Source organism: Perca flavescens, chromosome 15 (genome assembly GCF_004354835.1).
Source record: "Perca flavescens isolate YP-PL-M2 chromosome 15, PFLA_1.0, whole genome shotgun sequence".
NCBI classification, from domain to species: Eukaryota; Metazoa; Chordata; class Actinopteri; order Perciformes; family Percidae; genus Perca; species Perca flavescens.
In genome coordinates, this window is record NC_041345.1 from 16,598,641 (window position 1) to 16,742,819 (window position 144,179).

Genomic DNA, 144,179 nt, shown 5'->3' on the forward strand with positions numbered 1-144,179 from the left:
GTGCCTTTTGCATGGCATACTTTCAATCCTTATAAGACTTATGATCATACATTCATGTCATCTTTATATTTGAAACTTTGACAACACATAGTCCCAAATTTATGGATTTCTGGAAAAGGTAGCCACCAGCTGCCATATTTGTTTGGGTAAGGAAAAAGAATTGCTACTTGAGAATTGGGTTAAAATTATTTATTTTGCAGCGTGCAGATTTTTTTTGATATAGTCCGATATCTTGTTAAATGGCCTTCTGAGTTTTTGTCTGAATGCAGCATTCACAGTATAGTTGATTCTTCCGTATGACTTTTGGTCGCCTACTACTTGCTACTGCATACTTTCAGCTACGAAAACCACTCACATATCAAAATGTTTAGCTCTTTAAGGACATTTCTGCTTGTATTCTACTTTTTTCTACCATTATACTTTTTTAAATATTAAGCTTTTTTCCTTTTACGTTGAAAGGCAATGGAGCAATCTTCAGATCCTCTTCTGGCTTCTTCTCTAGCACCAGCAATTAGGCACTGCAGACTCTCATCCTGGGTTCGATCCCCAGTAAGGGCTGGGCCATTTCATGTGGAGTTGCATGTTCTTCCAAACTTTATGACATACTATGACTATTTTTGGGACTTTCTTCGACATACTATACTATTACGTTTTATCACTTTTTTCGCCATACTATGCTATGACTACTTTCGACATACTATACTATGACTTTTTTATTACTTTTTTGACATACTATACTATGACTTTTTTCAACATACTATACTATGACTTTATTATCACTTTTTTCTACATAGACTTTTGTAGACATACTATACTGTTACTTTTTATCACTTTTTTCAACACACTATACTGTCTTTTTCATAACTTTTTTGACATACTATACTATGACTATTTTTGACATACCATACTATGACTTTTTTATCACTTTTGACAAACTATACTATAACATTTTTCAACATACTATATTATCACTTTTTTCAACATAATATACTATGACTTTTTATGACTTGATTTTTGACTATTTCTCTACATACTATACTATGACTTTTTTATCTCTTTTTCGACATATACTATGACTTTTTTATCACTTTTTTACATACTATACTATGACTTTTCGACATACTATACTGACTTTTTCATGACTTTTTTTCTAAATACTATACTATGACTATTTTTACATACTATACTATGACTGTTTTATTACTTTTTTCAAAATACTATACTATGACTTTATTTCGACATACTATATAATGACTTTATTATCACTTTTTTCAACACACTATACTATAACTTTATCTCTTTTTTAACATACTTTACAATGATTACTTTGAAATACTATGCTTTGACTTTTTGATGACTTTTTGATATACTATACGATTACTTTTTATCACTTTTTTTTTTACATACTATACTATAACTATTGTTGACATACTATACTATGACTTTTTTATCACTTTTTTGATATACCATACTATGACTTTTTTAACACATTTTTGACATACTGGACTGTTATAGTATGACTTTCTATCACTTTTTCAACATACTATACTATGACTTCATCACTTTTTCGACAAACTATACTTTGACTATTTTTGACCTTTTTTAATAAGACTTTTTTATGACTATTTTTGACATACTACACTATGACCTTTTAATATTTTTCCTCAACACACTATACTATGACTTTTAGACATTCCATACTATGACTTTTTACCACTTTTTTGACATACTATATTATGACTTTTTTCAACATGACTTTCTTATGACTTTTTTAAACATACTATACTATGACTTTTTATCACTTTTTTCGACATGCAATACTATGAGAATTTTCTATACTATTTTTACATACTGCACTTTGACTTTTTTTATCTCATTTTTCAACATACTATACTATGACTATTTTTACATACTATACTATGACTTTTTTATCACTTTTTTCGACATACCATTTTTTTTATTTTTATTGAACAATCAACAGCATGTTTTTAAAACAAAATAACAACACAAAAACACAAACATAGACAAATCAATCACAATTTAACAAAGAACAAAAACAAGGATAAGTTCGAGAAGGAGCAGGCGGAAGCATAATGTTTACAAAATCCTGAACCTACTTTGCAATGTAATATAATTACAAAACCAAAAAGATAGGCATATATGAAATGTTAGGTCATACAATACTTTTCACAATACACAACATACAGCAATACAATTACATTACCATTTATTTCCTATGTTTAGGTCTCTAAACTATCTGCAATACTATCACTTTTTTTAACATTCATTCAAACATTCAACATTGTTTCAACTACACCAACAAGTAGGCAGTACAGACTGTGACCCTAGGTTTGATACCCAGTCCAGGCTGGGCCTTTTTTTGTGGAGTTTTCATGTTCTTCCAGACTTTCTTTGACATACTATACTATGACTATTTATCACTTTTTTCAACATGCTATACCATGACTTTTTCTATCACTTTTTTCAACATATACTATTACTTTTTATCACTTTTTTCGACTTACTATACTAGGACTTTTTAATCACTCTTTGCGACATATACTATGCCCTTTTTCCCATATACTATACTACGACTTTTTTATCACTGTTTCAACATACGACACTATGATTTTTAATGACTTTTTTCTATTACTATACTGACTTTTTTGGCATTTTTTTAATAGGACAGCTCAGATATGAAAGGGGGAATGACATGCAGCAAAGGGTCGCAATTGAACCGGCGGTCGCTGTGGCAATACTATGCTATGACTATTTTCAACATACTATACTATGATTTTTTAATGACTTTTTTTGACTTACTGCACTGACTTTTTTTCGACATAATATACTATGACTTTTTAAGAGGACAGCTCGGATATGAAAGGGGAAATGACATGCAGCAAAGGGCCGCAGGTTGAATTGAACCGACGGCCGCTGCGGCAAGGCCTGAGCCTCTGTATATTGGGCACATGCGCTACCAGGTGAGCTAGTTTTTTTTTTTTATCACTTCTTTTGGAATACTATACTATAACTTTTATCAATATACAATACTATTACTTTTTCATTACTTATTTCAACATACCATACTATGACTTTTTTAACACTTTTTTATGACATACTATGCTATCACTGTTTATTAACATGCTTTATTTTGTTGCACGGTGGCTCAGTGGTTAGTAATGATCCAACTACACCAGCAAGTAAGCAGTTGACTGTAGACTTTAGCCCTTGGTTCGATCCCTAGTCCAGGCTCTTATAAATTCTAATTAGACCCACCCAATACCTCTGTTACCAACTCATTCATTACTCTTTCAGTTACTTCCTCATCCAAATTAAAGCTGGTAATTCAGTTTAGCATCAGCTTTTACATAAACTTTCATACCACCTTGGTATAATTTTCTTTTTTTTTAAGACACTACCCAAGTGCATAGTTCGGCACAGACCGAAAATTTAAATGTAAACTGTTGAACTTGTGAAACTAGAATACCACTTTCTGAAACCAACTGGCGCGAGGTTGCCAGATTGACTTTCACTGTAACAATACACTGAAACAGTATAAAAACATTCACTGTCAGATGTTTGAACTTAGTATTCATGTTTTATCCTGTGTTTGTTATTAACTGATATACTGCAATAATTTGTGGTGATGATGTATTCTTACCATCGTTGTAAAGTATCTAGACAGTAGTCAAAGTGTTAACACTTACAGAATTTTTCCATCTCAGATCAAAGCATACACATCAACACATTAACAGCCAAGACAGGAAGATTATTAACACTTTTTTTTCTATGAGCAAGGCAGCTGTAGCTTACTGTTGATGGATCTCTGATGAGATTATTGCCAGCACTGTCTATGTGAATTAAACACAGGTGTGTCAATTAATCTGAATATACATATCACCTAACAACACATCTAGGAAACTGCTCATCAGCTCAGACGGTGGTGAAAACATTCAGCTGTCAGTGTTGTCACCGCTGAACTGGAGGGCTGAGGCAGCTTTGATCAGCCCGGGACCTCTGCAGCCGGCAGCTGGTCGGAGCCGAGGTGAGTCACAGGATGGTCATTCCTCTGCAAGCAGCGAGGACCGCAACTCCCTCACCTGTGGCCCTTTCATCTGCACCTGTTCAAACACTAAATTAATGCCTTAGTGGAGGCAGTGAAGAGATCAGTATTAGGGTTTGACCAATTTGGATTTCTTTAAAGCTCATGTTGAGACTGAAAGACAATATTTAGTTAAATATATGTTTTTACGTCAAAAGAATTTAAAATATTCCCAATTTCACCCATAATTTGATTCCTGACACAAAACAATTCTGTAACAGCATTAGTAATATCATGGGATACTTAAACTCTCCAGTGAAATTTGACTGGCAAAACATTTTTATAAGGTAGCCGTATCCCGTCTATATAATTAGAAGGTATATTGAATAAAAATAATAATAATTTAGACTCTACATTACTTTAATGTGCAGATCACAATCAATGGCCGATATAACCAGCCGATTAAAAACAACATTTAGCACTTTAGTGCATGTGCGACGGATGGGAACAGACAGACAGAGATTAAAAGAAATCATTTCTTGGGAATGCAAGTTCTGTGGGGAAAAAAAGCAAAATAGATTAAATGTGTCTACTTTGAGCTGTGGCTAAATAAATACTGTGTGTGATGGGACTGACGACTGAATAGCTATCTCCGTTTGTCCCTGGCACACAGGTAGTTAAAGGGATTTCTGATGTGTCTGAAAGTAGACCCCCTTCTCCCAACCCCCCAAACTACTGTTTGTCTATGCCTGGGTCCTTTAATGCCCATTGATCCAGATAATCAGGCACAAAATTGGTGAAAAACCGGTGGGGGAGGTTCTGACAGTAGTTGCTCAAAAGAGCTGCTTGTGGATAATTGAAGGAGGCATTAAGACAACAATAGTAATGGCTTATGCCAGACCTTATTGGTCTCTCAGGTATCTCTAGCTTCCTGGACGACAAGGCAACACTGGAGATTCACAGCTGAAATGGGAATCATCGTATCATTAGCAGACCTTCAACTGCAGGGACAGAATGTGCATTATCCTTGGGTTTAGTAAGCCACCAATGGGATGCCCTTCAGATGGCTTTTGTTTGAAATGGAATTGTTTGAGCTTGCATTCATTTATTGCAAAGTAGAGGGAAAGGGACATCTGAAATCCTCCTCAAATGTGTGTTTTTGGATTTCAGGTAACAATTCTCAATTTGAAAACACTTACATCACCTTAAAATAAAAAAATGTGTTTTGCTTAATGTTGCTTCACTTGGATTTTTGGCAGAATGATGTATGTGCAGACAATAGAAAGCTGTTTTCACATGTATGTGCTGAAGAGGGAACATTTTTCTGTGCTTAAATCTGAGTTTAAGACGTGTGACATCACAACTATAATAATAACTACAATAATCATGGTCCAATATGCAACTTACACAAGTGTTATGTAGAAACTTGAAGACTCCTGTTGAATTATTTATCTTCTGGAATGTTTTACAAAAAAGCACTTTCCCTAAGTTAAAATTTAAATTAAATGATGCAGTCTATTTACCCCCCCCCTCCTTTTTTCTTTTTTTGACAGACATGGCTGAAGTGGATTACCTATCACGCTCTGCCCTCAGTGTGATAAGATACAATCTAACATAATGGAGATCATGAACACTGCACATTATTATTCTTTCTCATCCACAAGAATGGCACTTTAGCTCATAAAGCAAGAGTTCTGCCAAATGTCATGCAAAGATGGATGATTATCGTCAGCTCTACTGTCATGGGAATATATCTATCTGGTGTAATTTGCAGGCTGGAACAGCAATGAGCACAGATAAGATCAATATTTAATGAAAGTGTAAGTGAGGCTTAAGGGTTGTCACTTATGCCTCTGCTGTTAATGACATGTCACATTATCATACTTATCAGATTGGGTCAAACTTAACTGCAATTACTGGCCTCATTTCTTTTTAATTCATTACAAATGTTGAATCATTTCAGTCGTCCAGCTCTGTGCAAACACACCGGGAATGTATTCTTGGACTACTTGCATATGTATTTTAGTGTCAACTGCCTGCACAAACTTCAAACAAAAATCTATTAATCGGAGTGTGGATTGGTATAATTCAATCAGCACACCTAAAATGTGTTTGTTACTTGGAAGAAAAGTGTATTTCATGGCTGAGGAAGCCCCTATGCATGAATCACTCTCCCTGGTAATAGTATCCCACAGTGAGCAGGCTGATTGTTTTAGTCCTGGATCACTGGCCATGGGATAAACCTGAGAGCCCAACCTGCTTTTCATGTCAAAACCTTCAAGGGAAAACGGCCACAATCCAAGAGCAATCACACTTGAGACATCAAAGTGCCAGAGAGAAGAGAGGCGAGAGATGGTCCACATTTTTTCCATGCAAGCCAAGTGCAACTCAAGCGTGGAGGAAAAGGAGATGATCTAAGGTGAGGGTGCCATTGAGAGGAAGACGGAGAGCAGACAGATGTGCATGGGCAGGTAGCAGCACATCGGGGCCCCTCCTGTAGCTGAGAGAGACACCAAGAAGCCTCCGCTGGACGCATTCCTGCTTGCTGCTCATTCACTGTCCACTTTCACATGGGCAGGAAGACCCATTGACAACCATGTGCCTGCACTTTGAAACAATATTTCACAATCTAACATTCTCGTGGCCGGTGCTGAAAAAAGTAATCAGATCCTGTACTCAAGTTAAAGTATGACCGATACAACAATATAAAAATGCTTACTTACAAGTTAAAGTCCTGCATTCTACATTTTATGTATAAAGTGGGAAAAAAATACCAAAGTATTATCAGCAAAATATATTTAAAGCATCAAAAGTGAAAGTCCTTGTTATGCACAAAATGTCCCTTCTGATGCAAAAATGTGTAAGTAGAATTTTACTGTTTTAGGAGGTCAAGGTGGAGCTAACTATATAGTTTTGTAGTACGACTGTACTTGTGTGTAGTTTTAACACTTTTTACTTCTCTTTGCTATTTTTTGTGAAACACTAAATTAGACATTTTTGATTCTTGAACAATAATTAAAATCCATTTGAAAGATTAGAGGGGAAACCTTTGTTGGAACTGCTAGTAACTCGCAGAAATCTGAAACATGACAAAGGACCTAAACTAAATACTGTCTTGAAAATATGTTATATTTTTAAGATTAGCATTTGCTTTTTTATGTAGAATTTTAATCTGAAAAGTAATTAGTATCGAAAGATGTCAAATAAATGTAGTGAAGTAAAAAGTTGAATATTTCCCTCTGAAATTTAGTGGAGTAGAAGTATTAAGTAGCATAAAAATAGAAATACTAGTATAGGAAACTATAAATACCTCAAAACTCTACTTAGGTAAATGTACTAGTTACTTTCCCCCACTGTAGATAACCATATCTAAATAAATATATACTAGATGTTTTATTACCATGAAGCAAAATGTTCAGCATGGACAAATGAGCAGTTAGCTATTAGCAGCTGCATATCAGGGCATCCAGCCTCGTATGATGAATAAAGGCAGAGGTTGTTAACTTGTCAGTGGTCCGTCAGACCATTCAGCAAACGGTTGCCCCCCCCCCTCTCCCTCCCACCACTTCCTCGTTAGCTGTCATTCGTCTCTGTTCCGCCTCACTGCTGCCCAGCCAATAGGATGCTGGCGCCTGACCAAGAGCCCACGCTGCTAAGACTTGTGTTGTAAGTTGATAGATAACCATAAACAGAGCTTTCAGCTAGTTATAGGACACCATACAGGTGCAATTAACACATCAGACAGAGCCAGCAGGTATGAGGCACGATGGGTAGGACATGATTGGGTTTAAAAATGAACAAGTTAATTATAGGAATGGATGTGTGAATACATATTCATTAAAGGGGATTTGGAGACTTCATGAGGGTTCAGAAGACAAAGGAATATATATATATATATATATATATATATATATATATATATATATATATATATATATATATGATGTATTCACGTCTTGGGTTTGAATTCTATACATGACTGTTGTCACAACTCAGCCTATTATATGTGTTGCCCAAATGGATAAAAGAAAGTATGTTCTTGTTTTACACAATAAAACTAACATTTGTACTGCGTAACATTTGAAAAGAAACAGCTGCATTAATGTAGTCAGCCAGCCCGGTTATCTCATTGAATGTCTGTTATTTCTGAATGACAGATTCCACTGACCCACCAGTGTGGGCATGTCTCACCCTCACTGAGGATCCTTAACCATCTTCATGTCCTCCTATGTAACAAAACACCAGCAGCAGTGTGTGCTGTAAAATGGCCTACCCACATCAGGTCTTCAAAGCACCTTTTGGTCTGTGTGATTGAACAATTACCGCCATGGTTAATTTACTATCAATAGGGACAACCACTTTCCTAGGTTACCGGCATGCCCACACGCTATTTAACTTATCCCTATGACTCCATCAAGAGGTTTTCAGATGAAGTCAGTGGCACTGGGCTGAACAACTCACACTTTCATGGCAAAATGGCTTCCATCACAACATGTGCATCACGCTGTTAATTTGTCTGCTACACACCAATGAAGAGCAAGTGTACCTATGACGGCTGATGGTTTTATCAGGATCCAAGAATTATTGGCAATTAAATGAAAGGCTATAAACCTTGCACCATTTATTGTTCTCCGTCCATCTTGTTCAAAGTGCTAAAATCATTCTGAAAGGTAATAATTGGTTATTTGGAAATTTGTGTTACAATTTCAACATTAAACCGCTTTCCAATTAAATAGTGATAAAATGTCTGCATTGAATCCCTGTACTACAGTAGTTAACTGCTGAAATATTTTACGCTATTCACTTTCTATCAGGCAAAGCTGAAGTAAAAATACAAATAAGGCATATTTCAAAAGGTATTTTTATTCAGTTCACATCAAAGTGGCTCATAGATTATGTTCAGGTAACAGTAAGCATTGTGACTTTTAAAAAGTAATGACCAGTTCTTTTGAGTTATTTAAATAATTCACAATTAACATTGTATCCAGGCAAGAACATATTTTGTCATTTTGGCTTCTTATTCTTCTACAAAAAGCTTCTTTTTTTTAATAGTTGTTTATTAAAAACAACTCAATATGATGCATACCGTCAGCTTTTTAATTGTATAATAATGTCAATGTTTCATATTCAAACTATTGAAAATATCAAGCCAAAACTAGTGTGCCATTTTCCAAATACATGTTGAGCTTTGCACTTCATTACAATGTATATTAGTAATTTAATAACTGCAAAAACTCCCACAAAAAAAGTCTGAAAATGTAATAAAAACCTTTAATTTTAATTAAATTAGACTTTTTTTTATAATTATGTTTATTATAATATTTAATAGTTTTCGTATATTCTGTGTTGTCTTTAACCAATTATAATAATATCACCTAATAGTATTCCAATTCTTGTTATCTTTTTAAGTATTTGGTAATGTATCATTATCATCAGTTTAAAAATAACTTAATAACTTAGTAAGTAGTACTAAATGTACCAATTCTGGCTTAATACTTTTTATCATTGAATTGAATTATTACAATAACAGCAATTTTACAGTTTTAATTATTACATTTTCAAATCATTTAGAGGGAATTGTAATGCATTCTTTGAAGTTACTAAATTAACCAGAAGTTATGACATTACTGGTAGCTACCAGCTCACTGGTGGATCCTTTAATCTGTACCATTGAAGAGCCACATAGTTCGTTAATGTGTCATTATCAAATTATAGCAGTGTTTGAACTCAAGGGAAATAAAAAATAAAATAAAATCAGCCCTGGAATGCAGAAAATGAATGACACTATTTTGATTTGGACGTGGAGTTGTACACTTTGTTATGTTGTTGCTTCCATGTGAAGGACTTTCATGGACTCTGAGATCATTGAACTGGTGTCAATTTGTCCGTAGATACCCACTAAAAATGCCTTGTGGAGCAAGATGTCTGCGTGTTCTGTGAAGAAAAGAAAAAAAGCACATGGAGTGTGACTGTGACTAGGACTTTGGGTGCATACTTCTTTAAATCACTTTTTGTTCTACGAAAAAATATAGTGTGGTCATGTGCCGTCATGCTGCTTCTTAAAAGATTACTGTAAACAGAAATTTGACTTAAGAGTATCTTCTTACCTTGACAGAGAAGCACATATTCTGGAAGATTCCTGAGAGCCGTCTGTACCACGTCGAAGTTACCACTGCCCAAACAGTACATGAAAGTTGGCAGGAAGTCTGTTGCCAAGCTGCAGCAGAGAAAACATACACTATTACATAGTGAAAAGTGAATGGTAACAAATGAAAGTATGCAGACAGATAGGCTGAAGATTGATTAATACACAGATAGGTATCACTGCACAATTATTTTTATTTATTTATCTCTACACATTCTCTCTCAGTTCAAGCATGCTTTCTGTAGATGGGCTGTCCCGCAGTGCTGTAAACTTACCAGGGATTATTCTGGATGCAGCGTAGGGCAAGACTAAAGGCCATGTTCCGACACAACTCCTCAGAGGTTGTCATGAGTCTCTGCAGATCATTCTACAAACAGTGACACAAGGTGGTGATTGATGTGTTACACACCGACAGGTAACACCCATGATCTCCTCTTTTTTTTTTTTTTTTTGTTTATGTTGTTTATGACTCACAATGAAGTACTGGATGATCTCTGGACTCCTCCTCGATTTCTCATCCACCTCTGTCAACACTTCCAACACATCTATAGCAGTGTGGGGGGAGGGGCGGGGAGAACAGTGTATTACTCATTATGATACAGGATTTATACATGGGAAATTGCTGCAGCAGTGTTTTTTTTTTTTACCCTCGACTGCCTCTCCTCTAGACATCTTTTTCAGGTACATTGTCATGTCAGCCGCACTCAGTGAAACCGATGCAGATATGTTGACGAGGGGCAGGGAACCAGTGGACAAGTCGTCTGGTAAAGAGCAAAATCAATTAATTAGCAAAATTGTAGTTTACAAGAAATAATGCAACAGTGGCTCTTTAGACTTAATATATAAAATGTCACCATGTATTCTAGACAGAAAGAAAAGGTGATCTATTTTAAGTGTGTTTTATGGGATTTATGTGGGCTAACAACCCCATGAACTCAAAGATCCCCCTGTGCTCACCATCTCTGTCCTCTGGCGTAACCTCTGAAGAAGACCTTTTCACTGGCAACGTGAGTCCAGCCAGCAGAGATTTCAGCTGAACCAGGTCTGGGTTTTCTGCACACAGACACCTGGCAGGAGAAACAGCAAAATAAAATCTCTAACAAAGCCATTGTTGCTGTAAATACGGTAAACTCATTGATGGTTTGCCATTCAATTGTCACAATTGTATCATTCAAAAAGATTCTTTTGCCACAATACACTTACTGCAAGATGTCAGAGTGCTTCTGTAAATAGGGAATGGCGGCCGCTGCATCGTGGGTGATGTACTTCTGTGTGAACTGCAAAAACTTGTTAATGAAGACCAACGGCGAGCGAGTCCTCTGGAAGTTCTACGAGAGGAAAGATGCACAAACACATACGAACATGGTAAAACTGTGATTTGTAGCTCTTTGAAAAAGTGGTTACGTCTGATCTCAGTCCTAAATCCCCCGGTGGAGATTTGACAGTGCCTACCCGAAGGACCTTCATAAAGGACAGAAGGCAGTCTTGAAGCGCCCTCCGGTGGTCGCTGTGGAAAACAAGCGGCTGCAGCAGCTCCAGGATGACGAGCACGTTGCTAAAGAACGTCATGTGGTTTTGCTGCCGAAACTCTTGCATGTTTAGGTGGATGCGACCGTGCAAGAGACCTGCAATCATAGGCAGGTGTCTGGAAAAACAGAAATGAAGAACAGTGTTACAGTCAGTGTTTGTAGACTAACTCCCAAAACACTACTGCATAGAGTACCACCTAGTTGTTGTGTTTTTTTTTTTTTCACCTGAGCAAAAGGACAGGGTGGGACACAGCCAGCTTCCTGCATGCAAGGTTGGCATCAGACACACGGCCCTCAACGGACTTTGAGTCTCCTATATCAGCAAGCAGTGTGACCAGGCGATGCACCAGGACATCAAGCTGGGAAAAATACATAAAATAAGTATATACCATACTGTGAACTATCATGGTGATGTGTTGCAATAATATTCAAACAAAAAAGGATGCCATTTTCTTTCTTTGAGTCATCAAATACAGACAAAATTGTTTTGTTTTTTTATGAACAGAAGAAGATGGGCATCACATCAGATCCCAATTTTCAGCATTATGATTGACCTAAAATGTCACAACAAAACCACTTACATTTAGATTTTAAAAACTATGTGGTCTATGAAACAGACAAGACAATTTTACCTTGCAGCTGCTGCCGTCTGCAGCCCCCCCACTGCTGAAGGTGCCTTCAGGCAGGGTAACGTGCTGGATGACCTCGGGGAAGTGCAGATAGATCTGCAGCAGCAAGTTCTGGCAACGCTTACTCATGCCACTGAAAAGCAATATAAACATTAAAGCTGCGAGCAGCGATGGACGGGCCCTCGCGCCTCTGTGCGCATCGGGGTTACCGGCGGATGCCGCTCCTTGCGACCGTGCATTCGCGCGGCACTCAGATGCCGCAAATTGTCAACGATGAAAGGGGAACTCCCTGCCGAGTTCAACGATAGCTCACACAAGACTCTACATCATACGGTTCATTAGCTGTGAAAAGGGAGTGGCAAAAGCGTAGGGGGCGGGTCAAACCATCACCAATTAAAAAGGAAGTCTGTGCTGAGTTCAATGATACCTCACATAAGACTCTACCTTAAACGGGTCAAAAGTTATGAAAGGGGGCGTGGCCTGAGTAAGTGGGTGTGGTTACATTATAGGGGGCGGCTCAGTATCACATGTAGACCACACATTATAAGCTTCATGTAAATCGGATGATGTTTGTCATATTAGGCGCATTTCCTGTCGCCAGCGGGGGGGTGCTATTACCAAAAGTCAAGTTTGTCCTGTAGGTGTCCTTAGGCCTGGACCCTTGTTAATCGTGAGAAATTTCGGGCAGATACGACAACGTACACTCAAGTTACAACAACTTCTTTGTTCATCGCTAAACACTCAAAATGGCCGCCACGCCACGCCCACACCGTCTGACGAAAAGTTTTTCTTTTAATAACTTTTCATTGTTAAGGTGTTGGGATGGTACAGACCAAGTTTGAAGTCCATCGGATGAAATCTCTAGGAGGAGTTTGTTAAAGTATAGCACCTTGACTTTTAGGCCTACTTCCTGTTGCCACTAGGGGGCGCTATGACTTTAAGTAAATATCGGCCTTGATTTCTCCTCAGGGTTGGACTCTTATGAATCCTGAAAAGTTTCGAGCCAGTTGGACAATGTACACTCGAGTTACACCAATTTCCTGTTTCGGCTGCGAAACGCACAAAATGGCCGCCCCGCCACGGCCACGCCCTATGACGAAACGTTTTTCTTTAAACAACTTTTCATCTTTAACGTCTTAAGATGGACCAGACCGAGTTTGAAGTTGATCGGATGAAATCTCTAGGAGGAGTTCGTTAAAGTATGACATGTGGAAATGGCCAAAATCGCACTAATTTCGAACTTTGAAATCAAAATGGCGGACTTCCTGTTGGGTTTAGGGTATGGCTCTAATGAAGTTTTTTGTACATTTTGGCATGCTACATACGTGTACCAAGTTTCATGAGTCTACGTTAAACGCACTGCAGGGGCTCAATTTTCGTAACTTTCTAGGGGGCGCTAGCGAGCCATTTTTGTGCTCCTATTCCCGAAACCCTTAAAATACGTAAATTTTCACCAGACTTGATGCGACCACCAAATTTGGTGAGTTTTTGAATATGTTAAGCCCCTCAAAAAGCCAATTCATTTGACGGGAAAATAATAATAATAGAAAGAAAGAAACAATAATTCCTTCAGTTTCAATAGGGCCTTCGCCGCTGTCGGCGCTCGGGCCCTAAAACTGGGATGTATACAGTATGCTATGGTTTAGAGACCAGGCCCCAACTACAGGAATGTGCCATTCAACTTTAGGGGAAATACATTTTAGTATTGGTTTAGGACAGTTCAGCTGTCCATTGTAAAGCTAGAAGCTTAGTAACAAAGTAATCAAGACTTTACTCCCTGATGTTATTGAGTTGTGTAGCTTGAAGCTATTTAATTGACAATGACCAATTTTGTGCAGCCATAGAAAGTTTGTCACAGCTTTTAAACTCAAGTGAGCTTCACTCTATAGTTTATAGACTATAAGATAAAAAAAAAAAAATGTTTTACAGAACAATTACCTTGGGTTTTGTCAAATTCACTTTCTCCATCTCCTTCAACGGATTATGAACAGAGCTGATACAAGATCCCAGATTAGAGCAGGATAAAGCATGTTTCTATTGTTTCGGTCTACAAACGACAATAATTAATGTACACTAATACAAACTGGGCACATGAAAGACGTAATTTAATTCTGAGCCATTTGTGTGTTTCATAAAATCCTCTAAGGCTCTTGTCAGGCTCAAATGATGTGCTCTCTACTAACTGAAAAGTTTACTACAGCTATGAATTAAGCAAATTAGAGTAACCTTGACCAAGAGTCCGCCGTTTTTTCAACAGTTGGTGTGTAATCGGAATAAACACCAGCTTAACTGACAGCGAAGTTTCTCAAGAAGAATGCTCAACATACAAGCGTTTATTTAATACAAGGCCAAAACCCTTTACTTTCAACATGTTTTTATCCTGCCATATTTTCACGAGCAACAATTTCTCCAGACAGCTTAGCTGTACTTAAAATACTGTAATTCGGAAGCTTATTTTGCTTGACCTTGGCCAAAGTTTCCTCATTAAAGTGGTTTAATAACCAGAGACATTTTCATGAAAGGAGGGTTTGCCTCCACAAAGAGTTGCACCCTGATCTCTGACAGCTAAGTCAGAGCAGGAATTCACAACACAGGGAAGTTTAGAGCTTCAGCCTTAATCCTCTTGGCTTCATTATAAAACACTGAGCTTTTAAAGAGATCACAGTACAGACGACTTCTGCTGGTTTTAATTTCACACCAATAGACCTAATTATCGAGTTTTCCCTGGTCCACAGCATTGTGGCTGACAGAGGAAGTCTGAAAAGTTAATCTGCACTGAGAGGAAAATCTAGCGATTTACCCCAAGTTTATCAGCACACCATAACAGGAAAAAAGGGACTTTCCATATTTGGGCTAATTAGAAAGAACAATACAATGTGTCGAAATGGATGGGCTGAGCACTTTAGTGAACCTTATACGACAAAAGGTGATAAGCATGTGTCTTCACATATGCAACTTACATACACAACAACCATACACCATACCTGTCCTCCCATTTCTTTGTGCAGTAGATGAGGTACTCTGAGACTTTCTTGATGTTTTCTAGCTCTCCACTGCAGTAGGAGTGAAGGAGGGGCAGCCTGGACTGGATGAGGGAGCAGGAGGCCTGGTCCAAGCTGCTTTTGTCATCGCGGGGTGAGTCGCGACTGTTGAGCTCCGACTCTGACAAGATCAGGTCCACCAGGCTCATGAGCTCCAGAGAACTGAGTCGTAGCACAAACTTCTCCGTTTTCTTCTACACAGACAAAAAAAATAAATAAAATAAAACACACACCTCAGCTTTAGCAGAATGAACCTGGTCTTATCAAAAACGCTGAAAAAAGTGTAACAAGGGATTTTGTATGTGGGCTTTTAGATCTTACTTGAGGAATCTTCTGGTCGCGTCCTTGCCAGATACGTGGGATGTGGCTGCACGCCCACAGGAAATCCAGGGCTGATGATGGGTCAAGTCTGAAAAACGTTACGCAGACACTTAACATAATCTCTCACTATAAGAAACATCATGCTTACTAAAAAAATGTTTTTTTAATGGGTGTACTTGTAGTCTCTGCGCTTGCTGAGAAGAGCACTGATACACTGCAGGATGGTGGACCAGTTTGACTGATGTGTAAGCAAGGCCAAAAGATAAGGTCTGTAGGCAGGGGTTCCTCTTGCCTGAAATAGAGATATAGTAGGAAAGGATGCATCAGGAACGCCAAGCAAATACTTACTCCAGCGTGATAAGACAAGAGAAGTACATTATCTGCAGGCAATGCTTATCTTACCTTGTTGAGGGCAAACAGCAGTTTCTGTTGAAGGTCTGGACACACTGAAGTGACCTCAGGGTCAAGATGCTCCAGCCAATCAACCAGCAGCCCAGAGCTTAGTCCCGACTTTGTCACCTCGGAGCTGCTGGCAAAGGTGAAACTGAAAGGTTACCTCTATGGAGATGTGACTGAACCTCTATTCAATTCCTATAGCCTTAATCAAGACCTCAGAATACAGCTGAGCCAAAGATGCTATGCACAATGTGCTGGTTTATTACAACCTACAAGTCAAACATTTTACTGTTATCAGTGAGTCAAGCTGGAACCTGTCTTGGTGATACAAAATGTTTCACAGTGTAGTAACATGGCTTCTACAGTTAAATCACTCCACTTTTCTAACAATACACAGACAGTATTCTACACAAATACATGTTATCACTGATCTACTTGGACAAGACCTTGCATGTGTCAATGAGCATCTTTCAGTATGTACCTGCCTCACTGGCAGTTATTCTGTGAAGTGTTCAGTGCTTTTCACAGCAAGTGAATCTGTTAAGCCAATGTAAAGCTTCAAAACCAATTAAACATTTTCGAACCAAATCCAATAGCAGTTTCCGAGTACAAGGCCACAGACAGCGGGCGCCGGCGCTTTTTTTGTCACAGGCAGCCGTGTTTGTCATTTAGTCCTGTCAAATATAAATGTTTCTTGCATGACTTGAGAGGGAAATAGAATTGCGATGCTCACTTGTTAGAATCCACTTCCTTTTTCACAGCTCGCTCCTCACTTTCCTGAAGCAGCAAGGAAATCACCGTGGCAACAGGGCCAGCGGTCCCGTTCTGTGTACCAACAGTCATCAACAGAGACAGTAGCTCCTCCAAATACGGCGACCTCACCTCCATCAGCCCTTGTAACACTGGAATATAAGAAAAGACAGCCGCTTAGCTTGGACTGCCATTATGCATCCTTCGGTTCACAATGTCTATCAAACAATTCACTGCAGCTTTTGTCCTCCGTTCAGCTTTTGTTTTGTTATTATTGTAAAAGCCCTTTTTGTTTTCTGTTATATATGCTGCTGTTAAACATCCCAAAATTTTCCCGGAGAGATGCATAGTTTTTAGGGCTGTCAAACGATAATTTTTTTTTAATCACAATTAATTGCTGAATTACTATAGTTAATCGCGATTAATCGCATGTTTTATCACATGATTAAAATTCTATTATTTTGCATTTCAGAACTGTTTTTAAGTACATATTAACAATGGAAAGCAATTCTTACCAGTGTATCTTGATTGGGAATCAAATGAATGCAAAGAAAGTTACATGAACTTGACTTTAAGATTTGTATTAGTTATTAGTTATTTATTTACTGTAAACAAAAGAAGAAAAAAGAAAAAGAAGGGTACACTTTACACTGTTTAACGTTAGCTGTCAGCATTTTAACCGCGTTTAATCCAGCTGTTAGCTAAAGGTGGGCTAACGTTACCTGTTGTCATGTGTAGTGTAAAGTCAGGCACCGAAATGAGGCACCGAAATTTTCGTTCTTATTTGGTCTCGTTAGTACCGTTTAGGTCGGCACGTTTCGGTACCCAACCCTACTTACCAGAGTCGATATAGTATGCAGTAACTTCTAAATAATGTTGATTACTCACTGATGTCCAGTGATCACCGGTTGATGAGACAGCGTTTGCACTTTGGTTTCATCAACAGGTCGGCGAGAAGTATTCTCCAAAATAGTGCTTTGCCTGAACCCACTAGCATCAACCTGAGTCACGTTAACTGTACTATACTTAGCTCGTAGGTGATAGCTCAAGCTTGACGTGCTTCGTGATATTATAATTCGGCTTTACACAATGTGCCTATGGCTTTCGACTCGTCTACTGGAAAATAAAAAGCGCCATTCAGAATTGTGTTGCTGCTGCATTTCTCCATCATGCCTGCAGCCAGCAGCAGGAGGATGTGTTACGAGGAAGTATGACAGCTTGATGATAAGTAAAGGTGTGGCAAAGGGTCAAAATAGTAGCCTGTTAGGCACCACGTGAAGCAGAGTGAAGTGAAAATAAATTAATAAATGTGATTAAAAAAAATGTACGCTCTGCCCTTAATCACAACGCGATTAACGCGTTAATGCTGACAGCCCTAACAGTTTTATTTTTAAGTGTCAAAATGTATTAAAATTATTGTTACAAAATAAATAAATCTCTGTCAATCAGCTAATTATTTGACAAATGTTTAAAACACTAAATGTGATGCTCAGTTCAGACAAATTCAATGCACATTCACATCCACACAATGACTATCATTACCTTTCCCAATGAGCTCTGGTTCTGCATTGCATCTGTCTCCAGCTTTCAGCATTGCAATGATGGCTATCAGAGGCACTTCAATATCTCTGCGATATGCCAAAGCCTCCGCCAGGTGGAGGAAACCTGTACGCACTGCAGGGCAGAAACACTTGTCACCCACTGATGATATACAATGAAATAATCAACATTTGAAAAGATAAAGAGTGGAGGTACTCACCATCATTGTGCCTGTGTTTGTGAGAGTTCTGACCAGCGAAGGTTTTGAGTAGAGTCTTTAGTGGTCCTGCCTCCACAGTTGGGTTGTCTAACCAGATTAACATCTCAACAATGACCTTAAGGAAAAGTGAGGAGAAAGCCATGTCCTGGGACACAAGACGCTGCAAATAACAAGAAAAAAAGTCTTATATTGTAATGTGTTATGACTCAACATGGAATTATGCACCAATTGTCAGCCTGGTAGCCTGGTACCTGGTAGAGGTGAAGTTGGCGCATGAGAGGACAGGACAGGGCATGGCTGTGGTGCATTGATATGACAATAGGCCCTGCGTGAGCAGAGGTGAGCAGGGCCGCAATGGCCTGTAGGAGCCGAAATGCCAGCCCACCCTGCTGAATTTGGCCCTGCTTGGCCCGCATCAGCTCTTTAGCCAGGGCCTGCTGTAAGGCCAGAGAGAGCTGGCTGGGAGGGGGGCCGTGCCAGCGAGGGTCCACTTTAAGGGGGAATATCTGTGAAAGCAAGGGAAACAGAAACATGCCAGTTTGACACAGAAGTGACTTAACAACAGCTTGGAATACATAAAAGGGAATCAACTTTTTTTAGAGGTGAATTTCTTTTGTAATCAACAATTGACATTTAGCCGACAACGAATAGTGTTTTAACCCCATGTTATCCAAAAAGTTCAAATGAAAAGAAAACATCCTACCACAAAGAAATGAGAATAAAACACATAGTAAATCCCACCTGAAGCAACATGCCAGTGAGATCATCATCAGGCCCGACTGCAGGAAGCTGACTGGCTGCTCTCATCTTCACTGAGTTATGGGGCGTTTCCACGGTAACTTTGGCCTTACTTGTTTCAGCAGAATCTGTCAGGAGGGATGTAGTCAGGACATGGACTAATTTAGATTATTTTCATACATTTATAAAAATGCCAGATACTTCACATTTAAAGCACTATGCCATCTAAAAGATTATGTGCAAGTATAAAAAATCTTAATATTGTTAAACACATTTACAATGTTGTGAGTAATAATAATGTTCAATGTGAGTAATCTAAACATTAAATGGAGAAAACTACTTAAATGTCATATAATATAACCTTAAACAGCACATACTCAATCATTTGGAGCCTAAAGTCACCAACCTCTGTGTGGAGGAAGAGAGGAGCTCAGTAATGAATGGAAGGTGTGCCCCCCAGTGGCACCTCGCTCATGCTGCACTTCAACCAGGTGGGCCATGTAATCTATTGCAGGATACATACAAAGTGTGATACATCATAATTATAGACTATAATATCTCAAACCATTTCAAAAGTAGGATATCTGCAGCACTCTTACGCTTGTCCATGATGTTCTGTTCCAGCGTCTGTGTATCATGAGAGACAGCCTGATCCAAGTACTGCAGCAATTTACTCATGCTGGATACAGGAATACCAAAGGACTGTACAAACAGCAGCAGCTGCTGAGGCTCCAGGTCTTGTAAAGCTAAGAAAAACATGTATTGTTCCATTAAAAATTTTAAATGTATTTATTAATTTATTTGACAGGGACCGAGCACATTAATAAACATCAGTATAAAATACAAGCTGTAAACATGCCAGAGTTAGCAAGAATGCTAATCTGTAGTCCCTAGGCATAGAACATAAAAAGTAACAATATATAGATACAAGTATGTGATACACAGGTAGAAGAGGAATGAATACATTGTGCAACATTTCAAGTTACTGTAAAAGTGATCACAATTCTGGTATGCCTTAAGCCATGTGCATAAAACACGTATATTTGAATTTTTTTAATTCGCAAAGTTGAATAAATTATATATTTTTTAAATGTTACAATGATGTAGTGTTTTTTTTTTTTTTTTTTTTTAAATCAAAAACCTTTACGGCTTTCTTGAAAAGTAATTATAATGGTTTAAGTGTTGTTATACCTGTAAGTGACTAGTTAGTGAAATATTTTTGTGTACTATGGCAAGTTGTACCTGCATCAACCAATCGAGACACCTCTGATCGGATCATCCTGAGTTTCAACCAATCAGGCAGCAGAAGGGCCTCTTCTGAGGTGTCAACCAGGAAGGCAGTGGGTAGAGGTTTCTTGTCGGGGAACCAAATGTCCAAAAGAGCGTAGAAATCACTCTCTCCTGTAAAAATGCACAACGGTAAACATGTTCTTACAGGCCCTTTACCATGCAAATATCGAACTGCAAAGTGAACAGGACTACCTTTTGGAGGCCCCAGTGTCAGCAGAATAACCATGGCATGGACTACAAGGATGTGCATCGTAGCAGTCTCTCCTGTGGTCCAACGCAGAAACACCTGGTCCTGGGATTCGGACTGGAGGGGGGGAAGAAAAGTGTTTTATCAGCAGTTTTATCATGCAATTCCCCCCCACACACACTTTTTCTATCCAGGCCTACAGACGTCAAACTTGGATTAATCTTAAATTGCAGATTAAAATTTTTGCAGTTGCAGCCTCAAAGCATATTTCTTCAGATTGGTTCCTGTTGTATTTCTTTTTTTCCCCCTCGCACTCCGTATCAAGATCATTCAATGATCACAGGACAAGTGTCAGGTCACTAGGCCTGAAGATTTTAGGGGATTTTATGGAACTTGCAGAATATTCTTAAATGTGTCACGTACTTTGAGCCAGTGAGAGGATCAATACAAAGTAGGCCATGATGTAAGTGCTCACCCAGCTGTAAAGATCCTCGCCCTCTTTGGTCTTCCGCATTCTCTTGATGTATGTAGAGAAGATGGTGAGGAAAGCACTGAGCACAGCATCAGACTCAGGTCTGCAGGAATGCTTGGAGAACAGGCTGTTCATGATGGTAGAACGCTCAACGATCAGCCGGGCAACGTCCTATAGGGAGTGATTGAGGATCTGATTAATGTCAGCACGGTATTTCCTTTAGGATTTTATTTTCAGCAACAGGGGGTAAAGGTTTAGGGTTAACAGAAAGTTTGCTGGTCCCGGACCACATCGACGCCGGATCAGCTAACTGAAGGTCCGTCTGCGGAGCTCCGTCTGTTCTCTTCCCGCCACAGTAGTCTCCTAGTGGCAGGGAGTGAGGCAGAGGGACCCCAGGGTGTGCTAGCTAACTAATTCTTTTATCATTTGTGGTCTGATAAACAGTACATTCATCAAATTCATTGCCCCATATTGCTATTTTCCAAACTACTGAAGCAGTCATATTTCACAGGACCCACGTGACCACGGTTTCCAATGGGAACACAGCCATCAAGGATTTCATCCCTGTTTGTCACTCTGGCTGAGTAGAAAAAGGCTGTACTTACGCTGTTGTTTATTTGGTTGTCATGACTTATCCCCACAGTGGAGAGAAAGCGGACGGCCGTTCGTTTGAGTTCAGTGGAGCGGACAGCTCCGCAGAGTCGTGTAATTGCAACTTCATGACATTTCATAAACTTCTGAAGCAGCGGCGGCAAAATGTATATACGGGAAACACTGGCACTGCTCAATGAAAACAAAACAGATTCAAGAAAAGAATGTAATGTAATGAATTTAAACAACTCGCCGTAGTTACCAGGGCCAGATCATTATGAGAAGACTGCTCCTCCACTGGTGCATGCTGGGATAGGTAGATGAGATAGGCACTGATCGTCTGTGGATCTGTCTCCATGTGAATAGCCTTCAAGAAAGCAGATAGACAAGACACCCATCAAACTCCTTGTCAGTAATCCTTCTAAAAAGTTTCCATTTATTTCCAGCTATAGTTTACTGTGGAGTCAGACACTGACCTGCTGCAGAGCAGTGGATGTCATGCCCCTGACGCTGTCAAACAAGGGGAGCTTTGGGAGATCTTGTAGCAGCCACTGGTACCCTGGCAGGAGTTCGGCATCTGCAGAGTCTTCTTCCATGGGCTGATCCCGCTCATCTCCGTCTTTCAAGCCTCCTTCAGTCAGCACCAATGACAAACCCTACACGCAAATATATAATGTAAATGGAGTTATGTTTAAACAGTAACGCAGTGCTACTAGAAATGTTTTTTTTTTTCCCGCTTCCAATATGGTACCTTCATGGCTAGGACCCTCGATGCCACCTGAGAAGAGCTGAGACGACGCAGAAAGTAGTCCAGCACTTCACATGTTGTCTGTTCGTCAGCCTTAGGACCTAACAAAAGATCCTGGAGCCGTTCAAGTAGCTGCCTTTGCTTTTGCTGTCTCTAACAGGAAGGAGATAATAATTCAGGATTAGTCAAGAATCATAAGATGCACTTAAGTATAAATAAGCTCAGGTATACATTTAGCATGTTACTTTGAGCCCAAAGACTAATAAAAACCAGACATTATGAAAAATAAAAAAAAAACAATGTAAAAACAGGACAGTAAGGTAGTTGCTGCCTGCCAACAGTAAGGTATGTTGGTATAATCAACATACTTGTCTCTTCTTGGCTTTCTGCTCTTTGCTCTCTCCCTCTTCGTCATCCTCTATTGGCAGACTGTCATCCGCAGCATCATGCAATAGGAATTCACACAAGCACTGCACTGGAAGCACATCCAGGGACCCCTCACTGGACTGGACCAAATCAGCCAACCACGGCATGGACTGAGAGGAAGCCTGTGAAGGATTGAAAATGTACTACAGTTATAGGACGCACACCGAAGACAAAAGCCTTTAGAATAATGTTATTTCTCCTCTTTAAGTCAGGCTTAAATTGTTGAAGTTCAGCTTTGATGGAAAAGCAAGTTTACTAAACTAAAGATCTTGGATTCTAACCCAAAGCTGGTCCAGTACAGCACCAAGCTAATATCTGTTACACATGATGTGCTGGTTGAGACAAAATACCCATTTTGAAGATAACATAGCTGTCAACTACATCTGCTAAGTTTTTAGTGAGTCAGACATACGTTTTGCCATTTTGAGGAAGGTTTATTTTGTTCTATGAGCAGTAGAAAGGTGTTTCCATATGTATTGGGCCATTGTGTAGTAGTGTGTCCATGGCCATTACCTGTCTCTGGATGATGTTGAGGAGGAAGTCTGGGTTGCGGCTGCGGCAGAGGAGATGTCCGAGACGCAGAGACTGGTTGAGGGTTTTCACCTGCTCCTGGATCTGAGGAGGAGGTCGACGAGGAGGACCCCTGAACACAAACAAAAACCATGAGTCCTTCTTCCTGTCACACAGCTGTAAAAACACTTTCATCAAGTCTTTAAGAGTGCTAATAGAGATTAATACAGGACTTCTTACAATATAGACTGACAAGGATTTTCTAGTGGTAATAGCTGGATTGAACTGTCTGCTGTATAAAAAGTAGGCACGTGTTCGCTTACTGTCCTCCCTCCAATCTAAAGAAAGTGGAGGTTGTGTGTCACTTTATAACAGAGGCATTTTCTTTGAGAATGCAGTCTACAAGTTACAAGGTGCATAAGGTAATTCCTCTTGGTCTCTTACTGTGGATCCAGACTGGTGAGCTGAGACAACAGCAAGCTGTTGCTCTCTGTGATGGTCTGTTTGGTGGAGGCTGCTGCCAAGTGGCTCTCAAAGGCCAGGATCTCTTGTTTCTCTCGCTGGGAGATCTGCAGCTCCCTGTTGATCATCTCAGTCTTTGTGTCCTCGTCTGCAATGGTGCATGGAGGGTAGGTGCAGTTGCTATGGAAGCATAGAAAGAGGTGTGTTAGCTGTTCAGCTTTGTTATCCTGGAACAGTTCTAGTCTAAATGATAACTTTTAACCTACTTTGTCATAACCATCTCCATGAGCATTTTCAGAGTAGGATAGCCATCCCAGGCAGCCAAACCTAAAAGGAAAAAAATGATAGACAATATATTGTTAAAGAATATTTAATAGCTTAAAAAGTAGCTACTCGTATGTATGCAACATAGAAAACGGAGTGCTGTACCTATTTTCTGAGGATTAAACGCAGCCACCACAAGCAGCAGCAGCCATGCCTTCCAATACAGTGTGGATATTGCCAAATTTGGCGGTTGGTACCTTAAACATTAAGAGTAATTTGTTATTTTACACTGTAAACTGTATGACCTGAAAGTGTTTGTTTGACAGATGACGGCTGTAGGCACCCTGCAGGCAGCTGAATGTTCTCTGGGTGGTGGTATGTACACAGATTCAGCACTGCATCAATGAGTTGGATCCTCTCCACTTTCAGGACCTCCAGGTCTGTTTAAAAAGAAACCATCGGTCATCTCTATGGATTCAAACTGACATGTCGAGAATCGTGCCAAGAAGTATTCAAACAATTACAATGAATACCATATTTCCTTTGTTCATACTTTCCTAACATGCATCTTTTCTGACTTGTGAGGATAAGATGTGAATAAGGAGTTGACCCCTTGAAAAACTTAAGTTGGCTGCTCGTTAAACTGAGACACGTTTACCAAATGTCCAAATAGTCTGCCAGAGAGAAATATACAAAGCTTTAACTGTGATCATAAACAGTTACAGCCTAAGTGGATCATGACCTACCATCAGACTGAACTCCAGCAGCCCTCTTAACCAGGTGATCTGCGAGCTCCATGGCATCTGCTGGGCCCAGGGGCAAATCACGTGACAACCCAATCACCAGAATGCGCATCAGTGTGTCCTCCAACAGAGGCACCTCGGAGCAGAGGCGAAGGAAGAAACTGAGGAACAATAAATAACACAGCTTTGTAAGGTGACAGTGCTAGATATTGTCAGGAAATCAAACATGCTTAGTTTGAATAATGGAAGAAAACTCACTTTCTGTCACTCTCTGGAGGCCAGTTGTCCCACTTGTAATATGTCTCAGGTTGCTCTGTGAACAGCACTTTGTGAAGGCTGCGTGCGGACAACAAGATAATTAATTTACAAAGTAGCTGAAAACATGATTAGCTTGTGCAGTTTGAACAATAAAACACATCAGATACACGCAGTTACCAACCAGTGAACGTAGTCTTTTGCGCCAACTTTGCTGATGGTAGGAACCACGGTGTGAAGCCACCACACAGCATCTCTCTGGATGGCAGCTATCTGATTCTGAAACGACCTCAGGCCCTCCAGATCTAAAACAAACAAAAAAACAGACATATGTTTAAGGCAAAAGTAATCATGCGTAATATTGTTAATAAATACATCATTAGTACAAATACACAGCACTCACTCTTATTGTCTCCTTTGTCCCACGCAATGCCTGCTTCTTTGACCTGAGCGGTGATGCCCAACATCATGGAGACAGTCAGTAAATCTGTAACCTGGATGACGAAACGCTCCTATGGGAGAGACAAAGATAAACCGTTGTAAATACGTGAAGATAAAAGCTGAAATGACTAAAGGATTTTCACACAGATACATACTTTGAACTCCATGTCCACATAGCTGGTCTCCTTTCTCTCCTGCATCAAACCAAAGCAGAAGGACTGGAAGTTAATCTCGTGCTTGGTCTGTTTGATGATCTCTCTCAGCAGGGCTCTGGAGGCACGGAGGTAATCATCCTTGTTGGTTAGCAGGTCCTGGAACACCATCGCCAAGAACTACAGACACAATGGAAGACAGGGAGAATTTTGTGAGAAAATGATAGAATTTAAACGCAGATACTTAGGACAGATTAAAATAGTGAAATAATCTCCAAACTACTATTTATTTAAACAATTCAAAAGTATGTAGTTTCACCTTTGGAGCCTGTTCTGGGCTGTGCTGCAGCACTGTGTGGAGGACTTGCATGTTGTTAGGATTCCTGGCATTGGACAGCTCATTGAAGATCACCAGCTTCACCGTAGTGCCCAGGTTGTCTCGGTTAGCGTTGAGCAGCTCCCTGGAGAATCACGGCCAAAGCATCAGTTAGTGGAAGTCTCCGCGTATAACAACTAGTAAGAAGTCAAACCAAAAAGAGCCTCCACAGACCTGACACACAGCATGTATTGGTTGAGGAGGACTTTAGGTTTGAGTCGGATCTTGATCAGGTTGGAGATCACCTCCATGTCATCCGATCCCTGGGTGTTGCAGTTCATACACAAAGACATGAGGAGGTCTTGAGCTGGTCGAGTCAGCTGTGCGCACACAAAGACAAAGAGAGTGAGTTTATCAACATCTTCATATTCATTATTTTACATACACAAAAGCTGTGAAAATATTAGATATTAATTAATATTGCAGTATATTGTTGCATCTCTTGCATTTAACAATCAATACACTGGTAGCAATATTTCAAGAGAATGCATCACAATATTGATATCAATGTATTGACTTCATCGTGCTTTTTTTCCATTTATTTTTTGCCATTATAAGCTACCTTTTAACTTTCATTATAAAGATATTCTGACAAATTCACCCTGCAATTCACTCCCCAAATGCAGTATTTTACTCCAGGTTGACAGATAATACTACTAACACAATGAGATACTGGGAAATTGAAATTCACAAGTGGTTTATTCCAGGATAAATGTTAATCACCTTTGGGTTCTGGAGCCACATCTCCAGCCTCTGCACAGCCATGAGCCGTGCCTCTTTGTAGCCACACGTGGCCGTGAGCAGACGCAGCAGGTTTCGGGACACGTTGTCCATCGGCTGCCTGCGGTTCAACTGATCCCTGAGGACGTCGAGCACATAGTCCTCCACGCTCTCTGCCAGGTCTTCATACCTACAGTACACCAGAGGGTGAGACAAAAGACTAAATGGTCCAGAACTCAGTACATTTTTATAAATAACTTAACTGTTATAACTTAATGAAAAACTACTGTATCGAAAACTTAAGCGTGGTGTCTGTTGGACTGTAGACTGTAGCATCCCTCACATCTATATGGGTAGTTGTCATACCTCGGCATAATCTGCCCTTCATCCTCAGGGCTGAGTTTCTCCTCAGCTATCAGCAATTCAGTCTGGCTGTCATCCTCATCGGGGGTTGAGGGATGAGGGCTGCTACCTAAAAACAAAAACATAAAAAACCCAAAAGCAGCATAAATACTCAGCGCATGTTTCCTGCATCAGCAATCCTAACACCCAACAAGCCAGTGTGTTTTTCTCAATGTAACTGTACCTGCACTGAGATCTCCACCAGAGCGGCCAGTGTCAGCCTGCAGCAGCATACTCTTAGGGGGCATCTTTGTCCCAAAAGCAGTCTGGATGTTGTCAACAAAATTCTTACAGTGAGAACTGTCCACCCAGATTCTTTCTCCAAGAGAGTCCTCAATGTACACCTGAAAATACATTTTGGATTGATTATCTGAAAGAGTTCCTTCATGGCTAAAATAAAACATTATTAAAAAAGAAAATAAAACAGTTTTGAGTTTTAGGAGATTCTCACTTTTACAAAGATCTCAGGCCAGTTCTCGTCGTCCTCGTAGGCTGCCATCAGCAGATTGCAAGCAAGAACAGACACAAGACTGTTCCCCTTTGCTTTAAAGTTGATGGAAGCATCCCGACGCAGGAGGCTGCACAAGGCCTTGTGACAAGAGTGAGACAGGTGGAAAAAAATCAACTTCCAACATCTGTGAGGGGAAATACCTTTGCAAGGCTAACACAAAGTCAAAGAGAAATCTTACCTCAATAATTCCTTCAGTAGCAAAAACGTTGGGCCTGATTTTGGCCAGGAACATGAGACTGAGGTACAGTGTTATGTCAGGCTTGGCTCGGTTCAGCTTGAGTTGTTTCACTGCTCCACACAGCAGTCCCTCAATGCGGTCATCATTTCCTTCAGACTCTGCAGCTTCAATCTCATCCAGCAGCACTGCAGGTGACACTACAATAAAAAAAAAAAAAAAAAAAGAGGAGTTTTAACTTTCCTTGTAACTATGGCAGTGTAAAATATACAATATACATTTTGTAGCCATTTCTATGTTAGCTTTTTCAAGTTTGAAAACAAAGCAATTGGTCTACCTTCAATAGGTATCACCGATGGCTCCTTTATTGAGGGTGATATCGCCCTCTTGTCCACAGCTGCGACATCAGCGAGTCGTCCCAGAGCACTGACTGGAGGGGTGGTGGATAGTTTGGGCCGCTTGGTGAGGCTGGACAGACCCGATGAGGAGGGCAGAGTGGAGGAAGTCTCTCTCTTACGGTCAGCAGGTAACACGGTGGATGCTGGCTTCAGCAAGACAGCGGGGGCTTTGGGCTCTCCACCCTGGCTCTTTGATCCCAGAGCAATGAAATCTCCTGGTGGAGGGTGACCTGGGAGAAACAGACGTCAGAGAAGATTGTAATTTCCCTCTGCGCTGTTTACCATCGTAAACATAAGATGAGCAAACTAACACTAACGTTAGATTGCAATGGGTTGGCTTTATAGTACCTGATGGTTTTGCAGCACTGGGGCGCCTAAGAGTTGTAGGCTTTGGACGATTCATCTTGACTAACAGGCGCAAGTCAAATCCACAGCAGGTTAATTGGGTGTCATTACTTAGCTTGGTGTATTCTGCGTGTGAGAAAAAAACACGGCGAAACCCAAGCACACGTAAAACACACAAGTTCAGTAACGTAACGTTAAGTCTGCATGCTGTTAATTACATCTATATTAACAGTAACAAACTGGACAAAACCTGCTAGGCTAACGACAACAAATGGCTGTTAGCAACTTTAGCTAACTTGACGGTGTCAAGCGCAGCACTGACAGTGATCTAGCATTAGCTAATTGACCTGCACATTTAAGTTAAAAGTGGCTCACGTAGTTATTCGGTCTCATGGAACTGATCGTGGTTATCCTAAACGGTGCACTTTAAACAAAAATGAACGTAAGGCGACTCAAAAGCTATCACACAATCTGAGCCATGACGGCTCCTTCTTCTTCTGTGTATCAATGTTGTTCGTTAACAAACATAAAGTGCATAACGCCGCCTAGTGCCTGGAAGTGGCATTGATGACAGTATCCATTACTTCTACTTGAGCGGTTTTTCTGCTTGTCACGGCGTGTATCTGTTTTACTTTGAAATTGTTCAACGGAATTTTCATTATGCCATAATGTCTAACTTGATAAAAGAGTAGTACTGTGTTGTAGTTAGTCACTGTGACCACCAGAGAGTAGGAAACTCATCATTTCGTTAGCCATGCAGAGCCAGCCTCAAGGCAGAAACAAAAGGGTAAGGTGGTCACAGGTCACGTGTAACTGTATTCCTGTGTTATGCTCATCCTCGATGTATTATAAGAACGGCTATGCTAAATCAGAGACGGTTATCTTTGGCTAATGAAACAATAGACGGATGTGTAATCATGTACTATGATCACTGGAGGACATTGTGTGCTGTACTGTGTAGGTGTATGGCGCAAATTAGAAGATGCGTGTGCCCTCTGGAGGTTGCAGTGGGTAAGGTTAGACAAAATGGCATACTACACTTCCGGTAAAAACGTTCAACGTAAAACATTGTTGTAGTTACGCACTGTGACCAATAGAGGGGACTAAAGACTCGTTTTTATTTTATTTGACTATGCACAGCGTGTAGACTATAACAGTCTATGGTATGTGGTATCAACAAAAATCTCATCATACTAGGTTATATAACTACATAATGTAAAAAGTATTTAAAAATACATAATTTTATAGAATATTACTTTTGAATTTTGTATATGCATGTGTACAAAGCAAATACCAAATAATTGTCCAGCAGATGTCATCATTTTGACTTTATTACCTACTTAACAACAATGAATCTTTGTGTCAGCAGATATTTTACCATCTCACAATCATCATCACAGTTGTATCTGCATATTCAGATTGGCCTTTCTGCATGAACACTTACATTACCTGATCAATATAAAGACTTTGATAGGACATCCATCCTATCTCTGCTATCCTTCTCTCTGATAATAATTCTCACATCCGTCATCCTGACAATTAGTGGAAAGAATATAGCTTAACAGTATTTTAATCTTTATAGTATCTTAGTAAATATACGCTATATGCACAGATTCCAATCCATGAGATGTGCTATGTTCATAAATCATCAAATAAGTTTTGGGAGTATTATGAATTAAAACAGAGCCAAAGACTTACATCTAAACCGACAATGATAAAATAATAGCATTCTGTGAGGGCTTTATTAAAGATAACACAATAAGAGCAACTATATCATAACTTTCCACATTTCAATACAGATAACACAACAGAATAAAACGCCATAAAACAACACAACACAGCAGCCACAAGTAGTACACTAGTATATCTGAAAGGAAACAAAATTTTAAGTCATCAAGAAAGTTTTAAATCTAAATACTATGTGATGTTGGTGATGAGTCACACATTAAAGCAATGTAGATGCGAGAAATTACACCATGCAAATTTTCATCCCAACAGCTGTTTTAATTCTTTTAAAATGGCCATGCCTCAAAGAGAACAAAGTCTGAGCATCAGAGCTTTAACGCCCTTAATAATGTCCATATTTAGTCGCACCCATGGTCATTGTCAGTTTATTTTTTCATTCCTTAAACATTACTAAGCACTATTCTCACTTGCTGTCCTCAAAATCCCAAACTTTTGTTTTGATAAACAAATAGTTTTCAGCTTTAAGAGAATCTTATAGAACTAGTCTTCAAACAGTCCACCAGGGCACGCTGCTGCAGCCTCCACTACTACTGACTTCACTATGTTCGTTTTCATGCAGCTCTAACCTGCCAGCCGGTTACATAAAGTGTTTTCATATGAAACACATTTTGGTGAATTCAGTGGAATGTCCAGTCAATGTTCCAAATTAAATCTTGTGTCATTAGGGAAGTCTACAAATCTGCAAAAACAGTCCATTTACTTCTGAAATTACGAATGGTCCAAACTGTGCCAGAGGCAGCTGTCCAATGTCTCACCCAGCTACTCATGAACGTTGTGAAAACACTCAAAGGAAGAAAATGTGATTAATAAGTTAATGTTTTTATCCAGGGTGATTTTTTTTTTGGCTTACTGATAGTGCTATTACGTCAGTTTTAAAAAACTGTCTGGTCAATATCAGCCTTTTACTCACTAATAATTTGGAGCATTTGGAAGAAGAAAAATCATCCCCCTAAAACAGGGGGCCTCTTTGTGCCAGATCACATTTCTGAGTTCAACAGTCTGAGTCACAAAGGAGCAAGATTAGTGACTCAATGTTACTTCCTGTAATTTAAAACTGCCTGTAAGAACTCAGACCCCACAGCATGTCGATCTATCGAAACCCCCCACAGGTCTGCCGCACATGGTCCGCTGTTTTTATTTTGTTGTAATGGGTCAGGTCATCTGTGTACACTGTTGCCCACATGGACACTAGTCTATATCCACGATGTTCCACTTCCGGGATTACTCCGTTGCCGCAAAAACTCCGCCAGATTTCACTCATTTAGGCCAGATATCTGGCCTAAATGACCTTCCCGAGGCTATTTCGCAGAGGCGCCGGTGTTCTGTACGGTGCATAGCGCCGCCCAAGACGATTGTGATTGGTTTAAAGAAATGCCAATGAACCAGAGCACATTTTTCTCCCATCCCAGAATGCTGTGCGGACCAGCCAGACCCTCCTCCGCAGCGCTGTGGAGGAAGGTCTGGCAATGCGAGACTACATGGACACTAATTGGGTGGTATGGTGTATACTGAGCTACTTGATGTTCAACAAGAATATCAGTGGTGGCTCTGCAGTTTGTTGTTCTATACGTTTCTGTCCTTTATCCCGTATTATCTCATTTAATCTCAGCTCATCTCTAATCCAATGTAGTGGAATCTTCTAATCTCACCCAAAGTAATATAATCTATTATAATGTATTGTAATGTAATCTTATCTCATCAGAAGCAGAAGAGAACTGTGTCTCCAAATGATGCTTGTGTTTAACTGGTTACAGGAAGCCAACACAAAGGAAATGGTGTGTTGTTTGTGGTCAACACAAAGGTGACACAAACTAACCAGAACACAAAGCCTGTTCCTCATCTGACAACGTTTATTTGCATTTTAATTCAAACACACTCCAGTGCAGCTGAAAGAATCAGGCCATGACCATCTCTAGTAAGTAATTGATTCCATATGGGATCAAGTGGAGGAGCTCGATCTGTTGAGTCACTAACCGTAAAATAGGACATAACATAACATAACCATACACCAATCTTGATATCTGGACACAAAGTCAAGTTAACAGTGATTATTTGTCAGGAGTAAGTCTGTTTTGCTGAAAGTATGATTTGTATTATGACTCATTAATGTCAATATGCAATGTTTTTTGTCTGACGTCAATGCTTTGGAAAAACTGTAAAAGTTCAGAGAGACATCTGTACAGTATGTGTGCAAAGTGTTTATTCATTTTGGCACACTAGCCACATCGTAACATTTCTCATTGGTTTACTTGCTAGTCACACTTTATCTAAAGATCAAAATTACATCATGCATCCGAGATGTGTGTGCTTTTAATGTTTAAGTGTCTCTGCTTTTGTCTCTCCAGTGGCTAAACACCACCATTCAGACAGAAACCATCATGGAACAAAGCAGATTCAACAATGAAGCTAATTTTGGCCTGAAATGGGCAATTAAAAAAGCTCAAAGTCTTACACCATGAGCCAGACAATGACTGTCTACATGTGGCAAATGGAGCATTGCCGTTTATTATGATGGGGGTTTTCTGTCCATGTATACTTTCTTAAGATCTTATTTGACAGTATAGGCTCCAGTAATTGCTAAATTTGATAGTAGATGGGGCTCTTCATAAAACTAACCAGATTCCACATCTAATTTCATCATTTCTGCCCCACTGGCTCCACTTTTACCTTTACCATGCAGGTTTTGCAATCTAAGCTGTATTTCAAATGTGTTTTAAAAATACCATAAGTTACAGTATACCCTGCAAAAACGTGGGTATTTCACAAGATACTTTTAGTTTTTTTAAATGTGCTCCTAGTCATGTTGGTCCAGTCAGCAGAAAAAGAAGAAAAACATGTGAAAGTGCATTTTCCTCCTCCTCTTTATCCTTGTTTAAACTGTGTGGCCAACAGAGTTTATAGTGTAAACACACAGCATCTGTTTTTTCGCAGACACTATAGTCTGAGCAACCTCAAAGCTGAGGTATTGTCATATTGGATAAATGAACAGGGAAACCCATAAGAGTGCAGCAGCCCTTAAAAGGCTACTGACTTACATATTTACATTCAGTACTTAATTACCCAGAATAACCTGTGACGTTACCGACAGCAGTGCAGTTAAAATAGAGAAATCCTGTGACTGCCGGGCTACTACGCCACATACTTTCCTCAGGAAAGGAATGCTGCTGCTCCCAAGTCAGACAGAGAGAGGAGGTCGCTGTTTTCTCTCAGTTAATGCACATTTTTGAATACCTTGTTGTTAAGATCTGACCATAAATGAGTCTATTGGAGGGGGAGGGGGAGGGGGGTCAGTAGATGAGAGTTTATGACTTACTTTTGATGATACATAGTTTTCTATGAGTATTCTTGGATTAATATCAGAGCTGACTTTGTAAAGTAAGCAAAAGCAGTGGCCAGCAGTATCTACCTTCTATTTATGGCCTCCCCCAGCACCCCCTTCCCAGACTGACGTCAGCAGAAAGTTATTTTCATGAATGGAGGGGGCGGTCACGAGGAATCGGTGACGTGAGTGCTTGCGGAAGCAGAGCGTGGAATGTTGGTACATTGTTGTTGTTTTGTAGTTGATTTAGTACGAGGATACACCGCTGCTGTCTGCTGGACGCTTTATACCAATTGTGTCAAGTTACTTCGCCGCCTGTAACGGAAACCTACTCCGACAGTTTTTTACGCATCACGGTCCACAGATATCTGCGTCCACAGAGGTGAGCTTGTGTACTTTTTTTTTTTGGGGAAAGATGTTTTGACATCCCTTTCTAAATTGCCGAAGTTGTCACTGTGATATATTGACTCATGCAGACAGGATTATGTTGGCCACGCGCGCCCATCACGTAGGATAACGTTTTGATCCCGCTTATGAAAGTTGATGTGGATTTAGTAGATTGTTTCGCGTCGCGTCGACACGTGTTGTGTTAAAGTAACAAAACACAATGCCCCAAAAGTGGCTCAGAGGTTGTCGCGTGAAATAAGTGGGGGGAAATAAAAACTTAAACAAACAAATATATATATATATATATATATATATATATATATATATATATATATATATATATATATAATAATAATAATAATTTCGAATAACTGCTTATCCTATTTTGTTTTTAATTTTCTTTATTTGCCGATTTTCAATCATTTGAATTAGGCTGGTCATTTTTTTAATTAAGTTAATTGGATGCATTGTCTCAGTGAGTGAAATCTGCCTACATTACTTACTTTTACAAAAAAATATAATAACACTATAACGAGCACAGAAAATGTCTATTCAGCGCATTTAAATAAAAAGATTATAGAAATCACAATGTTTTGTCTAAGTACAGTCATGTTAATGTCACGGTTCAATGCTGTTAAAGTTACTGTTAAATCGCCCATATATGTTTATTACTGAGCGCAAAAGAACCATTATAATGAGTTATTATAAGATAAAAGACATTTTTGCTTGTTTATTTATAGCCTACTTTCTGTCACTCGAATGATTTTTTGGGGGGGGAAATGGAAGTTAGTAAACTCACTGACTGTCCCGTTTAAACGAATTCATATCCCCTTTAATTCTGGCACGGTTCATTTCAACGCGGGATTTAATTCGGCTTCTATAATGCAAAAATACCAGCCTACTTTTGACATTGGAAACAACACGTGGTCTGCATTTTAGCCATGTGGGACAAAGGGCACGAAGTGAAGTTAGACCACCAGGGCTGACTGGCCAACACACAATAAATCACTCTGGAAGAAGAAAATACTTTATGTTATCCTTCTGTTGAGCTATCATTTCTGGTCTACATAAATCTTTATGACTTGGGTAAAGATAAGGAAACCGTGTCTTAAAGGTACATTTGATTTTTTTGATAATTACCTAACAACACCATTTTACCTCAGAAATAATAATGCTTTACTACAGTTTAGTGTGTGTTTGTTTTATTGTATAACTAAGATGTGTGACATTTTAAGGCCATTGTGATAAATATATGGAAAATATTTGTCTTTGAGTAACTTGTTTCACTTAGATGGTCACAAATGTGTATCTGAGAGGCGTTTGTGATTCACTGTTGTTTCTGGTGGGTGCACAGACAAACAGTGGGAGCGGTGCACTCCTCTGTCATGAGGTGAACATGTGGTTCAATCACCAAAGTCATGATGTCTTCTTTGGATGGAGAAGTAAGTGGCTGACTCATTTTACCACCCGAATAGTCCGTGATAGTGACAAGGCACAGCTGGTGAAATTCCCCTGAAAACACAGGATACAGTGTGATTGTCATCAGATATATAGGAGATCTCTTTTTGCCAGTCAGTAGTGATGGATGAAAGCGTAGCAGAATTCAAAACGTTTTTGTGGTGTGGACTGTTGTGAAAGTGAAATAGCTGTGGTTTGTGATGCTGTGACTCACAGGGAACACGTTGGTCATGATGTGTTTTGCTTGTATTACTGGGAAAAAAAAGATGTTGAGTTTTGATTATTGACGTTGGAAGCCAGTGGTTTTATTCACAGCTGAACATGCCAAACAGAGTGTAGGCAGGCAATAACAGATGCATGTCTTTACAGGCCTGCGGTGTATCGGTCCGAAGTGAGTCCCTGACAGTTGTATAGTGTCTCAGGCTGCTAACTCTGCCACCCACAGGGATTAGCATTCTGCCTTCTGCTGCTTTTCTGTCAGTGAGCAAATCTCAACCGGCTGCTTTCACCTCATTATGGTGGGAGGTGTGGCAAGTGTCAAGATTACTCATTTATTTATTTTGTTGGATTGTGGTGTTATTAGGGATTTCTTCTTGGTTCTTCTCCATGGGACTGACATGCTGATTCAATTGTTGATCTTTTTCCTTGGCAACTTCCTGATCCCACCGTGACTCAAATTGCATGTTGGCAGATGCACAAACCAACGCTTTACAGTTCCACCGCATTCAGAATGTATGCTATGCCGTCACCTCTTCTCTGTCCTGGTGTCTCAGCTGGCTGTTCTGAAGGAGAAGCACTGACATATGGATAATTTGTAAACATTAATATTTTCTTCTTCTTCTTATTATTATTATTATTATTAGTAGTAGTAGTAGTAGTAGTAGTAGTATTCACACATTGGTTTCAGGTAGTAAAAAGTGGGATGGGTATGTATTGTTTTTTTTTTGCATTCTTGACATTTCTTTGAATCCCAGCATCCCTGGTTGGGAGAGTATCTTTGCTCAGCTATTCTGAGAGTTCTTCTCCCTTTCCGCACAAAAGTTGCCAGCCATTTCCAAGGTTCTCTGTACTGTTCCTTCCTCCCTGCGAAACAACGGGATTTTCCAGGAAACGTCAGATCGGGAGGGTGTGATTCCCTGCCGCTGGTCGAGGCTTTTACCAGTAAACAGCATGACTCACTGCTCAGCTATGCTCTTCATTTCCTTCACATATCCCACCAAATGTGCTGCGCTGGAGAAAGAGCGCACCAGTCTGTAGGGAAACCTCTCCGCCTCCCTGAGAAAAATGCAAGAAAAGCAAGAGCTTTTTCAGAGGAGTGTATCAGGCTGTCAAGGGCAGCAACAAGTCTGCTTTGTGCTTAACCTACTCCCAAATTAAAACAAAAAGAGAAGATAAACAAACAAAGAGTCCAGACAAGCCGACTCTGCATTTATCACTGGTAGTATGAGCGCATACTTTGATATGCTGTTTATTTTAGGAAAAGGCTGGGCCCCACAGTTACCTAAAGACTTGAACTTGACCAGTTGCCTGACTTTGAAAATATAAACATTTGGCATCAGTGAACAAATGGTACATGTGTTTATTAAACTGACCTGGTCTGAAAAGGTCCATATTTGACATGAATTTGCTCTTTAAAAGCTGTTTAACTCGGGCTGATTTGCATGCATGTAAAAATGAGTATTTGCCTAGTTTTTTTAGGCATTCTAAAAAAAAAAATAGTTTTGAAAGGGTCAGTTTATCTTCAAAGCAATGTGTACACCCAAAGAACAAAGTAGCAGGTTTACCAGCAAACATTCTGCTTTCCACATCAAATAAGACATGCTTAACACACAACCATAGCCATGAAATGTGTGTATAGTGTTCGTAACCAACAGTTAGGTCAGGAGTTACTCTCACGTCATCCCCTGGCTCTAATCTGCATTTTTGTGCACTCTCATAATTTAGTGATAACATTATCGCTGAGTAAATAGTACATTTTTGGTTATTATTCATCAGACAATTATCTTGAGGAATGAAATATTTTCTTTTGAATGAGAACGTTTAGGAAAGTAAAATGAAAGATAGAATGTATAGAGGACTCCTGACTTCCACACGTGCACACAGGGTGCCTTTGATATGATTGGGCAAGTGAATGATGGGAGACGCTTCTAGATTCCAGACATTTTGTGAATTTTGCAGACGTTGTTTTACAAGTAGGATTTGAACCCCACCCCATATCTGAGTGCATCACAAGACATATTCAGACTGAATGTTCTGCCTGTGTTGGGCATGTAAAGGTTTGCACATGTGTGTTGATTCCACAGGAATGTGGTTTTGTTCTTTACCCGCCATCTGTGGCTTTTCCTTGAGGTATTTTCCCAGACTCCTTTTCTTACTGTTATGAAAAAAAACTAATACGTGTTGTTTTGACTATAGCGAGAAGATTTGTTGTGAAATATGCCTGTCTCGTATGAGTGGCAAAATCATAAAGAGTGGATTTGGATGTGTAATGTAATTGCTGTTTTTCCTCTGAGGAAACTTTGGCATCTTGATCAGGAAAACATTGTCTCTCTGCGAGTTGCAAAAACATAAGCACATGCCTAAAGAATTTCAGGGAAACAACCTGGCCTCTGGGTTCAAGCTGGAGGTCTTTTGTTTGAAGAGAGAGAGGCCCCACACGACTTTTTCATGATCTTTGCAAGGAATATACCCAGGGACCCCCTCTGATGCAATACCACTTAAATTAGGCAGTTCGGGCCAACTTGCTGTCAAGGAACGTTGTATTTTAGCTCTTCATCTCTATTTGATGCTTCTGAAATCTCAATTATGCAATGTTTTGCAATGTGTTTTGCTAAATGAATAAAGGACACCAGAGAGAGCAGCAGATGTTCCCTAAATGTCTAAACATGAGTTTATGTGGCTCTGGGTTTAGCCGTTTGGTTGGTACATATTTGAGGTTCATCTGCTTGTGACAAAAACATGAAACACATTCTGTTGAATTTAAGTGATTATAAGGACAATGACTAATGTTCAGGTTACGTCAAAGACAAGAGTGACAAAGTTGTTTTTCATGCCCACTGCACTATTACTTGCAATCAGCAACTGCATACCAACTGTTTCAAAGTCCTGTATTAGCAATATAGCCATATTATGTGAAAATGTGTAAACATCCCAAAAAGAGCAGCCACACCCAGAGTATTTTCTCCCATTGAAGCTGCAGGCTAACTGCAGACTGCAAGAGAATATTTGCCCTCTTGCTGAGGTATCACTTATCGCATGCAGACTTAAATTGTTTAGTTAGCAGAAATTTGTGCCAGCACTGTGGGCTAAATATATCCGCCAGAGTTAAATAAGGGCATAGAGCAGCTCAGGAAAGCCCAGTGTAAGAGGAACCAACCAACGAGAGACAGGCCTAAACCGATCGACTACATTGTCTCACAGCAAAAATACATCAGTGACTATAAAGGAAAGTATTTCTCTGTGACACTCTATCTCCAGGAATTTTCCACATGCGTATCTACCGCCCTGTAAAGTTCAGCATAACTGTTAATGTCATGCTGATGTGATGGTCTGTTTTAATGTGCAATGAGGAGGCAGAGTGGTGGCCGTGCCCCTGTAGACAACAAAACATCAGATTAGGGGAATAAAATATCATTCATCACATTGGTCTGGATTTAAGGGATGTAAGACAAATCGAGGATGTTTGTACACAGGACGCCTTTTGAGTTATCAGCACTTCTAATGTACTATGAATAGGCTGTGGTGTGGTTATGAATGAGTTGTTTACCCTTTTGGTGACCATGTGACTCACACTCCCACGCCCATTTGCAGGGCGTTTCCATGGCAGCAGTCGAGCATGGAACAGTGCACTCGTAGTCAGGCTGGTCTGCAGGTCCTGAAATGGAGCCTTGGGGTATGTGTGCCTCTCACAGGATTACAGCTCAGCGCTCTCGCTTTTTTTGGCCATGGAAGCAGTCTGGATACGATGTGCCTCACTGTAATGAGTACAGAGAGGCTTTTTTAAAAAACTGTCCCAGCCTAGATCCAGAGCTTCAATTCAAAGTTGTATGGAGAGAGGGAAAGAGGTTGCCTGTTTCTAATCTTGCTTGGTCTAGTGAACTACATTGTTAGTGCCCTCCTCCTCTAACAAGTAAATATAGGCACTTTCCAGGGGTTGTATTTAATGAGGTCATGCTGCCCTCTGCTGGCATCTGTGGCGCTAACATTAATATTGACACATGACGCAATCCTGGAATGTTGTGTCTTTAAAGTGAATTTGTGGGGTGAGGAGTGCCAATATTATGTTGTACTCCATATCTGCAATGTATACAAATATGCATTAGTAGCTAAAGTATTCAGATATTCCAAATCCAAGTAAGAGTAAGCCTACATAGGTATTGTCAGCAAAAATGTTGTTTAATACAATTACTTATGCAGAAAAATAACCCATCAGTGCTATATTACATATATTACCTGATAATTACTGATGCATCATTTTAATGTTGTAACTGGACAAAATGGAGATCCTCTAAACTACATTATTAACTTTTGGCAGGTTCATCTTTAACAATGCATCATAGTTTAACACTAATCATATGTTGTCTGTAAAATGTTCATCTGTGAAGTCCAAAAAATGTAGAAGATTGAATAGTGCAATCATATTCTCTTAAATGTCCTGAAGAGGTATACAGTAATATAAAATGGAAATAGCCTACTTAATCTAACCAGTATTTCTAAATTGTTAATAAAGTAGTCCTTGAATAATACTTTTTTACTTTCTACCACTGATAATGTTGTGTTTCATTTAAGTTACGCTATTTTTTTTCTTTTCACTCCTCAGTGTGTCTTCTGTGAGATTCTGGCCAGTTGTCTGCATGCAGGGAATGACGACTCATTTTAAGACGAGCAAAGCTTTAAAGGTAAGTGTGAGAAGTTGAAGAACAGCACCATGTCTTAATATTAAAAAGATCCACATTTCTCAATCCACTGCTTATGTCCTGCAGGTCAAGAAGGAGGTGGGTGAGAATGCCCCGGCGGTCAGCGACGATGAGTTGGTGGCCATGTCCGTGCGGGAGCTCAACCAGCACCTGCGTGGGCTGACCAAGGATGATGTTGCGAAGTTGAAGCAGCGGCGACGGACCCTGAAAAACCGGGGCTACGCTGCCAGCTGCCGCATCAAACGTGTCACCCAGAAGGAGGAGCTGGAGAGACAAAAGACAGAGCTGCAGCATGAGGTAGACAAGCTGGCCCGCGAGAATGCTAGCATGAGGTTGGAGCTGGATGCCCTGCGAGCCAAGTATGAGGCCCTGCAATGTTTTGCCCGGTCTGTGACCCGCGGGCCCCTCTCTCCAGGCAAGGTGGCCACCACCAGCGTCATCACCATTGTCAAGTCCGCCAACCGCAACAACTCCAGCCCGTCCCCGTTCTCAACTCTCTCCTAGTGTTGACAGGACTGGGCTCTCCTTCTGCCTGGTCCTTCCCGGTTCCAACCCAGCCTGAACCCACGAATCCTGTTCTGAAAGGACCCTCAGTAGTAAGACTGAGGGATGGAATACGATGGCAAGCTCTATGTGATGTTATGCTGCATTCACAACTCTGTCTCCCTATTTCTGTCTCTCTTACACAATCTACATTGTCTGTGCACTGTGCAACCCACCATCCCCCCAGCACTGGCAGGGTACTGGGCCTCGGTGACCCTTCTTCCATGACTGTTAGCAGAGATTTGCTTTTTACTCCAGTGTAAAAAAGTATTTGACATGCCTTAATGTGGCAGCATTGGCCTGGGACTGCTCTTATGCTATGGAGCATAAAACTTGAGATTTAAATAGTACATATGTGACAGTAAAGCTATTTGCAAAGCCTATGCCAAATCCCACTTTCTGTATGTAGAAGTGTCTCAATGTAAATTGAGCCTTTGAAGCTTTTCCCTTCAAATGATCAATACAAGTTCTTATAGAATACTAACATGTAGTTTGACACAAAGACGAGGATGTGTTGTTCCAGCCTTGAGATTAGGTGGACGCCCCATTAAAGCCAATTACCAGAGGGCTCCAACCAGTTGCCTTTAGGAGCAGCCAAACAGATGTTTTCACTGATTAGTTCGTCTTCTCTTTTGGAATATTCTAAGCCGTGAAATCACCTGTTGTAGTGTTTGTTTGGAGTTTAAACCTGCCTACACATGGCTCTCTATGGCCCATTTGGAGAGCACTGCATTATATAGTTTGATAACTGACCAGTGTTCAGCTAAAGGCCTCTACTCGTGATGCGCTATTGTTCATATTTCTGTCTTGGTTATGCAGTTTTACTCGGTGGTCATACCAAATAGCTGTTTTAGTATTTAGGGAAAGTAATGCCAGAGAACAGCAGTCAGTACACGCCAGTAAAGGCTTTCATACTCCTGATGGTCTAATTTTGTTTTGAAGTAACATTTATTTACTTGTTTTAAAAGTTTAAAACTCAATCATTAGGCCAGATTTTGTTTGCAAGTCTTTGCTAGACTATATCGACTCCACTTTTAAAATATTATTACAATATGGCTATTTGTGCCTTTTTTCGCCTACTGGCAACCGCACAAAGATAAAAAAAAAATTAATAATAAAAAAAAAAACATTTCTCACATATACGTCAGGTAAATCAGCTTTTAAAGAATTTAATTTGCTGTCATTAGGGCTCATCCATGGAAGGCTTGAACTGTGCTAGTAGTTTGTTGAGAAATTGCTGGTTTTGTCAGTGGGGCTGAAAAGTGTATAGTTAGCTCTGTTGTATAAGGTGTTCAACAGGTGCTGCAATGTGATTGTTGGTATCTTAATGGCCCTTTGACTAGAAAAAGTATTCATCTAATATTTTAAAATGCAAAGGAGGTGAATACTTGTTTTCCACAGATTGAAAATTATATTTGGTTGAACGGGTAGATTTGGGAAGAGTAAAATGTAGAGTTGGAAAGTGATCTTTAGGCCAGATTTATTTGGATTCAAAAGATCGGATATTGTCCAGAGTCTATCATTATATAGCACTTAAAATACTACTTTTAAGATGCAGTATAAAAAAAAAACTTACATAGGCAACTGATTCAAGAATTGGAGAAGATTACAGAAGGTATTCTTGCATTACTGATGTTATTTGGGCTTAATTACATGATGATTAAATGTGGTGTGACCACCTACTGTAAGGTTAAGCCTAATGCAACTAATGATGGTATGCTCTCTGATATGTATGCCACAGCACTTACTGGGTGATGTTTTGCCTCTTTACTTTATACGCCACTCTTTCGTAAGTAATCCATATTGGATATAGTGATAATGAGAGCGGTCCTTACAAGTGAAATGCAATTCAACTTACTTCCTGTATATTACAGACTAACGAAATGATAAAGCTCCCACTGCCTCAGTTGTCACTTTACATTCAGAACTCCGTCCAAATAGAAATCATTCCTACTGCTGGGTCATGAGAAGTGCTGCTGCTGGTGTTGGTAACTCTAAAACAGTAGCTATTAACTTTGCTTTTGACACACTCTTTTACAAGAGAACTCCTGACGCCCATCTCTAAAAACAGTGGTGTCATGACAACTAAATGCATTAAACACCTTGCTCCTATTGTACTTTTTCAGATATTTAAATATGAAATTCACTTGAAATCAAGTTGTTCTTACCGATGATCCATTCCTAATTTGGAGTGAAGTCAATAGAGATTGTTCATGTCAGGATTTTCTCTTGGCTAAGAGGACATGACCGTTTTCCCCCTGTTCCATAGCTGCAAAGAACAGTATGGGGAACTTTGCTGCTGTACAACCTGCTGTGATTTTTAAGCAGGGGCAATGCTGTGTTCTTATGTATTTTCACTTTGTTTCTATGTTGATACATCATATGTTCTCTTTCTGATACTTAGTTTTATATATACACCGTATATAAATATATATTACATATTTTTCTATATTTATGTCTTTTACTATCCTGGAAGTGGTGTGATTATGTAATCATTCTTAATCAGTCAAATTATGTTAATGCCGACCTTTTTCTGATAGTTGTATTCACATTTACAATGAGAAAACTATTCATTCATAACTTAAGTCTTCTTTGTTAGTATTTATACCCAATGAATAACTATTCTCAGCACATTTACTATTATTGGACCGACCATGACTAGGGTTACATACAGGCTGCAGCTAATTATCTGTAACAGTCAAGAGTTAACAGTTTAATACGGGAAATTACATTCTAACTGCAGGTTCTCACCATTAGTAAAGAGCACATGCATCTTTCATTTTACTTGATTGACTTCAGAACTTATAAATCTGTTATATTGTTAAACAACACGTTTAAATGTAATTAAGTGAAATGTATGCCAAATATTTACGTTTGCAAACTGATGATCTCAAATATTTAAAACGTACATAATTCAACACAAGAGCACAGTGGTCTGATGTGATTAGTTAAAAAATAAAAGCCTAATATTGACCAAATGTTTAATACTTGGTTGGGCCTTTCGGGCTCCATTAGTTTAAGAAGAAATGAGAATATTTTATTCAGAAAAAAAAGAATAAAGTATTTGCCGGAAAATAATTTCAAAGCTGCTAAAGACTGTCCACCCAGACCTCTTTATGTTTAAGATCTGTTTTAAGCCTGAGTCAAGATTGAGTCAGAGGATTAATGATAGATATGTTTACATGTCATTTTTCAGCAAGTTATTTGCTGAAAGACAGTACAGCTTGAGGCATTTTCTGACTAGCATTACAGTGACCTCTTGTGGTAAAGTTTCAAAACGAAATGCTGTAAAATGAGGTATTGTTTAATTTGAGCACATTATTGTAATTGGTTTGGAGGTTCATGCTTTAAGGCAGTACACATTTTAAAATACTCTGAAAATGTTCAGATAATCTAAAAAGTATACACTTCCGTACCGGGCCATAATAGACAACCCTCTTTCCAGGTGAATCAAATACTTTTGTTAAATCCAGTGTGAACCAGCACAGATCCTACAAGCTCTAAAATACATGTTGCTCTTAGGCTAATGACAAGCAAATGTTTTCCAGACAATCATTTACATTTTCTACAAGCCACTTTGTTTTGCTAAAATAAAAGCACACCTGCAAATAATTTTAGGGAGTTTTATACAGAAAAGTTTAAGGCTGAAAAAAGGTATAAACATTACCTACCATGTTTCTTTCTTCCTACAGTTGAAGCGACTGCAGCTTGTTACAGTACCAAGGAGCTGTAATGGAACAGTTTAAGATATTAGTGGTAATTTTACATTTTTATATGAACCATAACAATGCAAATGTATGTATGGAAATAAGGTTTCTTGTATATCTTGACTAGCTATTCAAATTTTAATTTAAAAATACTTCCTGAAAACATGGATTTGATTAAATAAGCTGCCACACACAAGCTCTGCCAGTCCTACAAGCTACAGTATTTAACTTTAGACATGTAGAAAGTCAAGTTTTAGTATTGTTTGTAGGTTGAAGAGGTTTTGACTAATACATTTAAAAAAAAAGCTCCATAATAGAAGGAATGGAGCATGTATACAGTATGGATGATAGGGTTGTGGGTGAAATACATTAAGTTCATTCAACAGCAGCTGTTTCTAGGTTAAGTTTGTAGAGATTAAAAGGAGTTCCTTGTTCTGGTCTCGTAACAAAATGTTGAGGACAGTAATAAGGCAGCATAAACTGAGTATGTACCCATCACAACTTGTCATAAGTCTGCGCATATATATTTTGTATTTATTTCATTAAATGGTTTAATTTTATTAAAAAGCATCTAAATTATTTTTTTATTTTACATTCATTTATGTAAATTTCTCAATGAACTACCCTCATGTACAAATAAAGTATTTGTTTCTGCTCTCTTTTAAAGTATGGTAAATTATTCCTATAAATAAGTCTGCTGTGTCTGTTTTTGTACCTTCAAATAAAGCTTTTTCCTCAATGAGAAGTGCAGATTCACTCAGTTCAAGTTACACAAGTAAAAACAATTGTTTAATTTTGACCAAGTGCCACACAGGACAAAGACACACAATTCAACCATTTCTTATATTTTCAAATATTACTTTGTACCCAACTGTACATTAATGTCTGCTTTCCCAGAAAGACCGCTATAATTGGCACAAGAGGGTATGGAAATTAAAATGTATGACTTAATATATGCTACAGAATTGGTCTCCAATAACTAACGTACTTAGAAAGCTACTAAGTCTCTCCTATGTCACATAAACACATAACATTTCTAGAGAAAAACAAAGTGGGAGAAGAAACTACAAAGTCTCTTAAAGCACAGATTTGTTTGAGTTTCTCTTTTCCCCCCACACAGAATTTGGTTTGGTCCAACTATGCCTGAACTACACACATCAAATAGATACAAATTTCATAATCCAAAAGAGTTTCTTTACACAAATACATATTAAACACCACAATTTATACCCATCAAATTATGTGCATATTTCATAATCTGTGGTACATGAAATTATAATTTACATAATGATGTGAAAACGTCAAACACTGGCTCTTCCAAAAGCATATATAATAGTGTAGAAACTGCAAAAAGACTAATTGTTAGCATTGGTTGAACAGCTGTCTAGTTGCACTGAATTAAACTCTAGCATGCTGGGAAAAATAACGACAATAATACAACTCCCACTTTGTAGGAGACAGGTTTATCCAATTTGTCCATGCTACGGTATATACAAAGCATTGCGAAGTGCAATAGTCTGCAATGTAAAAGTGCCTGCTCCAAAACGAATGTGTTTCTGAATTTCTTTTTCCATTTGTCAGGAAACCATACAGAGGAATGCTCAGCAAATACTTCAAACAAGCAGATGCGAGAGACGGTCCATTAAGTGTCATTCCCAGCCATCGCTGGCTTCCCCGTTTCCCTCCTGGAGTTCCATAATAATCGTCTCCTCTTTGAAACTGACATGAATCAGAGGGAATGCACTTCAGACGGCCAGAGAGTGAGCACTGATATAACTAACAAAACAGAATCAGGGACACTGCAGCTTGAGTTAAAGAAAATGCATAGCTCCAGATGTCTCCAATACAGTGAAGGTGACTTCCATGTCATTTCCTGTGATTATTACTGCTGAGATGAAGACAGATCAGTTCTCTGGTCATTGAACTATCACTTTTATAAAACTATTAATTCATCCTCCTCTTGGTGCTTAAATTATTCATTAAAAAAAATAGGACAAAAGCAAGCAGTCCATCGTAAATACTGGGATAATGAAAATTAAACAGCTGGATACAATCCAGCTTTGTGCAATATGTGATACAGCTGTTTCCCCAGGGGGTTAGAGATAGGGGTGGCAAGGACACAAACACCTGGATCTTGCTGTAAACATGCCTAGAACTCATCATCAGAGGTAATCAGCATGATTTTGTCAGACTTGCGGGAGCTCTTGTTGCCAGTGGCCACTTTTCCGTTGGTGCTGGGCTGGACCACCTCCTGTGTGGACTGCTGAGTGTACTGCTGGTAGGCTGGGGAGAAGTTGTGGATGGCATCCTGTACCATGTCTCCTGGGTTTATGGTCTCCTTCAGACCGCTGGAGATGCTGTGCATAGGAGGGATGTTTTCTGTAGGAACAACATAGGAACAAGGACATTAAGAAATGAACGATGAAACAATCACTCATGAGACTTCAATGTTACAGATTCAAAAAAATAGTTTGACAGCAACTTCCTGGAATCTCCTCTGGTTGCCTGGCAACTGCTTGCTTACGAAATTTGTACGGGAGGCTACTCAAAGTTTTATGGGGTTGCACGGTAAACATTTGTGCAAAAAAATTATCAATCTCTTTCTTGCTTACTCCCAATGGGAACTAGATAGAGGGCGGTTCTTGTGCATACTATGAAATAGAATCCTGCTCCACTGCACACTTTCATTATGTTTGTACAGTGGACATGCAAAGTTAACTGAGAAGATGAAACCTCATGTTTATGCTTCATTTGGCTGAACGTCAATGCCGTTTGTATTATGCACTCAGCGCTTCATTAGACACTGTTTTCTCACTCTCTAAACAACCTAATTAAGCCTTAAAGTTGATCTCCTACATAGGAGATATTAGCTCATATGTAGGACACACCATCTTGTACGTAGGAGATAACATCTTCTACTTAAGTACATAAAAAAATAAATCACTAAATTCTTTCGTCATGGCTTTTTCCACAGGCTGCAGTCTATAAATGGACCGCATATAATTCAGTCACAAACACCTTCTCCACTGATGGTCTCTTGGCACCCAGCTGTGAGCCAGGTTGAATTTACCTTAGAACTGAAAAGGGAGTTTAAGGCAAAAAAGAGCAGGAGACATTTCAGGTTCACTGACAGTGCTGCCCGGATTGGCTTATGGAGGTGGCAAAGAGAAGGGCAAGGTGGGGTGGGTTGGGGGTTACAGGGCAGTTAGGCACAGTCTGCTGAGTTTCTACTTACTGCTGGCCTGTTCCACAGGGCTGAAGCAGAGGAACGTTAAATCTCTGCAATCACACTTCAACACCTTGGGTGTGCAGCAGCAGTGTTAATGTTTGGGCCAAAAAGTTCAGTTGTAGGAGTGGACCTCTCTTGGACCCTCAACAAATCTACTGATCAAGAAGGCTCACCAGTGTCTCTTCTTTCTGAGGAGACTCAAGAAGGTCCACCCGTCTCCTCAGATCCTGGTGAACTTCTACCGCTGCACCATCGAGAGAATATTCCTCACCAACTGTGTCAGTTTGGTATGGCAACTGCTCTGCCCATGACCGGAAAGTACTGCAGAGGGTGGTGAAAACTGCCCAACACACAACCGGTTCCTCACTCCCCTCCATCGAGGCTATACATAGTCATATTCTACTGCTCTTCATACTATTTATCCTGCACATACTTATTTTTACTACTCTTATGTTACCACACTGCACATAGTTGTACATACTGTACACATCTGTCTATATGGTTCATTCAGAATATCCATATTTATTTTGTTTTTCTTAGTATGGCACTGGTGGACATCTTCCGATTTTGAAGGGAAATAAGCTTGAGGGGTTTTTCATCTGCTGCACTAAGTTTCCTTGGTCGACCACTGCGTCTACGATCCTCAACGTTCCCTGACTTTTTGCAAGTGTACCTATAAGAATTGATGCTTTTTTGAAGGCAAAGGGTAGTAACACCAAATATTGATGTGGTTTAGATGTTTTTTTGGTCGCTCACTTTGCATTTTGTAAATTGATAAAAATTAACCATCTTTTATATTTTTTAAAGCATTCTTAGTTTACACATTTTTTTTTTTTTTTTTTTTTCACACCTGCCTAAGACTTTTGCACAGTACTGTACGTCATATGCGCATATGCAACAAAAGGGGAGGCCGACAACTATCTGCTTATATTTAGCATTAGCATCGCCAGCCAACTCCTTCACCACTAACGGAGCGAGCTGGAAAAAGCAATCTTTTCCCAAACTCCGTGAGGAGGAGGGCCACAACATCATAGCCACCAACACAACTCAGAAAATATTGTTCTTGCTCTGGCTTTAACTTCTGGATATTCAGCAGCGTTGCCACAACGGACCGAATGGCTTCGCTCGCATCTTTCTAGCACATGTCCTCAACGTCATTGTTCTCAGCCACTCCCTCTCTTCACTGATTGGACCGCCAAATATTTGGCCGGAGAAAACCCAAGAATATACCGCAAACCCAAAATTGAGCGGAAGTACGTAGGAGGGCGGAGCCAGGCTAATGCACCACCTGTCTTTACTTGAATATCACATTGCACTTTTCTGCTTTTTTGCACTTCTGGTTGGACGCAAACTGCCTTTCGTTGTCTTTGTACTTGTACTCTGCACAATGACAATAAAGTTGAATCTAATCTAATGACTGAAGCAATACAACAAAACAAATGTAATTATCAGCTGTCAAACACGGAGCAACACCATTATTATTATACTTCAACTGGACAGCAAGATGAATAATGTATTTCCTTTCATATGGGCAGAATAATGGTTAATTTCATTCCATTTCCATCTTATAATAAAAAAAATATATATAATCAAGTCATATCAAGTTGATACAAAAGTGTTTGTTTTCATCATCACTTCTGCATGTTAAGCAGCTCATTGGAAAAGAGGTTTTCCTATAGCAGGAAAGAAAATGGCATTATGATTGATATCGGCATGAAAGGGTTTTCCCATGGCTTCCATTTGTCTTTTACTTGCAAGCAGCACTGACGTCAAAGAGGTGCGCCTCCCTCCCTGCTAGCTACTCTCTTCCTCTACATTGTTTTTCCTTTGAGCCACGAGTAATAATGTGTGCCCTTTGGCCGATGAAAGCATAGACAGTAAAATGTATGGACAAAGCGATGCCGTAGATTTCCACAGAGACCAGTAAAGGCTATTAGAAGCACTTTTCCGGTGATGGCTGAGCGTCACTGCACAGTCTCAAACTGAGCTTGACGACGTAGATGTGACGTGAGTAACCTGCCTGAAAGTTGTAAGTCTTCTGGTAGCTGTGCGTAGGTATACGCAAGGAGATAGCAATAATTAGCCTGTGCCGAGGTTAACTAAAATGCTAGTTAACATTAGTAATTAAACTTAAACAGCTAATGCAAGTCAAAACTGCCTGCGAGTTTCTCCTGTACTATACGTAATTTGTCTACAATGCCACAGAAAGTCGCGTGGTTATGACACAATCATTAGCCTATTTTTACAAAAACGTCTGCTACGGAGAGATAACGTGAGATACAAGGTAATGGAACCTTTTATACATTGTCGTGTTTCTTTAGAAATAAACAATGGACAAAGACTCTTTAAACGCTTCAGATTTATAGTTATTCGCTGTCAAAGTGACGCCAAAATGAATGGCAGTCAATGGAATGCTAACGGCGGGTGATTGCTTGTTAGCATCAAAATGTCTCCGCAGGAGGTACGCTTTGCGGATGCTCCCTTAAGCCCTTGGATTAAAGCCCCTCCTGAAATCTAACCTGACTTAGTGTGTCATTGATCATGACAGCATTACATTTAATTCAAGTACAAATTTGTAAATATGTAGACATTCCAGCTTGTGTATCAGTTAAAATAGAGGGATTAAATGTGAAATCTAACTTTAAGTCAGTCTGACCGGAATGAAAACTGACTTGCTGCAAACGGCATGGAGCAATGCAATTACAGTTACTGCAAAAACTTTCAAGCCTGTGACAGTCCTTATTCTATGGTGGAGAATGGCAATAATCCTCAGAACATGTCAACATATTTTCAAGGGGAAGGCAAGCATTAATGATGTACAGACTACAGCACTCACCTGGCACTTCATTTTTTTTCTCCTGGTAAACTGTGCAGGTGAAGGCATATCGGAGGGCTATAGCAGCAAAGAACATTTCGATGCAGATGATAAAGTTCTGCCAGCCTGCTGCCACGGTTCCGGCGCCAACCTCTTGTCCATCTATGAAGAGCGCATTGGGTAAGACACCGCAGCGCTCTAGGATGGCGAGGACCATTCCTACAAAGCAGCAACATCTTCATCAGCAATTTCTACTTTTATGTACTGGTTTCGATACAGAAAAAGTATAGGGGTTAACGTACCTTGCCAGAAGGATAAGAAGATGACAGATTTGATTGTGAGGAATTTTAGCACGGGTTCATACGGTCTGAGCAGGTCACTTGTTGCAAAGAAGAAGAGGAAGAGAGCATAGAGAGCCAGGCTGACTGAGAAGTTGTAGATGATTGTGATATATAGGTATCCTCCATTTATGCTGCACAGAAACAGTAAGAAAAGCCCCATCATTACAAATTTGGTAAATTTACAACCATGACATTTTTCCATCTGTGCTCATATGACAAGCCTGCATACAGAAACTTTCCTAAATGTTTTGACAGTGACAAATTTATCTAGGTTTTGAATCCATTTATTACTTTGGGCTGAATGAAAAAGACTTGCAGCTTACGTACAGGTTTTAATATCAAGATGCATTTGATAAACAGGCAACCTTATAGACTATAAGACTTTTATTTCATTGTCAGACTGCCTTTCCACCCTCTTTGCATTCTAGAGAGCCTCTCTGAGGCCTCAGCTGTGACTACACTAATTACTTCCATCCAGTATACATTGCATGGTTGGCTGAAATTTCATAAGTAAACAATCTGTATATCTTCATCTTGCTACAGAGCTTAAAGAAAGACATGAAAAAAAAAAATGTATGCCAGCTAATTTAGCAGTTAAAAAATATGGGGAAATAAGCAGGAAGAATTTAAATCATATCTATCTTTTAGCTCAACATTAAGAGGGTAATGATTGAGGCTGATCGAAAACGTCTGTCTCAAGCCCTTGTTGAGCTTTGTCACAGCTGAATCTAAAGAAAGACACTGAGCTGAGAGGCAGAGAAGAGCATCTGAAAATAAGTCTGGCAGAGTTTATGTGCTGTCGATTTTATAGCTTTGGATTACACGCTAAAGACAGTTTTATTGAATGTATTAACCTCTCCATATTCTGTTGAGACCCTTATATTCTCATCTGGTACGATTAAAATACTCGAAAATTAAGTTAGTCTGTCTGCAATTTACCCCCATCTTTGTATCACATCCAAAGAGAAAGTATGAAATGAAACAATTCATCTCCCATTATAACAAAGTGCTTCACTGAGTGAATCATACAATAAGAATTAAGGGTCTTCATTCTAGAACACTTGCGTGTGGAAAACCTAAAAGAAATATATTTTATTTATTCCATATATCAAAAAACCCTTGAATTATTCTTTGCAATACCAACAATACCCAAAAGAATGTGATTATGGCACACTCACCGGAAAGTTTGAACCCAGCACTTCCAGCCAGAAATGAAACCCATTACTTCTAAACATCTTCATCGTGCCAACTGTGGTGATAATTGTCCCCATTGCAAAATATTTCCATGTGCACATAAACAGCAAACAAGCCTCCTGGCAATGACATGGAATGTATAAGATACACAAAGAATGAAATGGAAAGAGAGGTGCTGCTCACTTAAAATCTCCATCATGATATTTGCCAAAGGCCTGCAGGATGATGGTGATGACTGCCATGATGGGTTTGACAACACAGAACTGGAGAGTCGCCTGGAGAACACATTACAATTGACAATAAGACACCCAAACAAGCAAGGACACTACGAAGGAGGAGGATGAAGGACGTCAGAATCAGTTGTACATCTAATTACCTGGGGAAAAAAAAAATCTGAAAATGACATACAAAAAAAACAAAGTGTTCATTAGCGCTTATGGGTTGACTAGTCCTAGAAAAGGTCTGGCACAAAACCCTCATAAAACAGCAAATAGCCCTTTTTAAACTTCAGTTTTTAGTAGATGTGAAACAAACAAAATATAACCTGTTAATTAGGTGCTGGTAGGTGGAGCTAAGCTAGTTGCCCCCCCCCTTTACAGTCTTTGTGCTAAGCTAAGCTAACTGGTGGTAGCCTGACATTTAGCGAACAGACATGAGTGGTATCAATCTTCTCATCCAACTCCCAGCAAGGAAGCAAATAATATATGTTTCCTAAAATGTCAAACTATTGACTTAAAATACCTTAATTAAAAAAAGGTCATAAAATGCACCCCTTGTTAAAATTGTCTTTCCTTCAGTTCTAGAAAGTAAACCATCTGATACTAATGTCTCTATGCTGATGTGGATAGGGACTGGCTGGATGGGGGATGTACACCTGCATGCAATGTAAGACTGGAGGACAGGTGTCCTCGGTGTTGTGTACTGAAGCCTGAACCAACCAATTCGACAGAGGCTGCTCTAAACTCCCATCACCGTGTCGGGACTTGAAAGGCAACAGACCACGAGTGCTCAACTTTAATAGCCAGACGGAGGAATTTTACAACGGCAAGAGTCGGGCTTGACAAAATGACATCAATAATCATTTGGATTACGGATTTGCTTTGAGAGTGACAATCTGGCACTAGAAGAGGGATAGGGAAAGCAAAGCCTGTCAGTACTAAAAGCTTCAAAGTTTAGTTTTTATTGAACTTTCACCATTATCACAGGTTAATAAAGACAAATGTCATTAACAACACTGAATCCACGATCAACCACGGTTCCTGCTTCAAATTAAGTTATTAACTCCATCCATGCATACCGACTCTTTACACACCTAGTATTATAAATTGGTGCATCAAAGAGTTATGTGAATTTAAGAGAACGTGCACCTGTTTTATTCAGCACATTGGACTTTTCCCATTTTTGTTAGCAACCTGCCATCCTTTTCCATTACAATACTAAATAACGTCTCATAGAGAACTCACAGCTTGAACTGACCTGAGGCATTTTCTTTGTTATAATTTGTACCGCTTCAGAGTTCACCACAATAGTTCACTTGTGGCAACTATCGACAGAACTGCTTTTAAAATTTCTCCTGAGTCCTACTAAACTCTCTACTCTCTCTACTTTGTGTATTACAATACAGACAGGCAAAGGTAACCTTCTTAATTGAACAGCTTAATTAAGATATCTTTGTATCGGACAACAAGACCGTTGTTTGTATGGTCATGTTGCCTTACACTCTTCTCCCAGCCTCTGTGCTGCCGTCTATGCTTGAATCTTTAATTTCTGCAAGGAAACTCTCAAAGGCTTTAATAAAACCTCTGCATTATTTTCGATTTTTATATCAACTGCTTATGTATTCTTGCCGCTGTTCTTACCTTTAGGGAAAAACAAATTAAAGAAAACAACACCTGTACTAAATAATGAATGTAGAAAAGCCAGGATGTATTAAGGGTCTTGTGCTGGTGTAAAGCCAGGTGTAGCACGAACGCAGCCGCAATGCACAGTCATCAGATGGCATTCTATTTTCCCACATGGCCCTAAACAGCTCCTGGGGTCCACAGGATTCCACCTTTACCTAGTTTCAGGGAAATAAGACCCTAAAATTTTCCTACAATATAATAAAGGACTTAAACTCAAATGTCAGAACTGTTTGGGATGCAAGAGCAGCTTATCCTCTAACCTTATCTCTAAGAACCACAATTACTCTAGGCTGCTTTTCCATATCAGTGATTCAATTATTAACTCCTCTTCTTATCACACACTGAAGCTTCCCCAAAATGTGCAAAGAATTTTTAGCCCTGCCCCCAAAAACATGGATTAAGGCCTTTCACATCCACATCGCTCTGCCAGGGTACTATCCGTTAGATTTTGTATTTGACTTTGATGAGCTGTTGCAGATAATTCACCTTAAAGTTTTCTCTCAAAGACGAACATGCTGGTGTTTTCTCCAAGTGACAACCCTATGTGATCAATATAATTGAGGGCTTTAGTAATCTAGTTAGAATAAATTAATATGTCCGACAGCAAGTTATCATTAATTTGGATCCAGTTAGTCACTCGCTTCTTGGGAGTTGACCTGCAAAACAGCATTTGATCATTTCTGAAGCGTTCAATATATTGATTTCTAAAATTGTCTGTTCAATAAATGTTAATGATGCTGACCCATTTTAAAAGCAGAATACGTTAGTGATAAGTCCTTGCTCTAGGCCGACACTTTCTCTGCACTGACACTCAGCAAAACTTGTGTTTCAACACATAACAATAATAATAATAATAATAATAATAATAATAATAATAATAATAATAGCTGAGTTTACAAAGTGATTTGACAGACAAAGCAAGGCAAAAGAAGGATATCTAGAGGTCAATAAAACAGAGTTAAACAGTAAGGCCAAACAATAACAAGACACAATTTGGGTAAATAAAAAACTAGACAAAGAACACAAAACATTGTTTAACACTCTTTTGAAAATTGACTTCGCTGATCTTAATTGTCCTCTCACAAAAAAAATATCCTTTATATGAAAGATTCTTTTGAGATATGCCAACAGAGAAAACGTACACAGTCTTCTTTTTAAAAACACCTCACATAGGATTCCAGTAAAGGCACATTGAGTGTTTATCACTTGCCGCTTGTTTAAAAAAGTTAATTTCCTCATGTATTTTGTTTTGAAGACACTCAGCCTTAGGCTGGGAGCTTGTGCAGCATCCCAAGACACTCAGAGGGAGCGCTGGTCTGACAGCTCATATCATCACTCTGTGGTTATTATCAAGCAGTTTTCACCTGGCCTCAATTGCTTTCGTTTCCCCTGTTTTTTTTTTTTTTTTTTCAGTGGATGCTATTCTCTGAAAAGCACACAGCCAATTATAACAACTGTCATTTTTAAGCAGTCTGGAGATCTCGGTAGAATGGTAATTTACAGAGCAGTATCTTTTGTTGATGCATTCTTATTTTCAATGTTTGCAAATGTATTTCAGTGGTCAAAAGGAGCATCTCAAGAGCGGAGCTAAGGGAACGATTGAAGCTCACCTGTTTGCAGAACCTTAAAAAGCCAATAGAGTAGCTCATTCCACCAAGGCAGCAGGTACCATACAGACAACTTGACCTGTGTAGACAACCATCATATATTTAGCATCACATAACAGAAGCAAGTTAAAGTATGTATTGAGTGACATGTATGATAGAAACACATGCACAATGTAATACAGCCATATAATACACTAGCTTGCTTAGTGTTTATTGACATTAGAGCTAATAATGACATTTTTGGTTAATTGATTAGTCAATTGACAGAACAATTTTCATTATCCATTAAAATAGAGTAATTCTTTAAAACAAAAATGCCAGACATTTGCTTCTTCCAGCTTCTCCAGCTGGAAAGAATATTTGCAGTTTTGTTCTCGGTTTTACTGTATGTAACCGTAAAATGAATATCTTTGGGTTTTGGACTGTTTGTTGGACAAAACAATTACATCATGTGATATTGGGTTTTGGGACACTGTGATGGCCATTTTATAAACAAAACAACTAATCGATCAATCAAGAAAATAGAAAGATCAGTTGATAATAAAAATAAATGTGTTTGCAGCCCTAGTTGACATTGCTGCTTTAGTTGGTTGTATGTTAACTCATTTCTATGGTACATTTTCTGTGGTGCTGTATTTGCATGCAATATAATGAAAGATGTTGCTAATATTGTTACCGTATTATTTACTTATATGTCGGAGTAAAAATATGGAGAAAAAAAAAAAAAAAAATTGTATAGGGTTAGAAAGTCAAAATTGGCACTGACAATTAAGAAAATGTTTTACTAATTGAGACTATATTGTTCATGCAAATCTGCCTACATGACAAAATCCCAATCGGGAGTTATTTCGAGCAATACAAAAACTAATCATGTGAACTAAAAACAAGCTGCTTACACATATTGCGTGCAGTTATTAGGGGTGTGACAAGACACTCTGCTCACAAGACAAGACGATACACGTGATTGGGTTTACAAGAACGAGATTTTAACACTATTTTAAGGAAAACTTCAATTGAAAAGTCACAAAATGAAAAATGAGCACTGTGAAAAGGCTTTTCCACAAACTCAAATGACTGAATTCGCTCCTTTACAACTAACCTATTCAGACCTAATAACTGCGGCATTTTGATCGGGAATCCAAAATGCTGCCACACAAACAAGAAGTTAAAAGTGGAGGGTAGGGTTGGGTACCGTTCACATTTTTATCGGTACAAATACCTGAAAAATCAGTGCCGGTCCCAAACGGTACCTTTTTCCAGTACTTTCCGTCAGTAGCAAGAGAAAATGTATTTCAGTTGTAAAAATAATTCCAAACCTATAGTGCTCAGCATAAGTGAATACACCCATGCTAAAGTTGACTAAAAAGAGGAATATTTTGGAATTAATGCCTTAATTAAAAAAAAAAAAAAAAAAAAAAAAAAAAAAAAAAAAATCCAAACTTTAAGGACACCAATTTTCTTTGTGAATGATTGTAAATAAATAAATGTTGTTCCTTAAAAATACGGGGCGCATAAGTGAGTACACCCTCCATGTTAAATTCCCATAGAGGCAGGCAGATTTTCTATTTGTAAAGGCCAGTTATTTCATGGATCCAGGATACTATGCATCCTGATGCAGTTCCCTTGGCCTTTGGGATTAAAATAGCCCCACATCATCACATACCCTTCACTATACCTAGAGATTGGCATGGGATACTTTCCATAAGGTCATCTCTCAATGCAAATCAAACCAGCTATTAGGCTAACTGAAATGAAACCATGCCAATCTCTTTGTAGCAGCTGTATTATAAGACAGTGCCATAGAGAAATTGAACACGTAAAACATTTAGTCTGTGCTGAGATATTTGGGCGCCAGCAATATCTTTGTTTACCTTAAAGGTTCAGCTAAATTTAACGCCTCCAGCAGGAGTTTAAATACACCTTCAGGAAGACCGGAAGTTGGGAGAGTTTGGACGGCACGACCCAATAACACATCGTGGTTAAACTGTACTGCCTGCTTAATTCTCTCCTCAATTGGGAATTCATTAAATGCTCCTGTGTAAGTCATTAAAAGTCTCCCGAACGCTCTTCACGTATGTGAAATGAGAACACTCTCCCCTCCCAAACCCGTATTTGAATCTTATTCTATTTTAGCCGGTTTTATTTTCATGACCGTTTTTAATTGCTCTTTAATGTTTTAAGTGAAGAAAACTACTTTAAATTGCCTGGTTGCTGAAATGTGCAATAGAAATAAAGCCTGTCAGCCTGTCCGTCTGTCACCAGGGCATGGAGAACACTATTGTGCCTGTCTGTCTCGGCATGTTAACTGCAGTGTGATTTTGCCATTATATTATATTATATTGCAGCAAACGCTGTCTGGGTTAAGTTTTGAAAACTGTAACCACACTTGCAACCGCTTTACCAGCATTGCCGTGACTCAGTCCCTTAAACAAGCTGCCGAGGCGCCCTAGTCTCGCTCCATCTGCACTGCAGCTCTGTGCGCGTGTCAGAGCTGAGCTTTAGGGGGTGGGGAGGCAAATGGAATAAATAAACTGGTGAGAACAACGGACTCTATACAACAACAGCTCACAATCAAGATGCTCTGTAGCTGCATCAGACTAAGGTGCTGCTGTTCAGGGCGCTTTGGTGCTTTTTATGCTCCCAACCATCAGACTTTACAAAGATTAGCAATATTTAATTACTGGCCCATGTCTACACATCTAGTTATTTTAATTTGCCTGTCTTTTTCTTATTTGTGGACAGGGTACTGATGCCCAAAACACTCAAACGCATCGTCATTACTTGCAAATGAGCATGGATATTCAGTCAAATTGAATTTGAGAAACAAATCGGGATTTTCCTGCAGAGTGAAAGTAGTCCAAGTATTTGTTGCTCTCTGTGTTGATTCCCACAGAACCTGTGTGCATCTGAGTTGTTTTATTTAAGCAGTTTGCACTTTATTAATGGGAACATGACATATTACACTGAATATGTATGTACAATATTAATTAGAATAGGCTTGATGTGCCACGAAAATGCTGTGATCACTTTCTAACATGCTAACACAACTAGATTGTTAGTATGGTAATGGCCTATATACAAACTATGCGATCTAGTAATTATTCTGCCATGCTGCTGATTAAAATCATACTCAACTTGAACTTTAACCCATAACAATATTAACATTCACAATATTGGATGTCTATGGAAATCCTAAAAAAAAACATGTAACAGCAAGCAGTGCAGTTATATTTTCTAAAACAAGATGTAGAATGTATGCCTCAACTCCAGTGGCTGGTGTTGAGCTACGCCATCATTTATCAGGGATCCACTGTCTTAAGAACCTGCCAAAGAGCTGCTGCCCTGTGGCTGAGTCAGCCATAAAACAGAGCCCGTCTTAGGCTGGTCAAAAGTGTCATAGATTAACAGCAATTTATTACGTGCTCTTTCACGGTGTTATCAAACTAAATGCTAATTCAAGGGCAGCAAGATGTACCTTGCACCATTTGGGATTGTAAACATGAAGACAAAACAATATCATAGTTGACCCCAGTCGAGTTTAAGAGAAGTGAATTCTATCAACTTAAATCATTTTAAAAATATTTTACAAATCTTCAAACCAGTACCAAACCAAAATGTATGCCACAACTGAATGGAGAATTGGAATGAGAGCACTCACTGGATGGGCTTCCCTCGGATCTCTGACATGATTGCACTCTCTCCTCCCAGATACTCAAAGGCCAGGCTCAGGAAATTGTAAATGACAAATGCTGTAACAGAAGAGAGAGAGTTACATCTTTAAACCCTGAACCATGCATGGCATGATTTTAACTGTGGAGTAATTTCTCATCAGCTTCAAGTATAACTTCATTTAAAAAGGTCAAATCATTTAAGGGGAGAAAACGTCCACATGATAAAAAAAAATAATTAGTCCTACATTTTGGAACAATAACTGTTTCAGTCTTTCCATTAAGAAGCTTCCAATGGTTCAGTGTCTTGGAAATCCCTTCTTAATCCTTTCTTGCTATTTAAGGAGGGATTAAATGAAGCTAATGCAGATGGTGTCGTCAAGAGAAGGTTCATTATGTTTTAGCCGTAGCCACTGGTGGTATTCCTCCCTGCTTTCTGATGCCCTGCACTATCAATTACTACTTAATAAAGTTGTTGTTTTTTTTCCTTTTGCTAACACTGAAACCAGTGCACAAAGAAAGATGCTCCTGAAATTACTCCACCTAGAAAACACCTCAAATAATGAGGTCTATCTACATGAGAACAATGACTGGTGTGTAAAACTAGTTTGGGGAGTTCCCTCGTCTTTCGTTTTTTGGCAGCCATGTAAAATATCAGGGTAGGGAACAACGCTGACTGTCCATAAAGGACGTTATCATGCAGATAAATTAAACTTTCACAAACCTTCGTAGCAGTCTCGAACAGAATCAAAGTAGACATAGTACTGGTCGTTGCTAATAAAGAGCAGGCTGAGCCAAGAATCAAAGGCATAAACTGGCACGATAAACAGGATGCGGATGATGTAGCGCTGCTCATTGGGGACAGTGTAGGATCGAAGGTGTGTATAGATCTACAATGAAAATACATAAAACAAAGCATATGAAAAACATTAGTAAACATTGGTGAGCATTTTTACAGACTCAATAGAATAGAGTGGTCAAATAACTAGGAAACTGAAGTTCTGAGTGGCATTTCAGAAAGCAGGTTTAGTGAAAACTCTGAGTTTGTTAACCCTGAGATGAGGGAAACTCTGGGTCAGAGTCAGTTACTATGGTAACTGAGCCTGTGAACCTAACCTGGTCGGGAGCAGGTTTTCTTCGAGAAACCTCGAGTTTCTCTCAGTCTCCTCCCTCTGACACAGCGCTCTTTCATTTCCTCATTCATTCAGTCTGTATCAGGCGCATTTTAGCGCAGTTTGTTATCGGCATGAATAACAAAAAAGAAAAAAAAAGTTTTTTTTAACCATGTTAGGCAGACTATAAAACGTTTTATTCCTCAAAATATGGCATTTCCTTTTGTCAATAATCCCGTTTATGAAGAAGCTGCTTTACTTCGCAGGGTGTTATATGTCGGGAGATGATATTGAAACCCCAACATTTAAATGTTTAGATAACTTCCTATTTGAGCAGTATCGTTTTTCTTCCCAGTCGAGGCTACATAACCTTATCATCCTCATCACTAATATCATCCATCTAGGCTCTTACATCCCAGCAGATTATTGTGTCGCATTACGTTTTTTTGCAAACAGCATTTGCCTTTAGCCTACAACATTGGTGATGCGGAGTATAAAGCCACTGTAGCAAAGCGCCGTCAGAAGAGTGTGACTCGATCGCAAACGTGTTTTAAAAAAGGAGTTCCACAGTATTGCAGGTGAATGATGTAAACCCCATGAAATAAGATTATAAATTACAATTCTGTTAATGATGGGGCTGCAGCCTCAGAATGGCAGAAGGAGTAGTACTTTTTTATCCGCAGCGTTGCACCTAAATGAAATAGATTATAGGTTCAATACCATTTCACCAATAATATTAGGCTATACTTATGATTAAATATGATATACAATATATTGGAATATACACATTTACTCTAGCAGCAATTTTCTCCCACGCAAATTCTCTTTTGCAGCAGCTGCGGTTTTTTTTTTTTAAACTCGCTGTTTGTGCGCTTGAGTATTTCTGCCGACCCGTTTGTTTGTGGTTGTTACCATGGTGAATCGTAGAATCATGGCTCCATTCATGCTGCCTTTGTTGTGGTGGTGCACGTGCATGAACCTACTCTGAGTTGATTGAACCAACTCATATAAACTGTTCTGAAACCGAAAACTCAGAGTTTCCCATCTCAGGGTAAATCATATAAAATACACTCAGAGTTTGTTAAACCTTCTATCTGACATACCACCCTGCTCATGGACGTATGAAGTAGCCTACAATGTTTTCCTGTAGCACTAACTGAAGCACGTGAGGAGGTTTGTGGTGCGAGTAGCTCAATATGCGCTTTACCTAGATATTAATTATAGCCTTTTGATCTTGCGCTGACTGCTCTGTCCATGTAAAGATGTGTCACTATGAAACACTACAGCAGGATTGACTAGAATAAAGACAGATCACCCAACTCCCATTTTTAAAATCACCTACCAAAACATTACAGGTTTAAACTTATTGGCCACACCTTATATTGTGCAGCTTTAACGTTAGATACAGAAGCGGACAATATGATCACTAAACAAACTTTTTTTTTTTTACTGAGCTGATAAAAAAGGTCTTAGGCTTTACTTTTTAAAAACACACAACTGCAAAATGCCCCCATAAAAAAGGTAATATGGTGCAGCTGCCAACATTTATTGGAATACACACAACATATGGCCGATGATCTGATTATCATTCTTTACGGTGACATTTAGTTTTATATACAAGGCTTAGTTTTTAGACATGGCAGAACTAACACCTGATAGAACCATTTATTTATTTATTTTTTTAAACACGTGAGCCTCATCCAAATGATGAATTACATTTTAAAAACCTGAAAGGTGAGGTAAGTGTTAGCTTATCCGTTCTGATCTCAAGTAAATACAGCACTTTATGATCTGTACGTCAGTAAAGGAAGACATGTTTCAACAGTGTAATTAAGGCACAGTTAAACTGCCCTTCTCAGGTAATACTGGCAGATGACCGCAGATTGGCTAATCTCAACAATGTTAACAAATCAAAAACAAACCTGTTTAGGATCTCCACATAGGATCTCCTAAAAAAATAGCATATTTATTAGGAAAATCTGTCAAATTGTTTTTCCAGTATTATTGGGCCTCAGCCGATGACTGCAGTCATGCAGAAAGAGCTCCAAAAAACAAAACAAAAAAAACAATAGCGTTTATTACAGTCTTAAGCAGGGCTCTCCCTTAACTAAAAAAAAGAGAGATGGAGCAGGGACCCCCTATTACATATATTGTATAAAATGAAGTTTCATAATAAACTGGGCCTACAATAATGTGTAGGGCAGCCTAAAGCCTGTATACCTTTTTGCATAGGATACTAAGCTATTAAAATGGCCTACTAATTGTTGGCATGATTTTATAAATCATGTTTAAATGTTAAAACCATACATGTGGCAAAGTGAACCCTTAGGATGAACTGTATGTGGATGGCCTGAGTGACTACCTTATGGGACAGTTAACAGTGGAGAGTTTGTATATGTTGGATTCATCTTTTAAAAAAATTTATAATTTTGAGGCCCCCCTGCACTGACTGAGGACCCCCTAGGGGTCCAGACCTCCTTTTGAAGATCCCTGGTCTAAAGCATATAAGGTAATATTATTGTGATGCCACAAACGTGGCAATCATTTTCAAGTGATGGCTTAAAAAAACGTATTACATACTGATTATCAAAATAGTGGCCGATTACTTGTCTGTCCATCCACTAATCAATTCATCGTGGCAGCTCTAGAGTAGTTTCACTCATTCTTGGGCTCACTTGCTGAATAATATTTTGACATTATTTTGTACGATTTTAAAAATGTACCATCAGTGGGTCTGAATCTTTTTAATTCTAAAAACCTCCATATGTAGGAGCAAGCTAAACAACAACATCCAGTGTCTCACTCTGCTTGACAATTCAGCTTGATTAAATGCCCATTAGAGGCTGCACATTAAAGCCTGATTACTGTGAGGGTGGGGGTGTGATGCATTTGGCCATCTCAAAGCCGACTGTGGACGGATGTCCTCCATTTGCTTGAAAAGCCAGAATAGACTACGTCCTACTTGACTCCATAACGCTAATGCATAGGTGTATGCTGAATAATGGCTTCAAGCCCAAGTAGCCCAAGCAGAGGAATCACATTTTTTAAAACATATATAACCTAGAAGTGACTGTACATATTGTCATCAGATAAGAGGGACATGTGCAAAGTATGACGCAGCTACAGCACATCATAAGCGTAGTCTGCTGCTCCTAATCCCAAATGCTTCACGTTGCAAAGGGACCAAAAAGCCAACCAAGAAAAGTGAGCCACGCTCTGCTGATTACCAGCCCGAAAAGCATTGCAGACTTTACAGCATGGAGGATCTAAGGTCATTGGTGTTCTGTGTTTAGTATTCAGAATGTGAGTTTAGGAGTCTATAGCAATCCTTGAGAGCCAAGTCAGATGAAACACCACCAGCATTGCAACAATAGTCCTGCAGACCATTTCATTCTCCCTGTGTGACACAAGGGATGCCTGTTGCAAACCTGCTCCAATCTCCCTGCGGTACACTTGCTAGTATTCATTTGTTCAATTAAAATGTCTTCTCGCAAGTGTTTGGTAAAGCAAGTACTATTAAAATTAAAAAGATAGAAACCAATTTGCTGGATATTGACTCACAAATCCCTAAACAATACTCACAGGATGCTTTTTTTGTTATTTGAGGTGGTAACAAAGCTTAGAAAAAAAAGGTATCCAAAACAATAACAACTCTTTAATTAATTAAACTAAAAAACAGATACTATGACTATATGCGTGTTAACGTTTATATGATCCAGGAGTATGCTTCTGGCCTGAGGATGTCGGATGGATGCATATTCAATACAAGGGTTATACAACTGACTAAAACTAGGAACTATTACAGCTGCGCAACATTAAACCCACAGCGAACAAGAAAACAACACCCTCATCCTTAATAACGCTGTAAATGTTATCTCAATATCAATTGATTTCCCTGCTGATAATACACTGCACCCCACCGCATTCTCTCCAAATGATGAAATCATAATGATAAGCTATCATGTGTGCACAGTGGTTAACTCACATACACACAAGAGGAAACACTCATTTACAGCGGTATTGAAAAGGTTTCTGGATAAAAGGTGGCCTGTATTACACACACACACACACACACACACACACACACACACACACACACACACACACACACACACACACACACACACCATTTTAATCTGATAGTCTAGTAAGTAAAACATCTCCACAATTCAGATAGACAGTGTGATCACAAAGTAGAAAGAACAATATCTACCTGAAACAAGGTTTGTGTAAAGTACAATTATGAAAATAAATTAATAAGCACCTGGTGTAAGGTTAGACACGGACTATACAACACTATGCTGTAAGCTAATAATCCTTAGATATAAGACTTTGTTTCTGTCCTCTGGCAAGGGAGGTGCAATGAGTCACTCTGCAACCATCCCTGATTACACATTTACACCACTGAGGCTGTATTCACTAGTGTTATGGTGTGCAGTGATTTTCTTCAAGCATGGGTATTTAGAAATATTCCTGTCTAGGACTTTTTCTAAATGACACAGACTCACCTGGTGGCATGTTAGGAGCAAGGCGGACCAGACGAATATCCCTGAGAGACCCTGAGCAGCCAATGTGTTTAAGAACATCTGGTCTTCTATGATTGACCCGTTGCTTGTTCGAATAATAGTCATATTGGAGAGGTCTGACTTGTCTGGGAGAATTGGTGTAGCCAGGTGAACAATAGAATTATTTTCGGTTGATGAATCCATGCCTTCAAAAGAAGTGTTCATCTGAAACAGATGGAAAAAAAAAAAAAAAAAAAACAAGGCTTTCAGGTACAACATAAGAACATCCCCCCTGTGGGTTTGACAGAATATTTGCCCAATTATTTCATGCCGCCTGCTGTGAACGCAACATCTCTTGTATTGTTATTATACTAAGTTAAAACAATAAATTCATTAGAAAATATACTACTGTTGAGGAAAGAGAAAGACTGACCTATTTAAATGATCACTATCTTAAAATACACCGTCTTCACAGTCAACAAACAGCTCACCTTGTCCCGAGGACGGTGGGAGCAGCTTTATCCCGTTTAGATTGTACTGTCCACAATGCCAACGACCTAATTTACTGCCATTTGCTAAAGGCCCGTCGACTCAATCACCGACGGGTTCAACAGACTGGACTTCCTTGTTTGAAACAGGTGTCTTACCGAGGTCGAAGTCCACACAGTCAGCGAGTAGCCTAAAAACTCAAACAAAACTTATAACAAAAAAACGTAGTGTGGTAGCCTGAAGCGTTTACTCTGTGAAACACGTGGAAAAAGTCAGATTTTCAGTGTAAACGACGGGAATCTGAATTTATCCTTGAGCGGAGAGTCGGAGGAGCAGCAGAGATAAACAGGTTGGACACGCACGGGCACAGGTGAACGGGTCACGTGTCCACAACTCGTCATCACGTTGCCTACAGTATGTCTGGAATTATTACGTTTTTATTTTTTGGACTCGAATAAAACTACATATGGTGTATAACCATGTGTAAAACTAATCATAAGTGTAAAAATGAATATAACATTGAATTCGTTGTACTACTTCACTACAACTAACTTATTTGTCATATGTGGTAAATTCTATATACAATAACTAAAGTTTAAATTTAAACATAATGAAGACTCTCAAACGTAACACTAAAAAAAGTAATAAAACTGTCAAACTGTACAGTACACTCTTATATTATTTAAGTTTATTTATCCCAATTATATTTATTTGTATTTACTTTTTTTCTGTATGATTATGTTGAGCAAGACTGCATTGTTTGTAAATGTAAACGCTTTTTCAATAGATTGAAAAAAAAAGGTTTTAGCCTAAGACTTATATTAAAATATTGCATATCTACTATTTGTATTGCCATTTATTTGCATAAATGGGCTACTGCAATCCAATACAATCAACCACAAACTCAGAAATAATAGAAAATCAAGCATAACGTTGAATAAAATCCTCAACACAGAATAAATAGTATATGTAGGTTATACTATATCCATGCTTTAAAAGCTGGATGTTACAAGAACAAGTAATACATAAAATCAACTTTACAAAGTTAGGGCCCATATCATAACCAATAACACAAATAATTCCAAATGACCACATATTATAAATCCATTTATTACACTTTAAACAATTAAAGCCATATTCATCACAGCCAATGGATGTGAAATAATAGTGCAACTCACTGCTTAGTGTTTTTTTTCATGATCTGCAGAAAAACACTGCTAGCACAGAATGCTTTGCTTTTAAATGTGTTAAAAAATTACTTTAAATGACTCTTTAACTGCATTTTCACCAAAGTAACACAGCTGTAATTGACAGAGCTGATTAGAAAAAGCATAGGAGCTGATGACAGGAGTTACACTTGTTTTAGAAGGGAGCTGTTTTATTTCTTAATTATCTTCATACAAAAATAAATTCAAACAAATTCAACCAAACAAAAAAGGTAAGGTTAATACATTAAACTGAAGCTATTGCACATTCTTCAGTTTTTGAGGAGCAGTGGCTTGCAGAAAGCACCAGATACAATCTAAATTGTTTTTCAGAAGACATTATTTACTGTTTCAACTAATCAAAAAGATCAGAGTGAATGCAAATTTTATTTAAACATTTTTGTCTCACAGCACAAGCCTTTTTTTTTTTTTAAATCACAGATTGGCATTTAGAAAATACTCAAAATATTTCAGTTTAAAAATACACAGGAGAAAAATGTGACATTGGGAGCATCTTTACGCCTGTATTATCCCAAGCCTTTAAGCTTCATGTCCATTATGTTGACCCTCTACCAGACTTGACAACTTTTTATGATCTCTTTCATTTGTTTTATTGAATCTATGGAGGAATCCTTAAGCGCCAGTCCCAGTAAGACAGGCCTGTTGCCGGCTTCTTTCGACACAAAAGTTGCCAGGTTTTTGGCACAAACGTGCGTCAGTGGCTGAAAATAGAAATACAAATCAAGTGTGAGATAATTACACACAAAAATGCTGCGATGTAACACATTAATGTCAGAAGAAAATGAAATGAAAATTAATGACTTCTACAATCCTTGCATGTGCAAAGGTCTGTAAACCTCATTACTCAAATGAAGAAACTATGCATGTAGCACTTTTCTCACACACCTACGTATCAATAATCTTTTCTACACACAAACCAGTTTTCACCTTTTATAAACTTTTTTTTTTTAACTGTCCAGCAAATTGTCTTCCCATATCTTACAACACGGTTTTATAGATATCTATTCACTTTTCAAATAATTTTAGTGTAAACAAGTTGGGCAGAAAAAAAAAGACCTTTCTAATTACATTCTGTGCTGCTGCCATTGAATATGTCGTAAAAAGTCTTGCCTCTACTGCCATGCAGCATTACTGATTGGGCTATAGTCCAAACACACCATGAGAAAAGAGATTTATTTTTGTGAAGTTTTCCCAAAGTAAGCAGTGTTTTCATGTCTTATTATATCACTTTATTCTATTTTAATGAATCCCCTAATGTGGTTGGTAGCAGGTTATCTGGCTGCTGTGTAATCCGTAAACTTGACAATAACAGAGATGAAGACTCGGCTGTTGGCATAATTCTTAATTACATAATAGTATTCAATCATGATCCTTCCTTCGTTCTGTGTGACGATGCTTCAACACTGCATCCCTCCCTGACTCTAAAACCCCACATTTTACAAGAAAGTATTGTCTTATTTAAAATGACCAGAAGAGTGGAAAAAAAACAATCATAATTCAGTTCTCTATTGATGATACGTGTCTGGCATTGCATGTCAATTAGAAAATGACATGCTAATGCAGAGCCAAAATAAGTTTTCTTGTGCAAACATTAGACCACTGAACTCTGCTTGCACACATCTAATTTCTTTCCAATAACTACAGCATTTCAGAACCAAACTTATCTTGCAACAAGTCAGTCTTGTGTCCTGTGAACATGTCCATAACACACAGCGTACCTCGTCTTTGCCCAGCAGTACTTTGGTGGAGAATGTTGGGGTGCTGATATCATTAGATCTGGAGTCAGGTGTGACAGATATCAATGTCCCCATTTTACCATACTGAGTGAGAACTATGAATATGTAATTGCTGAACTCTGTACAGACGACCTGTGTTGAAATTCCATTGACTTCTTTCTCTGTCTGTCTCGATCTGATGACGGGCTCAGTAGAAGACATTTTGGTAATCCTGTGGAAGAAAATAGCAGTTACAATTTCCTAGAGCTGAAGGTGACAAACAAAATCCCCAAATGTATCATCATATCAGTTTACTATCATATATGACAAAGACAATTATTAAAACCACACATGAGAGAAGGTGGTACAGTAAATGTTTGGTATTTTTGCTTTTAAAATAACGGTCGCAAAATCATTAACATTACTGTCATCACACTAAAGATTAGTCATAACATTTAATTGGTATAAGTTTGTCATATCGCCTAACGAGCATAAGTGCAAAGGAAATGCCTCTCCAGTTAGATAACTAACTAAGATTAATAGTGAGTCCTCTATGTAACGTTAGCGTCCTTCAGATAAGTCTAGTGTGCATTTTCAGATTTTAAATAACGCTACATTAAGTTCCCTTTACTCATAAAACCTCTCACTTATTTGCAAAAACGTGGAAATAATCTTCAAAGATGAATAACGTACTATTCAAACAAGTTATATTGGGATATTCAGACTCTGATACAGCACATTGTTAGGTGCTAACATTAAGTAATGTTAACGTTCAGAGAGCAAACGACAGAAGTATTGGATAATTGAGTGTCCTCGCTAAAATCCACATCCCACCACATGCAGAGACATTTTAAGATCGATTATAGTGTTACTTTTCAGCGGGGTCGAGAAAGAAAAGCTCCGCATAGGGTATGTGTTGTTCGGCTACAGGGAAGTAGCTAGCTAGCTTACTGTTTATTGACATGCAGAGGCTAACATGCAGTTAGCTAAACAGCTAACGTTACTGTTAGCTTCAGTTGTACTCTTCACAGTTGACATTACAATGAACAGATTTTTCAGCGTCTGTGTAAAATAAAAAATCCTTACCCTGTTTCTTTGTTTGTGCACAGAGTAAAAGCTTCTGCACGGAGACACTTGACTTTCAGCAACTTCAGTAGGACTCATTCGCCAAAAACAAACGTGCTTCGTTTGGTTGAGCGTATGCTATCACTGCGTGATGACGTAGGCAGAAGTCACGCCTGACTTCCGACATAAAACCAAATGGGTCAATAATTTTTTTTATCATGAAAAGGTGAAACCAGACATTTGGGGTTTTATGTGTCACCATAATTGGCAAATAATTTGATTCTGGTTCAGATTATTACAAGATAAAATAGACTTTCATAACGTTACACTATGTTAGGATCCAGCAACTGCAGCCCCCATGAGGCTTCTCTGAAGGCAAGGCTGTTGAATAAAATCGTTTTTGATAGATAGGCTATTACTGTTTTGATTAATTTAACAGATCTGCTAGGCTACATGATTTGGCAATTATTATTTATAGTTCTATGCAAAGGCTTTAATAATGTGGAACATCATATAGCATGTCTAATTGAATGAAAAACCATACATAACCAACATAGGCTACTAAATGATACTGAAGTATTTTCTATTCCTTTTTTTATATATTTTAAATAAAAGCTAATACATGATGATATGTATTGTGTCCACTTGTTACTTGTTGGCCTTCCAAAATCATACAACTGTTACCATTAATATTTTCATTAGGATCTATTTTGAAATTTCTGCACAAAAAATAAATCTTCAAATCCACAAGGAACTGCAACAGAGTGGGTAAAAAGTGTCTCAGAACAAAAGATAGCATTATAGTCTGTGGTAAGTTAAATAAACAGCGAAATTGTCCCTTAAGGGATAAGCTATTTGTTGATAATCTTTTTATAGTTGTTTTTTGTCCTGGCCATTGGCCTCACATTAAACCTTCCTTGCAGGATCACTACCACTTCACCCACAGTAATAAAATAGATTAGGGTTGGAATTTTCTGTTTTTGCCTGAGGTTTGCCAGAGACTTGAAGATTAACAGACTTAAGTGCACTTTGTGTTTCTCTTTGTTTTTCTAAAAAATAATATTCAAGGTTCCAGCATTGTTCACAGTGCATAATTATACTCAATCTGCATAGTGATTTTCCCAGAAATGACTGATGTAGTGAGGATGATTGAACTGAACTTATCAGGAGTGACTTTCTTTAGGTTTAAAAATTAAGCCGATCCTCCGCCCTGGTACATTTCAATCAATATTAAGTAACAAAACCATCTCTTCCAAAGCAAGAAACCACAGAGGCAAGATATTTTAATTAACTGTCAATGGAGCTTTAATTTAAGGAGCAGTTAAAGTCCTGCTTTTCATTTTTATTCTTATTTATTTATTTTTGCAGGGAGAGATGTAAATATTGGCACTATGACATAAGTGGTGCAAAGACCTTTATGATTGAAAAATTAAATGGAAGTATTTATTTTTTTAGCATGTGTGAAGAAAATCAACTGAAAACCAGTTTTCAGTCCAGCAATGGTGGTATTGACCTGCTATTTGAACTGCATTCAAATGCTACAGACTTTGCAAGGACAGTTTAGTATAGGACATTTCCATTTTGGCTACAAATTGGCAACTACATCTGTCACATCTGCAACAGTCCAGGAGAGGTTAGCAGTGGAGGAACTGTTAGTAAAAGTGCTTGCATTACATTTTTTTTCAGGTGGATGTGAGGCTCCACTGAAGTATGCGAGTGCTGCATCAGGCTGATCCAAAAGGAGCCATCCCCATGAACATGACACACTCACAATGTCAAATAGAGCCGGCTCAGCGGAATTGTTATGCACTCTGAGTAAGCAGCAGTAGGTATGAAATTGGTTGGACCGCTCCCTATACTCTCTGGCTGACCGTCTGTGTCCTTGACTGATGATTTTGATCTAAACACAATTGTAATGCAAATATCAATATACAATATTTCAGTTCATGTTCATGTGAACGAGCAATGCACAAAAATGTTTTTGAAAGGCAATTATGACAATGATTACATGCCTTACCATGAATATGCATTTCCCATCACATGAGACATGTTATTTAGTCTATGTAGATATTTCCACATACAAATAGACAAAGATTAACCCAGACCCTTGACATTTTTTTTGACATCATAATTTAAAACACACCAAAACAGCTACATGACATATTTGTGTTCTATATTGTGTTCATATCAGTTTAAGTCTAATGTCCTCATGGCCCTTGTTATTCATTAACATCAGCTATATGGCATGCAAACACAGACGTGTTGTGAAGCTGTTTCTAACATGTTGTATACTGTTTTCTTTCCTTCATTTTCCATCTAATTGCTTTTGGTTGAACATTGCCAAATTCTCAAATGTCATCTGATGTTCAGGAACAGGAAGGAGAAAAATAGCTAATGCCAGGTTTATCCAGTGGGTCACAAGTAGGTTTTTAATTATATAAAATGTGTAATGAGTTTCATATTACACATTCCATGTAATATTTCTTTGTGAATTACTAAGCACTTGTTTTGCATGAATTACAGTAGACTCACACTAATGGTTACAGTGGCTGTTTCAGGGGTTCAAGAGTCCTTGACCTTTTTCCAGGAATACTGAGGAGTAGTTCAATCCATTATGATTCATATGAAGATATTAGTAGGGAAACTAAGGCCTCTAAAAGTTGAGATACACCTAAAACAAAGCACAACCATGTTCCTTCATAACTTTAATATGTCTATTTTTTTAAATGGATGGTTGTAAAAATATTTTACTGCAAAAAAATGTATTTGGTTGATGTTTGGATCCTCCCCAAAACCGAAAATAGTGAAAGGGTCAGCCTTATCACGTGTCTCAGAAAATAATTATCAGAATGTCACCAAATGTGTACTGGATGTTCACAGACAGTCATTACATACAATAAAACAAATATCAATATATCTGTCCATCTTTAACATTTATACACTTAAATTGTATAGGGAATTACCGCCCTCAACCGAAAGGCCCTACAGAGGATGGTTAAACTACTCAGCATATCCCCAGGACGGAGCTGCTATCCATAGAGGACCTCTACACCCAGCAGTGCAGGAAGAAGGCCAACAGGGTATATCACCCCCGTACCACCAGGCTCAGGGACAGCTTCATCCCAAAGGCTACAAGACTTTTTACCCTAACCTTTTCCAAATCATCTGACATGTTTACAATAGTAGCCTTGAAGCTACAGTAAATGCACATGCAGGAGGGCCTTGATATCAAAATCTTTGCATATCAAAGGGCAGGGCAGGTTTTGAATTTTAGTTGTCGGCTATGTAAATAGATTTGTACTCATCATGTACTTTGGATGTCAGACATGTCAAATTTAGGAACACAATGCACTTTTAAACAGTTTTTTTTAGGACATCCTTAAGATATTATGTTTCATGAGCTTTCTTTGGGCTATAAACATTCTACAAATGCCAGCTGTATCCCAAAAGTTAGGCGTTGGCATCACACAGAGACAAAGAAATGTTGACTGTCACACTTTTCCAAAAGAGTTGACGGTGCTTCAGGGTTCTCAATTTTACAAAGACATCAAATCTAAGTGTTTGTATGACTAGTCAAGCATTTTATTTGTCGGTCTGTCTGTCTCACATACAGACCCTCTGTGTCAAAATGTCATCCCCTATGAGAATATCTTATATGCTGTATGAGGCAGCTCCCATCACCACCCTGCATTTCATCTTCACATTCAAATTTGCTCCATTTGTTTGTTAATCAAGTCTCTTTGCTATGCACTGAATACATATCATGCAGGCTCATTTTTGTCTCTTTACACCTTTTGAATAATAACTATCTCAATATTAGGCCATCAGTGATAACATTAGCCAAGTGGATTTGAAACATTTTCCTCACACCTGCTTTGTTAAATTAGAGAAGCTCATAGAGGTGGATGAGGGGAAAAGGGCACCTTCATGCCTCAGTATATTCCATAGTCACACATTCTCACGTTCACACAGACATACACACATACTACATACACACAGACAATTATTACCCTTGTGGCCACTAGAGTGCTGTGCTGTATTACAGATAGAGCTCAAAAGCGTCTTTACCATGACATTTGAAAGTTGCAATCACGCCACAGGGGATTAACCCCTGGGATTAGTTTCCATTAATTGTTTATAAAATACAGACAAAGACAAGGGTAAAAAAAAACTACATTTTCAGGGCATTTGTTTGAAAGTCGCAATAGACTGGGATTTACCTTTTCTGCCCACAGACCACCCAATAACAGTAGTTTTGGGTTGGCTTAATGATTTCTTTTGAGTTTGGTAGTCAGTTTTTTTGTTTAAGATCCCACCACTGCTACCTTCATCAAACAAACTGAAATCAGAATAAGCCCAAAAAGCACACAACAAAGCCGTATCATTCCAGCATATTGCACCATGAAAGAGGTTACTAATTTCTTATGTTTCACAAACCATATTAAGGCACCATGTTTCTATATCTCTTTCTTTGTCTGCTGGCTTGAATGAGTTGTGACTGACAGAAGGCAGATCCAAATATGTTGGAGAGGAAAACAGAAATCAGAGAAGCAACAAAGACGCATCTCACCCTGTCTCATCTCTGCTCTTCACAGTGTTCCAGAAATGCACACATTAAATCATGACTGGAACATCTTTTAGACAGTAAAGGTTTTTGGCTTCATGTTTGAATGCTTTGTGAATTGACTCCAGGCTTCTCAAACCATATCACACAAAAGTAGAGACATAAGAACAAGACAATAATTCCATGTAACTAATTATATAATAAAATGTATCATGGCTGATTGAAGTGCCTTTGCAATGTTAATGTCCATCTGTAGCATGCAAAAGTCAAAGAAATGTCTATTTGAAAATCATTTGCTCTACTTGCTTTATGGCAGTGGACAAACCATTAGCCAGCTTGTAAAAACGTCTCCCAAAGCTGATGCAGAGGCAGCCATTAATACCTCAAGGTGTAATAAAGTTAATACTTTGGAAGAAACCAACATAGCATGCTGAGGTAACCTTTAATCCAATTAGGCTACCTGTCAAATAACATAACTTCCAGCTAAAAGCTATCGCACCAGCAATATCTGTTACTAAATACGTGTTGTGTCTCGTCAAGGTATGTTAATTTTATTCTTGTTCATGTTTAGTCCTTTGTTGTCATGAGCACTTTATGTTAAGTTAAAGTCACTCATGTCTAGTCTCATTGTGCACTTCCTGTTTTATTTTGTATTCACCTTTTCCCTCTTGTTTCAGACCCTGACTTCCTCCCTTTGTGTGAATTTCCCGCCATTGTGATTGTCTACCCCTCCCCTGATTGGTTTCACCCGTTTTCCCCTACCTCATGTATAAATAGTCCTTGTCTTCCTTTGTCTTGTTGCCAGTTCATCTTGTTCAGTCTGTACGATGGTCTCGTCAAACGTCCCAGCCAAGATTTTAACCCTTGTGTTGTCCTTTGGGTCCCGGTGACCCGAAGGACAAAACAAGGGTTAATGTTATCAGGTTTTGATTGAAGTTCTGTGATAATTGTTTGATCCTCCATGTGACTGTTTTTCTTTGTTTGGACTTTGATCCTCATTGTGAGTGTTGTTCACTACTGCTTTTGAGTCGTGCATTTGATGCCACCAGTTTTGTGTCCGAGGTCGTTACAACATGTTGGACTGATATACTTTGACAGGGACAGTGCATATCCAAAGGGCTGTTTTCACATGCAGTCCCTGGCCAGATACAGTTACAATAGACTCCCTGAAAGTAAAATAACAAAACAAGGAAAGGTTAAGATAAAACACAATTATTGAAATAGCAGCAACTCGTGGTAAAACATTAATAAAATTGGCATGTTAAATAATGACTGAATAATGACGTTAATGATCATACAGCTACAGAAGCAGTTTAAAAGAACTGCTTAAACCTTAACTAGAAAGGACGGGAAGGGATCTATATGTATGTGTAAGCATCACATTCATAGTAATTTAATTGTCCAATGTGTCTATGGTCTTTATTACATAGCTTTGTGGTGTAATTAGTAATGCAGATGTGGAAATGGCTAGTAAAAAACAAAACGGACCCTGTTGGGGGAAAAAAAATGTTGATTTGATGTTTCAAAAAAGAATGTATAGGCCAACACAATAATTACTAATCATATATCTTTGTAGATTACAGCTCAGCTTTCAATACAATCATTCTGAACATTCTCATTACCAAACTGGTCACTCTCGGCCTCCCCCCTCTCACATGTGCCTGCATAAGAGGACTTTCTCAGCCCCCACCTCTCCTCCACTCGCACACTGAGCACCGGCTCCCCACAGGGCGGTGTGCTGAGCCCCCTCCTGTACTGTCTCTACACCCACGACTGCAGTCCGGCCCACAACAACCACCTCCTCTTCAAGTTTGCTGATGACACCACAGTGTCCGGACTCATCCCAAAGGGAGACGAGGCAGCCTACAGAGAGGAGGTCCTGAACTTGGCAGGCTGGTGTTCAGAGAACAACCTGGCTCTGAACACCAAGAAAACCAAGGAGATCATTGTCAACTTCAGGAAGAACAGCACCGACCTAGCACCCCTGTACATCAGCAGCGAGTGTGTGGAGAGGGTCTACACCTTCCGGTTTCTCGGCGTCCTTATCTCCGCTGACATCTCAGCGGTCCCCAAGAAGGCTCAACAGCAGCTACACTTCCTGAGGGTCCTCAAGAAGCACAACCTGGACTCCAACCTGCTGCCGACCTTCTACCCCTCGTCCATCGAGAGCCTGCTGACGTACTGTATCACAGTAGGCCTATGGTACAGCAGCTGCAGCGTGGCAGACAGGGAGAGGCTTCAGAGAGTAGTAAAGGCAGCACAGAAGATCATTGGCTGCCCTCTCCCCTCCCTGATGGACATTTCCACCTCCCGCTGCCTAGAGCAGAAAACATCACCAAGGACAGATCTGTTTGACCTGTTGCTCTCAGGGAGGCGCTACAGGTGCATCAGAACAAGGACTAACCGATTAAAGAACAGTTTTTCCGAAAGCCAAAACCACTTTGAACTCACATGCACTGACTTCACAGTCTAACCCCCCAACCCCCGGACTTTCTTCTATCCACCTGTGGATCTACTGTGCAAGATTTAATATTAAATACTTTCGATAATATTGAATATGAAGGACACAGGGACAACTCAGACTTCCGACTTAATTACTTTTATTTTGCTTTGTCAGTTGATTGGTCTGTTCAGTAAGTTAGGTTGTAAACCTTTAAAGACAGAGAACAAAAGTTACCATTTTAATTAAACATTTTAATTAAACATTTTTAATGAACTTAAATGAGTCTAAACATTTAATTAAACATTCTAAATAACTTAAATGAATTAACCACTTAAGCCTTTTAACTTGGAATAAAGAAAAGATAATTTCATGGATTTCCAAATTTGTTAGCAAAGTTTTAACATTTAACTGAATTTTAAATTTTTTTAACTTTGGACTATCCTTTTGTATCCTATACTTTTACTTTCTCAAACTGAAATATTTTAGCACAAACCCATTTACCACAAAATCAATGAAGTCAATGCTGCAATGTGTTCCTTAACCAATCTACACAGCAGTTAAACATAACTCAAACATAGTAAGCAGTATTTCAAACACCGTGAAAGTAAATAAAACATTTCACTGGCCATTGGCGTCTTTGGACCGAACCTATGAGTGAACTTGGAGCGTCTTCTCTCTGAAGTTTGTTTGTCTGAATGACCGAGAACCTCCATGTCTTCGCAGGTGCTCCAAATCAGTGACGATAACTGATCAGGTGACAAGCAGCCAGCTTGCTGCTGGTGCACTCTGGGAAGTGTAGTTCTTTGAGATTCATTCCTGAGAACAACAAATACTGTGCAATTTCATTAATGTGCAATATCTGTATACTGTGCAATATCATTACTCCACACTGTATATCACACTGTATATAAAACCATACTTATCTTTTTATTTTTTATATATGTATATAGCGTCTTAAAACTGTGCACTACTTATTTTATTCCATGTTGTTACATTTCTTTTACGTACGTTGGCACTGGAAAAAGGAGTTGCTTTTAATCTTGTTATACATGTGTATAGTGACTATAGTATATATAGTATACTATATAGTATACATAGTATATACTATAGTATAGTTCTATTCTAGTCTATTCAGTGTAAACATTTTTCAAGCTCTCCATTTCCATGCAGTTAACATTAGTATAACTATTTGTCTGAATAAATTTGTGAAATATCCATACCAAAAGGAAGGGTAAAATATATCCATACACCTGAGTGGAGGTGGGAACAACATTATTACTTGCCTCATGTTGAAAGTGAAACGTAGTCCTTTGGTTGCAAAATGCAATATGTTCTATGAGCAGTACCTTTAGATCTCAGTATTCCCGATCAGCAATGGCTGTATGCTTTGCTTGTCTGTGTTTGTTTATTACACTTAAAAACATCCTTGTTAGTCTCCTCTGCAACCTTTATATAGAGTGGAAAAACCCTATCTTCACCTTTTCAGCAAGAATATGTAAATACTTAGCAGGAAAGAAGACTTGCTTTAAACAAATTGTTCTCATCCCAGAGGTACTTAAGATATTAAGTGCTTCACATTTTTATTGTTCTCACACATTAAGCGGCAGTATTTGGTCCTCCATCTTGTATTTGTGATCATTAATCATTACTAACAACCTCCATTAGGTCCTAACTTAGTTTATCTATGTCCATGCATGTTTCTGTGCAGACTGAGAGCCAGACTTGGCCAATTAGGAAAATATAATAGTTAATACAAGATGGAATTAATGTCATCAGAGTCAGGAGATATTGATGGGTTTCACCAACACCGTCTAAATAGTTGAGCATATTTGGTTGATGAGTTCATTAACGGTAATCAGTTTCAACTGCTTCTTGACACGTGCATGTAAATGAAACATAAGTAGCGTGCCCTTTAGTGTTGTTTAAATTTTCACACAAATGTATCACCTGATTAATTCAAATAACGTTGTTAATTTGTGCCACTGATTATCTGCCTGGTCTGTGATGCAGCACCTCATTAGACCAGCACGGCCAGAAGGCATTCATAGCAGTCTTGCACTCTTATACTGTATATTTCAAACTAATATTGATATTCAGCAGCATGATGTGCAGAATATAATTCCTAATTGAATTATTAAATGTACGCTGAAACATATTTGAAACTTCAGTACACTTTATGGATGAAAATGGTTTAGCTGTGAAGAAAAATACAGGTTATTAAAAAGTACATCCAACGTATTTTCACAGATGATAGGCCTAATGGGGAAGGGTTATTTTTTCCTTGAAGCCTCAGGAACTGGACTCAAATGGCATCCATTTGTTTTCTACACTCTCCCTGAGTATTTACTCCACACCTTCAAACTCCAGTGATAACAGGACACTCAAGGCCTCCTGGACAAACAGTATGCAAACAATAGAGTACATCTGTCTGTGGTTGAAAAAAAAAAAAAAACTGCTTGTGAGAATGTGTACACTGCTGCAAACTCTCCACAACTTGCATCGGGAGGAGGGTGGGGGTGGGGCTAAGTCAGAAGTAGAAAATATCGACTAGAAATTTTGATTTAACAACATAATGGTTAAGTATTTTATTTAAAGGATTGTTGGGTGACAGTGGCTATAAAACGTGTGGAGCGTCTATCTAATAAAGCGAGACGTATCTGTATGTATGTAAGTGTGTCCGTGTTTGGGGGCGTGTTTGGGGGGAAGGTAACCTGCGTCACACACAGACACCACATGCACAACACTGAATGTACCAAACTAACTTTTCTTCACTTTCCTGGAACATCGCGACTGTTGTATGGAATAAGGTTGACAAAGAAATGTATTACTATCAGTGTTGTGAATAACGTGGTACAAAGTAACGCGTTACTGTAATTCCATTACTTTTAGCGATAACGAGCATGTAAATAAATATTTTTTTCATCAAGTAACGCAATTACAATTACTGAAATTTAAATAAATTTGTTACTCGCGTTACTCTCTTTGGTGAAAAATTAACCCTTGCAGACAAGAAGACAGATAGGCCTACTTTAGCTGCTTCTGATCTAACGTCGCAGGACCTTATGGTGGCGCAGTGATACACCAATCGAACAATGAGCATTAAACCACAGCATGGCCGATAGTGCAGATAGAATGAGCTTTCTCTCCTGGAAGTATGGACATTGTAAAATGATAACGAAGGAGGCAGTTTATCATTTAGTCTTCTTTACTCTGAACGCCCTATACAAGTAACAAGTGAGCACACATTTTGGGTGCTACCGTATATATATCACAGTATATGTGCAGGCACATTTTAACTACCGTATATATCACAGGATATGCACAGGCGCATTCTAACTACCGTATATGACAGAAATTACTTTTTGCTCGTAGAAATTAAAGACAAAAATGTAATGGTGAGTTGTCAATTATGTGCAGGTGTAAAGAACCTTTCCACATCTAAGATTAGTAATTCAAATCTTATGAAGCACCTGTTGAAGCAACATGCTTCGACAAAGCTATTAGCGAAAGACCCCAGCCCTACGGATGCTGAAGGCGCCACTCAATGCAAAGGCCAAAGCTAGACTTTACACAGACTGCAGTGCAGCCAATAAGCCAGGCAGAGCTGAATAAATTGATTGCTGTGTATACTTTAGGCCAATCACTTTTATTTCATTCAGCCTTATGTGGTAAAAAACAGCACTGTTCAATGACAGTTATTTCGTTTCAAGTATTAAAAGGGACTTTTGTTTTACTGCTTGATTTGAAGGCCTGTTGCCCTGTTGATTACAATAAATACAGTAGGTCTAAAATTTATGTTTATTTTGTTTGACTGTTTAGTACTGTTCATATTTGCATTTAAAAAGCAGACATAAAAGTAACTTAAAAGTTACTTTCCCTAGTAACTAATTACTTTTGATATACAGTAATTGGTAAAGTAATTCAATTACCTTTAAAAGAACTAACTAGTAACTGTAACTAATTACTAATCTTCAGTAACTTGCCCATCACTGATTGCAATTACTCCTCTGACACTCAAATGTATAATTCACTGTGGTTAATTCACTTAACACCCAGTAAACAGAACAAAAAAAGCAGAATCATGCAGGTCAATTAAGTAGATAATACAAGCATGAGTTGAACCTCAAAACAATCAATGAATAAAACAATACTCGTGGCTTCTGTGAGAATGGGGCCTTTTAATTTTCCTGCTCAGATCAGCCTCTACAGCACTCAGTTTTCCAGCCTCAGTTAGGCTTGTCTGTGGAGCTCTGGTGTCTTTGTGCATGATGGAAGAGCAACTGAGGAAGGTTTTGTCAGCAGATAAAGAAACCTTTTAATCACAGATGTGGTCTCAATAGAGAGCCATTGCAGCAGGTTCATAACATTTGGGTCGCTGCAGGACCTCATTTAATATTCTTAAATGAAAAACGTTTGTGAATATATTTTTGGCTGAGCAAGGGAAATTAAATCTGTAATCTACAAGCAGTCTCAACAAGCATTCTTCATTTTTGCACGGACCTCCTTTTTAGTGCTTGGTTCCCATTTTTGTAGTTGTGGTGGGTGTTTCAGTGCTGCTGTTGTGTGTCATTTTGCATGATTTATCACCAATGAGATGACTGCTAACACACACTGAGAATGGTGTCAGGACTTGACTTAAAAAGAAATGCTGAAGAAAAATGAACCGAAATAGGCTTACTTCTTCAATATGTGACATTTATGCTAATTTGAAATGAAGATCCTCATTTTGAAATACCAGCCTTTATTACGCCTTTCACATTTTGCCCACCATGGTAGATTTCAGTAGCAGTATTCATCTCAAATTTGGCTGGTGTTTGTTGTTTGATGAAAACATGTCCATTTGGGTATTGTTTTTCATGAGACATAATGGGCACAATATTTTACAGTGACATGGCAATGTCTTTGTAGGCAGACCACCCTAAATTCATTCATCAATCTGGGTCTCTGTGTTTGATGACTGGGTGGCTTTTTGTGAAGACTGAGTGCAGGTATAGTGGCAGGTCTGTGATTCTGCCTTGGCATTATTTAGAACAGCAGGAGGCACACAGATACATTAAACACACCTGAGAAAAGGTCACAGAGAAAAATGGAGAACAGCGGCTAATTGCCTGTCCATCACATTACTAGTCTTTGTTACCGCAATATGTTACCCAGTCTGCCACATGCCGAGAACTTTGACTGTGTTACATTAATCTGGCCTGGGTGTTTTCCACTTGTCAACAAATTCTTTGTTTTACCTCCTCAGGGAAATTAGGAATACTAGAAGGAACATTTTTATTGTTTTTTTATTTATTGTTTTTATTCTGGTGTGTCAGAGCCTTTAAAGAGACAGGCACTCCAACAGAGGATAAATACAGCAGCCATGGGCAGTATGTGTGTAAATGCGGGGTTTTTTTTCATTAAAGCATATAAACAAAATACAAGTATTTTCCTGAAAATGAGTAAATAGCTCTCCTTTACATTAAAGCAGTCCTCAGTTATTTGTCTAAAAAATAACTTAATAGCTTAACCAGGTTATGTGATGTGCTTCATGTACTCATTACACAACAAACAAATACTTGGACCACTACAAATTAACTTTTAATATTCAGCAATTCACATTATAGACACCACTGACACATACACGGTCAAGCCATTTACTAGGTTTCAATCTAGTCTTGTTTTTAATTCCCCCCCAGGGCTCCACTCAATCAACAACATGGCAGGATCAATTCAGAGCCATCATTCACAAAGGCATCAGAGCATTGCATGTGTGCGTATGTGTGTTTTGAAGGTGTAAAGAGTGAGAGGGTAGTGCCTGATGAAGTCAGAGAGGTGCGTACCTCTGGGGTGTTTGCTTTGGTTTACAATCTTTTTTGAAAAGACTCCCAGCAAAGCCTCAAATGTTAAAGGCTGTGTTTCTGCAAGTGTAGCCAGTGTCCAGGGCTCGTCAGGCACAAAGAGCAAAATTATGCCAGTTTAATGTGCTCACTGAAGAGAAACATTGTGTTTGACTTTGGCTGTCCTTATCTGCCCCTTGGTAGTATCCTTCTCACATTCTAATTTGCTTTCCAGTTTCCACTGAAAGGCATATTTGTTATTAAATTATTCAAATGAATACTGCCACAGTATAAGAAATAAACTTAAAGAGAATGGTTAAGATTCCACTTCAGGCAATAATGGTTGCTCGCTATTTTCTAAAAAGGAAAATAATTTAAATCAATAGCCCTCAATCCATGAAGGAGACAAAAAAGCAATCCAATCCATTCTGTTGTCATGTGGATATTTTTGCACTCAACAGGCACTGATGAGTTAAAACTTTAAACCCCACATGGAGAACATTTACCTCAGTAAATCAGTGTTTAATTAGAGTTGACAGAATTACATACACAGTGTGGGGAAACTAAGATAATGCTATTCGTATTGTATTTTACACGTTTCTACTTCGTAATTTATTATTGTATTGGTTCCTGGGTACAATTTTGGGTGAAATGGGCAGTTTTTGCTACCAACACAAATTGGCCAACAAACCAAAAAGACACTGGGCAGTCAAGAAGAACAGCGAGTAGGCGTTCAGGCCGAAAGCAACCCTGCTTTAAAACAACGCAACGGTCTGCATTGGTGGGAAGTGTTGTTTGAGGTACTGGTCAGACAAGAAATATGATCCAGGAAGTCCAGTCTTAAAAGCTTCTCAGACTCCAAAACACTGCTCAACGATCATGAGTCAACGTTAGAAATATGGCATTGACATCACAAAGTACTGGTAATCCACCGGATCGTTGTGTCGCGACAAAAATTGAGCCAGATTCAACAATGTAAGGTCAAATGGATGGACAATGGTAAAGTGGATTCAAAGTTTCAGTTCACAGTGGTGGCTGGCACATAGAGGGCGCCAAGGCGCTGCCCCTCCTGCTATACATCATAATTTACACATTTTTATTAATTCATTTTATTTATAGATAATTTTCCTTCCATAATCAAAATTGAGCGTTCAATGAGTAGCTTGCCATGCATTTTCTGCTAAAAAATTATCTGAAAGCTACGACTGCAATGCAAATAGATACTTTCCTTTGTGGAGGTTGCTGGCAACTGAACTACCGAGCCAAGGAAAGCCTGGTCTCGCAAATTTAGGGCAATCAAGCTGAACGTCCAACACCACATACACACTCATTAATAGGTTGCACACGCAGCTTGCTTCTATGTGATGAAGAGATAGGACTCGGGGCGTAGATCCTCTCCACCTAAATCTTGCCTGTAGTGTTTTGATGGGAGAGTGACAGCCTTCGCATGAACGTGAACTGAATCGAGAGTTGAGGCAAACACAACATCGAGCCGACACCAGAGGCCTGTACTACGAAGCACGATTTGGCGTTAACGAGGTAACTTTAGATTCAACCCAGGGTTTTGTGTATGACGACGGTGGATCACTTGTTACCGGGTTAAATCGCCATGGTAATTTATGCTGAACACCTAACCTGGTCAGGATATGTTGGAGATTAGAGATCAACTGGTGTTAAAGCACCGCCTCCTGACCAGTCAATACTTGATTGATAATGGCATCACCGTTCTTAGAAGATCAGGTGGAGCTTGGTGCGCGGACAGAGAGAGGTGCGCTCAGAAAAGTCAAAACGTTTAGAGGCCGATAACCCCGTTAACATTCACTGATGGGTATTTTTACGAAAAATATATATTTTCAGCGGAGGGAATTACATATAGGCTATTTGTCGGCTTCTTGTGTTGCCAATGCTTTGGCAACACATGCTTTGGTTTACTACTGCCAGGGTTGCATCTGATAAAACGGCAGTTTATGGAAAGCAAAAGTGTAATTACGGTCAGATCTTGTGCCTGGGGAAGTGATATTGATAAGCATTGTGATTTACGCATAACAGCGTTTTGCCTGTAAAACCGTGTCTGTGTTCTTCATATTTTTCTAGAATTATAGTTTGCTCTTCTTATGTAAAATATGCGGCTCTGTAGATGTTTGCGATTGGTCATGCTGTGCAAACACTGCCTCTTTTATGTGAACGCGCGCGTTGCTGGATTGGGAAAGCCTGGGTTGATTGAACTAGTTGTTAACCACCGTCGTGACACAGGTTATGAACCCACATGGAAAATGCCATGAAATTGGTCATGTTTGCTTAATTAAATATTGCAAGTAGACATCTGAAAGAAAAAAAAAAAGAGTTTAGTTATGTTCTGTTCAGTTCAGTAACAAAATTTGTCAGTCATTATCTTATCTTTGTGGTTATAGGGAAAATATGAGCTGTTCTTTCTGTGTACATTTATTAGGCCTATATTGACACACAATTGTCTCAGTGTTACAGGTTATATGTTTGTATCAGCAGAAAGTCTGCTATATCTTTGGCATAACCACCACTGAAATACATTCCTCCAGCCACCATTGAGTTTTAATACATCTTTCTTCTTTGAAACTACACTGATGCAGATTGTAACTGACACAATTCCAAGCTAAACTTTAAAAAGGAATCTTTCAATGAGGTCAGTGTTTCATACCAAAAGAATACAGTTTGAGTGGAGTGTCATAGGATTTTATCCCTTTGACCATTTGGAATACCAGACATTCCTTCATAAGAGGTACTGACTCATTACATTTGGTTCACAAACGTTTGGCCTGACACTAGCAGCTGGGTTGGGCCAACTGAGTGAATTTCAGTCCTTTTGTAAGAAATTACATGACAGACGTTATCATGATATACTTCACTTCAGGCTTTTGAACAGTTACCTGTTGCTGGCACTCAGATTTGTGAAGTTAGCTAGTGCAGTGAGCCAAAAACATGAAAGAGCAACAACAAAGCAGACATTTTGACAAGTTACTGCAACATCTGTGCTGTGCAAAAAGAGCTTATTTTAGCCAGACTGATGAAACAATCCTGAAGAAGCTTTGGATCTGCATTGTGAAAAAGTTAAAGACTTCACCCCAGTCCACAGAGTGTGGAAGTTATAGGATGGTGGTGTTACACCTTCAAATGTATTTTGTTTTACAAATCTGTATTTTAATTACCTATTACATTACCCTAATTGCAATAATGTAAGTAAAAGTAAAACATTTAAATAATGTAAGGCTTCTTACATAACAATTTTGTTTACATTTTAATTATCCTAATGTATTTATCACTTGTTTTTCCTAATCAGAAAGTTTTTAATGGCTTTTTATAATAATAATAATAATAATAATAATAATAATAATAATAATAATAATAATAATAATAATAATAACAATACATTTTATTTGGAGGTGCCTTTCAAAACACCTGAAGTCACCTTACATTACAATGGCATTGCCTCTTCTCTGTACTTCTTTGTGGTTTTGTTTTTGTTGGTCTTTGTATTTGACTTGATGTCATTGAGTCACCCCTCAATGATCTCTCAAGTATAAATAAAGGTTGAATGAATGAATGAATGACTGAATGAAAGAACTTTAATGGCGCTTACCCACTGATAGTACCAGATTTAGTACCGCCTCATGCCTGAGGCGAGCGTGGCTGGTCGTCATAGCGATGCTGCAGGAAACTGCTGTGACCTAACGTGACACACACACAGAACGTCGAAGGTGTGTTGTTTTTGACTCTCAGCAAGAAACATTTTGTTTCAAAAGACACCACTGGCTAAACTATTTAAAAATGGTGGGTTTGTTCAGGACACCCCCGTCCGTCGCTAGCATTGATGATGCAGTGATTAGTGAGGATTCTCTCTGACCAATCAGTAGTCTGCAGATTTCCACGTCCCCTTTTGGTATCGCCTCAGCTCGCTTGGAACCTTGATGGAGGTGGTACTAAAAAAAGTACCTGTTAGCAGGTATAGGGACTTTTTTTCATAATGGAAAACCAAAAAAGCCGAGTAGAGTCGAGGCGAGTCGAGCAGGTACCATGTAATGGGAAAACGCCATAAGACTGCAGACCAACGATTGTGTCCTTTTACAGACTAGCAATTCATGTTGGCCTTTTTTACTTGTGACGATAATCTTTGAGCTTGAACTGAAGGGTTAGTTACCCTCCTTAAACACATCTTAACTAAAATGTAGTTGCCACATGCAGATGCTGTAGGAATAATTAATATTAATATTATTAAAGTTGCAGTTGAATATGAATCAAGATTTTGCATAGTTGTCACAATCAATGTTGTTTGTTTGATGAGAGGGTGGAAAACTCCCATCACAATAAAGCCAGTGTTTAGCATTACTGTTACAGTGCATTTTCTGGGAATATTGCATATTAGAAGTCTCTTCTGAATACCTCCAACAAAATGGCTTTACAATCACCAAAGGCAAATGGCAACAATTTATGTAACTCATTTTCGCAACACTTCATCACCAGGAAAGAGTAGAAAAATGTTAACTTTGCTCCAGCTAAAAGTGAGTTCAGGCCCTGGAGCTCTTCAACAATTAATTAGAGATTTCTAATGATGGAACCGTAGTTATGAATAATCCATGTGTCGTTTGACAAGAGTTAGCATAGCCTTGAGGGAGATCAACAAGCAGGCTTATTGCCATTATTATCAATCTTATTTCATTTATTTATTTTTCATCCAGTGCTTTGCTACACTTGCTGGCAAAATCTGTTTCATTGGGTAACTTCAAGTCTCACATAAATAAACAGTTTAACAGCTTATCCAACAGTTTCTTGTCATTAGCAAATAGTGAGGTATGAGAAAACTTATTTTTTCTCAATTTTCATCAATTGTCTCTTAATAATCTCCTTGATTGGTGAACAGTTATCCCATGTTTACAATTTAAAAAAAAACTGTTTTTGCATCTGTAGGTTCATTTGTTATCACAAGAGAACAGGAGTCAGGTTCTAGCATGTCAAATCAATGGTTGCTGATATAATTTAAGTTAAACCTACATTGTGTAATTTTTTGAGTTGATTCTTAGCAAAACCCCTTTGTTCTTTCACAAATATGTACTCATTCATATTAATCAAAGTATTCTCGTAAGCATAGAATCTGACATTCAGAATCATTCAGAATACAGACTCGCTCAACATGTAGTGCCTCCATCTTTAAACTACATTAGCCAAAGAGGGACATACCTCCGCCTTTCGCCCTTTTACACCTAATGGCACCGTGACGAATGCCAGGGGGAGATTACTTGCCAGGGAAGCGAAAAAGAGAATTAAAACGACAACGCAACAGGCAAAGCAACAAGACCAAAGTTAATATTGGAGTGGCTAGAACAGCTCCGTGTAAACGATGGAGAGAACTAATTTTGGGTTTGGCCACCATACGAGGAAGGGCTAGAAAGTAATATTCAGTTGGTTGTCATATATAATTTCACCGCTGGATGGGAGAAATTCTTACACAATGTAGCTTTAAACATTAAATAGAACAATCACTACCAGGAACTGGAACTTTTTCACATTAGCTCTTTGACAATTTTATAGCATCATGGAGTGTTTTCATATTACTCTAACATCACAGGAAGGATTACTTTTGTGGATTATAGAGGGGCTGAGTCATGTGTGGGTAGAGCAGGTAAGCAGAAGCAGAAGTGTTGCTATGGTGTTAAACTTAAAAGGATTCTTTATGTTTCAAGAGATCAGACTTGCGTGGGCAACGTCTGCAGTTGTCATCCATCTGACCTCCAAGCTCAAGTCACATTTCTCCGTGCTGTATTTGATGTAAGGTCTCAAGAGAAATCAGATCAGTTTTGGCAGTAACAAAACGGTGAAATTAGTCTAAACAGTGGGAAAAGATATGAATTATCATTTTAACCATGTCTTCATGTTACTAATAATAGAAACTGTTGTGTAAAGAATGGAGCTCCTAAGTGCTTCACTGTAAGAAGAAGCAAGAAAAACCCAAAAGAAATGGTTAGGCAAAAAGAACCAGTAAATGCATCAGTAAAATGACCTTCCAACAGTTGAAACCTAGTTAGAAACTAGTTTGTCTTTTATTAAATGTTCAAATAATAACCATGTAATAACCTTTAAGATTGCCAACTCACCAATTTGAAGTTGATGAACACATGAACTCATCTAAAATTGCAGTAAAAATACAATGAAATGCAATTACTCAATGCAGCAAATTTGTGTTTGAGCTTTAATTTAGTCTCTTTTACAATACTACTGTTGGAAACATTTTGCCAGTAGTCCAACCAGTCTCATTAAACTTTGTCAGTTTTACTGTAAATTGGAAAGGGAATATTATCAATTTCAGTATTTCTATTAAAATATACTGATGTAGCTTTCAAGAGCAGCCAAATCAGAGTAGGGGAATAGAGAAATGGCAACAAAAATTCCAATTATCAGAAATAGGATGATGATTTTGTGTAGTTTATAAATTCAGGAATCATGTCTTTGCTGAAGTAAATATGTTATCAAATTACTTTTTGACGCCTGCAGACACCTGAAGTGAGCAACACAACCCCCATAGTTTAGCTCTGGTAAGCAAAAGCAAAGGCTTCAACACACACACACACACACACACACACACACACACACACACACACACACAGTTCAGCTTTTTTCTTCAGAAAGGCAACCCAGTGGGTTGAACATACTGGCTGATGTACAGCATGTGTATAAAAAAAGTCCCATCCTAACAACTTTCAAAGCAAAATGTGAACCAACTCAGTTCACAAATTGTTTGCCCTCTCTGCCTCGAAACTCTGTGTGCTTGCAAATAACACTTTTAGTAAGAGCCAATACCTGAGAATGTACCCACCAGATATCTGGACTCAGTCGACTCTTCTGACTGGATTTAAGAGTTTGGTTGATGCAGAGTAGAAGTCCCTAAAATGATGTGATAAAGAAGGAAGGGGAATGCTTGAAATTGCAGTGGGCTACTGTGTGTGTGATGAAGTAAATGCATATTTAGTCTAAGTAGTTTTCATTCTGCTGGATTATCTTATTTATATTATGCTCTAATGATTAAATATCATTAATTGTACTATGCCTATTAGATTCCTGTGTATGTGAGGTGAGTGTCAAACATAGTATATTATAAACTATGTTACAGGGCACATGCTGCATGGTGTCATGCTAGTCTGGAGCACAATACCATCTCACTTTAATTGATTTCCTGCTGCCTATACAGAAGTGATATGACTTCATGCTGTCTCTCTCTGCACGCTGCTGCTGTCCCTCAAAGTCTGATAGGATCTTGACAGGGTCTAAATTAAAACCGAAATTCACCTTTCTTTGAACTGATTCATTACTTTACTCCTACACCTTTTCAGTATGAAATGTCAATTGACCAGGGTGCTGTCACTTTGAAATATTTACTTGCTACATGGTCTGACTTATTTGAATTTAGCTTTCAATGACGGTGAAATATTACCGTCTGTATATTAGCCCAGTAACAAGGATTTCATTCATAAAAGTACTATTTAGTTGTTGAATGTAGATCTTCTGACATGATTATTGTTTTTTAACCAGATAGGATGTTAAAAGTTCACATGCACAGAGGCACCAAAGATTAACAACCATATAAAAGGCAGGAATTGCTGGTAAACCAGCCATGCACGTCAGCGTGGTCCCATCATTTTTTTTTTTTTAAATGTATAGAAGCATCCTAATAAACTCTTAAGCACTCAGAATGATTAGCTATTGTATAACCTGAAACAGAGCCAAAGGGTTAAAGCCCAGTTTTAATGTAGTTCAGGCATTACTGGGCTTCAGTATTGGGCTGTATTCCAAAAGGACAATTTAAGAGAATTACTGAAGGCACATTAAGTTGTCAAGATACCCATTCCATCAATGAAAGCCTAAAGAAACATTGAGTTGCTGAAGAGAAATGCATCCCACACATGTGGGCTTTGTTCCTTTGCGGCATGCATATTCTAAATTACCTCTCTTCAGCTAAAATAGGACAGCTAAATGTCACTAAGGTAGACAACTGTATGTGGCTACATACTGTGTATTACTGTTGCGTTTATGAACAGTAAACTGTAGTGTGTGGGCAGAAGTACAGGAATTCACCATGACATAATAACAGCGGCCACTTGTTTTGATTGAGTACATTTATAAAGAGCTACATTATTTTTGTTCAGAAGAGGTGAAAATAATGTTATTTTTATTTGGTGAAATAAACAGTTCTTACAATTATGTGTATATTAGTGTGCATCAGCTTCACTGCCATCATCATTTTCTGTAATATCATATGGAAAAGCTAAAAACCATGGCAATGATAGTTCTCAAAGACATTTTGGCATATGGGTACAATTTTGGAATACATTGTTTAGTAACCATTTACTTTTGTCAATTAAATGCCTCTCAGTCATTTTCACTTTTTTGAGACTTAACAGATTAGTCTTCAAGGTTGTGCTGGTTACTGTGTCCTTTGGGACACAATAATTTACATTCCAAAATATTTTTGGCATGTACATTTTCAAGGAAATAGTGCTCAAAATATATATTATACATTATGTCTATAATTGCAAGGAAGTGATTTAAATGGCTTATGGTTTGGCTGGCTGATATAATGCTCTATTATTGATCTTTACCTAGATTTTTAAAGAATTGCATGACTACATTAAGACAATGTGCTGAAATATGGAGTCCAATAATATTCCTAAAAATTATGGCAAAGGAACTGTAGAATTGTATTTTGGCTTATTACCAGCATTGTTTCACACTAACAGAAAGCACTATATTGACTTTAATGCACACATATAGTCTCTGTCTGTGTTTGCAGTCCTCAGTTTCTCTCACTGTGTAACACAAACCAATAAAAACAACTTGTACTTACAGTGTAAAAGGAAAGGTGATCCATCATTGCAAAAAGAAATAAATATTACTATTTCACTTACTGTATGTTACTTTAGATGCAAAGTCTAGTCACTGTGACTAGACCTAAAATATTAGAGTCTGTTAGACACTGTCTGACATCTTAATGGTATTTCTTATCTGACCATTGAGGAATATTTCAAAATTTGGAACAGGCTTGGTTATTAGAGTTCCAAAAATACACAAAACATGAGATTGTTGGCACTGTCAATACTTCATTTGTGCCAAACTTTTAATGATAGTTATTGGTTTAACACCATCAAAGCATCTAATTCCATTTTTAAGTTACATTACAGATGTTGGCAGGGTACCTGGGCAGGGGTCAGGGGAAGAGACACAACGGATATCCATTTTATGGAGTTCTTTTGGCAGGTGATGTACACATTCATTTAAAGTTACAGTTGGACCAGACACTGAGAGGACCTATGGCCCTCTGGTCCCTGTGGATCGTCCTCAGAGCTCAGAGAGGGATTAACTATAGTTTAAGAATATGTAGCATTTGTGACTAAAATCCAAAGAATATGCAAACAATGTATTGCAATTTATGAGTTGTATTTGAATGGTGTTGTTTAGCATAATCATATACAACATAGATCATAGATCTTAGGGTGTACTAGTGCATAATGAAAAAAGAAGCATAAAACCTACAGAGCCCACGTTGGATAGACGTGCAGATCATGTCTATATTGGGTCCGTCGGTCCATGACCAATTCTGGACATGACCTTATTCGACGTCCAAACTAGGTCCACTATTTGGACGTCCAACCGTGACCCAACTTGAACGTCATATTGACGTTCAACATTTGATCTTTGAACTGGGTAATTTTTTGGACGTCATTTGGACGTCCATGACAGGTGCAGAAAATTTGCATGATTAACATTGACATATGGATTAACCCATATATATATGTATATATATATGGATGAACCCATAGACAGTATAGTAAGCAGCCCACTGCAAATTATTGCTTCATCTGCAACGGATCGCGAGTCATTTTGAAGCATCGTCTGGATATCATATTTTGATGGAAATCTATATATACATCGCAGCATGTCGGTGTTAGGCTACAAGCATAGATATATACATGTATATCTATGGGCTACAAGTTCCTCAGTTGTAAAAAAAAAAAAAATAATTAAAATAAAAAAAAACGTCCTCAGTTGTTCGCGGGTCATTTGGAAGCATCGTTTATTGAGCGTGGATCTGAATTCCTCCCAGCAACCCATTCGCGCCACAGTCCATAAAGAAAGGACAAACGTTGCCACAGTCTACTAGCTAATGGTTAGGATGGAGACTGCTTCGTTGCTGCTGTCAAACCCCATGGTAAGCATGTTAACGTAATGTTAATACAAATATTTCGACGTTTTCGCATGTGGAAGTTGGTGTTGCTCTGAGAAATAACAAGATGTGTTAGTAAGTTACACCATGTCATGGTTTAAAGTAACTTTAGAGCCATTAGATCAGGTTAACATCGCGCTAGCCGTCCTTTTTCACATTCATTTAAAATTAAAATATCCGTGCTCTAGCTAAATGTACTTATCTGATTGAATCTGAATGTAAAGTTTACATTAGCTAGCTAGCTAGCTAGCTATGTCTATTGCGGTAAGTTAATTTGGCTGTTCCATAATTTAATGTGGCTAACTATAACGTTAACGTTACACAGGCCATTAACGTTAGCTACCTAAATCATATTTAAAAAAGGTGAAGAGGTTCAGGGGCCGTCTAATGGCAGGCTAACGTTTGTACTTTAACTCCCATTGTGATAAGGTTCTATTTTTACCCTGCTTATTACCACAATGTAAAATTAATTTTAGGACATTTTAGTAAGACTGTGGTTCGTTTCTGTGCACTCAGCATTAAATCTGGTTAACAATTGGTTTTGACAACGGCGTTCGGAGTGCTGACGGTCATAAAACATCAGTAATTAGATGGTGCCCGTTTTCGTTGGCTAACGTTAGCCTTCAAAACCCCGATGAGCATAGCCACCCGTTACCACAATTTTCTTACTGCTAGCTATATCACTAACTTTGATTACTTAAATAAAAATAATTTACCTGACCAGCTAGCGTTAGCTTAATGTAGTTAGTGTCAGGACAGTCAAATTGACCATAAGCCTAGCTAGCTAACTTAACATAAAACTGATATTAGCGTTTATAATCGGCTTTAACAGGGACTAAACACGTTCGATGGACGTATTGAATCACATTTGACTTTAAGATCAATATAATTATCAATATCACAATTCATTTTATTGGTACTTAACTTTTCGTATCATGTTTATAGCAAGGGTTTTGGTAGACTGTTGTTTGCATGTTTCACTAGTTATCCCTTATTAAAAAGGTGGTTCTTGCTAAGAATATCATCACCATCTTCTACTAAATGTCAGGAATACACTGTGTTTATTGCAAAACAATAGTTTACAATACTAAAAATACTGCATCCTTACAAAGAGCAGCATTTTTTTGATAGTAGTTTTGACATAGTGTGTCTGTTTTTATGTTGGTATGATGTATAGTGGAAGATCAGAAAACGTGGCCAGGAGTTGTGAGAGAAGGCAATGCAGAGATGAAGGACATCATACCACAAGACTATTTGTGTGTGTATAAGCCTGATCAACAAGTAAAAAGAGTCAGGTATGTTATTGCCTAATTAGTTTGGTGCATGATGCAAATTACACACCTGTAATCAAAATCTATTTAGTATTTGGGGCAGTTGCAGTGCCACTCATGATTCTTAGGCCTATTTGTTGCTCTATTTTTCCATCCCCTGTGTGATCAAGGGTTCCTAGACTTCCTCTATCATTATCTTTATTGCGTGTTCCATTTGGTGCAGTATCACTGAAAATATCCCAATTGTGGGACTAATTTAAGGATCTTATCTTATTTTAATGTTTCTATTTTTCAGATCTCTCAATTGCCATGATGACCAAGATATTCAACGGGGAAATGTGGAAAGCTGCCATATTCCCAGTCATTACTTTTCCGAATCATCTGTGGTAAGTTTACAAAAATCTTAATTGAAAATGGGAGTAGGAAGTAAGTAAAGTAAGTAAGTAAGTAAGTAAGTAAGTAAGTAAGTAAGTAAGTAAGTAAAGAGAGGGCAGCATAAAATGACACCTTTTGGTATGAAAAGTAAATGCTTTTTTTTTAAATAATTGTGATTACCATTAAACCTTAAAACCGGTCTTCTATTCACATCTGCAAAAAAACGATTATTATTCCCCCAGCCTTACGTTACAATTATTACTCAACCACTTCTTAAAAACAATGGGAGACGGGGAAAAAAAACTGAAAAAAACGTCCATGCATTAAAACATACTTCTTCAAATGAACGCACATAACCCAAATCTTTTGTTCTTGCAGCAGCAGTAGCAGCAGCACCGAGGAATCCTACTTTCCTGAGTCCGACACCGAGAGGGCCATCAAGGACTTCCCTGACTGGCAACAGACTGGAGTAGAGGCTGTAGCAGAGACAGCCGTTTTTTTTTTTTTTTTTTTTTTTACTGAAATAATTGACATTATGATGGACAGTGGACAATATGATAAGCAGTACTTGAATTTGTTCAGTAGTATTAGTGTGACAATCAGTTTTTGTTCTCCAACATGTACAGACTGCTGTTGTGAAGCAGGGATACACAGCTTAGTCAAAAGAGAGAAATGCTGTATATTTCAGCGACTCCTACAGATTGAGAAAAATAATGACTTTTCTTAATAAATAAATGTTATTCTTTGCTCAAAAGTGTCTTTAGGTTTAAATAACATTATCCTGATCCCATAGGTAACCAAAAATTGAGAAAGGCTAAGCAAGTGATTTTTTTTTAAACTGAAACTGGGTGCACAGGTTTACAGACACATCTCTACTGATTGGGTATCACCTAGAACCCAACCAATAATTGAGACACACCCACCAAATGAGAGAAAACATAACTCAAGCCGTTGCACACCGTTCCAAGGAAACCTGCTGTTTTGACATTGAATGTGCCCCAGCTCTTTGATTGAGAGGAAGCACACAGTTTCAGACTTTAAAAAAACACTGGTTTAAGCTTTTAATAGTATTTTTGTACATTCGCGCTTAGTATAGACCAATGTAGGCTAATTATCTCAAAATCTACCTACATGATCAAAAGTTTTTTTATTTTCAGAATAGCTTTTAATGTGTTATAGTGTGCTATTTTCTATGATCATTTGAACTTGTATAAATTGTCTTTGAGTACCCTCAAAAGCGCTTTATAAATTGTACATTGTGCTTGATATGTCTGGTGCCCTTCTGATGCCATTTAGGACAATTTATTTTTGAATAAATAATAAAAAATAAAGTAATAAATTGGGATTTATTTGTATGTGTATGTGTATAACTGTAGTCCCATGTTTCCAGAGAGTGGAGGACGTGTTCTGTGCCAGTTAATTTTCCTGTAGCTACACAGGAAAATGATCACATGGTACAGAAAACATGTCCTCCATCCTCTTGAAACATGGGACTACAGTTATAAAAGTAGTATAAAAACGTCTAAAATTAGTCTAAATTTGACGTTGAAAAGACGTCCACAAACAACCACATTTGGACTATAAATAGCCCTTACACGGAGGTCCCCCGGACGTCAACATTAGACGTGCGGTAGACGTCGAAAAAAGACGTCGCCTGGCGTTACAAAACAACCCCTTCAGTGGACCGAAATTGGACGTCCAAAACTTACATGGAAAAGACGTCCCTTCGACGTCACATTGCGCAGTGGGAGGGCTCCAGAGGGAGACATCTGCTAAATGATCTCTTCTTGAGGCTAGCAGATTCAGGCTGTATTAGCCGCTACTATTATAAAAAAAAGAAAAAAGAAGAAAAAACAATCGAACTATTGGCTGTCAAGTTGTGTGTTTTGATGGAACATGTGTACGTTCAAAAGTTGTTTTAGTCGTGCATCAGAAAACTCAGATTGGACAGATAGTCTAGCTAGCTGTCTGGATTTACCCTGCAGAGATCTGAGGAGCAGTTAACCATGGTCCTCATAAATCCACCGGAGTTTAAAATTCCAACACACACAAAACGGAAGGTAATGGACATCCAGCTGAGAAGAGTGAAATCACAGCAATCCCGGAAGTGGAAGGTGGTGGATATAGACTACCGTACCTGAAAACTCAGAAGTGCTGAAAAAGGTCACCCGGGAGAAGAAAATAAAGGGAAAACACATTTTCTCGGTGCTAAAACAATACTTTTAAAACGGTGCCTGAACCAAAAGATTTAAATATATATATACACTCACCTAAAGGATTATTAGGAACACCTGTTCAATTTCACGTTAATGATATTATCTAATCAACCAATCACATGGCAGCTGCTTCAATGCATTTAGGAGTGTGGTCCAGGTCTGGACAATCTCCTGAACTCCAAACTGAATGTTAGAATGGGAAAGAAAGGTGATCTAAGCAACTTTGAGCGTGGCATGGTTGTTGGTGCCAGATGGGCTGGTCTGAGTATTTCACAATCTGCTCAGTTACTGGGATTTTCACAAACAACCATTTCTAGGGTTTACAAAGAATGGTCTGAAAAAGGAAAAACATCCAGGATTCCCAAAATGGAGTCAGTTTTGGGCAGGACTAGAACATATGGAATAGGTCATCAGTTTCCCGTTTACATCTGTCACATTCTGGATTAAGCTCTGGATAAATTCTCGACAATCTCTTTTTGGAATAATGCAGGCGATGGACCACTTTGAACACAATGTCTTATGCATAATGAAGAGGAGTGTCCCATCGATTTTTATTGGTTTGAGTGGTATCTTGCCCCCCTTATTATTTGCGTCGTAGAGTTTACTAATATACCCCTTCTTGACAGGGTCGAAATCTAAAATAAGGTCTAATTGGGTTTTGGGGGGGAGAGCTGGAAAGTCACCCAATTTAGAGCGTGTAAAGTCCTGTATCTGTAAATATCTAAAGAAGTGAGTTTGGGGTAGATTGAACTTTCTGGAGAGCTGGTCGAAAGACACAAAAGTGTTGTCAATAAATAAGTCCTTTAAAGTAATCCTTTGTGTCTCCAAATTTCGAAAGTTCCATCGGTGAGGGATGGAGGGAAAGCCTGATTTTTTGCAATGGGGGTTCCAAGTGGGATGTTTCTACACTTGAGCGCCTTTTTAAATTGATTCCAAATTTTGACAGATCCACAAATGATTGGGTTGATGGTGAATTTTGGCAAAGGATGAGCCCAAGGAAGTGCTGAGCAAAGGATGGAATGAAGAGAAGTAAGGGAGACAGGTGATGCTTCCAGGACTAGCCAACATGGAGTTTTGGTGTCTGCGGGCTTGGACTGCCAGGCGGACAGAGACCGTACGTTGCAGGACCAGTAATATTGCTGGAAGTTTGGTTGGGCTAGTCCGCCCTTTGAGCGGGGTCTCTGAAGAATGGCTTTACGAATCCGAGACGGCTTACTGTTCCAAATGAATGAAGAGATAAGTTGGTCTAGTGAAGAGAAGAAACATTTTTTAATGTAGAGTGGTACGGACTGGAATAAATACAAAAACTTAGGCAAGATGGTCATCTTAACCGTGTTTATGCGGCCTGCGAGAGATAAGGGGAGCCCAGACCAGCACTCCAGATCTAATTTGGTTCAACCCAGAAGAGGTTGCAAATTGCATTTAAAAAGATCAGCATATTGCCGTGTTACAACTACGCCAAGATAAGTAAACTTTTTAGGTGAGACCTTAGATGGAAGAGAGTCCAGTGAGCATTGGTCTGATGCAGCGTTAATCAGGAATAGTTCACTTATTGTTCACTATTAAGTTTATATCCAGAGAACAAGCCAAAATCTCTTAACAATTTTAAGATCTTGGCGATGCAGCTCATCGGTTCAGATACCAGGATAAGCAGGTCGTCCGCAAAGAGCAAAACTTTGTGTTCCTTGTCTCTATGTACCACGAATGCTATCGTCCCTGCGCAAGGCTATGGCAAGGTGCTCTATTGCTATTACAAAGAGTAGAGGGCTTAAAGGGCACCCCTGCCCAGTACCTCTGCGCAGCTGGAAGGGAGGTGAAATGGTGTTGTTTGTTCGAATTGAGGCCGTTGGAGAGGAATACAATAATTTGACCCAGGAAATGAAATTATCACCGAAACCAAATTCGTCCTGGGTAAAGAAGAGGTAATCCCAATCAACGCAATCGAAGGTCTTTTCAGCGTCAAATGAAACCACCACCTCCGCGACATGAGAGGGCTCTGAACACAAACTATTGAAAAGACGACAGAGGTTGAAAAACGAATGCCTGTTTTTAACAAATCTAGCCTGGTCTGGAGAAATTATATCAGGGAGGACGGTTTCCAAGCGATGGGCAAGGGCCTTCGCCAATATCTTTACGTCAGCGTTGAGGAGTAAGATTGGCCAATAAGACGCACAGTCGAGGGGATCTCTACCCTTCTTAAATATAATTGAAATTGAAGCTTCACATAAAGACCGAGGAAGAGAGTGAGCTCTAAATGCCTCGCCGAACGAAAGCGGTGAGAGAAGATTTGAGAATGCCCTATAAAATTCCACTGGAAAGCCATCGTGACTTCCCCGTCTGCATGGCTCTAACAGCTCTTGTTATCTCAATTTCGGAAACCGGCTCCTCAAATCTGTCTCTAACATTTTCGTCGAAGGACGGAATCTCCAAGTTCTCAAAGAATCTTTCCATGGGTGTCTGATCTTCAAGGGAGTCGGATGAATAGAGTTTAAAATAGAAGTTACGGAATGTGTCATTTATATTGTCGTAATCAGTAGTAGTGGTACCTGAGGGAGTGCGAATTTCTGTAATATTTTGGCGGACTGCTGCTTGGCGTAGCTGATGTGCCAGAATCTTGCCTGATTTCTCTCCTTGTTCGTAGAACTTAGAACGTGACTGCAGAAGGAGGCGTTCTGCATGTCCAGTTGACAATGTTTCGAATTGTGTTTGTAATGAAAGACGTTGTTTGTGCAGCTCAGGTGACGGGGATGAAGCAAGTCCTATCAATTTCCAATATTTCATCCTTTAAGGCACTGAGTTTTAGCAATTTACGTTTCCGGGTGAAGGCAGAGTACGATATAATTTGGCCTCTCATAAAGGCTTTTAATGTCTCCCATAAGGTTGCAATAGATACATCCAGAGTCTGGTTTATTTCTAGGAAGGAAACAATATGGTTAGACATGAAGTTGAGAAAGGATTCGTCGGGAAGGAACAGGGAGTTGAAGCGCCACTGTCGACTGGATAGAGGCTGATTTGGTAAAGCTAGTTCAAGAGTTAATGGGGCATGATCTGAAATTACAATAGCCTGGTAGCTACAGCTTCGAACTGAGGAGTGTAATTTGTACCCAGATCTCCCACACCAAAGGCAGAATACACAATACAAGATGGCGGCGGCGTGAGCTCTTGAGGAAGTCAGACCTGCAAGAATGACTAGATTTGCCGTCAAATAACTTGTAAATCATCTAATTTTGCTACGAATGCAATTTTTACTTGCACATCGACGCTTTGTATAAACAACATCCTCAAAGCACCTGATTTACAGCGCCTGATGTCCATCATGGAGCAATCCGTTACCAACAAGTTTATAGTGGACACTATACAACAACTGAAAGCTGAAATGTTATCACACTTCGACGTAAAAATGAACAATATTCAGTGAAGTTTAACGCTGATTCATGGCTCTCTAACAACTTTAGGGGAGTATCGGAGCTTGAACATAAACTGGATGATGCTGAAAACTGAAGCAGGGCCTACAAGGCTCAGTTCTTCTTAATCTACAAGGCTCAGTTCTGGGGCCTCTTCTGTTCAACATCTACATGCTTCCACTGGCTCAGATTATGGAAAACAACAAAATAAGTTACCATAGTTATGCGGATGACACACAAATTTACATAACCTTATCGCCAGGGAACTATAGCCCAATACAACAATTAAATAAGTGCATTCAACAGATTAATGATTGGATGTGCCAGAACTTTCTTAAATTAAATGAAGAAAAAACGGAGGTGGTTGTTTTTGGAGCAAAAGAGGAACGATTGAAAGTCAGCGCTCAGCTTCACACGACAATGTTAAAAACAACAGACAAAGCCAGAAATCTTGGTGTAGTCATGGACTCAGACCTGAATTATAAAAGCCACATTAACATAATAAAAAAATCAGCCTATTATCACCTTCAAAATATTTCAAGGGTTAAAGGACTTATGTCTCAGCAGGATCTGGAAAAACTTGTCCATGCTTTTATCTTCAGTAGACTTGACTACTGCAACGGTGTCTTTACAGGTCTCCCTAAAAAATCAATCAGACAGCTGCAGCTGATTCAAAACGCTGCTGCTCGAGTCCTCACTAAAACCAAGAAAGTGGATCACATCACTCCAGTACTGAAGTCTCTACACTGGCTTCCAGTGCCTCAAAGAATTGATTTCAAAATACTTTTACTGATTTATAAATCACTAAACGGTTTAGGGCCAAAGTACATTACTGATCTGCTACTACATGACCCAACCAGACCTCTCAGGTCGTCTGGGACAGGTCTACTTGTTGTCCCCAGAGTCAGAACTAAACAGGGGGAAGCAGCGTTCAGTTTTTATGCTCCACATATCTGGAACAAACTCCCAGAAAACTGTAGGTCCGCTGCAACTCTCAGTTCTTTTAAATCAAGGCTGAAGACATATCTTTTTAATGTTGCCTTTCTTTAAATAACCTATTTTTAACTGCTCTTTCTTTAAAATTCTTATACTGCACTGTACATTTTATTCTTGTCTTTTAATGATCTTAAATTGTTGTTAATTGTTTTAATGCTTTGAAATTGTTTTTAATTGTTTTCTAACTGTTTTTAATGTTTCATGTTTCATGTAAAGCACTTTGAATTGCCTTGTTGCTGAAATGTGCTATACAAATAAAGCTGCCTTGCCTTGCCTTGCCTTACAATCTTCGCTTCATTCATGTGCCTGAAAAAGCTGAGGGTAAAAACATCTATTGATTCATCGGCGGCCTAATCCAGCAGCTTCTGGGTGAGGAGAATTTTCCAGTACCTCCAGCTCTAGAGCGGGTTCACCACTCCCCTATGCATCAGTCACAGAACCAGAAGAATTTTGCTCCGAGGCCTATCCTGGTGAAACTCCGATTTGATTTTAGGCATTATTATGAACGTGAGGCGTCTTTGTAGGACGAGCAGCTGCTAGCTATATGTCCCATTCAATACAATGGGGAAATATTCCAGCTAGCTAGCTACACTTTCGACATAACTATAGTATATTTACAGTTTGAATTTCGTCACGCCACTTAGATAACATCATTCCCCAATGTCTTATAAAGCTAACCATTGTGTCCGATTTGATTTTAAGGCATTTTTATGAACGCGAGACGTCTTTGTAGGACAAGCAGCTGTTAGCTATACAGTATGTCCCATTCAATACAATGGGGAAATATCCCAGAGAGCTAGCTAGCTACACTTTCGGCATAACTATAGTATATTTACAGTTTGAATTTCGTCACGGCATGAATATTACAGGTTCCCCAAGGTCTTACAAAGCTTAGCTAACACTTGTCCAATTTCGAATTTCAATTGAATGTATTTTTGTGAATGTCAGAGGTCTCGTTAGGAGGAGGCTAGCTAGCTCTCATTGATGGACTCCAGCTCACCGCGGGGTATGTTTGCGCAGGTATTGAGCACCGGGCCGCCAGCCGAGCTCAATCGAGCACACAGCAGGCCGGGGTCTGTGACGGAGGACAGGCAGGGCAGCGATGTAGCAACCCAGGCAGCACCGGCTGTTGAACTCCGACAGACAGACAAAATTTGCAATTAGCCATCCATTTTCGTAAAACGGCCCATATTTGAGCTTTACATGATTGATTTCTAGCATAACAAAGTTTCAAAAGAGAATTTTGTAATGGAATAGCAGATTAGATAGATAGATTCAGAAGACTAGCTGACCTCAGGTCAGTTGTGTAGCCTATGTAAATGTTGGGGCATGACTGTTCTCTTAATACAGCCATGGGCGTGAAAAAGGTACAGGTTTTGAGATGCATACGTAAGCGTCTATGCTTTGTTGAGATTCGCCCGTTTTCAGCGGCAGTTTAAAAATATGAGATTTTCATAGTAAAGGGGTGTCAATGGGATTTTGAGCTTCTATGTATGTCCTATTTACCCACCGAATCGTCGTTATTCAACTATGTCAGGGTAAAATCGGTTTTGCATTCTATCAACCCTTTAAAAATGTAATAACAATAACTTATAACAATAACTTATTTCACCAGTATATTCCTGTTAAACGACAAAAACAACCACTGGATGGGAAAAGGGTATTTTACAATAACTTTGAATGCAGCACGAGACTGGTGAGGCAAGTTTTAAGTGAACGCAACATCTGTACAGCAACTGCACTGTCATACGTTCCTCTACAGTGAAATACCATAGAGACAAACTTTTACACCGTTTAGCTGTCAGCATTTTAACCGTGTTTAGTCCAGCTGGTACTGTAGGCTAACGTTACCTGCTGTCAAGTGTAGTGTTAACTAGTGTGACATGCAGCAATGTTTCAGTTCCCTCTACGTCCGTTTCGAAAGCATCAGAGAGAAGCGCAGGCATTTCAGTGGCACCTAAATAAGGCACCGATATCCGCATTGCAATTCGGTCCGGACCCCCCCAAATAAAAACTATTCAGATCTACACGATTCACGTGGATGACATTTTCCTATTCAAAACGGCGATTTCCGATGAAAAGCGACTAGTTTGCAGGTATGAAATAGATTGGGGGGTAATATGGCACCAGGTTTTGACAAGAAAGAGGAATGCGTGGAATAAAATAGATGATATCTCGGGTAGTACTACATCAATTTTTTTTAACTGTCCATTGTGAGTGGTTATAATAAATACCAAAAAAATATGTAACATTCTCTTGAAGGCTTTCTTGTCTTCTTCTGCCTGCTCGCATGCAACCTTCCTCTAAAATATTTCTCATTTCCTGTCAAAGAACAACAAAGTATTATAAAAAGGTGGCCTTTATTCTTTATAATAGACAAGTTACAAGTACCCAACCTCTATGCTGTGTTCAAGCTTATGTAACAAAAAGTGATTCTGTCAGATTGACTAGAACAGCTTTCCTTCACATCTATATACTGTATATGTAGACTGAATATTTGGATTCAGTTAAGAGCTATGTGTGGGAGTTCTGCATTTGCTTGCATTACTATTGTCTTTGTTCTTCATTGGGAAAGCCCAGCCTGACCTCATCCGCTTTCTGAAACTCTGGCCGGGTTGATGAACACTGACTGAGCATAAAATATTCAAGCTCTGTGACACCATCTGTGCTGCCTCATTAGAAACAATATTATCATTTCACAAAACAAAAGCTTCTATGCCACATGTAGTTAGTAGAATCATAATATCATTTGTTCAGCTTCAACAACACAATGACATTTGTAAAAGTGCACCGTTATTCAAACACTAGATATTTTAAAAAGGACGATTTACATTATGGATGAGGTAAAGCAGAGATCTACAAAGGGTCAGTCTTGCATTAACTATAAGTAGATATTATTATTTACCAAATGATCACAGACACGGAGACTCAACAAATGAACACCATGAAAATATGAAATATAAACATTAACATTTCAACAAAAGAAACTATCCCATGTTATGTAGTGTCAGCTAAGATAAAAGGATTTTATATCCTTTCTGTTTTCATTTAAACAATGTTTCATCTTTGCCCTTCTTTGTTGTGAATATGCAAGGAATATTTGTACATGTACTGTATTTATCATTGAATATTTCTATAGGGGTCTAGTTTGGTTACTAAAGCAGCTTAGTTCTTTTGACTGCCACTGACTATAATCATCAGTAGAAAAACTGCACATACGTGTTTTTTAATTAAAGTGTTTTGAGAAATGCCTCAGGCAGCCTCTAATCCCAAAGCAGCATGTTGTTGAGTATAGGGATGTATAAATTTGAGGTCAAAATAAAATTCTCTGGTTCCTGTCAAAGACCTGCAAAATGGGTGTCGCTTCTTCAATGCATTTGTGTAAACTCCCACTATTCTTTCTGTTCTTTCATTTTAACTGTAATTTCTTAGATGCAAAACTAACATAACTCAAATGACTCTGTAGACTTAAAACCAGTATAATGCAGAAAGAATTAAGATGATATATGTGTCTTGACATGGACATGCCAGACAAAAAACATAAAAAAAAACATCATTAGTCGCTGTCTCTGCAACAAAAGCCTCAAATGTGTAGTAAGGCCAAGTGAACGGACTAATACACATCCCTTCTCTTCATAAAGCTTCAAAAGATGATGGAATGCAAGCTTTAAAAAAGGGGTTTAAATTAAGTAAGTAAGGTTGTGGCCCTGCAGGTCTTGGAGTGAGATTCAAAGGCTTGGAGTCTACAACCTTAAAAGCCCTGTGACCAAACCAGAGCAGAGTTTATCAGGGAGGACAGGGAGGAGGAGAGTGTGGGAGGAGTGATGTGTGTAGGGTTGGATGAGGTCAGTGAATCAAGGAAGCCCAAGACCATGGAGGGATTTTGAAGACGACCTGGAAAATCTTGTTATAAATGCCATATAGGACCGGGAGCCAGTGTTAGTGCTGCAGAGTGTGAGCAAGGTGTTCACTGGGTCAGAGTGTACAGATCGAAGTTTGGGCATACATGAGTAAATACTTCAAAGAAAACAGTGGTGGTTTTTATGTTCAAAACCATGCATTTTGGCTACAGGGGAACAAGTGCCTTATGTGCCCTTAATTAACAAAAAAATAAATCTACTGTGTCTTAATAGAGACAAGGAGGGTTATATTATTTTAAGTGTAAGCTGGCAACATTTACATATGTGATGCAAAAGGATGAATCTAGGCAGTTCTATCAAATGCTAAAAGTGCCAGACCAATTCAGATATGGATTTGGCTGTTACTATATTATTATTATTATTATTATTATTATTATTATTATTATTATTATTATTATTATTACATTATTATTACAGTAGCGACAGCCCAGAGGTGAGTTATAAACGGGTGTATAGGTTGATTGTGCAAGCAGCTCATAACAACCATAACAACCCATAATTACCTTTTTTTACGAAAGCGAACAAGGAAGTGAGGTGACAAAGTATAATAGCGCCAAATTCCGCATAAGGAGGCAAGCTGGGGTGGTGGACTTTCATTCAGAAGACTTTGGTTCATGTCCTGTATAAAACCATAAGTCAACTGCTACATTTTGAAATTAGGCAAGTTTTTACGGACCTAAGTCCGTAACACAATGACATTCATGATGTCATCTTACGTCCTCATTTTAGTAGTTTTATGTGACTCATTTTAAAACAATTCCCGATGTTTTACTAAGCCAAACTAAGTGTTTTTTGCCTAAACTTAACTAGTTCTGTTTCGCAATGTTAACTACTTGATTAAAACTGTACCAGTTAGGTTAAATAGAATGCTAACATGATTAAAATGTCCACCGCGATCACGTGTTACAGTTACATTTTACAACAGCTACTGTGTAGCAGTAAATGGAACGGTCATTTGTGTCGTTTTGGGAGTCATTGAAAATCAGTGTTGCCACACTTACAATGAAAAAGTAACTTAGTTATTTTAGAGATTACTTGATTTTAAAAGTAATTTAGTTACTTTTAAAATCAAGTAATCTGTATAGTAATGAAGTTACATTACAAGTTACTATATTAGTTACATTCAGCAACTGCCGACAACACCCCTATAGCCTCAACATAAAAATGACAACCGGTTTACTGTGAGGCAGCTCGGCATTGCCAGTAGTAGGGATCTGGTTTATTATTTGTGTTAAGGGCAGTATTTCTGCTACAACATAGGCCTACTGCCTGACCAACTTCTTCAACTCTCCCCCACTTACTGGTTTTGCACCAAAGTCCAGCTTTTGTTGTTTAGGTGGTGGGGGACCTCCTGCTCTCTGCTTTGCACCACGTGGTGGGACTTGCTCTGTAAGTTTGACTGCAATGCTGCGACTCCAAATGTTTCTTCAAATTTGACGTAGCGTTTTTGTAGCTAGATAGCACTTTGTCGCCACCAGCACAGAGTGTACAACGAACCTTAATATTGCCGTCTTTAGGTGACACAAACTCAAAATAGTGACTGTATTTCATGTAATCATGTAATGATATGACAATGGGCCCTAAGAGGTAGAAGAGAGCTGATCAACAGATCAAATGATACCCAATCAATAGAGCAACTATCAGACAATTCTGACAAACTGCATAGAGACCTTCAATATTTTGAAGGCTATGGTTCACAACACAATTTTGAAACCACAATTTCCATTACAAATCACAAAAGAATACTAATGCAAATAGAAATCCACAAAACTATCAATGACAGAGCAGAGGTACAGTATTTCCCTGAATATCCCTTTATTCAGTATGTTGGCTTTTCTGCTGTTTACCATTTGCTAAGCTTGTGGTATTTGTCTCCCACAATTGTACAAAGTGACATCATTAATGTCACTAATTAGACGTTAGAAAGACAAATATTTGGGCAATTGTGTGCTTTGCAGACACTGGGAGCCACAAGACTATCTAATTTAAATAAAGTTTCAACAACTGCAGTGGCCAGGCACATGTAACGTGATAAACAACCAATAGAGATGAGGAGAGGAAAACACATTTCTGGCTAGATCAGAAGCACACATTTTAAAATGTGCTCAGTGTTTCCTATTGCAGAGAGAACAACCTATCAACAATATGATGGGTAACATGCAGGTAACAATTTTACAATATGATATTATGGCCCAGTAAAATGTACTGTTAGCAGGAACAATTTTGGTACCAATGTACCAATAATAATGTACCAATATTTCATCAACATCAAAAGCTAAAATGGTTCTTGTTATTACCCATGATGCCAAACTCCTCATCATTTTCAGCCAACAAACAAAAAACAGACTGGTATTGAATGGTTAGTGCCAAAATCCTCAGAATTAAAGAAATGGTTTGACATTTTTGAAAATGTGCTTTATTAGTTGGTTGCCAGGCAAACTTATGGCAATGACAGGACTCCAGAAAGTGACTGTGTCCGGCCAGGAAGTAGTCATGTGTTGTTTTTACATTTCAGTTTTTAAATGTTAGATAGATAGGGTAGTCGTCTCCCCTTGTTTCCAGTCTTTATGCTAAGCCAAGCTAACTGGCTGCTGGTTGTACAGTAGCTTCATATTTACTGTAATGAAAGTGGCATTAATCTTCTCATCTAATGCTCAGTAAGAAAGTGAACAAACATATTTCCCAAAATGTCAAACTATTCCTTTAATACCTAACATGCCAGCCTCACACAGACTTTGTAGTTGTCTCTTAATTTCTCCCATGTAAAAACTTAAAATAAATGTGTTAATAATAAATAAGTGTTTCTAAAAACCTTAGACAAACAAAATTTACACTAGTCCCCAGCACAACAACAGGAGACAGCAGTTAACAAGTGGCTAGTAAAGAAAAATATCGTAACAAACTAAAGTCCAAGATTTCCTTTTGCGAAAGTTATTTTTCTGCCCCATAGTGGTGAATTATCACAAAATACATATTTAGGATATGAAGATGAAGCAGTTACTGTACCACTGTGACTATAACCAAAGCATATTAAAAACCAGATGCGGAATAGCACATGAATCAAAAAATTTAAATACATTCACATTCCACATGAGGTTATCTTAACATCATAAATAATTAAAGCAGTTGTTTACAAACATAGAATGTGATACATTTTTATCTTTTTAACTAACATTTTATTTGCCATACCAGCTGAGCTTCAAAAAGGTCACAGACTTCCCAAGGAGGTCGAGGACTAACAAAAGGATTCCACTGCATGTTTGTTTGTGCCATTTTTTCTGAGTGAACATCTGATGAAAAATCTGCACAATGAAAAGCTCATTTTGACACACAGCCTATGCTTAACTCTCTGTAACACAGGGTGAATGTTAATTTAGCAAAGTTTATCACAATGAGGAATTTAAATGACAACAATATGTTTTGGCAGATAAAATTATCATTTCAAATGCCTTCCTATTCAGTACCCCTCTCACCTTTATGACCTCCCCCATAGAGTAAAAGGTCCTCTGAATTTTAAATCAGCAATATGAAGATTCTTGTTGTGAGAAGGTCACAAGGTCTCATTTTTCATTTAGCCTTTGTTACTGACTACCACGTTATTATTAGCAAACTAACTTTCAAGGTTTAGTAAGGAGTTCAGTGTAGAAGCCTCAAAATGCATATGATGACATTAAACTTTCGGGTGTCACTTTAAGTATTCATTGCAATGTATGATCTAATTTGAATGGAATGAAAATGCCATCTGTGCAACAAAACCTTCATGATTTATTGATTTAAAAAACTGGATAAAACACAGACCTGAGCCTTTGATGAGCGCAATCACATCCCATATATTCCACTCCATCTGCCATGATGATTTGCCAGCTTTAATACACCGAATTCCAAACTTTTGCCAAAGTAATATCTTTTTGTGGTACAGAGTGGACAAGCAAGCCTGTCTTTCGAGAGCCAATTTTCTTTATGAAGTCATGCGCGTGCAAAAAAAACCATCACTGCCAGCAGCAAATTTCACTAATAATGTAAATTCAGCGCCTAATTGGCAGCACACCAGCTGTTTCTCATCAAAATAATGAGTCTGTTTTTTCTTTTATGAGAATATTGATGATAATGATATATCCAGTCTCAACCTGCCTAACATTGCCAGCAGCCAGAAAAGAGAGAGGGTGGCTTTTACCACCAACAGGCAACTCACTGCTCAAGACATATTGATCTATTTCCTGCCTTTGTTGGTCAAGACAATATAGACCCCTTCATAAGCCTACCACCTTGTCTTCATCCTCCTTAATGGCTCACTGCACAGTTTGATTGTATGCAGATGAGGGAACCTGATGAAGTCAGTTTTTGTGCACATGCATAACCCCAGGGTATTAGATATGCCACTTGAGTGCAACTTATTAATGATTTCTGGGACTCCAACTCTTACATATGCACGGAGCAATATAAAAAGGTTAATAGGTATCTTATTTTCTCAGTTTAAAGGAAGGCAGACGTGATCAACTTGCAATTCTTGCTGGGTATTAAATAAAAGAGCCTTCTGGCATCATGCTTTTGAGATCCAATGACTAGTCTGCTAGCCACTCAGTAGAATTAATGAATTGCTGTTTTAATGAGATCACTTCAACTTGTGCTGTATTTGAAAGTAAAGATATCCAGGTTCTAATTAAGTCTTTGTTTGATTTTTAATGAGTAAATATTTAAAAAGTGTCACAGATCAATATTTGTGGTTGATATTTTCTTCAGGTTTTACATGAAAAGGTCAAGAACTCCAGAAACAGAGTACAAACATCATCAGAGCAGAAACTATTTTAACAAAGAGAAACAAACATGTGACTAACAAGACTAAAAGTCTACAGCCATGCTGGTGCTTTTAGACAAAGCAGTGATTTGATCTAAATGCTGTCAGTCAGTATACTAAAATGCTCACAATGACAATGCTGACATGCTGATTTTCAGCAGACGTTTAGCATGGTAAAAATGGCTAATTAGCACTGAACACAAAGTACAGCTGAGGCTACAGGAAGAGAGTTTTGCAGGTATTTGCTCATAAAAGTAAGTATTGGAAATATTAAAATATTGATGGTGCTAAATGAAAAGTCAGGCGCTCACTTAAATTATTGTAATTCATCCTGAGGGTCACAATAATTGGTGTACCAAATCTGTCCATCTACTGTACATGGTATATGGTGATCCATCCAAACAATCTTGAGATGTTTCACTCCGAATCACAAATGTTAACCCTAATGGTAGGGAAAGAGAAAAGAGTAGATCACCAAAGTCTTTTAAGATTATTGTATGGGTTTTTTGCCTTGTAATTGATAGGACAGCTGTAGACAGGAAAGGGGGGAGAGAAAGGTGGGACAGCATGCAGTAAAGGGCTGCAGGTTGGAATCGAACCTGGGCCTCTACAGTAAAGAATGACCCTTGGTACTTGGGGCGCACACTCAACCAGGTGAGCTAGCAGGGCGCCCGTCAGTGGTTTGTATCCTCAGTGGAGAATGAATGCCTGTACAAAATGTTATGGCAATCCATTCAATAGTTTTTGAGATATTTCAGTCTGGACCAAAGTGGTGGACCAACCCAGGACTGACTATCCATAAAGCCATGCCTCTAGTGTGGCTAAAATAATCTAGTTTTAGCTAAAGAAAACTTTGGCATAAACTAGGCACTAACTCAAATGTTCTGGATTTATAAATGTAACACATGTAAAACACTGTTGACACTTGCGGTGTAGTGCACTAAACCTTTCTGTCATCCCCAGTGAGTTTTCATGTAAGATTAGATACATTTAAAAAATGTATTTAAAGTGTTCATTGGTAATTTTCTTCCACAGCACGAGAAATATTTTTTGCAAGTGATTGCATGAATTGCATGCAATGATGTAGGTTCAGAGGCACTAAGCAGAAGGTTCACAGCCTGTAATGTGATTAATTGTCACAGCATATGTTGCCTCCATTTGGTTTCTCAATCGAGTAATTTACACGTAAATCACAGACATCTTTTAGTTGTTTGCATGGAGTTTTGATATTTTAACATGTAAGTCACTGTCTCTCCTACAATGACACTGATATTTCCAATCAGTGATGTTACTTATGCAATAGAACATGATTACCCACTGAACAAGATGCTAATGGATAACTATTGTTGTTAATCAATCGCAGTTTGTCCTACTGGCACTTCTAATTATTGTTCCTTGCATACTGTTATTGATTACTGCACAGGAGCATATTCTATATTATGTTGTGGCTGGAAGTTCCTGACAATCAGTTTTACAAAATGAATCTCCAAAAGTGTTGTTATGCGTAGAAGTAAGAGGTTTAGACTTTTAATATAATAAAGTAGGCAATTTATCTGGACTGGACAATGTGACAAGGTACTCTTCTGCTGTTTAGGAGCCACAGAACAGGAGGCTTACAGCATTATTTAATTTTTTCAGTAATATAAAAAAAAAAAAAAATTACTTTGCTTGACTCATGGAAACAGAAATGTTTTTTTTTTTCTGTTATTGCCAGAGGAACAAGAATGGGATCCATTCATTCAAGTTGCCCTTTCATTGTTGGGATAATTTGAAGTAATTCATTTATAATCACAAATACATTTGCAGTGCACCATGCACAATTTCTTCTCTTCCTTGTCTGTGCATGCCAAATGCAATAGAAGTAGCCAACCTTGAGTAGATCTGCATAATGTCTCCTAGCTGGGTTGTTCAAATTTTATCGGGTCACACTGTAGGACTCATAAATCACTATACTGAATATTGAAGTGAAGGTGACCCCAACCTCAGTGCAGTCATATTACATTGATTTCTGCATTTTTAGACAAAAAGAAAAGCGAATGATGGCTTAATTGAATGCTGCCTTACATATTTAATACTTCAAGGTCCCATATTGTTAAAAGTGAGATTTCCAAATCATTTATGATTATACAGCATGTCGAGGTGCTATATAAATAATGTGAAAGTATAAAAACCCTCAAACCACAGAGAAATGCACACAGCCCGGATTCAGAAACGGTGCCTTTAAACAAGCCATCAGGACTTCTGCATAGTTGTGATGTCACAACTATATGTTATTTTACACTATAGGTAAGGGATAATGTAGAGTGAGGCAGTTATTATAGCGAATACAACCCCGACAGGGTGATCAGGACTTGAATCAGCCTTTACTGTAATAAATATATTTATAACATGGCTTGGTTGAATTCTAAGGCATTCTGTGGTCTGTTATTAGACCGTTGCTAAGTATAACCCACCATTGCCATGCATAGCAGAGCGTTGCCATGGACGCAGTTCTGTTCACTCTGGAGGACAGCTATCAATCCCCTGAAAGAAGTCTGCCTAATGTATCAGCTGTGGCAAAAAGTGGGGAAACGTGGATCAACTTCTGTTCATTCAATCACTAACAGCAGATCTGGTGAGCGCCTATCGCTACATCTCTATATACGGTCTATGATCGCTACACAATAACTTCAGCTGTAGTGACAACAACATTGCATGTTTAACGTTACAGGTGTGTCAACTGCAGCGGCTGTAGAAAAAGGAAACAAGATAATTGAGGTCATAAACGTCAACATAAACTTATATTCGCAATGTCTTGGATAAGTACTCCATTACCCACAATCCTGAAAAATCCCACAATCCCACAGTGATGCCTCTGATTGCTGGAACGCATGCTGGTGAGGAGGGGGAGCTGCCTGCACGATCCGTCATGCGCATGTGCAAAATGATAACCGGGAAGTTAACGTTATTTCAGCTAACAGCTAATTTGGCTAACCGCTAGCTGACAGCATAACAGCATAACGTTAACTCAAACTAAACACTGGGAAAAGTAGGCTACAGCTGACGTAACAGCTGTTATATATTTGAATGGTTATTTTCAGGTTTTATTTTGAGGGTCTTCTGTTTATGGGATGAGTAGTTCCTTTGCTCGATAATGAAAATATGTACACAGTCTTGTACCTTTGACTTTTTGGGGGTTTTCTGTTTGTTTTTTCACTCTAAATGATATATTATATGCTTATGAGTCACGTCGTAGCTGGTTAGCCTAAGGCACGGTCTAAAACTCTTTATATACGGATATTTCCAATTCAATTCAATTCAATTTTATTTATAGTATCAAATCATAACAGAGTTATCTCGAGATACTTTACAGATAGAGTAGGTCTAGACCACACTCTATAATTTACAATTTACAAAGCCCCAACAATTACAGTAATTCCCTCAAGAGCAAGCATTATAAATGGCTATTGCAACAGTGGTGAGGAAAAACTCCCTCTTGGGAAGAAACCTCGGCAGACCCAGACTCTTGGTAGGCGGTGTCTGACGGGGCCGGTTGGGGGTGTGAAGGCGATAATAGTCGCATTGAAAATAGTGGAACAGTGACTTTGAAGGTAGTCGTTGTAGTTCATGTCACAGCAGGACGTTGCGGGATGAAATGTGGCGCTGCAGAGCATGGGTGGGTGTAGCAGACGCAGCAGGACGCGGCCGGGCGTTGAAGGGAATCGCAGAGCATAGCTCTGCAAAGAAGAAACATAAGGACTCCGGGGAGTAAACTCCCCAGAGCTAGGTTAGTAACAAGCAGTTCTGGGACAGGATGCATACAAAAGGAAAGAAAGGAAAACATTGATGAGAGGCTGTACTGGCCTGCCCCCCTCAACTCACACTATATTATTGATTATATGATCAATAAATCTGATGACTACGAAGAGAAGCAGGTGGGCCGGATTAGGCGGACGCTGCAACTCTTCACTCCACCATAGTCCCATATCTAACCTAACTATAAGCTTTATCAAAGAGGAGAGTTTTCAGTTTACTCTTAAATGAGGCGATGGTGTCTGCCCCCCGAACCCAGACTGGGAGCTGGTTCCACAGGAAAGGAGCCTGGTAGCTGAAGGCTCTGGCTCCCATTCTACTTTTGGAGACTCTAGGAACCACAAGCAACTCTGCATTCTGGGAGCGGAGTGCTCTAGTGGGACAATAAGGTACTAAGAGCTGTTCTAGATAGGATGGTGCTTGACCATTTAGGGCTTTGTAGGTCAGGAGAAGGACTTTAAAGTCAATCCTGTATTTTACAAGAAGCCAATGCAGAGAAGCTAAAACAGGAGAAATATGATCTCTTTTCTTAGTTCTTGTCAGAACACGCGCTGCAGCATTCTGGATCAGCTGGAGAGTCTTAAGGGACTTATTTGAGCAACCTGACAGTAGAGAGTTACAATAGTCCAGCCTGGAAGTAACAAATGCATGGACCAGTTTTTCCGCATCGTTTTGAGACAGGATATTCCTAATTTTGGCAATGTTACGAAGATGAAAAAGGCTGTTCTCGATGATTGTTTTAGATGGGCGTTAAAGGATATATCCTGATCAAAAATAACTCCTAGATTTCTGACAGTAGTGCTGGAGGCCAGGACAACACCATCCAGAGTAGCTATATCTGTAGATAATGAAGTTCGGAGGTGTTTAGGGCCCAGCACAATAACTTCAGTTTTGTTACAGTTTAACATCATAAAATTATAGGTCATCCAGGATTTTATATATTTAATACATGCTTGAAGTGTAGCTAACTGACTTGTTTCGTCTGGTTTGATTGACAAGTATAATTGGGTGTTGTCCGCATAGCAGTGATAGTTAATTGAGTGTTTCCTAATGATATTACCAAGAGGAAGCATATACAAGGAGAACAAAACTGGTCCAAGCACCAAGCCCTGTGGAACGCCATGCATAACCCTCTTGGAGAGAAAGGGAAGGTTAGATATAGGTATATAGTTTGCTAAGACCTCAGGATCGAGGGTGGGTTTTTTCAGAAGAGGTCTTATCACAGCTACTTTAAATGACTGCGGTACATAACCTGTTAATAGAGACATATTGATCATATCTAGTAGAGAGGTGTTAACCACGGGTAATGCTTCTTTGAGTAATCTCGTTGAGATGGGGTCTAAGAGACAGGTAGATGGCTTTGCTGAAGATACCTTTACCATTATTGGGAGAAATGAATGGGAAATTTACTTCCAGAACCCAAGGTCTCTCGGAGGAGGGTCATGACTGCTGAGCTCTACAGCTAGCGATAGCACGGCAGCATCCCATAACAGCCTGACTCATAAAATATACGGCTACTACCACAGCCTGTAATGGGAATAAAATGCGTGCCTGGAGTGACAGAAATGTATTCGCTGCAGGAGGGGGAGATACTGTGGCGGACTATTTTCTTTAGTGGAAGCAATACAATCGTATTTAAAGCGCCCATATTATGCTCATTTTCAGGTTCATAACTGTATTTTAAGGTTGTACCAGAATAGGTTTACATGGTTTAATTTTCAAAAAACACCATATTTTTGTTGTACTGCACAGCTCTCTCTCACTGCTGCAGATCCTCTTTTCACCTGGTTTCTGTTTTAGCTACAGAGTGAGACCTCTTTTCATCTTCTTCTTCACTACTATCTTTGATTGCACTCGCACATGCTCAGTAGCTCAGATGTAGAGCATGTCAGCTACTCTAGAGACAGTAAAAGAAAGCCTGTTTCTCCAACTTTGGTCAGTTACAAGGCAAGATTAGCTGGGAGACTTCTAAATGAGGGAGTACATGTAAGTAGTTCTTTTGTAGATTATGGTGAACTTGTGTGTGTTGTAGCAGTGCTTTGCTATTGAGAATGACGTAGCATGCTAGCGTTAGCTAACAGGCTTAACGAGCTAACGGTTGTGGTTAGCCAGCTCATTTCGGACTGTGACGTCACAATCCGAGCCGATTTTGAACAGCTCACTAGAAGACTGAAGGCTAGGGTTGGGTACCGAAACTCGGTGCCAATAGGGAACCGGTGCCAAGAATGAAAGTTTCGGTGCCTCATTTCGGTGCCTGACTTTACACTACACCTGACAGCAGATAACATTAGCCTACCTTTAGCTAGCAGCTGGATTAAACACGGTTAAAATGCTGACAGCTAACGTTAAAAAGTGTAAAGTGTGACTGTATTTCACTGTGGAGGACTTCAACAGCGGGATGTAACAGTCTGCTCTGCAGCGCAGCAGCTGCCGTTGTCGGAATTCATAGATATATGTTTATATCTATGGTCGGAATTAAACAACACAGACAGTGCGTTCACTTGCAGCTGCCGTTGTCGGAATTAAACCACACAGACGGTGCGTTCACTTGCAGCTGCCGTTGTCGGAATTAAACAACACAGGCGGTGCGTTCACTTAAAACAGATAGCCTCGTGGTGCATTCACAGTAATTGTAAAATACCCTTTTCCCATCTGTGGTTCAACAACAACTTACTGGTGAAATAAGTTATTGTTATAGTTATTACATTATTATTAAATCTTTAATTTTGACCATGGCCTTAGCAATAAACAAGTCACTGACTGTTGTTTACTACCCTTCTTTTTTTTCCTTCTTTTTTTTTTACTTTATTGAAAAGTACCGGTTCAGGCACCGTTTAGGCACCGGCACCGTTTTTAAAAGTATAAATTTAGCACTGGTATCGAAAAAAACCCAAACAATACCCAACCCTACTGAAGGCAGGACACATTCAGAAACCATATCTCACTCAAAACAGCATGGATGGATTTTTTTCAAAGTTTGTATGTGTGTGGAAGCACCAGAGACACAAAAGAACAACCCAAATCCCAGAAAAAGTGATTTTTTCATAATATGGGCACTTTAAATCAAGAAACTTCTTTAAATCCATATTTTGTGTCAAATTATTGATTTCTTTAGTAAGTAGCCATAATTACATAATCCCTGGTTGCAATGACGGTGCAGAGACGTTGAGAGAGCAGATGCGGAAGACCCAGAAACCTGACCAATCAGAGCAGACTGGGCTTTTTTGAGAAAGGCACTAAAATGAAGCGTTTTAGACAGAGTGAATGCAGGTATATTTACACAGATAGTATGAGAAAAATAATTGATTTTTTAAACAAAAAATCATGTAAATACATTCTAGTGGAAATCCCAAATACATGTTACATGATACAACAATACATCATTGTTGACTTTTTGTCCACACAATGACAAGAAGAATGTCTATTATACAGTGGCTATAAGTGTGCTTAGTTTTAACATATATTTGTTACTTTTGATGCAACATTACAACTCTGTGGGCTGCAGTAAAGTTAACTTAATTTTGTCTATTTTTTGTAGTTAAAGTTAAGCCATCCTACATGCCTCAGTAGTTCAACACAGTAACACAATACATATTAATGCAAGCTGCAAACACATTTGCCAGGAGACGTAGCCAACAATCTGTTTTGAATAATAATCTTGGCACTTTTTGTATAGTCAGCTAACTAAATTGTTGTGTTTACCTCATACCAGGCCTTATTCACAGATCATGTCAATAGTAGTGACTGTCAGGCTTAAATTGCATGACCGCAGCTTACTTCCTCACTGAAGCTATGGGACCAATCAACTGCTGTGAGGGTATTAAACATGTTTGTGCTGCTTGTTAGATGTTTAATGCAAATTGTGTGATGGAAGTGGCTGTTTAATAGATTTGTGATTGTATATTTGTGTTACCAAACAAAGGGAATTACTGCAAATAGTTTTCATTAAGCACATTGAACAGGCTCACATCGTGCCGGTAAGTTGAGGAACATTTTACACAGTAAATAAAATGCAAACTACCAGAGACCCATTTGAAGCAACCAGCAGCATGCTTGTTCGTCCAGTTTTTATGAATCCTTTTAATGAGATTTTTTTTTAACATTTGGTGTGATATAGCATAACCAAATACTCTAAGGCATCCTCTGAAACTTCCATTTGGACTTTAATTTAATGCCCAAGCTGTTACGGATTGGATGTTCAAAAAACAATGAAAGAGGAAAGAAAATTTGTAAGTGACAGGGAAAATTGTATAATTGAAAATGAAATCATGGAGCCCCTAAAGAGGCCGTACTAATTTGCATAATAATGAATACTCATGTGCTATTGTGTAGTCTGGTACATGCTGTTTAACTACACTAAGGCTTTAAAATGGTTTGTTCATGGGCTTTGAACCTCTCGCTGTACAGCTGATGACTTTGCACTGAGCAGAATGACAGGAAAATAATGAAAAACCATCTCTCTGACATCAGAGTTCTCTGTAAATTCATTTGAACACATCTGTTTCCCTGGAGTGTCATCAAGTCATGCAGCTGTAAAATATGTGGGAGACACTCGTTAATGGGGAAGAGCACAAATAGCTAAAATTACCCATCAGCCACCATTTACGTATTTTGAAATTAAATGGGCTTATTTGTATACACAGTCAGCTTTCTCTGCTCAGGGGACAACTGAAATTATATCCTAGCAGCAGAAACAATACATCTAAAATGTACCTAAATGTTGAATAGCTGACTAAAAACCAGTCATCTAATTTATCAATTAAAAAACACACTTTGCCTGCCCATACTGTATGTCTGCCATTAGCAGGTCTGTTATTCACAGTGTTGGCAACAAGTGTTTTTTGCCCTTTAACCTGAATGAAATATTCAGTAGAGAGCCCGCCCCCCCCACTCACTTGCTGAGCTGGGGAAACATACAGGTGTTAGATTTAGGTGGGCAACAAGCGGACATCTTCATGTCTAACAGTCAGTCATCAGGGTCGACATTGTTCTGCTCTGACCTGCTCCAAGCAGCAGAGACACCTGAATCATTGTAATGGTTTCTTTGCACGGAGCCTCAGACACACAAGGAAGGATTACTGTGATTGCATCTGTCCCGCTCCAGATATCTGTCTGTGTGGCAGCATCACAGGGTCATGTAAGTCTGATTGAAGAAGCCACCGTAGATTTGAATGGACCTACAAAACAAAACGGTCCATAGAGAGAAAAGTAATTTCAGATGTGTTGATAATCAATTTCATGTTGAGCATTTGAGATAATAGCTAACTTTAATCATATTTAGATCAAAGATGTCTACATCTAAAACTGGCTTTTAGTTCAAAACAGAATCTAAAAAAAAAAGTCAGGTCTGTACTTTTTTGAAGAAAACTAAAGGAATGGTTCGATATTTTGGGAAATACCATTATTTAGTTTCTTGCCAAGAGTAAGATAAGAAGTGCTATCAACCACTCATGTCTGGTGGTATGGTTCCATACATGCTGAGCAAAACAGGGTTTTGTATTTGCTGAAGGAGCCGGTGGGCTTTTCAGCTGAATGCTTCCATATGCTGCACATCTCAAACGTGAGAGCTGCAGGCCGGAAACAAGGCAGGAGCTGTTCTCAGTGGTCCTTCCTACATGCTGCTTTTGTCTCTGGGGCTCTTGGGTTTGCAAGAGACTCTAAACTCATTCAGCATTAAAACCCTTCCACTGTTTCACATATAAACTTACACATTTACTCACGCTACTTTCCTTGACTAAACAATGCCTTTATCATGAATGAATTTGTCTTAATTATCTTCTGAAACTATAGGTAAAAACCTCTCATTTTTAGAAGTGTGTAGTATGCAACTACATCACTGTGATGTAACAAGCAACTAGCTTTTGCCAGCAGTAGATTATTCACTGGATCATAAAGCAATACCAGCTGCTACCCTTAGTTGCTGATTTGCGTATTTGATACCTTTGTAAATACTTCATTTGGAAGTATTCAGAACTCTTCCTGGCACACTCAATAGCACCACAGAGTTCACTTGGGTACATTTACAATTTTTTTGTACAATGTACAGTAATTATTAAAAATGCTGCTTTGCAGGCTTACAGTAGCTGATTTTTTATTCCTGAACATTAAGCCTCTCATAAAGCCAGGAGATTTATTTTCCTTTTGACTTCTTTACAGTTTACAGTACTGTCAAACATACACACACCATCTTCTGTGTCAATACATAACTAGAAGTAAGTATCTTCAGATGTATAAAAAACTTTACAGACAGCCAACATTTATAGATTCAACAAGGTTGACATAAGTGGCCCCAAACAGGGAGAGTGGTCTGTTTACATTTTGTGACATCAGCTCAAAACAGCTTGCATGCTATTGTTACAGAACTGGAACTATCTAAAAATCCTGCTGAGCTTTCTGTTCAAGCATAATATTTGTATAACATTGTGGTGATAAGGCTAGAGTGGCCAGATGACAATGCTGACAATTTGTGCTGCACAAGTCTCATTCAATAATTTCATAACGGTATTTGATTGTAAGTAGTATCATATTTGCTCACAGGACAGGGAGGAAAACTTGTCCTGTTTAGGTGCAGCAAAGGTTAATATTCACTACAATCATTTTATCGCACAATAAATCATTGATTTAACAAAAAAAGCCATGCCGGCTTGAAGCCATCTGATTTCTTCAAATTAAAGCAAAGTGCTTTTTTAAAAGGGTTACACATAGATTATTGAAAACCCATTCATCCTACTCCTACTATCCTACTATTAATAAACAGTGTTCTCCTGTCGGTAGTTTTAGCATTACTGTATTCATTTTGCAAACTGGTAATTTAAAATGAAAAAAGTTATTCCAAATAATGTACAATCTAATATGAGTTCATGAATAAATTCCTGTGTTAATGAGCAGTAACTAACATAACAAGCTAATAAGCTTATGAGGGATTTTGTGGTGCGCCAAAACCTCGGTGAAAATTTCAGCTGAGACGGAAGCGGAGTGTATGTTCATGCATTCCTATGTGTATGTGTGTGGTGCTTTTATGGCTTTATAGATTTAACAACAACACCTACAATAACAGCTGAATGTGCCTGTTGTGTGTGAGTGCACTTCTTTTGGCCCCTTCTCACCTTCACAGATGCAATGGCGATCAAAAGAATGAAGCCAGAGTTTATCAAAACAATCCCTTTCCATGCACCATCTGTCAGAAATCATAGGCCAGCTCACAACATTTGACCCTGCTCTTTTTATTCAAGAAACTCTTTAGTGCAGTAATGAAAAGTTTTACAGGAACTGAGGCAAGTATTTTCTCTAAACACTTTCCAACCTCCACTGATCACACACTTCACAATCTGCTATGCCTTTATGCCGTTACTTGAGCTAGGGAATCATTTAGACAACATGGTGTAGGCGGGTGTCCTTTTGTCGGTATGCAGAGCATCTGTGTGGGCTGCCTGCTGGGCTCAGCTCTCTTATGGATAGGGCACTGGAAGGCCCAGGCTCCCTGGTTGCAGTCAGATGGATGCAGACTGGTGGGCGCCTCATTGCTAACTGCCTGCAGACAGACACACAAGCAGCGGCTACAGTGTATCAACACTTGGTTTGAAATGACTGCGGGAGTGATGTAGATATACAGCACATGTGTGCCTGAGTCCACTTCCCTGGCCTCTGACCCGCCATCGGTCTGGTTACATCCTATATCATGAGTCAGATGTTGTGAATGAAAGAAACAATACTGTGTAGGATGAGGAATGTTTTATTAGCATTTCTGCATATATTATTGCCATAATGGTTTTATTTTTGTTTGTACTGATTTACTTTCATGAATTTACATGTACAAAAATGAATGGTGATTAATAGTTATAATAGTTAATAGTTTTTGGAAATATGCTTACTTGTTTTCTTGCTGAGAGTTAGACGAGAACATTGATACCACTTACATATAACACCAGTCTGGCTTAGCATTAAGACTGGAGACTATATGACTCTGAAAAAGTATAAACTAATAGGAGCTGGGTTGTCTTTATATTAGTTTACATAATTACATAATTACTACTAAAGAAGATAAAGAACTTAAATGGGCAGCACATCCTTCACTACTGAGAGAGTTTTCCCCCTCATACATTGCTATTGGTATACTGTATGTCTGCACTAGTTGAGATGTTTCTCAAGACATTTCAGATGATGAAAGACGGCAACAGTTCTACCAGATGAATAATTAACTAGTTATTTTTACCCCTCTGGGGCATAAAGTGACTGCCAGCATGTGTGCAGACAGGTGAGAGAATTGCTGAATGTATAAAGGATGGCATTGAGTCAGAGGATCTCATGGTTTCACAGGCATGCAGCCAAGCTTGTTAATAAAAGGCCCTAGTAGGGAATTGCTCTGCATTCAGAGCACTCTCAAATTTGAATAATTCAAATGCAGAGGTATTGTAAAGTTTATGCTACATCCCGAGCCGCTGTAAAATCATTACCAGGGAGAAATCTAAGGAAATGTTCTCTATTGTAGGGTTCTTAATGAAGCAGTCAGTATCTCAGGCAAATATATTGTCATCAGCTTGATGGAAAGGACATGCAAAGAAGACCCTTTCCTTTGACTACAATGCCAAATTGTCGTGATATTCAAATTAAATCAATCTGTCACAGAACCTCAAATCCAAGTCAAGTCATTATACTTGTTGACCATGGATAAATTGAGCCCACAAGGCTGAACAAGCCTCTGAATCATGCATGCAGTGCAATTTTCTTGGGTGCTGTGTGTAAAATATAGGTATTTCCCATCTTGCCTCCAAGCTAATGGATAGAGGAGGTACAAAAAATGACCAAAGCAGACACACAAGCCATTATTTATTATATTTCTTGCATCCCGTCAAAATAATCCCACTGTGCATTCCCCGTAAGTGCATCAATATGAGCTGGACACTATTTACAGACATAGAGCTTCATTACCTTGGTTAACAGCAGGGCGGTCAACCCTAAACCTAAACCAGAGTAGCTCAGCTGGGAGAGCTGAAAGTACAAACATCAGGTATTGTCATGAAAGTACCAACATCAGGTATTTTCAGCCTTTCTTCCATCTAAACCATAAATAAACCTTGTTTATTCCAGAGTCACAGGTTACAGGCTGCATGTCACAGCTGTTGGAATAGTCTTGTCTCTTTTGTAAGGCTTTTAGTGTAGGTGGTGTGTTTATCCCACCGGTCACCCTGAGGCAGCCACCATGGGGCCTCACCCTCCTCGCTGAGTGTTGGCTGAGTTTGCCCACGCTCTGCTCTCCACTGTGAGCTGTCTCTCTCGGTACCCAAGCTGTCAAATATCTTCATAGGAAACATACAGGACGAGGGGTGTAGAGAGAGGACATCATTTTCACTAAATTACAGAGCATGTACGACCCTCGCATCAGCTTTTTCTGGCTCTTGGGGAAATTATGAGGTCTGAAGTCTGACACCTTGACTGCTCCATAATGAGCATAGACACAGGCAAAGCAGAGAAACAATTAACTTCACAGAGGGTAATACCTTGGCTTAAGCGACATTTCACTACCCCTGCAGAGCCACTGATAAGAAGATAAAATCTCAAATTGGTCTTCTTGTTTTAGGGGACAGGTGATTGATATTTCAGCAGAACAAAAGAAGTTTCTTAACAGCTCAACCCAAACCTGCGTAGCTAGGTGAAATGAAAACCAATCCTCAGTGATGACTGCAAGTCCCTCCTAGGTGCAATTTAAACATTTTGGAAATCTACAGCAGGAAATATGAGATCAATTATTATCTCAAGCAGTTTATCTGTGCTGACTAAATATTTAAATGAATGCAAATGGTACTCCACAAAGGTTTGTCGGCTTGGGATCCGTGTCGTAACCTAGTCCCACTCAGCGCTCTAACTAGTGTTTATGCAAATTATTCTTCAGAGTTAGTTGCTCATTGCAATTCTTTGGTTTGTGGAGGCCAGGTTAAACTGGTTCCTGCATACATATTTCTCCTTCCTTTTATCGCTCTGATCTGTCCTTCTGTCACTGCTTATTGTCTGCTCAGTAGAATTCTAGATGAATTCATTACAGTTTTTTTGGATAGTTTACACACTAAAATTAAAAGTAGTACACTATTAGCAAAACCTTACACTCAAGAAGCAAAACATCAGCCCATATTTGCACAACTATAAGCACATTGTCAACCTCACACTTGTTGCAAAACTCTACACACAGTGATTTGCAAAACACTAAACACACTTAACATACATTACACACAAAAATCTATCATTAAGTCACTTCCTTGCAATACCAAAGCACTGACTGTCAAATTACCGCACCTTCCAACCAATTGGTTCAACACAGTCATCAGGTGTGCAAACACTTGTTTGCCTAATTGTAGACACACCAATCAGGTGTATAAGCACTATAAAAAGCAGCAGGTGAGTTCATCGGTCTTCAAGCACAATGGAAAGAGTCAGAGAAAGAGTAAGACGGGGAGGACAACGAGGAGAACGAGGAGGAGGACAAGGAGGAGGAAGAAGGGGAGGGAGAAGGGGAGGAAGAGGAATCAACAGAGGAGGAATCAACAGAGGAAGAGGAAGAGATGGAGGCCATGCTGGAGGTAGAGGAAGAGGAAGAGGAAGAGGAAGACAAGAAGGTGCTCAAAGAGGACCGAATCTGACAAATGAGATCCGCGCAACACTGGTTGACCACGTTGTCAACCATGGCCTGACGCTGAGGGAGGCTGGACTGCGAGTACAGCCAAATCTAAGCCGATACACAGTGGCAAGTGTGAAGAACATTTAGACTGGAAAATAGGTATTGTAAAAATATCATATCAAACACATCTGCACGGTTTCAGTAACTGCTTACAGTACTGTATTCTATGCACTATCAGCACTTCTGTTACCTTTTCCTGTGAAATTACTGTACTATTGTATACTGATATATGTATACCACAGATTGTATACTGTGGGTCAGGAACGACAAGGGGGAAGGCCTCCTATGTTCACAGAACAGCAAGAGAGGGAGATAGTAAACATGGCCAACAATGCTATAACACTCAATCAGCTCCAAACTAACATTGTCAATGACCACGCCAGTTTCAACGATATCCATCAGGTCTCAACATCAACACTGGCACGCATCCTAAAAAAAAAACATATTCAAATGAAGCAAATTTATTGAGTGCCTTTTGAGCGCAATTCCGAAAGGGTGAAACGACTGCGGCATGATTATGCAGAGGTATGTTTTCACTTTAGCAGTGTGATCTTTCATACTGTCTCATAATCTTTTACTGTACTGTGATATGTATACTACATCTACACTGAACTACACAATTTTGCCTGACACTGTTCTTCAGAGAGTTTTACGAATGGATGGAGAGGAAATCCAGCATGAGTTCATTTACGTAGATGAGGCTGGGTTCAACCTGACGAGAGCACGAAGGAGGGGAAGAAACATCATTGGCCACAGGGCTATAGTCAATGTCCCAGGGCAACGTGGGGGTAATATAACACTGTGCAGCCATTACACAGAATGGGGTCCTCCACCGCCATGCCCATATGGGCCCTTACAACACAGCACTCATACTTACATTCTTGGACCAATTGCACAACATAACAGCAGCAAATCAAATCGATCATATGCAATACATTGTTGTCTGGGACAATGTGTCTTTCCACCGCTCTGCTCTGGTTCAGAACTGGTTTCAGCAACATCCACATTTCACCGTCCTATATCTTCCACCATACTCTCCATTCCTCAACCCTATAGAAGAGTCTCGGCATGGCGGTGGAAGGTATATGATCTCCGTCTCCAGGCTGAGGTACCCCTCATCCAAGCCATGGAGGAGGCCTGTGACCAGATGGAGGTAGCAGCAATGCAAGGATGGATTCGTCATTCAAGATGTTTCTTTCCAAGGTGTCTTGCTAATGACAACATTGCCTGCGATGTTGATGAAATTCTCTGGCCAGATCCAACTAGGCAAAGAGACAATGTCTAGTTTTGTTGTGTTTGTTTTTTTTACAGTAAACTTACAATACAATACGTAAAGTGACATTTTGTTACAGTATTATGAATCTCCATGTCAACATTTTGGGCGTGTTGAGAAATAAATGAGTTTCTTCAGTCTGCAACATTGGTCTTGTGTAGTGTTTGGTGAATTTACATTATATTTGTACTTTGTTGATGGTAGCCTACTCTAATCATAGGGAAGTAGAAGTGCTAAAAGTGTTTTAGGTTTATCACAGAAGAGTGTAACTCGTGCAAACAGAGTATAGTAATGTGAAACGTGTGTGTTTCATATGGTAACAAAGTGTGGTTTTTAAACAAAAGTGTATAGTTTTTACAAGAGTGTTTAATTATGCAAAGGATCTGTAGTGTTTTGCTAATTGGGTGTGTGGTTGTGCTAATTGTGTGTAGTGTTTTGAAAACACGGGCCCTGTTTTGAAAATCGTGCTTAAGCAATCCAAAAAAACTGCAAATGCAAAGTCTCACAATTTTTCATGAAATTGTATATTGTGTTAACATTCAGTGGTAGAATGTAACTATCGGCAAGTATTCTCAAGGACTGTAGTTAAAGATAATATGTTACTTTTATCGGCTGGTGTTTGGAGAGAGAGAGAGAGAGAGAGAGAGAACAGTGGTGGTCGAGAGAGATAGAAAGTGTATAAAGAGAGGAAGCGGCGCTAACAAGAACAAAGCAGTGAATCAGAGGAATAAAACATAAATTTTTTATTGTTGACAAATCACAAGACCACTTGAATTACAATATCACCATTCATTTCTGTAAATAATAAGTACATGGTTAACAAAATTGTCACTGGGTCAGTAATTTTTCTTTACTATATAGACATATTTTTTCTTCTTTCTTTAGTTTCATGTTATTCATGTTTGTTAGTTGTATACAGGTGCCTCGAAAGAGAAGACTGGAACAATAGCAGAGACATTAATTACATGTCATGTGCAATCACTTCATAGCTTTCCAGGGTGCAACATTCAATTGGTTTGCTGTGTTTGTGTGTTGCTGTGAGGACCAAAGTATGTAAGTAGGGCTGTTAAAGTCAACAAGCACCTTTCGAGTGCAGCTTCCTATTTCTCCCACATAACATTATCATTGGTGAAGCAGCTGTAGATGTTGGCCCCACTGCTTAGCCAGTAAGATGGATCTCCTGCACTTCACTGACAGCAGATATTCCATTATATCAACCAGCAGTCAGTCTCCTCCCCTGAATTATTGCCAACCCTGTTACTTGCCTCAGCACTGAATTGGCTTAGCCAGTAAATTAAGGATTTGAATAATACATTCCACCTATTTGCCTCCTTTTCTTCTGCCTGGACTTCATTTAGTGACATTATACTCTTTTTATTTGTAACAGTTGCTCAAGATTTACATGAAGCCTTATCACCCGCAAAACAAGTAAAATCGCCTGACTTAGGAAGCAGAACTGCTGTCATTTTATACTTTTATAATTCTGTATTAGAGGTAAGTATACGAAAATCTACATTTCAGTTACATGTACATGCTCTTAACTGGATTGAAATTTCTAGGTTGTTGGTCTTCTTAACTCCTTAGCTATACTTATACTTATTCTGTGTTGATGAAAACAATACCTGGTGTGTCCTGAGAAGCTACAATTTCATGTGTGTCATAGCACTCATTAAATACCAGAAAAACATTACTTACAGTTATGTTGTTGGATCAATTTCCACTTCCGCTTTATATATAGCACATTTTTATTTGTATTGAACTACAAATAAAATAAAATGTTTATGTTGGTCAAGTCTAGTTTGTCTAATGTGTATGTATATAATGTATAATTCAGACTGTGTTCAGCAATTTGCCAAAAAAAGTAAATTGGAAAAACACAAGTCATAAAATTGTGCTTAAAGTATTCATAAACCAAGACCAATAGCAGTGTTTGCTCGTTGGGAAAGGACAATTTATAAATATTATATGAATATATATTCCTTTATATATATTTAACCTCCACTGTATATTATAAAGCATTAGTATATTATAAACAGACAGTCCTATCCAATAGGAATCAAATCTCACCTGAATGACATTAAAGCGATCGTGCCTTCAAGGTAAATTCAGCTGGGAAGGTTCATTAAGAAAGCCCATCAAGCCCACCCCATCTGCTGCACTCTGAAAGCTGCTGTCCTCATGTTGTATCTAAATAAAAAATAAACAAAACAAAGAAGCAATAAAAACAGATGTCCGAAGCTTGTACTTATGTGCCTTCTTGAATGCATCATAAGAAATATTTCAGATTCAGATTCAGATCAGATTTCATATTTGCTTGTTAGATTCAGAATTGAAGCAGAACCATTGACATTTGTAAGAATACATGTAGCTTGTTTGCTCAAAAGAAGAATGAGACATTTGGCTGTGACCTGTTCTTCTTTATTCTGCCAGCTGTGGGTCCTTATATCTTTAAACCTTTATTTTGTTTCATTCAGGGTGTTGTGCAGTGGCAGCACCAGGCTCAAAGGCTACAGTGTCTGTATGGGGTCATGTATCAGGCTCGCCCGGGGGTCGTGAGGACATTAAGGAGCATGATACAGTGTGCTTGTCACTCTCAGTGCTGCAGCTGCACTGCTCTGACTTCCTGGGCCGGGCTGTCGGCTTTCACATTTCACAGCTCCAACGTGGCTGCTGCAATGAGACAAGACATTGCAGCGTCTGTGCCAAGTCACCGCACAACCACTTGCTCCCTCTCAGAGAAGTGCCTGGCTGCCGCTTCCCAACTTGCTCGGGTCATCCCCTAGACTACGTCATTACAGAGGTCATAAGGCTGCACTCTCCATAAATTAAATCTGGGACTACATTTACACAGGGACAGACAATGTGGGTTTAACCCTGGAGGCACAGATCACAGCTATATCTTAGCAGGAAATGTAATACTTTCTTCTGTTTTCTACTTTTCCAGCTCCTTTTGCACTGACCCTATCAAATAGGGTCACCTTGCCATAACCTCCATAATTTGGATTTTTTTTATGTGTGGTAGAGTAAGGAAATCCAAATATTCCTGTACTTTAACATGTTTATCATCTCCTATTTCTTGTAAGCACAGTCCTGTATCACAATGTGTGGGCGCAGGTCCATATGGGTGGGAATTTGTATTCTGCAGTTTCTTGTATTCAACAATTTATCATTGATGTGTATTGATTTACTATCACAGGGACCAAGGCTTGACCTCTTTAGTGAAGTATGGTCTACTTCAATAGCTACCATGATCCCTCCCTTTCCCCCCATTTAATCCTGAAATTTACAAACCATGCCATCACAACTTGGCAGTTTTTACTTCTCTATTGGGACTCCTTAATGGTTTCCATTTACATTACATTTTCCTTTTTACATGTGTGCCTGTGCATGACACAAACAGCTTGTAATCTTATAAATTTAGTGTGTACAAATATAACATAACACTAGGTCAATGTGATTATTACAAAAATATGCTGGTGATATTAAAGGGAATAGAAAGACCCCATATCACATCACATATAGTCACCAAATTGCTTGGACATATTAGGCACTTCTTTTGGTGATTAAAGGGCCCCCTGCTGGTAGGACCAATGGACCTTCGTGTGGTAAAAAAAAATAAATAAAAAGTATCTTCTTTCATGCAAATTAAACATGCCCCCAACCAGACTGTGAAATTGAGCAATTTCCAGCGCGGTGGTGCAGCCTATAGTCAGAGAAAAAAGGAGGAAAAGTTTGCTCATAGATTGGCTGTTCAAACCTGAAAGCTCATGTGACGTACTGATACTTTTCACTCCGACTGAATGTCTTCATTAACTTGAAACCTCTCCGTATTTATGATACAGCGGCTATCATGCGATTTCATTTCAACCGAAGGAGTTGTTGCCGTAACCCTCCCAGCATCCGTGATGAACCCGCCACCATTTATAGCCTCGCGGTGACAAACAATCTTATTATGAGATTTAAACTTTGCCTCGGCTAGACTGGAGGATCAACATGCGCTCCTTTCGCACTTATTCCCCGCAGTTTCACAACTGATACAGTAGCCTAATACCTATCTAGCCTACGTACCCGCCTCCTTTGATAGCTGTTAAACGCCGGTGTCAGCTCTCGGGTGTAATAGAAAAAACCCAAGCAGGACTCCGGGTCTGTTCAGCATACATAAAGGCGAGCGGTGAGAGGAGCTCAGCCCTGAATTAAATCACTCACCGCTAAATGGATCTTTGAGACTCTCCCTTGACACAGTCAGCCGCGGCTTTGTGCGTCTTCAACCCGAAAACAGAGAACTGGGATTCTTTGTTTTAATGTTTTATTATCGAATAGAAAAAAAATCTCCTGTCTCTTTGAAAATGTCTTGTGTTCGTGGTGACATACAGTAAGCTGCCAGCCTTGCATCGGGAAGAGGCTCTTGCTCCGCGATCGTCAAGCAGGTAAGCTGTTAGAGTGTTGCTATTTTACACTTCAAAATCGCAGACTTTACAGACAGCATACTGTAGGCCTACGTTATGTCTATTGTATTCACACGGGAAAGTGGTAAATCTTTATGGTTAAAAGGGAGTGCTTTAAAGAATATTGGTGATAGTATTTGATTAGCATTGCTCGGCTGTTGTGTGCAGAACAAAAACAGCAACTCTTTTATTGAGCATACACACCGTACAAAATGCATAATTGAACTTGTGCACCATCAAGCCAACGTCGGTGCATTTTGCTTTCGTTTCTGCGAGATCTTTGAAAGCTGACATGTACTGTGCACGGGACATGGGGGCACTCTTAGATTGCGATTCATGTGTTGCAAGTAGTCTTTTAAGTTTATTTGTGTTAAGTTCTGAATATTCATTTGACTGAATACTTGTGCATTTTATGACATAACAGATTAGCTTCCACCTGATCGGCTCCAGGGAAAGTAGTAGGTACTTTGCAACTGTAAACCTCTAATAACACCGCCCGTTTTTAATGCCGCTTCAGAACCACGGACAGCTCCCCGGTCGCAATTACTTAACCAGGAAAGGCTGAACTTTTTTTCAGAGATCCACACAAAGAAACGGATATCTACTCGTATCGGAGTGAGAACTCATGCTAATGTGAAAGTTAGCTTTTACTTCTTATTATTACTGAAAAATTAAATAAAGAAAAAGCTTTCAGCATTAGGCCTACTCAGCCTACACCGCAGTCACAAAATGAGAGTCAGTTTCACGGATCTATGCCATATAAACCCTGCATTAAGTCATGGCAAACGGTATGATTCTGACAATTTAAAGCAAATAATAAACGATCTGGGCATTGCAGGGCCTGAACCTATTATCTTGACATTACACAGTCTTGTACTTATAGCCCTGTGCAGTTTTACTCAGATTAGCTGAGGATTTTGCTTTGTCTCTGCCATCTGTCAGGGAAATGCATACTATATACTGCACACTAGACATGTTGATTTATTTGAATTGCACAAGGCTTCATATGGATTGACTGATTGATTTCTTTTTAGTCAGCATAGGCCTAATTTCCAAAGATCTTTAGCCAGCTCTGAATGAAGACTTCCAGATTTTTCTGTGAGGGGAGGATGTGGTGGTGGTATTGGGAAGCATCTGTAGTCCAAAGCATCAGGGTTGAAAAAAAAGCTGAAACAATGCCAGGTTTAATATAAATTACACTTGCGGTCACACAGCCAAAGAAATGACAAGCCCATAGGAACAATTCTCTGGCTTTCCATTCAGCTGCACTATGGACGTAGGTGTAGGAGTGCTGTATCATCTCTGTATCATCTGTATTATTTAAGCTCTGCTTAAATAATATGTTACTGTCTTAGTGACATTTAAAACCAGGAACGCATTTAAAGCTATTGTGCATAGTTTCTGCCGCACCCCCCCCCTACCCCCTCATGAGGAATTCTATGACAACAACAATGTCAGTGCGTCCACATTATACAAGCATTCCGTGATCGCGCCAAGCCCCCACCCTCTTCTACGCAGTTGCTAAGTAGCCAAGGAGGATACAGTGGATTAAAATAACATGATGGACTCTTCAGAAGAGGTTATTATCTTCACTTAAGTTTCTGCGCGGGAAAGTCACCGGACGCCACAATCTTCTGAACATAGCCATACTGAGAAATACAGAGAGAGTTTTGTGGAGCTGATAGTCTTTATTAGCTTTGTAGCAACTCATTTGGCAATGGCTTAAATGTAACAGACGTTCATTAATATAAAAAACGTATGCACTAAAGCTTTAAAATATAATGCTTAAACAATCTGTTTTATGCCACTGCACTGCAGTTGTATTAATTGTCAGTGGTTACCATTGTTCCAGTCATTTCCAACAGAAGATCAGCCTCAACTTAGCCTTTACCATCAGTGTAAATCATTATCTTACTTCTTCCAACTTTTAGTGTCTAGAGTTATGACTGTTTCAACACATCTTAGTTTTGCTGCTGTTGCTAAAGCTGTCTCTTGCATTAGCCTCCACATCTCCCTTTTTCTGTCCCCGTCTTCCTTATCTTGATTATGCAGCTGGATGATTGAGTCAGCTATTTTGTATGCAAGTTGCCTTAGCTTGATTCTTTGTGGAGGAGAGAGAGAGAGAGAGAGAGAGAGAGAGAGAGAGAGAGAGAGAGAGAGAGAGAGAGATCGTGCTGAGGATACTAAGAGAGAATTACAGTTTCTCATGACGGTGAGGAGTGGAAAAGATGAGGCTGCCCTATTCGATAAATTGCTGTTTGAGAGAGACAGTTATCCTAGGGGGACAGTGGTTTTGGAAATGTGACCAACCCTTTCTAAATGGAAATGGCAGCGCACATTACTGTTTTCCACGGCTCTATTCTGTGGAAGACTTGAATAAAAGCATCCAAAACTCTTTGTTAGCAAGTTAGTAAATTGAGAAAGATTTTACAGGCAAGTAGTACTGTGAGTGTACACAAACAGTTGTAGAGTGCTATGGAGAATAAAAACCTTAAATCTAAACACATTCTGCATGTAACTGTGGCATCCCCAGTTTGAGTCCAGTTAGGGACTTTCACCAGATGTCATTCCCCTTCATTTCTCCCTATGTTTCCGGTCGCTTGTGAACTATTAAGGTCATATAATCATCTTTTCATCTATACTGTATATACTGTATGCTGATCCTGAGTCAGTATATATAGCACTGATGATATGGGTGTTTTTATGTGTGTACTGAGGTTAGTGGTGTCTCCCATTGTGATGTTAAAAATGCAGTTTACTGGACACATCGGTTGAAAAACAGCAAAAACATTACACATGCAATGCAAATATGTTTACGTTTTTCCATTAATGTCATATTGTCGAAAAAGTTACAGAAGCTTGGCAGACTGTACGTTGCAGCGATGCTCTGGTTATATGGTTAACAGTGTGTAAAGTGTAATCAAAGGGACCAGTCAGGGTTTGTAGATGGAGCTGGTACACATGGTAAACATGGTACAACAGCATGTCGTATTTCAGTTCAAGCTCCACAGCTTCCATACCGTAAAAATTCAAACAGCAACTTCCTGTGCTGCGAGTAGTGTGTGTGCCATTTTACAAGAGCTGTTTCACCACCTTACTTTCAAGAGTCCCATGTGACACTCAGCTGTTTTTAAAAGGAAGAATGAGCTCTTCTTTTCATAGTGAAGAATAGTAACGTCATGAAATTGGACACAGAGGGGTAACAAAAGGAAGGAAAAAATGTAATTATCCTTTCAGTAAGTGCTAAATGTCTGGATTGGATGCAGGAGATATAGTTATGTTTCAACAGGGAAAAGCCCATATACAGTAGTTTAGTTTTAACTTGCATTTTTCTTTTAGCAATTGAAATTCTGTGTATTCTGCAGTTACCTCTCTATATATTAGTTTTCACTGTTAGTGGTGGAGTCTGCCATTCCCACACTGGCTTTAAGTTCATTCACATGCAGAAGGTATTTATGCACGCATGGAATCCAGCATCTCTTACCACTAAACCCCCCAAATGTCACCAAATCAACTAGGACTGAAATCTTAAGAATTCCAACTTATATAATAATGAATATAAATTAGAGCCTGGCCGATCACAATTTTAGAAAGGAAAGATTTATCGATTACCGATACTGTATGGCAGCCAATTTTGTGAAATTTTGAGCTGGAATAAAAATAGATCTAAATTTTTCACCAATTTTGCACCGATATGACTATGTAACAGGTACTCACAAGGCTGCTTTCTTTATTAAAGCAACCTTAAAATTATTGAACATTATTATGCATACAATGTATTACATTGTGAACTAATTCCAGAAATGAACACTGAGAAAATAAAAAAATAAAAACAAATAGCTAAATAATCAGTATTGTATGTTTAGTATTCAATTGCTGATCATGCTTTGCTGGACAAACTATGAAAAAACACAATTTATAAATCACCCCAAATATCGGCAACATATAAAAAGATACTGATAGATACAGATATGTCTGTGAAAGGCCAATAATCGGTCGGGCTTTAAAAAAAATTTCAGTTTATGACATTTCACAGAACTGATATATCATTACATTTTAATAATAAAGAACTTTGGCTTCTAAAATACAAAATGGTAACCTTTATTGGTTTGTTTATGTGATGATGTAGTAGCTACTCAGAGCTATGAGCCACTTATTATCTTAGTTTTAAAAACATATGGCAATTAATGCATTATAGCTGCCGACCTTTGCTTTGAAGCTTTTCTTCAGTTTTTGCAGTGGACAGACCTGTGAAGAGTCCTTCGTTGTGAAGGACAGAACCATCAATGACACTGACAGAGTTGCGCCTCAGGACAACAGACATGAAAAGGAAATGTTATTGACAGTAATTTAACATTCAGGAAAGGAAGGCAATTGGTTGGGGATTTCCAATATCTAATAAAGGCTGTAACTAGCAGATAAGGCTGATAATATAAAAACTACTGCTGCTTAAATGCAGCTGCCCTGTATACTTTATTTAGTCAGTGCAAAACAAAGATGCACCTTTGCTGAGAAAGCATGCAAAAAAAACATTAGCAAACTTCACCTTGATTCAGCAGCTCATCAGTCATTAACTGTGCATTGTGTTCACAGAACTGTGGCCTGGTCTCATCTCAGGAAATAAAGTAATGGAGTTTACTTAGGGGAGTTTATTGAAAGTGGCAGCAATGGCTCTTTAGATTCAATGTACGTTTTAAGAATAAGAAGAAAACATTTCAGGTGTAACCATTATGGCTAAGTACTTTAATTTCTTCTAGTTGAACATCTTATGTGTTGATTTCAGTTTTGGTAAAAATGAGATTGCCATGTAAACTGATTTTTACATATTTCTTGACAACTGATCAACCCACATGAGCTAAGCAGAATATAAATGTATGTACCATACATGAGAAGAAAGCTGGAGACAGCAAAGTTAGAATGAGCTGCTGTGCCATTGACAGGCTGTAAGGATCAACCCGGAGATGTAGGGATTCACTTGAGGGTGGGAATCAGTCTTTTAATTCAGGAGTGCACAACAATTAATCCACCCAAGAGTGCCAGAAACGTTTCTATGTAGTTTCCCCAGCCACCTGCTGGCTGCCTTATGATATAGATGAAACCATTTAGTAAACAAGCATCACAAAATGGCAGAGTTAGGCGTATTGAACATTGCTCTGTCTCTTCCTTGCCATCTTCTCAGTAAAGTAATTAGATGCTGGGATGCAAAACACCATGGCAGTGTATCTGCAGGCACCTGCTCTGCTTGATGAATATCCTGTACATGAGAGCCCATTAAAGCTGGCGATACATAAGAATTCTGTCATAGCTCACTTTAGAAGCAGTTTTTTTTTGTGTCATAGGTCGTCCCTGATTGCCTTTCCTAAATTCATGCTTTTTGTAACATCAGATTATGCATATGATGATGAGCATAGCATAATGCACTGTGTCTTATGGTGTGTGGGTCACCTTTTCATTATAGACCAGAGCAGCATTTCCTGTGTGCATTGTACACAGCACAAATACTCTGTACATTACCACACACACAAAGCACTGGCATAAAAAGAACTCTCATCTTCTTATCTATTCCATTTTATGAAACTAAACTCTTTTTATTAGTGATATTAGTTTCAATAGTCTTAATAATCAGTTTTTATGGCCTGTCTTTTGGCCATAGCAACTGATTACTGTAGCTATGTTGATAGCTACAACATAGCTACAACATAGCAACATAGTTGTTGTTTTTTTCTCCTGGCCCCACAGCACAAAAATGATCAAAACATTTCTACTGGGGGTTTATATGTTCAACTAATCAATTACATTTGACTCCAAATTATGACATCTTAATGCTCAAATACAATGGAATTACATTAAAAGTGTAACACGGGGCTACACTTTGTATCTGTATCAGTTTATGTCATAAAAATATCTGTTTTTGGATAACATATTTTAATCATGTACCTAAAATGATCAAACAAACTTACATTTATATTTGAACCCCACCTTCAAAAAAAGATCTAAATTGAGTCTAAATAAAAGCTGTGTAACTGTAATTCAGGTGGAAGTCAATAATCATTGTATACAGACTGTGTTCTATACAGTAAGGTGTCAGTCATAAACAATAGCAGTTAAAGGCCATGGCTATCATTAAGGTATTTATGTTGGTTGCAGATACAGGTGCGATTATGTCTATTATTAATTTTCTTTGGTCCAAATGACGCCAGAAAAACGATCAAAACAAAGTCTAATCTGGTGACAAGGGTTTACCTTCTGTGGTAGTCAGACAAACAAAGAGATGATAAATGAATAACGGGATATGAGAATTAGTCTCATTCACTGTATAGTCCAGATTGCAAATGCTCTTCATCAATCATGAAAGGGATGCAATAAAAATAAAAAGGGCCAACACATATTATACTGCAGGTTGATGAGGGAAATGATGTGTCATAAATGCATACATTGGCCTGTCAACTGATTTCTCTATTCAAAGTAACTGCACCTGAGAGGTCTGAGGCCTGTATAGTTTTATGCAGTTTTTGGTGCACACTTGAGTTTGAATGGAACTGATCTCAGCTGCTTAATCAAACTAAACTAAAGGATATAATGTGGGGTTTTCACAAATGAAATCTAACAGGCTTTGTGTTAACGTGCCGTCAGGTGTGAATGAACAAAAATGACAATGTGCCATGATGACGTATTTTTCATTTATTGGATGTAGCTGATTACCTTGAGTGGAAATGCTGTTTCTATAGTATAATATAGATTAGAGCGAACATCTTAAGGATCATAAAAATAGGATTAGATGTTGTAGTACTCCATTTACTTTCCATCATTTAACGGCTGAAAACTACTTTAAGGCAGTCCTGGTACTCTCTAAGATATACACCAGGGCACAAACATGCTCTGCCTCTCTATCTAATACACTCTCTATCTCTCTCTCTTACACTGAAAAGACAGGGCACCAATCACATTAATTGGTTCCTTGGGGAAATATAAAACCCAAGGAGTAGGTCTACAAAGTCCAAGACACTCAAAGTCCACCAAGTAAGAAAATATATTTAAGACTGTGAGCTGTCAGTCTATCAAATTAAAATAATTTTATACAGCAGACTTTGTAGCTTGTGTTTCGCCGTGAGTTGCACATCTTTTGTTTAGATAATTATATTAGATTTCATTGCAGTTACAAATAGTGTTAGAAAATGTAGCTGATTAGATCCTTGATTGGTAATGTAGCATGATTAGGCAGTTTGCAGTTTCTTACCAATTATGAAATTTAAACCAACAGCCTTTAAAGATGGCAGATGCTCTGTGAATAAAGTCCCTCCCACATGGCACACTGAAGGCAAATGCTTTTTATCAAACGGTGAGAAAATTCTTTGAGGTCAATAGATGCCAAAAGTCGTGTCATGGTAATCGAAACATGGCCCTCTTCCCTATGAATGTTAAGTAACCCCAGTCTGTGCTCGTAAACGGCTGATCCACTAATGATGTACTGAGGAAATGAACATTTTCAATGACTTCTGCAAACATGAAGCACTACATGTGTCTTCTTTTTCTTCAACACTGCCAGCATGCAACAGTGTGGGTCCTTGACCCTCCGTATTTCTATCCTGCACTTTTTGACGAAGACTTGTAGTGCCATCATCTATTCCTCTGCATAGCAGCAATGTTCAATATCTACAAATACTGTTAAATTATGTCTTTCTGTGTTTTTATCTCTAAAGTAAATCGTTCAACCAACAGCTCAGGTTTTTGTGATTATGTTAGAAATCCCATTCCATTCAAGTAAAAAACAATACACTAACTTTTTAGTTTGTTTGACTAGAATATTCTGCCTGCTACATTCTATACAATTGAGCAGTGAACAGTGAAATAGCTTGGTTTTTATACAATTACACCTTCTAATTGCTGCACTTTTCTTTAGTACTTACAACATCTGGTGCAGGGGTCGGTTTAAAAACTTTTTAATTTTGGGGTTGGGGGTGGGGGACTGGAGCACAGATTCAATGACATTTTGGAAATTGGTAAAAACGTGTTAAGAGTGAAATTCAAAGTCCTGGTTTTTGGTATTACTAAACTGTACATTATGCATAGTTACAATGTTTATTCAGTGTAATGAATGGATGCCACACTTTAAATATTGTAAAATGAAATAATATAAATGGACAAATTATGAAACAATTAGTCCCACACACAATAATGTCAGAATGTCGTTTCACTGTTCACAAACATCCAAGCCCTCTGTCCACTCACAATGTTGCTGGTTAATGTCTCTACTTTTTACCTCAGGGGATTGATTGTCGAGCTGTTTTTGCTCCGTGCACCCAATTTCCCCTTACCAACTGAACAAACATTTCAGTCTACAATCACCTAAAGTGAAAGCCAAGAAGACAAGGAGCAATCAGATGATCAGTTCAGGATTCGTTTTCACTTTGATGTTGTGTGAAGGTCATCCCTTAATCTTACTTCACACCGCAGCCAACCGCATTGTCGTTCACACGTCTTATGGATGATTTGAGCAAGTCGATTGCTTCCCGTTGAGCCAGTTTTTTAGAAGCCATAAAGGGGACAGACTGCAATGCTGGTGAGTGCTTGGTGGCTGATGGGCAACCCCCACAAATATCCAGCTGACCCAAATAACAAGGTCAACATCAGACAGTATTCCTCTGATCATAATAGGGACCTCTGTGACTCGCTAGCATTATAACCACTGTTTGGATGGCAACAGAAGGAAGATTCCATGGTAATCTAGAGATGGTCTGAGAAAAAAGGGAAAATAAAAACAATACGTAGTTTAAGTCACCTACATGTATGGCAACTCTCATGGAAACTGCTAAACATCATATTTGCGAGCATGTAGCACATAGAGCACAGATGACAAATCTGACGCATATGACAAATTTAATGTGTTGAATATATGCTGCTGTAAGCTGTAAGTGTTTAAATCCTCCTTTTCAAAATAAAAGTAATTTTCAATTGGTTTACGCCGTATAATGTTAGCTTGTCGACTGCTCGTAATAGACGTCATGTTTTAATAAGTAATGCAGCAACACAAATGGCTTTTGAGAATAAAGTTCCCTTATTCAAAAGGCATCTTATCAGACAACTGATACATTTTAGGCTTAATAGTATACACTACAAATACTATTCATCTCCTTTCCTCAGTTTTTTAAGGGTATTCCGTGTGCAAGTATTATACTTAGGTACAAATTTCAGGTACTTGCACTTTACTTGAGTATTTCTATTTCATGCTACTTTATACTTGTACTCCACTACATTTCAGTGGGAAGTATTGTACATACGGCCTTATTTTTGAGTACTTTCACTAACTTTACTTTTACTTATTGTATCAGAGACACAATCTGGCATGTATATTTGATTCTCATTCATAATGAGGAATAATGCCATATATGAGTGATCATTTCCAGTTCCTGCAATACCAGCCTCTTAACTCAATGTGCAGCTGTTGTGACAGAAGGCTTTTATCACACAACAATCCCAGCATCTGTTTTACTAGTGAAGCTCAGCATTGTTGCTGCCTGAAATATGGTGGAAAAACAAGCTAAATTCAAAAACTAAATTATCTCTTTTTATTTTTGGGACTTTTAATTTTAATTAAACTTACTTTCTTTAAGACAATCACAACTCTGGTGAATGAGATGTGAGCAAAGCTGAAGCATCATTGCCTCAACTGAGCTTCTCACAGGGACCAATAGCTTACTATATCACGTGGATTCACAAAGTCAAGCTTAATTCATTGAGAAAATGGCTGCTTTAAAGACCAGCTGAGAAGGGCAGGTTGGAAATAATAGGGTGTCTGACTCATCAATAATTTCATCAGCCATATGTTTAGCCTTTGCAACATGTAGATGACTGTTTGTTGCACTATGGGGATCAAAGGTCAGTTTTGTGAGGAAATAATTTAGTACGTCTTTTGATAGCTATTGACTTACAGTGAGCAAGCTGCCAGAATACCTCTAATGCATCTCTACATCTCAACTTAAAAGCCTTCAAGCCCCTCTGTCAACATGGTGTATAGCTTTTAAGTTTTGGCAAGTGAGCAACTTTGCTTACCTAAGCACATGTGTCTTGTCATGATTAAAGAGCAACATATTTCAGAGTGTCAAAGCAATGGCTGTTCACCGGCTTGAATAGTGCTGCTCCATTCTTAATCAGTGAATCAGTTGACTAAATCCAGAGAGAAACGGAAGATAGGATATTTGTTACCATAGAAACTGCTCCAAAACTTAGAGCAAACATACTAGCATCTACTTATAAAAATGTGCCAGTATTCACACCATTAGCAGGCCATAACACTGCATACTTGACTTAATGTTCATTGACACTATCCGAGCCTTTAATAAAATGCAAATTACTCAAAGATCCTGCATTATAGTCATCTAAATGGATTCATGAAAAGGCCTATCTGTAAGTGCTTTACACAACGAATTGCACAAGGAACCTTGAAAAAACTATACATTAATTAGGACTCACACTGTTTGTAAAAAATCCCACTTGTGTTTCTGCAGTTGTTTGAGGGGTGTCCTTTACAGAGAGATTGATTGCAGAGCAACAAAGCGAGGTAGAACGCTGGACTTTCAAAGCAATAACTGAACCAAGCCACATCAACTGGAAAAAATCACTATATTTGGTGCGCCCCGAGCAATGAAGTCAGTGTTGGACTGTGCCATGTTTTGAAAGTGCCATTTTCCAAATACTACAGATCGTGACTCAGATTGGATGCAAGACCTTTCTTGGCAGCTTACTTGGTGCTTACAGCAGCAAATCAGAAACGTATCAATATTTACCTGGATAACTGCCATGCTGAGAGCTGATGTCTCTGAACAACAGCCAGATGAATAACATCTTGCAAATATAACTTATTTCTCCCATCCCAACAGCTGATGGAATCACAGAAAAATTTTCTGGTAGCATGAGCACTTATGCACAAGACTTTTATTTTTTTTTAGGATTATTATCCAGGTTGACAGTTGGCAAGAAAAGTGGTCCATCCCAGCTGCAGAGCATAAATCTGACGCTCCACCTGTTGTCTCTTCACTCACACCCTCTAATGCTCATTATACAGCGCTGCCTTTTAGGCCGAATCAACTCAGCCTGGTGATCACCCACAGTGAGACCAGAGCACAGCGAGAGAACGGATCTGGGGTGCCAGATTGTCAGGCCTGTGAGGTGTTATTCTTTAAATAAATATGTGTAAAGCCTGTGTGCATATTATGATTTCCCACTTCTTTAGTACGACCAATTGGAATCTCTGTGAAGCTATGCACAGTAAATAAAATTTACAGTTATATGTGCTATATAAAATGAACAGGAGAAAAGCGTGAGGTTAGCTTACAGTGATGTCAGGATGTATTTACCACACTCAGAGGGCATTTCGTCCCTAAACCAAGGTGAGAAACTCAACCACTGGAAATCAGCAAAATCAAGACAACTCCTTTAAGGAGAATTCATCTTTTCAATCCAGGCTAAGGCAACATTAGAACTAGCCTCAGTGTCTGCTGGATGTAGACCTAACAGTCCTGTCTGTCTTAATGTAAAATCTTCCTACACAGTCACAAAACACAGTTCTAGTCTGTAAAATTCAGCAAGATTGTCCTTTTAAAAAAGAAAAATCTAAATGTGGGCAATCTCCATAACCTGTCTTAATTTAGAACCTGCCCAACCACTTTAGGCAAAATACAGGTGTGAAGGATTTTCACATTTAGAACATGCTGCCAAACCCACATAAACCTGAAAAAAAAAAAGCAAAACACTGAAGCATGTTTCAACATGTTGTGATCTGGTAAACACAGATCTGTGTTCTGTTAAACACTGAGAAACCTTCAAAATCATGAGGCTCGATAATATTTATTAAAATTATAAAAGAGATCATATAAATCATTTCACAGTTATGCTGGACAGCGGTTTCTGCTGCTTTTACCGAGGGGGTGTGTGTGGTTTAACTGGGATGTTTGTGTGATTTCCCTGCCCCATGGTCTACCATGTAAGTTAGTGACTAAACTGAATAACCTGCAGTCACATGTGAAAATAAGGATCAGATTAGATTAACTTTAAATGTATAGGCTTTTTGAGTTTTGTGGTCTCCTTCAGTTGCTTATGCAGCTACTACAAATAGAGAGAATCATGACTCTCTAGTGGTTAAAGTGCACTCAGAAAGTTGATGAATACCAAAGCCTCATGCTGTCAGGGCAGTAAATAATCTGCAAATGAAGGGTGGAGCAGAGTACTCACCTTATGATATCATGTATCCAGATCTCTGCTCTGTTGCACGAGAGATGTAGAAGATTTTCATCAGTGAAATACAATAAATAAAATACACCTTGCATGGCACAGGCACTTTGCACGTAAACATTCAAGGAAGAGCATGCTGTTTCCTTCTTCTTTTCTTGGCTTGGAACTTGAACACCTTGTGACTGATGTGATGCACAAAGACAAGGCACCCTTTGACCTGGGAGTGATGATTACCAGGGCACCATAGTGATGTGTCCTCCCTCCAGAGGACACCTCACTAGAGGAAATAGCCTACGAGTAGAGATGGTCTCAGTACAGTACTATAGATCAGCTCACCTCCAGGGAAAATGATAAGTGTTTAAGGGAAGTATAAGTGAGAGATGCTTGCTGTGTAGCCAACTGGGCTTCAGCTAATAGTTTTACAGAATGATCCTCTACAGTCTGAATGTGAGGACAGCAAATATGACTCCCTGTAGCATTAAAATAGAACAACACAACTCAGGCCATCCAAATCCTCAGAGTGCTCAGTGGAGTGCTGGATGAACGGCAGGAATAAGCCTGAACAGTGAATATTACTACAAAATACACTGTATGTTTTATTCGAGGACAGGGCCTCCCTTGAGGGCCAGAGTGCCTATTAGCCCTGCGAGTGTGCCTGCTCAGACTCCCATCCGATTTGCCGCAGGCACAGTCCCTCTGTCAATTCCTCTGTGTTGTGCCTCCGGTCCCTTCTCCAGGGAAGTTTTCAAAGAGGTACATCTGTTATGTCACAATAATGTCAGTCATAACATGATGATGAACTTGTTTTGTTTTTCTTTGCAAATTATCAAAAACATTTTCTCAACTGACTAGGACATCAAATGAAAGCATTACTATGATGATTGGCCTAATTTTAATAATACTATATATTAATTTGAGTTGATCAACTATAGCCTTATTCTTGTGGTATCAACAAGGTTTTTCCATTAATCAATAATAAATTGAACTTTCCAACATTAATTATGCATTTTAGTATTAGTCATTCCTGTAACGGGAATAAATATATTCCTGGAAACGTGTGGGAGACAACCCTTCAATTTAGCAATGTAATGCAAAATTAGGTTTATTATAATTACATTAATACACAGTATAAAGGAGGTTGAAATTTAAATTACTTTTCCTTGATAGTCTTCTAAGATATGAGCCTGATTAAAAAGTATAATCCATTTTGACCAGCGTATAAATCCACATCAGAAGAAGTCCATGAGGAAAAGTGCACACTGTAGTGAACATTGGGCTTTGCACCCTGTTATTAGAGGTTCAAGCCTGACTAACTGTATCCTTTTCTGTCTAATCTGATTTGCACAGCTAAATGCTTATGCCTAGTGGTATGTGCCAGTGTCACCGTACTTATAATTAAAAAATGCTAGGTCTTTCACTTTTCATTACTCTTGCTGTTTAAGGATTTTCAGTACTCCCATTTGGCTGATCTGATCTCATTACAAAGATGTACAGTGTGAATGACTCTGGCTGGACTGAGACATTGAGTACTGCATACAACTACAAGCAGGCTACTCTTAATAATTAGAATGCATACATTAACGCTGGGAATATTGATAACCAGTGTACACAATTTAATCCATAATCTTGTACGCAACACATTTCTAAAATTAGTAGCAGTACTACAATAAGACTAAAGTGGACTCACTTATGGGACTATGTTAAAGAACACATAGTTCAAAGCACACTTCCACAAAATCTTTTCCACAATAATTGCATGTGTGAAATCTGCTTGATGAAAATGAGGAAAAAAAAAAGTGTTGTGTGGCATAAATCTTTTATGTGTACAGTGTTCAAAGCCCTGACACTGTGCAGCTTCTATCATACAAAGAGGATAGGATGTTTCAGTCGTTAAATATGAAACAAAGACTAAAAATATGTCATTCACTGTTGGCCGGAAAGTACATCAAAGCTTTTAAAGTT

General features: G+C 38.8%; 4 protein-coding genes and 1 long non-coding RNA gene across 11 annotated transcripts; 2 read left to right on the forward strand and 3 right to left on the reverse strand.

The window, feature by feature from the left end:
• Positions 1 to 8,885: 8,885 nt before the first annotated feature.
• Positions 8,886 to 29,387, reverse strand: ints1 (integrator complex subunit 1). 4 transcript variants are annotated; one of them, XM_028599173.1, is made up of 48 exons: positions 29,194 to 29,387; positions 28,822 to 28,944; positions 28,413 to 28,703; positions 28,079 to 28,275; positions 27,841 to 27,978; positions 27,574 to 27,733; positions 27,354 to 27,459; positions 26,991 to 27,177; positions 26,442 to 26,587; positions 26,211 to 26,352; positions 25,895 to 26,071; positions 25,702 to 25,810; positions 25,483 to 25,603; positions 25,302 to 25,379; positions 25,047 to 25,204; positions 24,644 to 24,740; positions 24,466 to 24,557; positions 24,303 to 24,363; positions 24,019 to 24,216; positions 23,578 to 23,707; positions 23,007 to 23,186; positions 22,642 to 22,791; positions 22,367 to 22,546; positions 22,153 to 22,257; positions 21,303 to 21,470; positions 20,833 to 20,944; positions 20,593 to 20,751; positions 19,950 to 20,096; positions 19,757 to 19,855; positions 19,354 to 19,478; positions 18,864 to 19,118; positions 18,613 to 18,772; positions 18,396 to 18,527; positions 16,837 to 17,005; positions 16,110 to 16,233; positions 15,884 to 15,999; positions 15,708 to 15,795; positions 15,330 to 15,580; positions 12,349 to 12,478; positions 11,942 to 12,075; positions 11,640 to 11,832; positions 11,391 to 11,515; positions 11,145 to 11,254; positions 10,835 to 10,948; positions 10,662 to 10,732; positions 10,463 to 10,554; positions 10,150 to 10,259; positions 8,886 to 9,976 (listed from the first exon to the last, which is right to left on the reverse strand). In XM_028599173.1, the coding sequence occupies exons 2-48, from the start codon at positions 28,874 to 28,876 to the stop codon at positions 9,861 to 9,863; spliced, it is 6,558 nt and encodes a 2,185-aa protein (XP_028454974.1). In that variant the 5' UTR covers positions 28,877 to 28,944; positions 29,194 to 29,387; the 3' UTR covers positions 8,886 to 9,860. The 4 variants fall into 4 exon arrangements, with proteins under 4 accessions (XP_028454974.1, XP_028454971.1, XP_028454973.1 ...); XM_028599170.1 differs by having other exon boundaries at positions 22,144 to 22,257; XM_028599172.1 differs by having other exon boundaries at positions 16,110 to 16,236; positions 29,194 to 29,386.
• A 4,673-nt stretch (positions 29,388 to 34,060) lies between these two features.
• mafk (v-maf avian musculoaponeurotic fibrosarcoma oncogene homolog K) lies at positions 34,061 to 45,560 on the forward strand. 3 transcript variants are annotated; one of them, XM_028600205.1, is made up of 4 exons: positions 34,061 to 34,265; positions 39,539 to 39,620; positions 40,548 to 40,626; positions 40,711 to 45,560. In XM_028600205.1, the coding sequence occupies exons 3-4, from the start codon at positions 40,582 to 40,584 to the stop codon at positions 41,146 to 41,148; spliced, it is 483 nt and encodes a 160-aa protein (XP_028456006.1). In that variant the 5' UTR covers positions 34,061 to 34,265; positions 39,539 to 39,620; positions 40,548 to 40,581; the 3' UTR covers positions 41,149 to 45,560. The 3 variants fall into 3 exon arrangements, with proteins under 3 accessions (XP_028456006.1, XP_028456005.1, XP_028456007.1); XM_028600204.1 differs by lacking the exon at positions 39,539 to 39,620; XM_028600206.1 differs by lacking the exons at positions 34,061 to 34,265; positions 39,539 to 39,620 and adding an exon at positions 35,240 to 35,384.
• A 110-nt stretch (positions 45,561 to 45,670) lies between these two features.
• Positions 45,671 to 66,155, reverse strand: tmem184a (transmembrane protein 184a). Of its 2 annotated transcripts, none has more exons than XM_028599280.1 (9): positions 65,917 to 66,155; positions 65,273 to 65,494; positions 60,377 to 60,542; positions 59,643 to 59,733; positions 55,988 to 56,063; positions 52,657 to 52,748; positions 51,241 to 51,410; positions 50,960 to 51,157; positions 45,671 to 47,273 (listed from the first exon to the last, which is right to left on the reverse strand). In XM_028599280.1, the coding sequence occupies exons 2-9, from the start codon at positions 65,492 to 65,494 to the stop codon at positions 47,044 to 47,046; spliced, it is 1,245 nt and encodes a 414-aa protein (XP_028455081.1). In that variant the 5' UTR covers positions 65,917 to 66,155; the 3' UTR covers positions 45,671 to 47,043. The 2 variants fall into 2 exon arrangements, with proteins under 2 accessions (XP_028455081.1, XP_028455080.1); XM_028599279.1 differs by having other exon boundaries at positions 65,761 to 66,155.
• A 960-nt stretch (positions 66,156 to 67,115) lies between these two features.
• On the reverse strand, positions 67,116 to 69,935 carry psmg3 (proteasome (prosome, macropain) assembly chaperone 3). Its single transcript, XM_028599856.1, has 3 exons — positions 69,786 to 69,935; positions 68,703 to 68,931; positions 67,116 to 67,685 (listed from the first exon to the last, which is right to left on the reverse strand). Exons 2-3 carry the CDS (start codon positions 68,919 to 68,921, stop codon positions 67,533 to 67,535), a joined length of 372 nt encoding a protein of 123 aa, XP_028455657.1. The 5' UTR covers positions 68,922 to 68,931; positions 69,786 to 69,935; the 3' UTR covers positions 67,116 to 67,532.
• Positions 69,936 to 92,741: 22,806 nt separating this feature from the next.
• Positions 92,742 to 95,773, forward strand: LOC114570295 (uncharacterized). Its single transcript, XR_003694482.1, has 4 exons — positions 92,742 to 92,818; positions 94,011 to 94,128; positions 94,400 to 94,490; positions 94,858 to 95,773. It is a non-coding gene; the product is annotated as an uncharacterized LOC114570295 (long non-coding RNA).
• The last annotated feature ends 48,406 nt before the right edge of the window (positions 95,774 to 144,179 follow it).

Coding starts and splice junctions, on each gene's coding strand:
- mafk (XM_028600205.1), top strand. CDS start 40,582: ATGCAGGGAATGACGACTCATTTTAAGACGAGCAAAGCTTTAAAG. Junction 40,627..40,710: donor AGACGAGCAAAGCTTTAAAG/GTAAGTGTGAGA, acceptor TATGTCCTGCAG/GTCAAGAAGGAGGTGGGTGA.
- psmg3 (XM_028599856.1), bottom strand. CDS start 68,921: ATGTCTTCTACTGAGCCCGTCATCAGATCGAGACAGACAGAGAAAGAA. Junction 67,686..68,702: donor TACTGCTGGGCAAAGACGAG/GTACGCTGTGTG, acceptor TTCTATTTTCAG/CCACTGACGCACGTTTGTGC.
- tmem184a (XM_028599280.1), bottom strand. CDS start 65,494: ATGAACACTTCTTTTGAAGGCATGGATTCATCAACCGAAAATAATTCT. Junction 60,543..65,272: donor TGCTCCTAACATGCCACCAG/GTGAGTCTGTGT, acceptor TTTTCATTGTAG/ATCTATACACACCTTCGATC. Junction 51,411..52,656: donor TATCATGATGGAGATTTTAA/GTGAGCAGCACC, acceptor GTTTCTGTGCAG/CATAAATGGAGGATACCTAT.
- ints1 (XM_028599169.1), bottom strand. CDS start 28,876: ATGAATCGTCCAAAGCCTACAACTCTTAGGCGCCCCAGTGCTGCAAAA. Junction 27,178..27,353: donor GAAGGGCAGATTATGCCGAG/GTATGACAACTA, acceptor GGTGTACTGTAG/GTATGAAGACCTGGCAGAGA. Junction 11,255..11,390: donor AAGCACTCTGACATCTTGCA/GTAAGTGTATTG, acceptor TTCTCCTGCCAG/GTGTCTGTGTGCAGAAAACC.